The sequence below is a fragment of the Chelonia mydas genome, chromosome 20 (assembly GCF_015237465.2).
Source record: "Chelonia mydas isolate rCheMyd1 chromosome 20, rCheMyd1.pri.v2, whole genome shotgun sequence".
In the NCBI taxonomy this organism is placed as follows: Eukaryota; Metazoa; Chordata; order Testudines; family Cheloniidae; genus Chelonia; species Chelonia mydas.
In genome coordinates this window covers 18,764,134-18,906,060 of record NC_051260.2, presented here as the reverse complement: position 1 = coordinate 18,906,060, position 141,927 = coordinate 18,764,134, and the positions used below count along the sequence as shown (strand labels likewise).

Here is a 141,927-nt window from a genome sequence, read left to right as displayed (position 1 = left end):
TCCCCAACTAAATCATCCCAGCCAGGGCTTGTCAAGCCTGACCTTAAAAATATCTAAGGAAGGAGATTCCACCACCCCCCTAGGTAACGCATTCCAGTGTTTCACCACCCTCCTAGTGAAAAAGTTTTTCCTAATATCCAACCTAAACCTCCCGCACTGCAACTTGAGACCATTACTCCTCGTTCTGTCATCTGCTACCACTGAGAACAGTCTAGATCCATCCTCTTTGGAACTCCCTTTCAGGTAGTTGAAAGCAGCTATCACATCCCCCGTCATTCTTCTCTTCCGCAGACTAAACAATCCCAGTTCCCTCAGCCTTTCCTCAAAAGTCATGTGTTCCAGTCCCCTAATCATTTTTGTTGCCCTCCACTGGACGCTTTCCAATTTTTCCACATCCTTCTTGTAGTATGGGGCCCAAAACTGGACACAGTACTCCAGATGAGGCCTCACCGATGTCGAATAGAGGGGAACGATCACATCCCTCGATCTGCTAGCAATGCCCCTCTGTATACATCCCAAAATGCCATTGGCCTTCTTGGCAACAAGGGCACACTGTTGACTCATATCCAGCTTCTCATCCACTGTAACCCCTAGGTCCTTTTCTGCAGAACTGCTGCCGAACCATTCGGTCCCTAGTCTGTAGCAGTGCATGGGGTTCTTCCGTCCTAAGTGCAGGACTCGGCACTTGTCCTTGTTGAACCTCATCAGATTTCTTTTGGCCCAATCCTCTAATTTGTCTAGGCCCTCTGTATCCTATCCCTACCCTCCAGCGTATCTACCTCTCCTCCCAGTTTAATGTCAGCTGCAAACTTGCTGAAGGTGCAATCCACACCATCCTCCAGATCATTAATGAAGATATTGAACAAAACCGGCCTGAGGACCGACCCTTGGGGCACTCCACTTGATACTGGCTGCCAACTAGACATGGAGCCATTGATCACTACCCGTTGAGCCCAACAATCTAGCCAACTTTCTATCCACCTTATAGTCCATTCATCCAGCCCATACTTCTTTAACTTGCTGGCAAGTATACTGTGGGAGACCATGTCAAAAGCTTTGCTAAAGTCAAGGAACAACACATCCACTGCTTTCCCCTTATCCACCGAGCCAGTTATCTCATCATAGAAGGCAATTAGATTAGCCAGGCATGACTTGCCCTTGGTGAATCCTTGCTGACTGTTCCTGATTACTTTCCTCTCCTCTAAGCGCTTCAGAATTGATTCCTTGAGGACCTGCTCCATGATTTTTCCAGGGACTGAGGTGAGGCTGACTGGCCTGTAGTTCCCAGGATCCTCCTGCTTCCCTTTTTTAAAGATGGGCACTACATTAGCCTTTTTCCAGTCGTCCGGGACTTCCCTGGATCGCCATGAGTTTTCAAAGATAATGGCCAACGGCCCTGCAATCACATCCGTCAACTCCTTTAGCACTCTCGGATGCAGTGCATCCGGCCCCATGGACTTGTGCTCGTCCAGCTTTTCTAAATAACCTCACCCCTCTCCCCCTAAACCCTACCCCTCACTCTCACCCCTAAACCCTATCCCCTAAACCCTACCCATTACCCTAAACCCTTCACCCTCACCCCTAAACCCTAAACCCAAACCCCTAACCCTTGACTGCGACCCTAAACCAACCCTCCCCCCTCACCTCACCCCAAACCCTAAACCCTCACCCCAAACCCCAACCCCAAAACCCTAAACCCAAACCCCACCCCTCACTCCTTAACCCCAAATCCTTAACCCTACCCCCGACCCCTGACCCTAACCCCTACCCTCCTCGTAACCCCTAACCCTCCAGGTACCTCCCCCTCAGCTCCCATTGGCAGCCAGGGGCAGGGTCTCATGGAAGGGGTGGAGTGGGGGCGGGGCCAGGGCAGTGTGGGGGCATGGTCGATGGTGCGGCCTTTGGGCCAATGTACTAGTCCTCATGTGGCCCTCATGGTCATTTGAGTTTGAGACCCCTGGTTTAGCTGATCACCATATTTGGGGTCAGGAAGGAATTTTCCCCCATGGCGGATTGGCAGAGGCCCTGGGGGTTTTTCGCCTTCCTCTGCAGCGTGGGGCACGGGTCACTTGCTGGAGGATTCTCTGCACCTTGAAGTGTTTAAACCACAATTTGAGGACTTCAATAGCTCAGACATAAGTTAGGGGTTTGTTACAGGATTTGGTGGGTGAGATTCCTTGGCAGGCCGGGGTTCGGATTGGGGTGGGCTGGGGCAGGCCAGGGTTTGGGTTGGGGAAGGTTGGGGCAGGCTGGGGCTGGGGCGGGCTGGGGTTCGGGTTGGGGAGGGCTGGGGGAGGCGCAGGAGGGGGCGGGGTTCAGGTTGGGGAAGGTTGGGGCGGGATGGAGGTGGGGGGGGCGGGGTTCACGTTTGGGAAGGTTTGGGGGGCGGGATGGGGCCGGGGTTCGGGTTGGGGAAGGTTGGGGAGGGATGGGGCTGGGAGGGGCCGGGGTTCGGGTTGGGGCGGGATGAGGCGGGATGGGGCTGGGAGGGGCCGGGGTTCGGGTTGGGGCGGGCTGGGGCGGGCCGGGGTTTGGGTTGGGGAGGGCTGGGGCAGGCGCGGGGGGGGGGGGCGGGGTTCGGATTGGGGAAGGTTGGCGCAGGCTGGGGGCTGGGGGCAGGCCAGGGTTCGGATTGGGGAAGGTTGGGGCAGGCTGGGGGCTGGGGCGGGCCAGGGTTCGGGTTGGGGCGGGCTGGGGTTCGGATTGGGGAAGGTTGGGGCGGGATAGGGGCACGGGCTGAGACGTGCCAGGGCCAAACATATCTCAAAACTACAACTCCCAGGATGCATCGCTCATGGCGGAAGCGACTCATTCAGAACGAAGCCGAATCCATTTTGATTTGAATGGCATTTTGGGATGTATAAGTAGGGGCACAGCGAGCAGATCGAGGGACGTGATCGTTCCCCTCTATTCGACATTGGTGAGGCCTCATCTGGAGTACTGTGTCCAGTTTTGGGCCCCGCACTACAAGAAGGATGTGGATAAATTGGAGAGAGTCCAGCGAAGGGCAACTAAAATGATTAGGGGTCTGGAACACATGACTTATGAGGAGAGGCTGAGGGAACTGGGATTGTTTAGTCTGCAGAAGAGAAGAATGAGGGGGGATTTGATAGCTGCTTTCAACTACCTGAGAGGTGGTTCCAAAGAGGATGGTTCTAGACTATTCTCAGTGGTAGAAGAGGACAGGACAAGGAGTAATGGTCTCAAGTTGCAGTGGGGGAGGTTTAGGTTGGATATTAGGAAAAACTTTTTCACTAGGAGGGTGGTGAAACACTGGAATGCGTTACCTAGGGAGGTGGTAGAATCTCCTTCCTTAGAAGTTTTTAAGGTCAGGCTTGACAAAGCCCTGGCTGGGATGATTTAGTTGGGGATTGGTCCTGCTTTGAGCAGGGGGTTGGACTAGATGACCTCCTGAGGTCCCTTCCAACCCTGATATTCTATGATTCGATGATTCTATGAATCCCCTGGTGTACCGCGGTTTGCATCCTGACCACTGATGTGACTTCCTCTTCCAACAACTTCCGTTTCCGGCGCCATTCTGCAAACGGAAGCTGTAACGCTAAAAGCACCTCCCGCCCAAAGAGAAGGTGCCAGGCCCTGCCCTGGCCGCTGGGGTAAGCGGGCACCGGACGCTGCCTCTCCCATGGTGCCGCTGGCCCTGCAGTGGCTGATGGGAGATGTAGGCCGGGGCACACTACATCTCCCAGAAGCCACTGCGGCACAACTCCTTCCCTCCGCCCCCTTCCCACCCCCAGCGGGCCTTAGCTGGGTACACGGCAATGGTGGGGGCTGTGGATGGCCGCCGAGGGTCTGGGGCGTACGGTGCGGGGTTCTGAGGAGGATTGAGTCTGAGGGGTAATGGGGGGGTAGGTGGGAGGTAAGCAGAGGGATTGGGGCTCCTGGCAGTTTTGGGATGTGGGGTTGTGGCTAGGCCCATCTGGGTTGAAATGGGGGCAGGTTACTTTAGGACCTGCTCAAGGGGCAGGGGCAGGAGCAGGAGGGATGCAGGGGATAGGGGAGATTAGGAGATTTTGGATGAGGAGGATTGGGGTGCTGGTGCCCCGGGGGAGGAAATGAGAAGGATTAGGGGGCTTTATCTAGGTGAGTGGAGGAGGGGGGGTGTGCCAGGGGGTGTAGGAGCAGGAGATTAAGTGGTTTCAGAGGAGGAAACTGAGGCACATAAGCCAAGGAGGGAAAGCAAAGTTGATGTGGGGGGAATGGCTAAGGGTTCCCCACTGTAACCTACTGTCCCCAGTTATGGCAGGGGTCACCCGTCCCCCACACTGTGAGGGTAGCTGCTCCCACTGGCAGCACAGCTCAGGGATGCGCCCTCTGTGACTCGCTGTTGCCCATGTAGAGGGCACTTCTCATAGCAACTTGTGCTTCTCACCAACCCCTGGCAGCTAGAATTTTCTGGCTCCTCACTCCATGGTGGGTGAAAGCACAAGACACTCCATCTCCCATGCTGCCGCCATACCTTTTTCTCCTCGCTTCAGCCACCTGCTTAGTGCCTTGCCCCTGCTGTGACATCTCAATACAGAGATGGGGTAAAAGGGTACCTGCAGAAATCCTGGGATATCTCCCCTCCAGCACGGTACATGTGGTTCAGAGTGAAGAGAAAGGGGAGTAGCCTGCCTCCTCTTCCCACATGTTCAGTAGTTTGTGATGTAAAAAAACTGCTGTGATGATACAAATGGAGAAACAAATCTTTCTGTACATGATTACAGAGATTAAGTGGCACTGTTATACAAAGGTGCGTTGGAATTAGAGTTGCTAGAATGCATAGTCCACCACACATTTGTATTTTAAAAAAAATATTACCAACCTATCAGAATACATCCTTACTCCTTAGAGTAGGCTGCCAGCATGATACGCATGACGGAGATACTAAGGAACTCAGAGTTACATGTAGTTAAAATTTTCTGTATTGTTCTGTGGTGTGACTGTTCAGCCTCTACCGTGCTTGTTTCCCCATCTGTAGAAGGTTAAAGATTACATCCACCACCCTTTAAATCTCAGCCTGAAAAACCCTTCAGAACAACTAATGTGGCCTCATTCTACAAACATAATGATGCCCATTCGAGTAGTACATGTCACTGCTCACACTCTCAAGGCTACAGATATTGTATTCAAGTAAATTTCCAAGAGCTCCAATATATAAAGTCTGACTCTGGACCAAAACTGTCCTTTCTGTAACTGAATCGATAAAGAGGTTGGCCATGATCCTGAAAACACTTAATATGCATGTACTGTTACCCATAGTTGTGAATGTTTGCAGCCACAGGCCCACTCCCACTAGTTAACCAATACACAAAATTAAGTTTAAATCAATTATTTATTAGGGTAATTTTTCCTACTGGAGATCGATGTATCACAGCAGGGGGTGGGATAGTGGCCGAAACAGGGGAAGGGGAGGATTCTGGGGAATACAGTTTCAACGCCTAAGTGTATCTTTGAAAACTTGACAATATGATGTATTTAAATCACACCTCCAGCTGCACTAAGTAGCACATAGGGCACCACATTCTGCAAACAAAGGTACGAGACTACAATTCCCCTGCTGCATCAAGGCACACTGCACTAGACGCACACATGAGAAGCAGCAGCTGCAGCTTTAACTCCCCGTTCTCACCACACACACACACACAGTAGAGCTGCACAGAGAGCTATAGACATCTATGTCTCAATCACCACTGGACACATGCAGGTGAACATGTCTATGAATGGAGGCTGTAGACCAACAGGCAAGGAGAGAGAGCATGTTCGCCAACACCTTAGTGAGAGGTCATGAAAGAAGAACAAACTCAGCACCTGTCGTCACCTTCCTGGTTCTAGGCCTCTGCTCAGGAGGACATGCTCCCACCTGCCCTGGGAGATCAGCTACTCCCATGATGGGGACATTCTCCCCCTGTACTCAGACTGAGCAGGAAACCTTTTATTAGAAACCAAACCAGAGCTAGCGGGAGTCTGTACTCAGCCTTTACCACACATTTATCTTAGAGGCCAGTCAGGGTAATGGTCTGGTGGTGTTCCCTGGCGCAGCAGTGACACCCGGTGGGTGGGCAGTCAGGGTAAATCACAGACTGCATCTGCCCTGGAGCAGCAGTGGCACCCAGTGGCCAGTCAAGGTAATGCACAGAGTGTTTCTCAGAAAAAAACAGTAACACACCATGGCCAGCAGTGGGCAGAATCAGCCTCTTCTGGTGGTGGGGGTTAAGACAGAAAATTGTGGTAGCTGCAACCCCCACTTGCCATGAGGCCCTGCCCGTCCCTGTGGTTTCACCCCCTGCTCCTCCTCAGTGAAGTGCCAGGCCCGCCTCCTCTCCTCCAAGGCCCTGGCCCATGGCCATGTCAGAGGCCAGAAGCCAGAGTCGGTCAGGATGAAGCAACTGCTGCACTAGCTTATATCATGGTGCAGACGCCGCAGTGTTTCCCCATCTTGTCCTCCTGCTGCTTGGGGCCCCGGGGCTGGGGCTGCTTCTCAGCTCCCTACTGCCCTTTGACTGCTCACAGCCCATAAGAGCCTCCCAGGTGTTGGGGGAAGGGGGGAGAAATGGGGGCTGAGGGGCCCCATGGATGGAGGGGTGGACCCAAGGTGCAGGTTAGGGTGAGCTGGGGGATATTAGGGAGGGAGGAGAGGAATGAGGGGGTCCCCACGGGTGGAGACATGGATGTGGGAAAGGGCAGAGATGGGGGGGTGGGAGGAGAAAGATTGCCCCACAGGTGGAGGGATGGGATGGGGGGGTAAGTTGAGGAAGGTTCTGGTGGGCTGTGGGGATGCATAGGGCTGAGGGTGCAGCTTGGGATGGGATGGGGGTGTTGGGGAGGGAGCAGGGGGCCTGAGGGTACCCACAGATAGGGATGGGGGTGCAGGATGGGGAAAGTTGGGGGGGCTGGGGGTGTTGGGGAGGGAGAAGGGGGGGATGAGGGGACCCAGGTGGAGGTTTGGACTCTGGTGAGGATGGGGGTGTGGGTTGGGGTGGTCTGGGAGAGCTGAAGGAGGGGGGAGGTTGAGGGGCCCCAAGGGTATAGGGATGGACTGGGGAGAAGGGTAGGGATGGGGGTGCAGGTTGGGGCAAGCTGTGGGGGTGTTGAGGAGGGAGGCGACAGGGGGGCTGAAAGGTGCCATGGATGGGGGGATGGACTTGGGTGCAGGTTGGGGAGGGCTGTGATGTGTTGGGGGAGGGCGGAGGGGGGGATGAGGGGCCCCACAGGTAGAGGGATGGACTTGGTGGAAAGGTAGGGTTAGTGGGGTGCAGGTTGGCATAAGCTGTGGGGGTGTTGAGGAGGGAGGAGACAGGGGTCTGAAGGGCACCATGAATGGGGGGATGGACTGGGGTGCAGGTTGGGGGGCAGGAGGCAAAAGGTGGCCCCACAGGTGGAGGGATGGATGGATAGAATGGGGGGGGGCAATTTGAGGAAGCTTGTGGTGGGCTGTGGGGATGCATACAGCTGAGGGTGCAGCTTGGGATGGGATGGGGGTGTTGGGGAGGGAGGGGGGGCTGAGGGTCCCTGGGTGAAGGCCTGGACTCTGGGGGGATGCTGTTGGGGTGGGCTGAGAGTGCTGAAGGCTGACTGTTTGGGTTGTTTGGTTTTTGGGGTTGTTTTTTTTTTTTTTGGTTGAAATGAAGCTTTTAATTGACGTTTGCTGGATTTGAATGACTGATCTGCAATACTGGTTTTGTCATAGTTCTACATATTTTTATACAGATTTGGCAATTAAATTGCTTTAAGGCTTTGTAAGTGGTTTTAATAGTAGGGCTTATTTATTTCATGTTATTTTATTATCCTGCTGTAGCACACTTTTTTGCTAAAATGTTGAAATTATTAATTTATGGCACTTGTTAGTTTTTGTTTTTAAAAACAAAATAGTTTTTCTTAATGTTTGGGTTTTAAATTAAACATTTTTGCAATTTCAAATTTTGATTTAGGTTTTGGTTTCTAAGAGGATTTTGGATTTAATGCTAAAGTGTGGACATAGTTAGATTATTTAGATGGATTTGCAGTAAATCCTATTTACTATTTTACTTTACTAAAGGTTATATTGTGGTTAAACCCTGGCCGGAGGGGGAGGAGATGAGCCTAGCCTTTAACTGACAAGGAGCAGAGGCATGGCCCCCGTGAGGGATGGGGCCAGGTGATTGGGGGGGCACAACCCCCCCCCAAATATTTTTTGTCTAGCCCAGCTCAGACCCACCCCCACCAAATGGGAAGAGGCTGGTGACACCCCCTGCTGGCCACTGGGTGTCACTACTACTTCAAGGAAAACAATTTTTGTATTATCTAATCTGGCCACTACTGCTCCATGGGAAACACTGTGCATTACTCTGACTGGCCACCGGGTGCCACTGCTGCTCGAAGGGTGACACACTCTGTGCATTAACCCAACTGGCCGCTGGGTGTCACTGCTGCTCCAAGTGAAACACAATCCTTGTATTACCTAATCTGGCCACCAGATGTGAACACTGTGCGTTACCCCGACTGGCCACCGGGTGTCACTGTTGCTGCAAGGGAAATATACTCTGTATATATCCTGAACTGGCCACTGGGTGTCACTGCTGCTCCTTGGGAGACAGACTCTATGCCTTACTCTGAGTGGCCACTGGGTGTCACAGCTTCTCCATAGGAAACACTGTGCATTAGATTGGCAGAAGACACAACTAGGCTTTACCTAAAACAAACACACACACACACACCACCACACCCCCCCCCCCTTGCGGGAGGAATGGTGGTCACTGTTCCAATTGGTGGAGCAACACACAGCGTAGTCCCCCAGCTGGCCAGCAGGGGTCACTGCCTTTATATGGGTGAGTGAGGGTGTGACGATGTGACGCAGCAGGGAGGGGGGAGTGTTGACCTGGGAATGTGCCCTGGGGACGGGAGACCTGAGAGCCTGTCACCTGAGCCAGGAGGGGGAGGGGGAGGTAACACCTCTGCCCAGGAATGTGGACGGAGGCTGCAGCAGGGAACCTGCTGGGTGGGTTTAGTTTCAGTTTGGGGCTGGGTGGAGGAACACAGGGAACCCCAGGGCTGGGGTCTAAGCTCCCTGCTCCCCCAGAAGGACTTGACTGAGGGGTCCTGGGTGTACCCACAAGCTCTGTTTTGAACTGTGTTCCTGTTGTCCAATAAACCTTCTGTTTTACTGGCTGGCTGAGAGTCTCAGTGAATCCCAGGAAGAGGGGTGCAGGACCTGGACTCCCCCACACTCCGTGACAACTGGTGGGAGCGGTGGGATCTACTGCACCCGGTGAACGGCGCTTCCTGCAGTAAGTGACTGGGGAACAGTAAAACGAAGGGGGATTGACGGGGACCAGGTGTGCTGAAGATTCAGAGAGAGACGGTTCCAGGGGGCGGTTAACCCCTGGGAGTGTGTGACCAGAGAGAAGGACTTTTGCAGTAACAGGGTCCCCCAGGGGATTGCAGCGAGCGGTCCCGGGGCGGAGGAGTCTGCAACTCGACCCTGGCAAAGAGGTGGTGACCTCAAGAAGGACTGGCACACTAGGGGCTTTTCCTGGAACCCGTGGAAAGCTGCCCGGCCTGCGAGTGGCCAGCAGGGAGATGTACGCTAAACGCCTTAAGAGCGACCTGGTGGAGCTGTGCAGGCAGAGGGGGGTGCGCATCGGGAGGTCCACCAAGGAACAGCTGATTGCCCAGTTGGAGGAGAGGGATCGCTTGGATGACCCGATCCCTGTCCCGGAGGGAAGCCACCCGGGGGATGCAGCGTGGGCCCTGGGGCCTGATCAGGCTGGGAGGGGTCAGACTGCTGCCCAGGACATCCCGAGACCCTTCCTACCTATGCCTGGGGGAGGGGTTGGGGGAAGCCCAGCGAATACCGAGGGCACCCTGACCCCAGCAGCCAGCAGGGGATCCTCCCGGCGGAGCTCCCCATCCCTGGAGCGGATGCGGCTGGAATGGGAGAGGGAGTTGAAAATGAGGGAGCTGGAGGATCATGAAAAACAACATCAACATGAGCAGCAGGAGAAGGAGAAACAAAGACAGCATGAACTGGAGCTGGCCAGGCTGAGGAGCAGTGGGGCCCCGGCTGCGGTGAGTGCGGGGGGACCCCAGACTGCAAGGAGATTTGATAAGTGCTTCCTGGCCCAGCGGAAGGAGGGGGAGGACATAGATAGCTTCCTGACGGCCTTTGAGAATGCCTGCGAGATGCACAGGGTTGACCCTGCAGACAGGCTCCAGTTCCTCACCCCCTTACTGGACCCCAAAGCCGTGGAGGTGTACAGCCGAATGACAGGGGCGGAGGCAGGGGACTATGAACTGTTCAAACAGGCCCTGCTCCGTGAGTTTGGGCTGACCCCCGAGATGTACCGGAGAAGGTTCCGGAGTCAGTGTAAAACGCCTGAGGTCACCTACCTACAACTGGTCAACAGGATGCAGGGATATGCCGCAAGTGGACAGCGGGGGCCCAAACTAAAGAGGACCTGCTTGACCTAATCGTACTGGAGCAACTGTATGAACAGTGCCCTTCCGACCTGAGGCTGTGGCTGGTGGACAAAAAGCTAGAGAACCCCCAGCAAGCAGGGCAGCTGGCCGACGAGTTTGTGAACAGTCGGTCAGGGGGTAGCAGGGAGGAGTCCCGAAAGAACAGGCCCCCCCCGATGCAGAGAGAGAGTCACCATGGGGCCTCCCAGCGGGGAAATAGGGAGAACCCCCTCCAAAGGGGAACGCCTGGTGTCGGGCCCCTCCGACCCGCTCGAGGGGTCCAACGTGACCTGAGCTGCTATCACTGTGGCCAGAGAGGCCACGTACGGACCCAGTGCCCCGGGCTCAGGGACAGACTGAGCAGACCCAACTTACCCAGGGTTAACTGGGTAGGGACTCAGCTGGACGAGGGGCAGACGACCCAGGAAAGGGGGGCTACCAGTTTACCACCTGCGCGGGAGGGAAGAGTACCCCCGGCCAGCTCCGCCAGAGGACTGGGTGCTCTGGACTCAGGGTGCTCGGTTTACAGGGTGGGCGCGGGGCTGTCGCTCCGGAGAGAGTGCCTTGTTCCCCTGGAGGTGGATGGGAGGAAGGTCAGTGGATACTGGGATACGGGCGCGGAGGTGACGCTGGCCCGGCCCGAGGTGGTGGCCCCAGATCGGGTGGTGCCCAACACCTACCTGACCCTGACGGGGGTGGGCGGGACCCCATTTAAGGTGCCCGTGGCAAGGGTACACCGGAAATGGGGGGCCAAGGAGGGCCCCAGGGATGTGGGGGTACACCACCATTTGCCCACTGAAGTTTTGATGGGGGGAGACCTAGACGACTGGCCAAGCGACCCCCAGACCGCCCTGGTTGTGACCCGTAGCCAGAGCCGGCGAGGGGCACTGCGACCTGACCCTGGGGAGGGTACCACACCGGAGGCGCGAGACCCTACCCGGGTGGGGAGGGAGCGCCGAGGGGCACGGCTCAGAGAGGCTGAGGCCTCAGACCTGGCCACTGCGGGGGAACCGGGCCCCATCCTTTCCCCAGCCGCTGAGTTCCAGGCCGAGTTGAGGACAGATCCCTCCTTGCAGAAGCTCAGGGACCTGGCCGACCTCAGTGTGGGACGGACCATGAGGAGAGGCTGCCAGGAGAGGTTCCTGTGGGAGAAGGGGTTCCTGTACCGAGAATGGGCTCCCCCAGGGGAAGGGGAGTCCTGTGGGGTCAGGAGGCAGCTGGTGGTCCCCCAGAAGTATCGCCGCAAGCTCCTGTCCCTGGCCCATGACATCCCCCTCGCAGGGCACCAGGGAATCCGGCGCACCCGGCAGAGGTTGCTACAGAACTTTTACTGGCCCGGGGTCTTTACCACGGTCCGGCAGTATTGCCGATCCTGCGACCCCTGTCAGAGGGTGGGGAAGGCCCGGGACAAGGGGAAAGCGGCTTTGAGACCTTTGCCTATCATAGAGGAGCCTTTCCAGAAGGTGGCCATGGACATCGTGGGGCCTCTCAGCAAGACGACCCGGTCGGGGAAGAAATACATTCTGGTGGTGGTAGATTTCGCCACCCGCTACCCCGAGGCAGTGCCCTTAGCTTCCATTGAAGCCGACACCGTGGCAGATGCGCTCCTGACCATTTTCAGCCGAGTGGGGTTCCCCAAGGAAGTCTTGACAGACCAAGGCTCCAACTTCATGTCGGCCCTGCTCCGGTGCTTGTGGGAGAAATGTGGGGTCCGGCACGACTGGGCCTCAGCGTATCACCCCCAGTCCAATGGGCTGGTGGAGAGGTTTAACGGGACGCTAAAGATGATGCTGAAAACCTTTATGAACCAGCACCCGCAGGATTGGGACAAGTACTTACCTCACCTGCTGTATGCGTACAGGGAGGTGCCCCAGGAGTCGACCGGATTTTCGCCGTTCGAACTGTTATATGGAAGGAGGGTGAGGGGCCCCTGGACCTGATGAGAGACGAGTGGGAGGGGAAGGCCACTCCCGATGGAGAGTCAGTGGTGGAGTATGTCCTGACCTTCCGAGAGAGACTGGCTGAACTCATGGGCCTGGCCAGGGAGAATCTGGCCAGAGCCCAGAGGAAGCAGAAGGTCTGGTATGACCACACGGCGCGGGCCCGTGCCTACGCCACCGGGGATCAGGTGATGGTTCTCATCCCCGTGAGAAAGAACAAACTACAGGCCGCCTGGGAGGGCCCTTTCAAGGTCGTCAAGCAGCTCAATGAGGTAAACTATGTGGTGGAGCTGTCGAACCGGGCCCACCACCGCCGGGTGTACCATGTGAATATGATGAAGCCATATTATGCCAGGGGGAATGTGGTGTTGGCTGTGTGTGGACAGTGGGAGAAGCAGGGAAATGACCCTTTAGTAGATCTATTCCCTGGGACCAGAGCTGGTTCCCCCCTGGAAACAATTCCCCTCTCGGATCAGCTCACCCCTGCCCAGCAAGCTGAGGTCAGGGGGGTGCTGCATCCGTACCGACAGCTGTTTTCCAACCAGCCTGGACGCACTAATCTGACTGTCCACCGGGTGCAGACGGGGTCGCACCCGCCGATAGGATGCTCCCCTTTCCGAGTCACAGGGACAACTGCTCAGGACCTGGAAAGAGAAGTCCGGGACACGCTGGCTTTGGGGGTGATCCAGCCATCTGCCAGCCCTTGGGCCTCGCCGGTGGTGCTGGTCCCCAAAAAGAACGGGTCGGTCCGGTTCTGTGTGGACTATCGGAAGCTCAATGCCATCACTGTATCTGATGCCTACCCCATGCCCAGGCCGGACGAGCTCCTAGACAAGCTGGGAGGAGCTCGGTACCTTACCACCATGGACCTTACAAAGGGCTACTGGCAAGTGCCATTGGATGCAGATGCCTGGCTGAAATCGGCCTTTATCACCCCTCTGGGGCTCTATGAGTTCCTGACCCTGCCTTTCGGCCTCAAGGGAGCGCCGGCCACCTTCCAGCGCCTGGTGGACCAGCTCCTGAGGGGGATGGAGAGTTTTGCCGTGGCGTATATTGACGACATCTGTGTCTTTAGCCAGACCTGGGAGGACCACGTGTCCCAGGTTAGACAAGTGCTGGACCGACTCCAGGGGGCTGGGCTGACTGTAAAAGCGGAGAAGTGCAAGGTGGGGATGGCTGAAGTATCTTACCTGGGCCATCGGGTGGGGAGCGGCCGCCTAAAGCCGGAACTGGCCAAGGTGGAGGTGATCAGAGACTGGCCCGCTCCCCACACCAAAAAGCAGGTCCAAGCCTTTATTGGGATGGCAGGATACTACCGAAGATTTGTGCCCCACTTTAGCGCCATAGCCACCCCCATCACTGAGCTATGCAAGAAGGGGAAGCCAGACAAGGTAGTCTGGACCGAGCAGTGCCAGGAGGCTTTCCGGGCGCTGAAGGAGGCTCTGGTCAGTGGCCCAGTTCTGGCAAACCCAGACTTTGACAAGCCCTTTGTGGTGTTCACCGACGCCTCCGACACGGGACTGGGGGCGGTGTTAATGCAGGAGGATGAAAAGGGGGAGAGACACCCCATCGTGTACCTGAGCAAGAAGTTGCTACCCCGGGAGCAACACTATGCGGCCATTGAGAAGGAGTGCCTGGCCATGGTGTGGGCCCTCAAGAAACTAGAGCCCTATCTCTTCGGGCGACACTTCACCGTGTACACCGACCACTCTCCCCTGACCTGGCTGCACCAGATGAAAGGAGCCAACGCCAAGCTCCTGAGGTGGAGCCTGCTCCTGCAGGATTACGACATGGACGTGGTCCACGTGAAGGGAAGTGCCAACCTGATAGCGGATGCGCTGTCCCGGAGAGGGGGCCCCGAACTTCCCCAGGTCACTGGTCACAGTGACCCCGCTCAGTTCAGTCTCGAAGGGGGGAGAGATGTGACGATGTGACGCAGCAGGGAGGGGGGAGTGTTGACCTGGGAATGTGCCCTGGGGACGGGAGACCTGAGAGCCTGTTACCTGAGCCAGGAGGGGGAGGGGGAGGTAACACCTCTGCCCAGGAATGTGGACGGAGGCTGCAGCAGGGAACCTGCTGGGTGGGTTTAGTTTCAGTTTGGGGCTGGGTGGAGGAAGACAGGGAACCCCAGGGCTGGGGTCTAAGCTCCCTGCTCCCCCAGAAGGACTTGACTGAGGGGTCCTGGGTGTACCCACAAGCTCTGTTTTGGACTGTGTTCCTGTTGTCCAATAAACCTTCTGTTTTACTGGCTGGCTGAGAGTCTCAGTGAATCCCAGGAAGAGGGGTGCAGGGCCTGGACTCCCCCACACTCCGTGACTGGAGGGCACTGCCTCAGTTAGCCCACCCCATCCAGTCTGCATGTGTGTGTTTGAGCACATGTGCAGTGTCATCAGGTGGGGCAGTGCCATGTGTGTGTCCATCCATTCTCCCCCCACCCCCATTTGGGCAGTGACCTTGGTTGTTATTTCACACTTTCAGAAGAGATTCAAATGCCACTGTTTGTCACAGAGTAATTTTATTTAACATAGAGCATTCTTCATCAGAAATGTAGAATCCCCCACCTTGCCAAGCACCTGCAGTCACTGCTGACAACAAACACCCCAGAACATACAGACCCAAAGGGAAGCAGCTTTAATGTGAAGCAATGAGATGGTGCCTGAAGAACCTCATGAGAGGCTGTGGGGAAACAGATAAAGTGCAACAAACTCCCATGGGGAAAATCATAATCCACCAGGGAGAAAAACTGACTCCACTGGGAAATCCAAACAGCTCCAGCAAGCCTGGGATTTCCAGCAATTCAGGATTGGAGCAAGAATTCTCCCCCTCCCATTCATTGTCTAGCAATTCCCAGCGAAAGACAAGGTTAGAGAACCCTGCATGAACACCCCAGCCCACTGTGACCAAATGCACCCCTGTATTCACATCCTACATATTATAACAATCTTTGGAAAAATATGCCTTATGAGGTAGCATTTGAAACTCAGTGATCAATACAATCGTGGTGAAATAGCCATAGCAACAGTCTGTGTAAAGTTATGAAGCCCCCTCCCACCTGCAGATGGTGTTAAAGACACAAGTTCCAACTCATGTAGCCTGACTAGATGGAACTGGTCAAGCAGGCCTGTCCTAAAGAAAGGGCCTGTCCTATGTGTGTTTGCCTCAATTTGCATATCAGCTATAAACAGATTCCACAAGAGGGGGAAGAATGAAGCAATATACACAGGTGAAAAGAAACAGCACAAAACCTCCTTCCTCCACCAAACTTTATGTCTCCTTGCTTTCAGCAAGAATGAACTTTAACTAAGGTGAACTCTTGGGAAAATGCTTTTCAAAGGGTGACCAAGCTATAAAAGTGAAGGGCAAAAACACCCAAGTTCTCTCTCCCTACCCCTCTCCCTTTCACCTAAGACGATCAGAGAAACTGCTGTTGGACCCTGGAAGCAGATCCCAACCTGAGCATTTAGGTAGCAATATTACTGGAACCTGTAGGAAGGGACTTCACAAGCCTAGTTTGTTAAGAAAAAATAAAGATAAAATGCTTTCTAAACTTGTAACCATTTCTTACTTTAATGCCTCATTACTTTTATTCACTTAAAACCTTGCTTTGTAGTTAAATAAACTTGTTTTATTCTTGAACCAAAACTAATCCAGTGTTGTGAACAGTAAATGGAATTATCCGTGGCAGATGTGTGTGTATTGACCTCCTGGAGGTACAGCAGACCTAATCTATCTGGCCTGTCCCAGAGAGGGCTGGACAGCACACAGCATGTTTGGGGGTAAAGGTCAGGACAGGGAGTGTTGGAGTCACCCTGCATGTGGTAGCCCAGGTCTGATGGAAGCTGAAGTGTGACTGGTGAGTGCTGACAAGCTCCTGGGATCAGAGTCGTAGCCATACACAGACACTTGTGGGGAGAGCGGGGGAGCTGCATGCTGACAGGCTGTTTGTGAGCTACCCAAGTCAGAGGCTACAACAGCAAAGCATGGTGAGGCACCCCCCCATTGCAGGTCAGGTGACAGCCCCCCACTAGTCAGGATTATACCCTGGAACATCATACCTGGCTCATAGTAAGAGCCCCCCAGCTGTTGTAGTGTTATAAAATGCTCCCCAGCAGAATCTGTTACTTTGCTGTTGAGGGTGCTGGAGCAAGCTGACCATGTACAGTAACAGGGGCAAAAGGTGAGCTGGGGGGGTGGGAAGATCTAGACAAGGCTGCTCTTCCCTCTCTGAAATGGAATAAGCTTCCAACCCCCCCCACACAAATACACCCCACTCTTTAAATACTCACAGTCTTCATTCCACACCTTTGGCTCAATAACATTGGAGTTTGGGCCTTTTAGGTTCAACCTGTGTCTTCCCTTTGCAAAAGTAAGTTCTCTTTTTCCTCCTTGTCCTGAAGGATCAAACCCGGATTGCTTTTGCTTAACAGAATTCACTGGCTGATTGGGTGTGCTTTCTGTGCTAACAGCTATTAGCAAGTCTGTCTTCTCCCGGTCAGCGAGAGAATTTTCATCAACACAAACAGAAGCCTGTTTATCAGTTTTTAGATCCTTAACTGCTACCAATTCTAAGGCTGGACTGTCTTAAAGAGATACCATCCATTTTCACCAGCAAGCTAGACTCAAAGTTCTGGTGTCCTTCCCTTACCAACCTCCACTTCCACATGGAATCAGATGTTAAGTTCACTGAGCCCCCACTTCTGCCTCTTGTGAGCTGGAGGTCCGGAGTTGATAGGGTATGTGTTCAGGGATCGATTTATCGTGTCTAGAGGAGATGCGATAAATCTATCCCAATCCGGTGAGTAGTGAAGACCTGCCATGAGAGACTACAAGTGTCTAGAGATAAGAGTATACCTGCCATCTCCTACATTCTCAAGAAATTAACTGCACAGCTGTTCTGCTCTGCAAACTTAGCTACTCAGTCTTCCCTCTGAACCGGAGACACAAACTGCTCACTTACAGAATCAGCATGGAGACATTTCTCTCTCAACAACCTTGTCTCCCCAATAAGCTGGCCAAACACAGCCACTTGGTTATAGGGCTGTTCAACAATAGCTTTTACTCCATCTGAGACCTTTTCAAAGCTATTCACACTGGATCTTTCAAAAGGAAAGAAAGTGGATCCATTCACCACAGAAAATTTCTGGCTGTTAGGAACTGAAACTTTCTTGATTAAATCACTTTCACGCCCTTCAGCTGCAGTAAACTGCTTACAAAGACTACCATGAGGCTTCCTTTCCCAAGTAGCTTTTCTAATCAACAATTCACCCTGCACAGAAATTCTGCCCTTACCCTCTTCACCTAGGGTTTGCTTAAAGCAGTGGTTCTTAACCCGGGGTGCACGCACCCCCTGGGGGGCAAGATGCCCTTTCTGGGGGTGCGAGACATGCCAGATTTTTTTTAGAAGGTAAATCATCAAAAACACAAATTAAGTACATGCCCGTAAGTACAACTACTTTGTTTCATCAAACCTATGTATTTATTATTATACATTTAACGATTACTGTGATATACAAATTATTTTCAAGTTTTTAAGCTAATTGTAGTGAAAATATCTTGCTACAAAATACAGTGTATTGCCACGTTGTGGGGTATTTCTTGATGCATGCACAGATGATGATGTGGTAGGGCTGCAGCTTTGTCTGAATTCAGTTAGCCACTAACTGTTAGCGCGTCAGTTACAGTTTACTTCCACAGCAAAACTCTGCAACATCTCTGGGTAGTACGTGCGTATTTTTGTGTGCCTACTGTACTATTATTTGTGGTGAATAATAACACTATTTTACATATATTTAATATGCATTTAAAAGTGTATAGGCCCTCCTATCTCCAATTATATATTTTTTTCATTTCAGTAACCCTTGCCATGTTGAAGAAATGCAAATGGAAAGACTACTATATTCGTTACAGGTTCACTTGTACGACAGAGGATGGAAATCAATGACGGCAATGTGTACTGTGCAGCTCGTTATTTTCAAACACCAATCTCAAACCATCGAAGCTGTCTGAACATTTCAGCAAACAGCATGGGGGTGCAGCTGCTGGACATGACATTGACACCTTGAAGTCTACAAGGGCATGATTTGATCGTAGCAGAACCTTAAGGACGTTTGGGTTTGCGTCACTTAAGAAGCCCTTGTTACCAGCATTCTATCAAGTTGCATATTTGCGTGCCAAGGAAAAGAAGCCTCATACAATAGCTGAGGAATTAGTGAAACCTTGTGCATTGGAAATGGCAAAAATAGTATTGGGACCAGATGCACAAAAGCAGCTTCAGCAGGTTCCCTTGTCAAATGATGTGATCCGTTCTAGAATTCATGACATGAGCCAGGATATCTTTCAGCAAGTTATAAAAGATATCAAGGCCAGTCCTCTTAAAGTGTGTATTCAGCTTGACAAATCAACTGACATTGATGGCTGCAGTCAGCTGTTGGTGTTTGTGCAGTATGTAAAGGAGAAAAATCTTAGAAAAATTCTTGTTCTGTGAACCATTGCAATTAACTATGAAAGGAATCGATGTGTTCAATCTCGTCAAAGACTTCTTTTGAAGCATAACGCTTGATGTGTGTGGATCAATTTGCACCGATGTTGCCCCTGCCATGCTAGGAAAAAATTCAGGATTTGTTGCTTATGTAAAGAAAGAAGTACTTCATATCATGATTACACATTGTATGTTGCACCGTCGTGCACTTGCCGCAAAGACTTTGCCTACAAAATTGAAGGATACTTTGTCTACTGCGGTGAGCACAGTAAACTTCATCAGAGGACATGGTCTCAATCATCGCCTCTTCCATGCTTTTTGAGAAGAAATTGGTGCTGAGTACACTGTCCTTTCCCATACAGAAGTGAGGTGGCTTTCCCGTGGCTTACTGATATTTTTGAAATGTGTGAAGAAATGTCAGTTTCTTTGTAACCAAAGCAGTAATTTAGTTGATGACTTCGAAAATAGAATTTATCCTTTGCCTTGCGTACATGGCAGGTGTATTCACACACCTAAATTAACTCAACACATCTAAGCAAGGAACTGGGATGAACATGGTAACGGCCAGTGAGAAGTTATCTGCTTTTATTCGGAAACTTCCAGTTTGGATAAAGCGTGCTGAGAAAAGAAATTTCACTAACTTTCCTTTTCTTGAAGAAACAGTTGTTTCAGAAAATGAAGGAATGACCATCGCAACTGAAGTGACAAAAGCATTTGCAACAGTTGAGTGACTCTTTCCAAGGATATATTTCCACTGGAGAGCTTGATGTGGCAAAGAAATGGATACTGGATCCATTTCTTTTTAACCTGGATTCCATCAATGACGGTGATTTGATGAAAGATGAAGAGCAGAAGAGTCACTGAGCCGGTAAACCTAAAAAGAGTAATCTTTTATGTATTCTTAATTTTACTGCAAAATTAAAATATATAATTCTTTCATTCTATAGTTATGCTATATCTAGGTTTAAAGAACTGACCTACTTCAATGATTTTTTGATAAGGGGTGCGAGAACATATTTTGAGAACCAAAGGGGTGCAGGCTGCAGTGAAGGTTAAGAACCACTGCTTTAAAGGAACACTTTCCTGAGCAACAACAGACTTTCTGGGTCTCACTCACATCCAGGATCACCTCTGGCTCATCAGGCAGATTTCTACACAATCCCCTTTCAGGCAAACTGCTAGATTCCATAGTCAAAAGGTTAGAAGCATTTCTCTTTTCTTTGACACTCACAACTTTAGGAATCTTTTCCTTCTTGCTACAAATGTCCAAACTATCAGTAGGTAACAATTAAATTACCTTTATGCTCTTCTTGTGACCTGGCTAGGATATCACCCAGATTAGATCGAGTTGCTACATCCTTTTCCAACCACACATTAGTGACAGGCAAAATACAAGCATCAGAATTGTTTGGTCTCTGGGATTTTGCTAAGACGCTAACTGGACGCAATCTAGTTACAGTGCCATTCTCCCTAGCAGACACAAGCTTAGGACCATTCCCTTCCTGGACTTTAGTTGAATCCAGAACCAACTCAGACAACTGCACTATTCTCAACCATCACAGGCTGAAAGGCACCTTCTGTCTGCTTTACAGACAAAGAAGAGCTGGAGACACATTCTCCTTTACCAGCCACACAGTTTGGGATCTCACTTTCCTTGTCCTAGCACACAGGGCTGTTCACAGACAACTGCTTGGAGACCAGAGTAGCTCCCTCCATAGGCAAGTCAATATCCCCAACAGACACAGGCACATTTCCTTCACTGTCACAATTCTCCACACAGGGAACAGGTAAGGTATAGGGACACTCATTTTTCACTATCCTTGCCTTCCCAAACTGCTGACTAGATAAAGCCATCAGCTCACAAGGCAGCCTAGGCTCATCCAAACTTTCCTTACCAGGCACATTGCCACTCCCAACAGACAAACTGCTGCTTTTCTCACTACACTGAGCTACTTCCAGCAAATCAGTTACCCTTTTCAGGTTCACTTTTATCAGCTGTATTAGCCAATAATCCATCAGCCATCAAAAATCTACCCTTTCCTTCCCCAGCTAGGGCTTTAGCTTGACCATCCACTTTACTCGGCTCCTGAGAAACATTTTCCTGACCAACGAGCTCTCTGTGCTTGACCTAATTCCAGATTCACTTCTGAGACATTAAACAGACATCCAGAAACTTCATTCACAGACAAACTGCTTTTTTGCACAGAAAAACATTTGGAGGAACCCTCCCCAGGCAAATCATTGCCCATAATAGACACAGGTTTAAGATCATTCCTTTCCTGTGATTGGTTACCTGGACTGAGCAAAGCTTTAATATTTTCCCCAAGCAAAAGATCCTTAGGTAATAACTTCCTTACACCAGCTATAACTTCATGCTTAGTACCATTCCATTCAAGGTGGATTCTAGCTAAAGGCACACAAAGTAAACTCAGAGGACTACAACATTCACACCTTTATTTGGTAAGTTGTCTTCCTCTGACAAGGTCAGCTTTAACAAGAGTGATGTTAGAAGCTATAATTTGCCCTAAACAGCTTTTACCATTGACTTTTACACTCTATGAATTTTCCATCATCACTTTCATACATAGCATTGGCATAATTTATGGGGTCACCATCTACTGAACTCACAGTAACAGCATTTACATAAAAGGTGGCAGTGTTGGGATACATTTGGTTACACCCAGACAACTGCTCAGTTATACAACATACCAACATTGTTATAAACTGGATTTTCAAGATGATGTAATTTCAGCTGTTCTTCCCTTGCTTTTTTGACTTGGAGCCTGTCTGGCAACCCTTTCCTCAGCAGCCAGGAGCTCAACATGCTCCCAACAAGCCCTTTCCTCTCTTATACCAGCTTCTTTTTCCAATTCAGCCATTCTTTCTTTAACTTTCCCTCCATCTTTCACAGCAGCTTCCTTCTCCAGCTGGGCCAATGCTTGCTCTCTCTCATTCGAATTTCTGTCAGTTTTTGTCCATGTTCAAACTGCAGGCTGTCTCTCAGGGATGCAGTTTCATTGCTTCTGCTGATGCTTTCTGGCTCATGATCACTGATCTTTAACCAACAAAACTCCCAATACCAAAATTCAAATTTGGATAGTGTGGGGTTCTGACCCAAAGCTTAATTGACCTGGTTCTGTGGATCCTGCTGACTATGCCAATGTAATGATGCTGGCTTTGGTGGGACCTGAGAATATCAATTCAGGACAAATTGCTTAGAGCAGGGCAGTTACAGCCCAAAACTGGAGTTCCTTTACTATTAAGGCAAACCAAACCAGCCAAAACAGAGAGGACTTTGATTTTACCCCACTGGCTAACCACAAGTCACACAAGTAATTCCCTTAGACACTCCAGTTTCCCCAGTATCACCACCAGTGCCACTTGTTATGGGGATGGTTAAGAAAAAAAAAAAAAGGTTCTCCCGATCCCAAAGGACCAAGCCCCAGATCCAGGTCAATATACAAATCAGATCTTACCCACAAGTCACACTGTTGCCAATCCTTTAGAATCTAAAATCTAAAGGTTTATTCATAAAAAGAAAAAGATATAGATGAGAGCTAGAATTGGTTAAATTGAATCAATTACCTACAGTAATGGCAAAGTTCTTGGTTTCAGGCTTGCAGCAGTGATGGAATAAACGGCAGGTTCAAATCAAGTCTCTGGAGTACATCCACAGCTGGGATGGGTCATTCAGTCCTTTGTTTAGATCTTCAGTTTGTAGCAAAGTCCTTCCAGAAGTAAGAAGCTGGATTGAAGACAAGATGGAGGAGTCTTCCAGGCCTTTTATATCCTCTGCCCTGTGGAAGATCACAGCAGCAAGATGGAGCCTGGAATCACATGGGCAAGTCACATGTCCATGCATGACTCAGTTCTTTACAGGTGGCAGGCACTGCCCACCATGAACATCCCCAGGAAGACTTATGTGGATTGGAGCCTTCCAAGGTCTATTGTCAGTTAAGTGTTTCTTGACTGGGCACTTAACTTGCAAGTTCCTTTCTCAAGAAGCTGACCAAATGCTTTACTAATGCTACTTAGAACCAAAATACATTGATATACAAAGTACATAGCCAATATTCATAACTTCAGCTACAAAAATGATACACACACAGATAGCAAATCATAATTAGCAAATCATAACCTTTCCATAGACACCTTACACAACAAAATACATCGGAAGGACAGAACAAGTCATGCTGGTGGGGGAGTGGCACTATATGTGAAAGAAAGTATAGAATCAAATGAAGTTAAAATCTTAAATGAACAAAGCTGGACCATAGAATCTCTATGAATAGTAATTCCATGCTCTAATAAGAATATAGCAGTAGGGATATATTACCGACCAGGATGGTGATAGTGAAAATGCTCAGGAAGATTAGAGAGGCTATTAAAATAAAAAAGTCAATAATAATAATAATGGGGGATTTCAACTATCCCCATATTGACTGGGTACATGTCACTTCAGGACGGGATGCAGAGAAAGTTTCTTGACACCTTAAATTACTGCTTCTTGGAGCAGCTAGTCCTGGAACCTACAAGAGGAGAGGCAATTCTTGATTTAGTCCTAAGTGGAGCACAGGATCTGGTCCAAGAGGTGAATATAGCTAGACCGCTTGATAACAGTGATCATAATAATTAAATTTAACATCCCTGTGGCAGGAAAACCACCACAGCAGCCCAACACTGTAGCATTTAATTGCAGAAAGGGGAACTACACAAAAATGAGGAGGCTAGTTAAACAGAAATTAAAAAGGGCAGCGCCAGAAGTGAAATCCCTGCCAGCTGCACGGAAACTTTTTAAAGACACCATAATAGATGCTCAACTTAGATGTACACCCCAAATTAAAAATCATAGTAAGAGAACCAAAAAAATGCCATGATGGCTAAACAAAGTAAAAGAATCAGTGAAAGGCAAAAAGGCATCCTTTAAAAAGTGGAAGTTAAATCCTAGCGAGGAAAATAGAAAGGAGCATAAATTCTGGCAAATGAAGTGTAAAATATAATTAGGAAGGTCAAAAAAGAATTTGAAGAACAGCTAGCCAAAGACTCAAAAAGTAATAGGAAAAAAAAAATTAAGTATATCAGAAGCAGGAAGACTGCTAAACAACCAGTGGGTCCACTGGATGATCACAATGCTAAAGGTTCACTCAAGTCCCCCACCGAAGAAGAAAAATGGATACACATGAAAGCAGGCAGCCACTCTCTCCCTGTAAGAGGACAGCACAGCTCCTTTCCTAGAGGATTCCTCAAGCCAGCACAGTGGAAGAAGCACTGGAACATGGAGGCACTTCTTAGTGTTCTAGAAGTAGGTCTAATTATACTTCAGGATGGAACTGATTGGTTCAGTACTAGAAATGCCAAGCAAGGGCTCATAACCTCTCTTCTGGTCACAGATACAAATGCACCCCAACAATGACCATATATTTAGTAGTCTATGGGAAAAATCAGCGTTCTCACTCCAGCTCCTAGGACAGGGACCCACAATGCAACTGCCAGTACCATACCTCCCTCAGCAGAAACCATGGAGTGAAAGGGCCATGGGGAATCAGGCTCCACTCATTTCTAGGGCTCCTCCAGGTCAGGGAGGAGGTACATGGGTTAGGCAGTGCAAGCAAGTTTGTACCACTGCTGCCAAGTTGATATATAGAAGACTTTACTCTCCAGGGCTGTGAAGCCAGCACTAGATTAAAATACAAGTTGGTGCTTGAAGAAGTCAGCTCTTGGTGTGCTCCTTCCCCAGCACTCTGGGCTGTCTGTGAAGAAGCAAGAGACAGTTCAAGTCATAGCTAAAGATTTTATAAAAACAGGAAAAGTTTTGGTTTTACAGAAAGAGAAGACTTCAGCTTATATTAGGGCACATCATAAGCAGGAACTGCAGGATCTGGCAGCATTTCACCCCTCCTCCCCAGGTACCCCCAAGAGAACATTCAAGGGTCATGAGCAGGGATCCCAGAAATCCATTTGCCAGGGGAAAAAAATATATACTGTGTTTTTATAGAGAATCTTAGTTTACATTGAGGGAAAAAAAACAAACTAAATTTTACTGAAAGTCCCAGTAGCACTTTTTCAATGTGCACAACCTCCCGCTCTTGTGGTTGATTTTTGAACGCGCTTTAAATTCACATAGCTAAACATACTCCAATAAATTGCTTGCGGTGTATAGAGGTTACTCCATGCCAAATAGGGTGTTGCATTTTAATGCATCTCAAATTTCACTTCAGCCTCCACACATGAGTAATTTAAGTTATAAAAAGATGCTGAAAACTTTAAAAGTCATCCCAAAGACCATGTCACTGAGTTTGGTAAGGACAAATTTAATGTTGATGGTAACCTGCTATTCTGTACTGTATGCAGCAAGGCTGTAGGTGAAGTTTGAAGGCAGACAATCACGAAACACATGGAAAGAGCTAAACTGACTGAAAAGAAATGAAAGGCTGAAATAGCAGGGCCCTTGACAACAGTAAAGAAACAATGCACTGTGACTGGATCATTCCAGTGTTTTACAACTGTAAATATATCAATAAAATATTGTGTTCAACTGAGACCTATATATTTTGTGGCTAGGGAAAAGAACATTCAGTGTTTCATTTTAAAAATCCATGCCCCCCCCCCCCCCCCCCAATTATGGTTTTTTATTGGAGAATTTTTTTTTTTTTTTTTTAAATCAGAGAAACTAGGATCCCTGGTCATGACACACACATGGCAACAGGACATTGGTCTTCCTGCCTCTATCCAGTATCAATTTCCTAAACCAAAGAATAAAACTTCTCCACTACAATGAGCAACTGTGTAAAGATCTGTGCTGAACCAGAGCAGTGGCTGAATTGAGGGACAAGGCAAACCTGACGTTCTCCAGCATTCTCTCTTACACAGAGTCCTGCAATAGCAGAGGTCAGCAGGTCTTCAGCCACGACCCTCATTGGCTTTGTCATCTAAGTGACTTTACCATTATATTCTTGGACAGAACGAAGCCCCAGTAATCCCCATGGAAGGATGTTGCTATACCCCTTTCCCTGCTTTCTACCCCTGCTCCAACACACACCCTTCCTTATCACGGTCAGTCCCTTCATCCATTTCCTAGAAGGGGCCTGCTTTGGTCATAGCTCATCCCGGGCTGTACTGTCAAGAGGTGATTGGAGCACATCTGAGTTCTTGGCCTCCTTGCTGAGCTCCTGCTGTTCTTTCATTTTCTGGGATTTGGCACGGTCCCAGTCAGTTTTTACTCTCTCATTATTCCAAACCACAGAGGTCTCAGTGTCGCTGATGTAGCCATCATCACCAGTGTAATGTGTTGGGTAAACCAGCAGTGGTTCCACTGAAAAGGCCAGCAAATTCCGGTTTTCAAAATGTTCCATGTATTCAGAGCTGTTCAGAAAAGGAAAAAAAAAAGTGGTGGTGGTGGGGAAAGCTGTTACGTCTTCTGCATTTACCCTACAATCCATCTTCAGCCTCCCACACCAGTGCATTAATCCCTCCATCTACCCTGCTTCACTCCAGACACTCCTCATCCTCCCACTGCACACTGTGGCGTTCAACCCACACATCAACTTACTTAATCTTCTAACCCACAATCCTTCCAGCCCGCTCCCAAGAGAGGGACATTCATCTTCCAGAAATGTTTGTCTTTCCCTAAAAGAACAGCAGCTGTGGAAAAACATGGCAGCTCCAACAATTCCTAAGAAATGAGTGTTTTAGAGCCCTCTCCAACCCCCACCCAAGTAGCTCCAACCAGATCTCAGCCTCCTGGGGCATAACCAGGCTACAAAAGCCAGAAGCCATCTTGTTACTACTGCCATGTGGGAATGAGCCTAGGACAGTCAGGAAAAACACTGCTTGAACCAGACAGTGTTGAGCAAGATGGTCTGAAGGTGTGATGTCAGCTCTCACTGACAGGGCTGGGTGGCCCACTTGATCCTCAGTAAAGTGGCAGATTTTAGAAGCTGTATCACGGAGCAGACTGGACTGCAAGTCCCTTCACAGAAATTCCAGTACGGTGATCAAGTCAGTCAACAGTGAAGGGGCTACAGCAGGCTCGTGCCCTTGCTGCGCAGGAACTCCAGTGGCCTCCTTGGATTAGAATTAGAACCAGCCAAAGTTTTTGGCATTTAACAAATGGCTTTTTTGTCAAAACAGAAAATTCTGCAGGAAGTGTCTGATTTCACCCACGTTTCTCAGGTATTCATTAAAAAACCCCATGGGTGCTGAAGACAAACATTTCTGGTTGTTCAATAAAAAAATCAAAAAGCTTTAAGAAAAATTAAGAAAAATATAGGTATGTCAATCACCGTTAACTCACACGATTAACTTAAAAAAATTAATCACAATTAATTGCACTTATAATATAATACCAGTTGAAATTTATTAATTTTTTTAATCGCATGACAGCCCTAGAAAAATGTGTTCATTCAAATTTTTCATAGGAACTGTGATGTGTCATTCCATATTCTTATTAAATTATGCTTATGATACAAATATGACATAACTGAGATACACTTTATGTCAGATGGCTCATGTGAGATATCATTGGAGGTTATGATTTATTGAATGCAATTATCCAATCTGTATGCCTGTATCATTTCTGTATCTGAAGTTAGGAATATTGACTATGTATCTGTATTTCAACTATGCTACTTTGGGTGACACTCACTGCTAACAGTTCAGATACAACAATGGAAAAGCCAGACAGGGCAGATGGCCCATCAGCAAGGACAATAAGCTGTGAAAAACTTGGCCTTCCTGTGGATGTTCCATACTGCCATTGACTCATGGACGCTGTGATCCTACAGAGTCAGGGGGTCTTGCCCCGATACTAAACATTACCTGGGACTTCTTGTAATTTTCCACTGTAAGGGAAGGGGGTGCCAAGTTTGGGAAACAAAGGATTCCTGCCTTATGTAAATCCTATTTAAGGGTGGGGAGGAAGGCAAACAAGACTCCTCCCCCTTCATGGCCTGTCTGCCCAAGAAGAAAGACTGCAAAATGTAAGTCAAGGTGGGAGTCCAGACTGAGACAGGGGTCTAGTCTGAAAAGAACTATAACTGGAACTCTGAACCACAGAAGCTTTGCAAACTGCCCGCAACAATATCTAGGGTGAGAAATACTATTTGTAACCAATTTCTTTAGTGAAACTAGCTTAGTTTGCATGTTTGATTTCGTTTGCTTATTCTGCTTTGTTTTGTTTGTTACCCCTTTTACCACTTAAAATCTGCCTTTTATAGTTAATAAAATTTGTTTATTATTAAACCCAGTTTCTGTAATTTCTAACAGGGGGTGGGGACAGGGAGAAATGTGCACATCTCTCTCCACATTGAGGGAGGGGGCAAATTTCATAATATATCTTTGGGTCTGCACTCCAAGGGAGGTTGACATCTGAGTACTGGAGCAAGTCTCTTAAGCTGATCTTCCTAGAGCTGATCTGCAGCTGTGTGTGTGAGAGTGTATGAGTGACACTGACAGACACGCAGTATTAAGCTCCTGGCTCAGCAAGACAGGCTAAAGGGGGCCCATGCTGGCAGAACAGGTAGACTCAGTGGTTTCTAGGCACATCAGGTGGCTTCCCAAGGGGTCCAACCCATCACAGGAACAATAACCATTTCCTCAACCAGCTCTAGTTAGAATCTCTCATAACAAGTTCTCATGCTGCTTCCAGGGACAAGCAGGAAAACTCTGCAGTATCCTCACACCCACTCCATATGCTACTACTGGGATATGTGAGGCTTCACTGCCAAGTTCAGAACACAGGGGTTATTCCCTGTTCAGCTACAGCAGCTGACTACAGACTCCATCTCCGACTACTGCTGAAGCAGCAGCAAAGAGTGTTTTTTCAAAGCTCTGCCTGCAACAGGCTTCTCACTTCAGAATACAATGCTTCAGGATCCCTTCCCCCTCGCACCCACCCTTCCTATAGGCTGCTACACCCTTCTTTCCCCAGAGGATGCTGTCCAGACTCACACAGGGTGTTTGTCAAACATGACAGGAAGAAATTCATCCACCGGTAACATCTTGGAGAGTGGCTCAGCCCCCAGCAGCTTCTGGGCACCCTGCAGTGAAATCACATAGGCTAGAGTCCAGTAGGAATAATCTGCCTCCACCAGGTTCCGCACGTGAGGCACAGACTTCTCTGGATGCTCCACCTGCATTCGCTTCCTCCCAATGTAACTGGGGGAGACAGACAGCAGCACAAGATTATCTTTTAGAAAGAGACTCACACTCTAGCTCAGGGGTCTCAAACTTCATTGCACTGCGACCCCCTTCTGACAACAAAAATTACTACAGGACCCCAGGAGGGGGACAAAGTCTGAGCCCGTCAGCCCCACCACGGGAGGGGAGGGAAGGGGGCAAAGCCAAAGCCCCACTGCCCCAGGCTGGGGGGGCCAAAGTCCAAGGGCTTCAGCCCCAGGCAGGGGGCCTGTAACCTTAGCCCTGCCACCCAGGGCTAAAGCCCTCGGGCTTGGGCCCCAGCAAGTCTAAGACAGCCCTGGAGACCCGATTAAAATGGGGTCCCGACCCACAGTTTGAGAACTGCTGCAAGCAGCAGTTAGGGTGGAATTCTCTGGCCAGCTTTATGCAGGAGGTCAGATCAGATGATCTAATAGCAGGGGCCTTAAAAAAAAATTAAAAAAATCTATGAAATCCCCATGCCTGGAATCAGTCAACATAGGTGGAGAGCAGAGGTGCAGCATAGGGCAGCAACTTCTGGCATAAAACAAACCCACTTTCTGGTTAACATGGTACATGGTCCTCTCTGATGTTGTGTTTGTGCATGGTACAGAAATCTTGTGTAGTCATTAGTGGGTGAGCCTATGCTCTGAACAGAGTGCAGCTCAGCATTCTCACCAGCACCCAGGCTCTACCAGAATTGTTCCATTGGAGCTGTTGGTAACAGGGAAATCAATGACCCCTCTGTTCCCAGTTTGCCAAGTCATCAAAGTATCACTCTCTCCTTATTCAAATCCCTTTCAGAAAGCCACTTCTTCCTAATGCCTACAAAAAGCAAGTTTTTAATAATCAACGGGTAGGTTCTCTCTTTTTTAGACTGCAAGCTCTTTGGGGCAGGATTTATGTATTGTATAACACTGAGTGTACTGCCAGAGGTAAACAGATAATTAAAGACAAGTGCCCAGGGAAGCTGAGTAGAACATGAGTATAATGTTCTGATCTTCTGCACTTACATCAAGTCCCAGTCCAGACCCTCTTCTTCGAGGTCATACATCAGATTCATTAGCCGTCGTTTAAAGAATATTTCAAACCGCAGGTCATCCTCGAATACGACTGATTTCTCCAGCCCTCTCTCCACAATCTAGCAGAACAGAAGCCAAGTCAGAGAACCTGAAATGCCTGCCCCTCCTTCGCACCACCCCCCGTGGCATGTAATTTATCTCCCCTTCTTTCACAGCACTGGTATTTATTGACTTTTAGTGCTGAGGAATTAGCTCTCTTTTGCCTCCCAACCTCTTCCATGTGTATTCCCTTTTACCACCTCTAGGGCACATCAAGGCATCAAGAGGAAGGTTCAGATTGTCAGTTATTTTTAGTAAAAGTCACAGACAGGTTGTAGGCAACAAACAAAAATTCATGGAAGCCCGTGGCCTGTCTGACTTTTACTAAAAATAATGAGGCGAAGCCTGACAAGGGGATGACTGAAGCCTGAGCACTGGGGTGGGGGAAGAAGAGATGAGAGTCTGAACCCCGCTGCAGGGCCTCCCGCCACTCATTGTGGCTGAAGAGGAAAATGTCATGGAGGTCTCTTAAAGTCACGGAATCCGTGACCTCCATGACATAATCTTACCCTTTAATCATGAGATCTGCAAGACTGCTCCCAACCTGATATGTATAAATATACCCATTGTGGCTCACACAGTAACCCAAAAAACCAGAGGAGGGCACCACCCTGCTACCTGCACACTCCTCTCACCCAACTGAGCTAACAGCATCAGCATGTGAATTCCTGCTCAATGCAGGGACAATGCAAATCTCTGGATGGTCCTGAGCATAAATCCCCCCCACCTCCCACAAGACTGTACGTCCCTGCTTATCTTTTGTGCAACTGAAAACCCCCTGCCAAGAGCAGTGGGAATGCTGGAAATGGTAGAACCATGGCAGGAGCACAAACCGAAAAGGTTCTGGTTTGGCCATCACACCCACACAGAACAAGTGTTCCGAAGGGGTCAGAAGCACCAAGATTCCTGGAGCTCTCCTGAGAATGCAAACTCTCTCACCTCCTTCCAGATCTTGTAGTGACTGAGGAAGCAGCCCAGCTCCCCCTTGGTGAGTGGACGGCCGTGGTATGGATCCTTATATCCTGGCAGCATCTGAATCCCCATGGCTTCCACCTCACTGCTGTTCATGGCTCTGCAAACAAGCACAATGTGGTTAATGCCTCTGTCAGCACAGAGCAGCAGCTGGCTTTGGAGTCTCTGCTAATGCTCATAAATGCAGCTTCTCTCCCCAAGAAATCTCCAGGCCACTTTATTTTAAGACTCTCTTTGCAGAAGAGATGATGAGAAACAGAACAGAAAATGCTAGGATTACTCATTCTCACAGTCATTTTATAAAGAATGCAGGCAGTTTAGGTCAATACAACAGCTGTTCTGGCAACAGCTCAAGGCACTAGACAGCCATTGTCTTGTTTCCTCACCCTGAGGGAGCTTGTGTGCACGTGCAGGGAAGGCATTATTAGAGGAACTATACAGGCTATTCACTCAGCAGCCTCTTTGTCCATTGACAGGGTGGGATGAAGGGAGATAAAGCCTTACAATCCACCAGGGGCTTCCGACAGCAGAGAACTTGGGGTGTCAGTGCTTCCCAGTCACTTCATAGAGAGTCTAGCTCCTCCTTCTCCCCTCCACCAAGCAATGGAGTTGCCCTACTTCCCTGCATCTCCAAGAGACAGCATCAGCTCCTCCCAATAAGTCCACCCTCCAGGAACCCTCATTGGAATATTCCAGTTCCTTATTATCAGGTGCTGGACTGGGCACATGCGTGTTCTCTGGATGCACTCACTTTCCATCCACAGCCTCAATGATTTTGCAGTCGATCTGCTGCTCGTACAGCGTCTGCAGCATTCGCTCTCGTCGATCTGCCCTGCGCTTTAAGTTAATCATGAAAACCTGAGGAAATAAAATCCATGGCCATGATTGTGCAGGGAGGCAAGAACTCAAGTGCAACCTTGCTGCATCCTGCACTGAACACAAGGGAAGAGATACCCTGTGCTTTATTAAGACCTAGCAATGAAGCTCAGGCATTAGAGAGTCTGAAGTGACCACAGGAGGAAGCTCAGCTTGTGCAAACTACACCCTATTCTTCATCTCAGTAACGTGCCTATATGGAGCGAAGTCCTGACTCACCTCATCAAAGCTCATCTTGTCAGGGACCTTGGGCAGGACGGACAGGTACTGTGAAGGTTCCACCGGAGGGTTCTTCACTAAGGGAAAACCGAGAAATGGAACATAAATGGGTTTCTGTAAGACATTATCTTCCAGACATAAGGCCAAGGGAACCCTCTTAGCCCCCACAACTCCAAATGGGGCACAGCTACCGCCACACTAGGAACAGCCCTCCAAACAAATCACCACAGAGTAACCAGGTACAAACAATCCACTGGGGCTTGAGAAAGAAAAGGATCCTCTAATTTTCTATTCCATGACTGATCTCCTATATCCCTTCTCGCTGCTAGCCTTTGGCCAGTGCCTCACAAGTGCCTGACATGGATGTTTATGCTTATTAGTCCTGTTGACTTACATGTTGCGCTCTCATTTATTATTTACTTCAGGTTTTTGCTCTTGTTGGAAGGAGATTCTCCAGCCTCAAGGAGTGAGCGAAGAGTACTCAACAAATTTATTAGAGAACGTTTGCAGGCAGATTTGAACAGGAAACCACTGTCTAGAGCTGCATTTACAGAAATATTCTGTCTCTAAAGACAAGGAGAATGCAAGCTTGTGCAGCTGAAGCCATGCTCTGTGTGCAGCCAAGGAAAAAAAATCAAAGGAATAAACCTCTGGCATCAAATTCTCAGATATATAAAACTATTTTAAAACAGTTAATATTATCCTATGACCTGGGCTCTCCCTCTTGCATTACTCATATTTACAGAGACGTGTATTTAAATGGCTAGGAATCAGTCCCCATCCCTTTAAGTGTTGATAGGGAATGGTCAGTAAAAGAATCTCTGTGCAGCCAGGACCAATATAAAGAGATACTGTGAACCGTACCTAGGAGTATACCCAGGGGAGAAAACATGGAATCTAACACACTCCCTATACCATACACACCAGAATTCAGATTACCACACACACACACACACAGAGCAGCTGGGCACTGCTATACAGGCCTTGCAGACACCAGAGGCCAAGAGGGGGAAAAAACTGAAAGAGGCCTGTGTGGCAAGCTGCAGTCACAGGAGACGAGGGGCCCTAAAGGTTAGTGGAAAAAGCAACATAGTCAAATCAGGAAGAAACGCTCTCTGTTTTTAAATGGTATAAACAGCAACCACAGGAGCTGAACAATTTACCCAGATGTCAACAGGCAAGACACCGTGCTGTTCCCTCACTACTTGCAGCTCCAAGCATGGCCAAGGGAACTGTGGAATCATTTGAGGTAGAGCTTCCATAGAAACTACCATTCTAGCCATTCTGCTTTAACAATTCCTCAATACATTTTCCTCCTTCCATCCAACCACCAGCTTTGAGGAAGCTGCGGCTGAATCCCCAGGACAGAGACAGGTCCCAAATTCAGAATGCCAGAAGTAAGAGGGAAGAAGGAAAACTCTCTAAGCAATTCCCAGTCCAAGCCTATGAATGTTCTGTTGGCATCCAGCACTTACCCATAATCTCCAGCTGCACATGCATGAAGCTTTCCACCTCATCCCGCATGGTGCTGTGGGCTCTCAGTGGCACTGGCAGGAAGCCATAAACCTCTTTGTTGCATACAAACATCTGGACCTCTGAAGTTAATACACAGAGTGAGAAGATGCTAGTAGGACACTGCTCGAAACCCAGTCAGTGGCAAACCCAGCCCACATCATGGGACTGCATAAGGCACCCATGTCCCTGGCTTTCATAGATCAGCCCAATAAGACCTCACATGGTCTGCATGAGACAACTGCATTAGAGGGGCATATTGTGCAGTGGCCTGTACTCTAAGCTGTCCAAGATAACAAAAATGCCAACCCAGTCCATTATATACAATTGTTTACATAAGTACAAGACAGACTGACACTCACTGGATTGTTAAGCTGGAAGAGCTGTGCTAAAGTCACAGGGTGGCTTGAGTTAGGAAAGGAAATGTTTGTAGTTGAAATCACTTAAATGGGTTTTCTTGGTTACTGTATCATGGAATGATGTCTCCTTTCCTTTTTGAACATTGCTTCTTCACTATGTCACTAAAAAGGTCAGGGGGACAGGGAGGAGCAAGCTTCTCCATCATGGTTGCAGCTCCCCTACCATTTCCTGGAACCCTGGGATCCGCCATGACACCATTGGGCCTTTGTCATCTTGATCCTGAAAGATGTTGTGACCAGGCCAGGCCAGAGAAAGGGAACCAAATGACATCATCCCCTCCATCGGCTTTGCATAAACCTTGAATGTCTGAGATGTGAGCATTGGGTTCCAGCTATTGTTCCTCCCTCATGTCATTTTCCTTCCTTGCCTTATTTCTTCAGTTTCTAACTTCTCTTTTTGCCTTTTGCCTAATAAGAGTCTGGCTTTAGCTGGCCAAGACAACTCCACATTTGCACACTGGTATGACAGGAGAAGCAACTAAATGCAATTCTTTAAACAGACCAACACTGGTAAAAGTTTGCCATGTCTCAGAGTAGCTGATAAGATCTTTTACTGGCCCTATAGTTTCCCAGCAGCAAGGTTGCAAGCCAAAAACAAAACCCTCACAAAACCTAGCAGAGACAGATGCTGCATTTTCTATCTTTTCTATTCTTCTCTTTCCATTTGTGCGCATTTGTCTTGTTTGGTATTAAAGGAAACAGGACTTTCAACAGCAGCAGCTGCTCCAGACCATCTAAACTAACTTTCCTCTCTTCTCCCTCATCTCCCCACAAGAGGGCAGCTAATACCATCTAAAAAACTATAAAGCAAGTGTTCCCCCCCATAAAATACTCTACACAACTAAAAGGAATAAGGAAAGCTATTAAAATGAAAGCCTGCGTTAATGCAGTACATTTCAAATCCTTCAATTGTTTTTAATTCTTTTTCTGACTTTAAATGGTTAAAAAGATTTTATAATGGTGAGTGTAACAACAATAGGAGTCATAGCAATTACTTGATATGAGACGCCAAACCATGCCTAACTGAACTATTGAGCACTGCAACAGTAAACAAGGGTTTTGTTAATATCTTATCCCTTGTTGGGCCCAAGACATCCCCTTACCAACACAGCAGACAACCTAATCCCCCTTCGGAAAAGGATGGCTGCAGGCTCCTCATCTCTCAATCCAGAGCAGCGCTACACACCCAGCCTATGCTAGCAAGAAGTGCATAAGCAGCAATATCCATTAACTCACCTGCCTGCTTGCAGGCAAATGCAAACACAATGATGTCATCAAAAGACCAGGTGTAATCTGGGTGTGGTGGGTAGAAGGCAAGGTCCTGGGAGGCCTCTTTCCGCAGGTCAATCAGGAAAGTGGAGTGCACCATGGGGACAGCAAAGCAGCCACGGCGATCTCGTTTTCGAATGGGAATGTAGGCAGGAGTGCGTTTGTAATAACCCTAAAAAGGGAAAAAGGAGCCTCTTGCAGGAGACTTTATGAGGGGGGCAGCTGGGAGTTGCTCATGCACGCAATGGATCCTGTACGCAAAGTCCTACTGTACACAGGGACTGGAGGAGGAACGTATGTCATAACCCCAGGCCTCCTCCTACCTGCGAGGTCATTCCACACCAGAAGTTAGAATAGGCAGCACGAGAGTCCAACATGGGTGCCACTACGGTCTTGTTCTCTGCCATCAGCAGGCCCAGGGTGTCTGGGTTTGTCAGGAGATTATCTGCATCCACAAACTGCAAACAGCAAAGAGAGACAAGTACAGTCAATTCCAATGCAGCCAGTCCGGTCCCTGCGTCAGCCTGATGTGCTCCACCCTGAGCCATTCCTGTGTAAACCCTGTGAATGCTTTCTAACTGCTCCCAAAGACACTCTCAGAATGTCCACTGACCCTAGGAGCTCCACACTAACTAGATATTATTGCTTTCGTTTTGATAAACACAGGTATTTCTGTTCCTCATTCTCAGTGCTGACAGGCAGGATCCATCAGCCAAGCCTGGAAACACATGGACTGCTGAGCCACAAAATATCCCATGCCCGCACATCAGTACAGCACAGGCAGTACTTGAGTCCAAATGGATTTCTATTACCTAAAGCCCAGTCACAAAATTCTCTTAAAAGCAGCTGCTATTCCAAATAGAGAAAAAGAGACCCATCTTAAGAAGTGCACCCTCAAGGGAGAGGTTCCTTAAATTCAACTACAGTCCTTCCTGTTTGGACATGAGAAACACAAAGATAGGTGTGACAGACATTTATATGTACATTAACTACATTTATACCTAAGCCAGTTAGATCATAAAGCTACTAAAGAAGGCTACAGCCTCCAAGCCCTCCTGGTTTGGAGCAACATCTTCACAACAGCAATATTTTAAAGATGCTTCCACTTCTCCAGGCAGGAAAACACTCATTTTCATGCCACTGTCACCAGCATAGTTACTGCATGACACTGCATTGATAGCAATTCATTGGTCAAATAGAGGCACCAGCAGAGCCCAGCTTCATGCATCTGAGGGACACAGAGTGCTTGCAGGGATCCAGTCAAGGACATCATATGGATTATTCCCACCCCAGGTTATCACTATATATTGGTCGCTGCCAAAAGCGGAACACCAAAGTACATGGATAATGGGCCATGGACTGCCTGGATGCGGTCTGGCTATTCCTGTGCTGATGCAGCTCTGGTGTGCAGGGCCAGGCTAGTGTAATCAGCAGCATTAGCCCAGGTGAGAGGCAAACAGAAACCTGCACAACTGATCTTGGATTTGGTTTGAAAACGGAAAATGACTGGACATAAACATAGCATCTGCCACCACAGTACCAAAGGCAGGGAGATTTTCTTACCAAGATGTAGTCAGCCCACATGTCCCTGGCAGATTTCAAGGCTGCTTGTCTGAGCTTCATCACGTGCTCATAGCGAGAATTTGACCAGTGCTTCAGGCCTTCCTCATCCGGATAGGACCTGCCAGGGATTAGCCTCTGTTAAAGTCCCAGCTGGGTTTATCCCTCCTTACTGCTTTCCCTTCCCAAAAGTTACATGATGTGAATATGTAGCTGGAATGAACTCAGCACAAGTGTCAAATCTGCGAGGTGAAAGGCAAGCTAGTTGCAAAAGCCGCCCAGCCCTCCCCTTTAGCCACACCACAATCCAAGAGGTCAGTAATGTCACGGAGGCCCTGAGACTCTACAGAAAAGGGAAGGCATTTGATAGACAGACATGTCTTGTTGGTCTCTATGGACCCAATTAAACCCTTGGGCTAACAGAATACTCTCTATATGTTGTGGAGACCATTGATGCAGCAGAGTCAATTGCTCTGACACACCAGTTTATGAGCATCTCTGAACAATCTTGTCTAGAACTGCAGCCAATCCAATCCTGCCACAAACAGTGACTTCTATCAGAACCCTGACCTGCTCTCCAGCACACTGCTCCCAAGTGACAAGCATGCTGAATTGTCTAAAACAAGCAAGATCAGATAAGGCAGAATTTAATGCTGTCTCCTTGGTGTCTGCAGATTTTGAAAAGGAAACTTTTTTTTTCTTATACATTCAAAAAATGAGAATATTGAAGAATTTACATAGGATTCTCGATAGCACTTGGAGACCAGCTCTGTTCAGTAATTTGCAGGCAGGTCTGCAAGGTTGTATGACCTGGGTGGGCTTCTGACAGTTGCAAGGCGGGGCAGCTTGACTTTCCTATCTGGAGCAAACACTGCATCAACCATCCTCCCATCCCTGGCACCCCCTCCCACCATCTGAGTGCATGTCCGTGAGGTCAAGGAAGTTCATTGATGGGAAGGAAGCCAGTGGTTAGAAGGGAGCCAGTGCACTTGCTAGGGGGAAAAGGCGTTCAGTCATTCACCCATCCTCACTTTGAGAGTTCAGCGGGGCTAAGATGAAACTTAACAAAATCACATGCCCCAGAGAAACAAGGATCATCAACAAACCCTATCTGCTCTCTGGCCCTAGGACAGTCTTTCACAATGGATGCCTAACCCTCCCACTGAGGTTAACTCCACCTTTAACCAAGTATTCAACCTTTTAATTTACCCTTTTACTGAGGAAATCAATAAACCTGAGCAGCTGTCTCTCTTCCCACTGAATGCAGATTCATTGGCAGGCAAGTTTAGCCAGGTGCTGGTAACAGTCTCTGAGGCAGGGTCTCACCTGGGCTCCTCCATCGGCCTCCACTCCACATAGTGATACAAGGTCTGCACATTTATCAGCCATTCTCGTAGCACAGCCGTTGTGTTGTCAGTGTTGTGGTCTGTTGCCACCCTGAAAAACACCCAACAGTGACACACTGCTCAGTAGGGACATGAACCCTCCTGGCGCTTTCCCCCATGCCCTGAAGGGGAAGCTGGAGCAATGTTCTTGGTCAAGGCTACGATTTAATCGTGAGTATCTTTAGTAAAAGTAATGGACAGGTCACGGGGGAGGGGAGAAAATCACAGTCCCATGACCTGCGGGCACTATGGGGGCAAAGCAGGGAACCCGCCACTGCCAGTGAGGGGGTAAGGAGCCCCATGCGGGGAGAGGCAGGGAGGCCACTGGCAGAGGGGGGGAAGCCCTGCAGGGCATCGCTCCGGCTGCCACCCAGGGGGTGAGGGCACGGAGTCCCGGGAGGCCCACTGCTGCTCCGGTCACCGCCAGGGATGAGGGAGCCCTGGGGCCAGACACATTGGCAGCTGCTCAGGCGGTCCCTGGGGCCAGCTGCCAAGGGCCACCAGAGCAGCGGCTAGTGCTGCTGGCTGCAAGACTGCCCAAGTGCCTGACTGCAGAACCGCTATAGCAGTGGCCAGTGTGGCTGACCCAGGGCTGCCTGAACATCTGGCTCCGGGGCCAGCTGCATGGGTGGCCCTGGGGTCAGCAACACTGGCCACTGCAGAAGTCATGGAATCTGTGACTTCCGTGACTTCCATGACAGACATGGAGCCCTACTCTTGGTCCATGCTGCCTCCCTTCACACCCTGCAGGAGAGTCTGAGGTAAATCCCACCATCTCATATAGTTTTGCATCTGCAAAGCTGCCCATTTCCCCTCTAGGTTCCACTCAGCCCACAGGAGACATCCATGTTCCCAGAATTCTGTGCTCTCCATTCTAACCCTGCTCCTCCTCATACCCTATTGAATCAGGAGCCTCTTGTCCTCTCTCATCCTCTCTAGTGCAAGGTTTTGCTCTAATGTAAGAAAACCAGGCAACCAGCATCCCAGACACCCTATTCTAACCCAGTCTTGTTGAGAATGGATCCCTAACACAAGATGCACAGCTGTCTTTAACCATAGTAGCGAACAGGGGTGGGAGGTGGGCATACCTTCACTCTCCACTTTCCAAGCATACAATTCACCCACCAGGGAAAAGGGGCTCACTGAGCCCTGGGACCGCTCCTTCAGCCACTATGAGGTGGCAGGAAAAGTTCTCTTCCTCAGTCTATACTTAACTCAAAGTGGTAGAGAGTCTGCAGTAATGCTTTTCGTTCCTGCTGCTGTAACACAAGCTCCAGTGGGAATTTCAAAGCAGGTACTAAATCCCTTGGGTAAGATACCTTCCCTGTTGACAACACTACCCACCCAGCTCATCCATGTAACAGCCACGTTATTTCTCTAGTCGCATAGAGCGCTGGCTACATGCACATGAAGCTGTTAAAGCCCAGACACTTGGGGCAGGTTGGCAAGCGTTTCATTGGGGCCAAGGTGGCTTTAAAGTGCTAATCAGCAACCTAGAAAAGGTAACAGGACTCTCCCATCCAACAATACCCAGATTGGCCCAGGGTCTCACTAGAATCCTGTCTGTTCTCAAGAAAGGCCCCAGGCCCACAGCGTGGGGCTGCGGGGAGCAGGCAAAGGGAATTGTCTGAATCTCACCAACCCCCAGAGCCACTGAATGGCCCGCAGTGCGGCAGTGGGAGAAAATCCCAGGAGGGTCCCGAGCCCCATCAGCTCCTTCCGGGGCCAGGGAAGGGAACAAATGTGTGGAGAGAAGCCAAGATCCTAGGTACCTGGGTGAGGAGGGAGAAAGTCCTGCGGTGGCAGGGTGGGTCCTGGTAGTGTGTGTGAGAGATTCCCAGAGACGGGCGTCCTGCGGGGGCTGGGCGGGGATGCCGGGGGCAGATACCAGGGAGGATGCCCAGGGTTGAGGGGGATGGGCAGATACCAGAGAGGATGCCGTGGGGACAAGATGCCCTGGGACAGATGCCGGGGGGCGGGGGAGAGAGGAGAATGCCCTAGGCAGGTACCGGGGGCAGATGCTGTGGGGGGAATGCCCAGGGGTTGATACTGGGGAGGATGCCTGGGGTAGGGGGGGCTGGGCAGGTCTCGGGGGCAGATGCTGGGGCACGGGGGAGATGCACGGGCACGGATACTGGGTAGGATGCCCGGGGGTAGGGAGGGCTGGCCGGGTCCTGGGGGCGGATGCCACGGAAGGGGAGCTAGGCAGGTCCTGGGGGCGATGCCTGGGGGTGGGGGGCTAGCGGGGATGCCAAGGGACAGATACCAGGAGGGATGCCTGGGGGTGAGGGGCTGGGCGGGTCCCGGGGGCGGATACCAGGAGGGATGTCCGGGGGCGGGGGGGCTAGGCGGGTCCTGGGGACGATGCCTGGGGGCGTGGGGACAGATACCAGGGGGGCAGGTCCCAAGGGCAATGCCCGGGGATAGGGGGGCTGGGTGGATCCTGGGGGCGATGCCCGAGGGCGGGAGGACCATGCAGGGATGACAAGCGGCAGATATGGGTGGGTGATGGCGGGGGGTATGGGGGCGATGCCCAGGGGCGGAAGAACTAGGCAGGGATGCCAAGGGGCAAATACGGGGGATCAATGCCCGGGGGCAGGGGGAACTAGGCAGGGTTGCCAAGGGGCAGATATGGGGGGTGGCGATGCCTGGGCACAGGGGGAACTAGGCAGGGATGCCAAGGGGCAGATACGGGGGGGCGATGCCTGGGGATGGGGGGGACTAGGCAGGGATGCCAAGGGAGATACCAGGGGGCGGGGGTCCCGTGGGTAGCGGGGCTGGGCGGGTCCTGGGGACAGGAAGACTAGGCAGGGATGCCAAGGGGCAGATACGGGGGGGCGATGCCCGGGGGTAGCAGCGCTGGGCGGGTCCTGGGGGCAGGAGAACTAGGCAGGGATGCCAAGGGAGATACGGGGGGGCGCTAGGCAGAGATGCCAAGGGGCAGATACGGGGGGGGCAATGCCCAGGGGTCGCAGGGCTGGGCGGGTCCCAGGGGTGGGGGGCTAGGCAGAGATGCCAAGGGGCAGATACGGGGGGGCAATGCCCAGGGGTCACGGGGCTGGGCGGGTCCCAGGGGTGGGGGGACTAGGCAGGGATGCCAAGGAGTAAATACGGGGGGGGGGGGTCCCGTGGGTAGCGGGGCTTGGCGGGTCCTGGGGACAGGAAGACTAGGCAGGGATGCCAAGGGGCAGATACGGGGGGGTGATACCCGGGGGCAGCAGCGCTGGGCGGGTCGTGGGGGCAGGAGAACTAGGCAGGGATGCCAAGGGAGATACGGGGGGGCGATGCCCGGGGGCGGGAGGGGGGGCGCTAGGCAGGGATGCCAAGGGGCAGATACGGGGGGGCGATACCCGGGGGTAGCAGCGCTGGGCGGGTCCTGGGGGCAGGAGAACTAGGCAGGGATGCCAAGGGAGATACGGGGGGGCGATGCCCGGGGGCGATGCCCGGGGGCGGGAGGGGGGGCGCTAGGCAGGGATGCCAAGGGGCAGATACGGGGGGGCGATACCCGGGGGTAGCAGCGCTGGGCGGGTCCTGGGGGCAGGAGGACTAGGCAGGGATGCCAAGGGAGATATGGGGGGGCGATTCCCGGGGGCGGGGATTAGGCAGAGATGCCAAGGGGCAGATACGGGGGGGCAATGCCCGGGGGTCGCGGGGCTGGGCGGGTCCCGGGGGCGGCTCTCACCACAGCGCCGTTCGCTCCTTCGGGTGCCGCAGCCGCTCCAGGGCCCCCAGCACCGCCGGCAGCGCGTGCGCCGCGTTCCGGGCGAGCAGCGCGATCAGCACCCGGGGCGCCTGGAGCGGCGACTCCGGGCTCCACCGCTCCTCGGGGAAGTAGGCGCCGCCCGGGGCCAGCAGCAGCAGCAGCAGCAGCCAGAGCCCGGCGGCCGGGGCCATGGTGGGTCTGGACGACCTACACAGCTGCCCTCCGACAGGAAATGGAAATTAAAGGCAAAGGGAAGATGAGCCCGGTACTCGCCACAGTCTCCCCCTAGGGGCACCTCCCCTTTAACAGGCATTCTTACACGCCGACAGGAAAGGGTCCGGAGACACACACGCCCCAGCCTCCCCTCGCCTTTCTCGGGGGCTAGCGAGAGCCCACACGTAACGCCTTAAAGGGATGGGGCCAGGCTCCGCCCCACGTGAGCCACGTTCCGCTTCCGTGCAGCGCGCGCGGGCTGGCGGGTGGGGCACGAGCCCCCGCCCCGGCCGCTGCTCGGGGCTGCTCCCAGCCTGGCGCGGTGCCGCGCCCCGGACGGCGCGCACGTGGCTGCCGCTGGGCGAGCCGCTCTCGGAGAGAGCCGCGCTCCCGCCCTGGCCCCGTTTTCTCTCGCCGCGGGTCTCCATCGTGGGTCACGGATCCCGCGTGAGACTGGACGGTTCGGTTCCCTCCCTCCGCAGCTTCTGGCATCAGCTGCCAGGAGACTGGGCTAGAGGGAGGTTCGGTCTGACCCAGTCTCGCTCTTATGCCTAATAAGGAATCTATAGGCCAAAAAACATTTCCTGGATCCTTTTTTGTTCTCTGTGTTGTTACAGACCTACTGGTGGACAGGTATTTTGAAATTACCTAAATAATTGAAACTGGCATGATTATAGTATTTGGCAAAAAATGTGGAATTTTAAAATAGCGTGCAGAATTTAATTTTGGCACAACTTGATGATCACTTTAGATAAGCTATTACCAGCAGGAGAGTGGGGTGGGAGGAGGCATTGTTTCATGGTGTCTGTGTATATAATGTCTTCTGCAATTTCCACAGTATGCATCCGACGAAGTGAGCTGTAGCTCACGAAAGCTCATGCTCAAATAAATTGGTTAGTCTCAAAGGTGCCACAAGTACTCCTTTTCTTTTTGCGAATACAGACTAACACGGCTGTTACTCTGAAACCTGTAATTTTGGCACAGAATTCCCCCAGGGGTATACAGTGAGAATAAAGCTTATCTGTGCAGGAGACAGATTTCTGGAGGTCCCAGCCAAGAGTGTAGAACAGGGGCTCTCAAACTGGGGGTCGGGACCCCTGAGGGCATCACGAGGTTATTACATGGGGGGGTTACAAGCTGTCAACCTCCACCCCAAATCCCACTTTGCCTCTAGCATTTATATTGGTGTTACAAATTAAAAACACCTTTTTATATATTTAAGGGGGGAGGGTCGCACTCAGATGCTTGCTCGGTGAAAGGGGTCACCAGTAAAAAAGTTTAAGAACCACTGGTGTAGAATTAACTCCCCCACAAACAAGGACCATCACAAACGGAGTACCTTCTCCAATGGCAAGGACCGTTTCTTTGTCCCTGCCTTCTCTGAGAGAATACAACCACCCATCTAAATTAAACAAAACACCACCTGGAATAAATGCACCAGAGATGTTAACATAACCCAGACAGTGTACAACATTAAACATGCTTGGAAATACAGTCATCACCCTACTTAATACTATGGCAAAAACACCATTAAAAATCATGTTAACCTTTTATTAAAGCTAGAGAAAAGAAGAAAAAACAGTTAAAAGTATTTGAAATGTAAAATGTGTTAAGGGAGGCTTTAGTTTTAACAATATTCCTTTTTTCTTTAGCTGTATCTAGCGTTCAGAAGGAAAAAGTCCATGTTGCTTGACAATATCTTGGATTTTACCAAAGATAGTACTGTAATAACTGTCCTTTTGAGGAAAAGAGCAGAAGTAGCTGAGATTGGCTGGAGATGTCTTCGCTGCTGCTGCTGTTAAAGTCCAATCTTAGAAGGAAAAGCCCCCTTGTTTGACAGTCTCTTAGCTGGTACCAAAGATGAACTGTTATCCAATGTGGTGTTTGGGATTTATGTGGAGCTTCTTGGGGTGATGATCTGGGTCCCCCCCTCTCAGGATCAGGGTGACTTCCTAAAAAGAAAAGGAGTACTTGTGGCACCTTAGAGACTAACCAATTTATTTGAGCATAAGCTTTCGTGAGCTACAGCTCACTTCATCGGATGCATACTGTGGAAAGTGTAGAAGATCTTTTATACACACAAAGCATGAAAAAATACCTCCCCCCACCCCACTCTCCTGCTAGTAATAGCTTATCTAAAGTGACCACTCTCCTTACAATGTGTATGATAATCAAGGTGGGCCATTTCCAGCACAAATCCAGGGTTTAACAAGAACGTCGGGGGGGGGGGGGTAGGAAAAAACAAGGGGAAATAGGCTTGAATAGAGACTGGGAGTGGCTAAGTCATTATGCAAGGTAACCTAAGTTAACTGTATCCAATTTGCAAATGATTCCAATTCAACAGTTTCTCGCTGGAGTCTGAATTTGAAGTTTTTTTGTTGTAATATCGCAACTTTCATGTCTGTAATCACGTGACCAGAGAGATTGAAGTGTTCTCCGACTGGTTTATGAATGTTATAATTCTTGACATCTGATTTGTATATTTATCCATTTATTCTTTTACGTAGAGACTGTCCAGTTTGACCAATGTACATGGCAGAGGAGCATTGCTGGCACATGATGGCATATATCACATTGGTGGATGTGCAGGTGAACGAGCCTCTGATAGTGTGGCTGATGTTATTAGGCCCTGTGATGGTGTCCCCTGAACAGATATGTGGGCACAGTTGGCAACGGGCTTTGTTGCAAGGATAGGTTCCTGAGTTAGTGGTTCTGTTGTGTGGTATATGGTTGCTGGTGAGTATTTGCTTCAGGTTGGGGGGCTGTCTGTAGGCAAGGACTGGCCTGTCTCCCAAGATTTGTGAGTGTGTTGGGTCATCCTTCAGGATAGGTTGTAGATCATTAATAATGCGTTGGAAGGGTTTTAGTTGGGGGCTGAAGGTGACGGCTAGTGGCGTTCTGTTATTTTCTTTGTTAGGCCTGTCCTGTAGTAGGTGACTTCTGGGAACTCTTCTGGGTCTATCAATCTGTTTCTTCACTTCCGCAGGTGGGTATTGTAGTTGTAAGAATGCTTGATAGAGATCTTGTAGGTGTTTGTCTCTGTCTGAGGGGTTAGAGCAAATGCGGTTGTATCGCAGAGCTTGGCTGTAGACGATGGATCGTGTGGTGTGGTCAGGGTGAAAGCTGGAGGCATGTAGATAGGAATAGCGGTCAGTAGGTTTCCGGTATAGGGTGGTGTTTATGTGACCATCGTTTATTAGCACTGTAGTGTCCAGGAAGTGGATCTCTTGTGTAGACTGGACCAGGCTGAGGTTGATGGTGGGATGGAAATTGTTGAAATCATGGTGGAATTCCTCAAGGGCTTCTTTTCCATGGGTCCAGATGATGAAGATGTCATCAATATAGCGCAAGTAGAGTAGGAGCGTAGGGGACAAGAGCTGAGGAAGCGTTGTTCTAAGTCAGCCATAAAAATGTTGGCATACTGTGGGGCCATGCGGGTACCCATAGCAGTGCCGCTGATCTGAAGGTATACATTGTCCCCAAATGTAAAATAGTTATGGGTAAGGACAAAGTCACAAAGTTCAGCCACCAGGTTAGCCGTGACATTATCGGGGATAGTGTTCTTGACGGCTTGTAGTCCATCTTTGTGTGGAATGTTGGTGTAGAGGGCTTCTACATCCATAGTGGCCAGGATGGTGTTATCAGGAAGATCACCGATGGACTGTAGTTTCCTCAGGAAGTCAGTGGTGTCTCGAAGGTAGCTGGGAGTGCTGGTAGCGTAGGGCCTGAGGAGGGAGTCTACATAGCCAGACAATCCTGCTGTCAGGGTGCCAATGCCTGAGATGATGGGGCATCCAGGATTTCCGGGTTTATGGATCTTGGGTAGTAGATAGAATATCCCAGGTTGGGGTTCCAGGGGTGTGTCTGTGCGGATTTGATCTTGTGCTTTTTCAGGGAGTTTCTTGATCAATTGCTGTAGTTTCTTTTGGTAACTCTCAGTGGGATCAGAGGGTAATGGCTTGTAGAAAGTGGTGTTGGAGAGCTGCTGAGCAGCCTCTTGTTCATATTCCGACCTATTCATGATGACAGCAGCACCTCCTTTGTCAGCCTTTTTGATTATGATGTCAGAGTTGTTTCTGAGGCTGTGGATGGCATTGTGTTCCGCACGGCTGAGGTTATGGGGCAAGTGATGCTGCTTTTCCACAATTTCAGCCCATGCACGTCGGCGGAAGCACTCTATGTAGAAATCCAGTCTGCTGTTTCGACCTTCAGGAGGAGTCCACCTAGAATCCTTCTTTTTGTAGTGTTGGTAGGGAGGTCTCTGTGGATTAGTATGTTGTTCAGAGGTATGTTGGAAATATTCCTTGAGTCGGAGACGTCGAAAATAGGATTCTAGGTCACCACAGAACTGTATCATGTTCGTGGGGGTGGAGGGGCAGAAGGAGAGGCCCCGAGATAGGACAGCTGCTTCTGCTGGGCTGACAGTATAGTTGGATAGGTTAACAATATTGCTGGGTGGGTTGAGGGAACCATTGCTGTGGCCTCTTGTGGCATGTAGTAGTTTAGAAAGTTTAGTATCCTTTTTCTTTTGTAGAGAAGCAAAGTGTGTGTTGTAAATGGCTTGTCTAGTTTTAGTAAAGTCCAGACACGAGGAAGTTTGTGTGGAAGGTTGGTTTTTTATGATAGTATCCATTTTTGAGAGCTGATTATTAATCTATCACTAGCACTATCAGAGGCTCGTTCACCTGCACATCCACCAATGTGATATATGCCATCATGTGCCAGCAATGCCCCTCTGCCATGTACATTGGTCAAACTGGACAGTCTCTACGTAAAAGAATAAATGGACACAAATCAGATGTCAAGAATTATAACATTCATAAACCAATCGGAGAACACTTCAATCTCTCTGGTCACGTGATTACAGACATGAAAGTTGTGATATTATAACAAAAAAACTTCAAATCCAGACTCCAGCGAGAAACTGTTACATTGGAATTCATTTGCAAATTGGATACAATTACCTTAGGCTTGAATAGAGACTGGGAGTGGCTAAGTCATTATGCAAGGTAAACTATTTCCCCTTGTTTTTTCCTACCCCCTCCCCCCCAGACGTTCTTGTTAAACCCTGGATTTGTGCTGGAAATGGCCCACCTTGATTATCATACACATTGTAAGGAGAGTGGTCACTTTAGATAAGCTATTACCAGCAGGAGAGTGGGTTTGTGTGGGGGGAGGGCGGGGGGTGAGAAAACCTGGATTTGTGCTGGAAATGGCCCAACTTGATTATCATACACATTGTAAGGAGAGTGATCACTTTAGATAAGCTATTACCAGCAGGAGAGTGGGGTGTGAGGAGGTATTTTTTCATGCTTTGTGTGTATAAAAGATCTTCTACACTTTCCACAGTATGCATCCGATGAAGTGATCTGTAGCTCACGAAAGCTTATGCTCAAATAAATTGGTTAGTTTCTAAGGTGCCACAAGTACTCCTTTTCTTTTTGCGAATACAGACTAACACGTCTATTACTCTGAAAAGGGTGACCTGTTTGTTTTAAACCTGCTGCCTAGTAATTTCATTTTGTGACCTTGTGGTTCTTGTGTTATGAGAAGAAGTAACACTTCCCTATTTACCTTCTCCACACCAGTCATGAGTTTATAGACCTATCATATCCCCCCTTAACTTTCCAAGCTGAAAAGTCCTTATTAATCATTCCTCCTATGGAAGCTGTTCCATACCCCTAATCATTTTTGTTGCCCTTTTCTGAACCTTTCCCAATTCCAAAATATCCTTTTTTGATGGGGTGACCACATCTGCATGCGGTATTCAAAATGTTGGTGTACTATGGATCTAAACAGGCAATATATTTTCTGTCTTATCATCTATCCCTTTTCTAATGATTCCTAACATTGTTAGCTTTTTTGACTGCATATTTATACATAACTGAGTAATAATTAATTTAAACTACAATACAGACACTATTTCCCACATCCCTCAGAAGCTGTGCAAAGGCTTGAGGGAGTCAGGGTTAACGGAGGAGCTGAGGGAAAGGGAAGTAATTGCTGGGAAGGAGCCTGGGAGTGAACTTGGACAGTTGTTGTGTGTGGGAGGGAGATGTATGGAACAGATTTTTTTTTTTGGGAGGGGAGGGGGATTGTTAGGGAGCTTCCCCCCCCCCCCCCCGCAGATCCTGGCTGACCCCTAGCATTTCCCATTCAGTCAGGCATATAAGCCCCTGTCCCTACAACCCTACTCAGCCACCCCTTCTCCCAGCATCCCAATGTCCCTATACCCCACTCAGCTACCCCCTATCTCCATGTAGCCTTGCACCCTCACTCCCACTCAGTCCCTGGCTGAATGTTGTCACCCTACTAGCTCCTATGCCCCAGTCTGTGTCCCCACCATTAGCCCTTCTGACCCTTAGTCTGTGACCCTCCCCAGCAGCCCTGTGGTCCCCACTCTGTCCATCCCTTCTCACCCCATTCCTCCTCACATGGTCCCAGAGACAGGGCACTGTGGGGAACTAGCCTCTCCCCAGCAGGCTGCTCCACCTGCCCTGTTCTGGCACCACAGCAGCCTCTGGTGGGCAAAAGATGTAATTACAGCACCTCCCCAGGATAATGTATTTTCGGGGTGGGGGGGGAGATCTGCAGGGGACAGGGGATTCTGCAGGTGCGCAGTGACTCACAAGGCCCCCACCAGAAATAAGACTTCAGTGGTTCTCAAACTTCACTGCATTGCAACCCTCTTCAGGGGGCCAGGGAGTGGAGCCCAAGCCTCGCCCCAGCTGAAGCCCTTGGGCTTCTGCTTCAGCCCCAGGCCCCAGCAAGTCACCCTGATCCTCGGGGTGGGGGGACAGCAGCCACAATGGTGAAGCTCATTCCAGAACCCTCTGTCTGTTCTTTCATACTTTCGCCACACAATCTTTCTTTTAAGGACCCAGAAAGGGAGTGATGGGTATAGCCCATCCCTTCATTATTTTGTCCACCAATAGGCCTAATATCCAACATACCAATTGGCTCATTAACTTCCAGCCCTACATTTCCTGTTTTTATCAAGTGTTCGGTTCAACACAGTCCTTGAATCATATCGAGTTAGCCTAGTATGTTTGCTTTCTGTACCTTTTCCCATCACTTTTTATAGGTTATTATAACATGTAATGAACTTTTACATACTTTTTACAGTTGAGTTCACACTTTGGCTAAATTTGTAGGCTCATTTATTTCAACAGTGCAGATATATTATAAAAAAATTCCAAAACAAAATTCCACTGCACACACTTTTCAACGGGGGGTGGAAAAGGAAGAGAGAACAAACATGTGACAGATGTTAATCACATCACTTAATCCACTACCAAATATGCTCATAGTATGAAGCTTAGTCAATATCATGAATAACTCTATACCATCTTGCCTCCTATTTAATGCCAGACAGGAAATGGGACAGACATAGGCCTGCTGGTTAAAGAGTGGTCTTTATTTCCTGGCTCCCATCTTGTGGCAGGAGAGAGGGTTGCAAAAAATTAAACTCATGTGGTCAACGTCAGTATCAGCTGACACCAGTTACATTTTCTCTTTAAAAATACATAGCTAAAATGCAATATCATCCAAAACCAAACCACCACCACTCACTAGTGCAAACAATTCTAACTGGAAATCAGGTGTTTTGAACAAGTAGTAAGGCGTAAATTTCAGTTCCCTACAAATGGACCATGTGGAATTGTACAAAACCTGTACTGAAGAGAATGAATAACTAGGTTAGCACTGGGGTCTTAAAAGACCATGGTTTCAATAAGACCAAATTTCAAAGTGCAAGATGTGAACTGAATGCGGGTGGTAAAGTAATTCCATCCTAAAAGCCTGTGATAGGCTTGATTCTTATCAATCAGTGCAGTTTCAGTGCATGGAAAATCTTTAGTATCATTTGATTAGCAGTTAAGAGTCATCTCAACGGGGTGGATGCACAAGAGATTGTGTTTATGAAATACAGAAACATGAATGAATTTGTTCCCTTTTTGAAAACCACAAAATTATAAAGTGTCAGTTTTGTAAACACCACGCTTTGAGTGTTAATAGGTTTATTCAAATAAATACACCAGATTACTTTTTTTTACATCACTATCTAATGATGTTAGTACTTAAATGTAAACACCTGTTGGTATAAGATACATAGGCTTTTATGGATTAAATAATAAGCCATATATTGGAATAAAAGTTTAAAAACTTAAAAAGCTTAACAGCATTGTGGGGATTAGGAAAAGACAACACTAGATAGAGTTCCCTTCTCTTAGCAAATTACAGGTCAGCATGAAGCATGAACATTATTAAAAATTCACTAAAAAGGTTTTTACATATCTGAAATTTTAAATTAGTAGCTTCTATTTTGGGGTGAAGTTGTACATATGAAACAGATATTACCTCTGTTACGGCAACCATTCCAATGAACTTCAGGTTCTGTGATTCAGTCCAGCTGAGCAAACACGTAATAAATGAATTAAATAGGTATCCTTGTGGCCACTGTAAGAATCTCATTGAGCCTTATTACACAATAGGCCCAGTCCTGCTCACTGAACTCCATGAGCTGTTAAGTTTCAACAGCAGCAGGGTTGGGCCCAAAATATCAGTGATTACACCACTTCACTGTCTTCCCCTACTATAACTGCCTTGGAAGAAACAAATACAAAGAAGATAGATACAGTGGAGCAGATTTTTTGTTTTGAGTTTGTGCTTGGCAATGCAGAGCGTGGGGCCCCAATTCTCCACCTGAGCATGACTGTAGCGAAGCACACTCCAGCTACTCCTCTTCCATTCCTGATAACCTCCATCCTCCCTACTGCACTGGGGACTCCAAGGAGGGTGACAGGATCTGACTGTCAGCTCTGTACTCGCAGGAAGCCCCAAGTTAGGGGAATGAGGCTAGGCTTCACACACTTTGCACTGCCTGAGTCACAAAGGGAGTGGAACAGGACAGAAACTGTATCAGTGTATGCTGTTTGAAGAAACTGGGAAGGGTTTATTAGTGAAGTCTTTGTAGCTGCAGAATGTTTGTTGTCTCTCTCTGAAACACTTTTCCAGGACATCAGTACCATGAGAAAACCACAGAATACTGTATTGTGTACACACCCTGACTTGAAGGCCCCTTATAAACACCTTCAGTATTATCACTTACAAATAGAATGAAAAGCCACACCAGGACAAAGGGCAGAAAGGTGAGAATTAAGAGCCTAAGGGTATTAAGATACACTATATGATACGCATAAATATTACGTCTTACATAAATGTTCACAAAGGAGCAGTTCATTCCTTTCCAATCCCTCAGCTTTTGCTCAGTTTTCTGCTCTGAGAAGCAAGACCAATTCCAGTTCTTTCAGTTCACATTCGTAAAGCTTTGAGACTGAAAATCTCTGCATCTCCCACTAAGTCTTGGTCAGTGCTGCTGAAGCGTCTGCCATGCAACTGGCAGCCCCTTCGCAGCCTCAGTTGCCTTGGCACTCTCCATTATTTGCTAATATAGGGATATAGATTCATAGATTCATAGATATTTAGGTCAGAAGGGACCATTATGATCATCTAGTCTGACCTCCTGCACAACGCAGGCCACAGAATTTCACCCACCACTCCCACAAAAAAACCTCACACCTATATCTGTGCTATTGAAGTCCTCAAATTGTAGTTTAAAGACCTCAAGGAGCAGAGAATCCTCCAGCAAGTGATCCGTGCCCCATGCTACAGAGGAAGGCGAAAAACCTCCAGGGCCTTCCAATCTGCCCAGGAGGAAAATTCCTTCCCGACCCCAAATATGGCGATCAGCTAAACCCTGAGCATATGGGCAAGATTCATCAGCCAGATACTACAGAAAATTCTTTCCCGGGTAACTTGGATCTTACCCCATCTAAAACCCATTACAGGCCATTGGGCCTATTTACCATGAATATTTAATTACCAAAGCCATGTTATCCCATCATACCATCTCCTCCATAAACTTATCGAGTTTAATCTTAAAGCAAGATAGATCTTTTGCCCCCACTACTTCCCTCGGAAGGCTATTCCAAAACTTCATTCCAAAACTTCATCTATCATTGTATCAGGAAAGTTGAATGTGTGTACGAAGCTTTGCCATCCCTCTGCTCCACGATGGTCAACGTCAGCTAGATCTTGCTCCTCGTACTTCTATTTCAGAGGTTCGGTTTGACGACAACCACTTCCCTGGTCTCTGTTGTCTTCGAGATCCATTTCCAGCAGATCTGTTTGGAAGATTTCCATTTCGATAGCTATGGACAGACACTCTAGAAAAACAGTCTTATCTGTCTCATTGAAGTCTGCCTCTGTCATCTCCTCCTTGTTCATTTCCGGGACAGGACCCTCATGCACATCTTCGTGTCTCAGGCTTCCAGTGAGTAAAAAGGGAACAGACTTACCTTCAGCCAGTCCACCTGCATGCCTACGCCCCTTGAATTCCTGCTGAGCATCGTACCCTAGCTCCAGCTGACAGACCTTTCTTTCCAGACCCTCCGCAGGAACCAACTTTTGGACATGTAATGCTGCAATCATTTCATCACCATGTTCCTGAAGTCGGTGTGTCCAAGTGGCATCCCCTGTTTCTTTCACAGAAAATGGACAGTGTGAGATCATTTGCCCATTGCAAGCTTCCCCCACCCTGCATTTGCCTTCACCCACTGATACTGTATGCATTTCCCAACTGCTCCGATTTTCTCCTAACTTGTCTCCATCCCACTCAATTGATGCCACATGATTTGTTGCAGATCTTTGTAATTTTCCCTCTGTTAAACCTCCATCGTCCCTATATGTATCTCTGTCCAAACCCATAACCTGCAATGAATTGGTATTAGGCCAACAGTTAGCCTGAGAGTTGTCAGAATTTGTACTATCTGGGGTTGGACTCTGGTTCTTGGACATGCTTGTATTTGCAAAAAAAAGTATAGTTACAAGATTCCTTGCAGGGACTTTCTTGATCCTGCAATAACTCTCTGTATTCTTGGTTATTCTTACCACTCTGTCCTGCTCCTTTAATCCAAGCTAGATTTAACTCCAATTCTCCATCCTGCCCTTGACCGCCTTGCTCAAACATCGCCCTCCCCCATTCCTCTTGTATTTTCTCTACAGCAACTTTATCTACTGAATGTTCATTTATGATGTTCTGTGGCTCTTGTAGATCTTTGCTCCTTGCAAAAGGGCTCCATGACTTGTCATTACATTTGTTTTTATTTCGGTCTCCTGTGCACATATTGTTTTCAGCCTCAGACACAACTTCAGTCTTCTCTGCAACATGTCCTGCAGGTTCAGTAATACAGCTGCTTCGCATGTCTGGTTCCAAGGCCTTCTTGTGTCTCCAATTCCTACCATCAGGCAACACCCTCAAATATTTTTCTGCTTCTTTATGGCAATGGGAAGTTACTGGGCAGATTCGCCCTTTATCTTTGGGAGGATTTGCAGCCCCAGCTGAGCCTCCTTCATATTTCCATGCTTTCTTGTCTGAAGTCGTCTCACTGACTTGACAGGAGATGAGGTTCATGGTGTCTGATGTGGCATTGCAACCTAAGGCTCCTGTCCTTATTTCAGAGTGTTCCTGGGCTCTGTCCTGCTGCAGCAAGTTGTCCACACTATCCAGAACACAGGAGAAGCTGTCACTGTAAAGATTATGTCTGTTTTGACTTGAAGCCTCTTTCAAGGCTGAAACAAAGAACAACAGAAAGTAAGACAAAGAAATACCAAATCTTGCTTTGCTCTCTATCCCTGTTCCCTCCCTACTGCATGTGTCTATATAGTCACAGTCCTTGTGCAGCACACACCCCTACATTAATATTCCATCTGTCCTGTGTCCTAGTTCTTATGAGCCCTTCTTGACATTTTTCTTTCCACAGGGGAAGCCAGGTTATCCCCAGTTCTAGTGTGGTAGCCAGGAGCAAGTCCCTGTGACTGCTCTGGAGGCTTTGAAAGCTCTGTCACATAGTCCCTCTGACTTATCCCCAACAAAAAAACATATTTGAAGAGTTAAAAATGGCCTTTGGGGCTGGTTTGATCAGAGGAGCCAATGCAAGCAGATGGGCAGGATGCCTGGCTTTAAAATGACCACATTAACGATTTGTCCTGAACATGAAAGCTCTTTTGTTTTTAACACTTGAAAAGCAACAACTAACATGCAGCCCTGAGATGACATCACGGCTGTAAAATGGGATTTTATTTCCACCACACTAGCCAGTGGGAAATGTTTGGGCTACAATCAGAGCAGGAAGAGAAAGAGAATGCAGAGACTGGCAGAAGTAAGATATTTCAACATAGGAATACTGGAATTTACCACAAACAACATATGGAAAGTTGTTTGAACAGGAAAGCATAAAGATGCCTATAGATGTGAGAGACCATAAGAGCATTCCCATGCCAGAAGGCAACTGGCTCCCTGGTATCGAGCAGTGAGTTTCAGCTGGCCTCACCAGCTCAAGTTTACTCTAACTCTTTATTGTAATAATTTGTATCTAAAAGGTGTCACGTTATAGGTCATTGGAAAACCAATAACACTCTCATCACTAATATTCTTGCATGATGTTTGTAAAGTAAACCCAGAAAGGATTATTCAGCTGTGCTGAAATTATGACTAAAATGTGTTTAAATCAAGCATGTCAAGGGGAGATGAAAAACAGTTTTTTCCCCAGACAAAGGAATGCGGTGCCACTTGTTTAAATGTATCTCCCATGTAAATTGAGCAACGTGTGACCAATGAAAAGTACATTTGCATGCCAGGCAAACAAAATCATCAGAAGAGCAAGTATGGGGGAAATGATCACTTAATTTCAACAAAAAGAAAAGGAGTACTTGTGGCACCTTAGAGACTAACCAATTTATTTGAGCATAAGCTTTCGTGAGCTACAGCTCACTTCATCAGATGCATAAAGTGGGAAGTACAGTGAGGAGATTTTATATACACACAGACCATGAAAAAACACACATTGTAAGGAGAGTGATCACTTAAGATGAGCTATTACCAGCAGGAGGTGGGGGAGGAGGGATAAACAAGGGGCTGAAGACAACATCCCAGGAAGACTTTCTGCCTCATGAAGCAGGGTCAATGAACTTTGAGAGAGACTTTTCAAAGGTTTACTGGACTATACAGAGAGGTGAAAAGAGCCCCTAAGTTATTCTTCACCTGAAGAGACAAGGAAAACCAGCACCTTGGACTCTGTGGGGATCGTGACTAAAAGCTAGTCAGCTGTTGCAGGAAAAGGAAGGCTGGTGAGGAAACTGGTATCAGGGCTGTGAGCCACAGCAACCCAGCATTTAAAGCACCCAAAGTTCCAAGGCAGGCAGTAACAACCCCTTATTGATATGGACTGAACCCCAAAACATCACAAAATGCTTTAAAAAAAAAAGCCAACAGCAGTCAACAGAGGGGAAGTTACAGGCCTGGCGACTGTAAACATTTTTGGTGAAGATAATCTGTCCTCTCTTTAGCAGAGGATAAGGACCTAACAGTGCTGACTTTGGTCTGTTTTAGGATGGAACCCAGTTTCTACTCACCTGTGGTGACTGCCTGCTGCAGAACAGCCAGAACCATTTCTTCATAAATATTTTCAACATTGATGATGCCACTGAAGTCAGCAAACACGTAATTTTCATACTTGGGCAGCTCCTACCAAAGGAGGTAGAAGAGAGGGAAATCAGCCAGCATCAGTTACCTCACACACACACACACAGATAGGCAGGGCCAACCTTGGATTACACAGCACCTGAAGAGAGCCAAAATATGGTGTTCTGCCCCCACCTCGGAATAAATAGTCACCTGAAATTCCAATGGCATCCTGTAGTTTCTGGCACCTGAACTGCCTGTCCAACCTTTAATGCTGGTCCTGCACAATGTTTTATGTGTATTTACAGGTTCAGAAGGAAAGTGGAGCCTCATGGTTAAACAGCCAGAATGGAAAGTGTTCAATGGAATTAGTTCAAACTCCCCAGAAGTCTGGGGGAAAGTTAACCAAGTTTAGGATCAAGCTTCCCAGAATCCTGATCACTAGAGACAAAGTTTAAATCTCTTCAGGACACAGTGCCCTGTACCACCAATAGCCCACTGACATGCACCAGGACTATCTTCAAGCGGAGTCAAACTTAACCATTGTCCTAGTACAAGGTACTGAGTTAGGCTGGTAGCAGTGCAGAAAAATGATAAAACGAAATGGAAAATTTTGGGGAAAGATTTACATGGTAGTAAGAGTCATGATGTGAAATAGAAGTAGATTCATGGCCCTCTGGAGGGAGTTTATTGGTTGCCTGGTGAGAGTGGCCTGCATTTCGGTGGCACTGAAGAACCTGTAATATTGCTTAAAGCCTCTCCTCTCTTTGGAGTCACAGTCCAGCCCTGCCACTCTGGAACGCTATAATGAAAGGTCAGACTAAATGATCTAATGATCCCTTCTGGTCTTAAATTCTATGAAAGTCACTGAGGGGAAGGGGATCTCCTATCAGCCCACTGAAGTTCACTGAGCTAGCAAAGCTTTTCTGAAGAATAAAATGGAATAGTTTGATAAGATAAAATCAGCTTGTATGAGCTTCATCAGTTCACATATGGGGTTTGGGTCCCTTCACCTTCATTCAGAATCAGGCCTCACCAGTTTACATCTGGGCTCCAGATTCTTCAGCAGAAAGGGAAGAAAGATCTGAACCAGCCACTCTTGTGCAAACTGCTTCCTGGTGGAACTGCTGTCATAGTCAAATTTCTGAAAACCAACCACAACCAAATTGAAAAAGGAATCAGCGCAACAGTCAGGAAACTTCCCCACAACAACTTCTGCATCTGTCCACCTAGAACAGCTCAGGACTGGAGCATGTGAGGAACACAGTGTCCAAGGCAGCACACAGAGCAGAAAAGCCAACAAGTGCAGGGAGAATATGATCCAAAGAAATAGGACTTTACACAAAGAGAAGGTAAGAATATCGCACACCTTACCTTCAGCACACGAGTTTTGATCTTTTCCAGAGTCTGGGTGATTTGGCTGTGGTTGGTTGCCAAGCTCAGATGTTGCTCTGAAAGCTGGTGGAATGTATGGACCGAATTCTGCATTAGCTACAAAAGAAAAAAATTGTCAGATGAGTACGGGAGCCAGCACATTCAGAGACCACAGTCAGGACTCAGTTCCACATCTTCAGCAACCACCCTCTGGATAATGCAGCCTGCTTTCTCTCTAAGATTGGTTAAATAATCTCTTCATACCCTGCTGATGCCCAAGGGAAAAAGCAGACCCCACACAAATTAAAGGTAAAAATAGATCAGCTCAGAGCTGAACCCTCAGGGAATGAATGCACTGCCCCTTCCCTTCATCTCCACTAAGAGGTTGCCTCACCCCAGTCTGTTCTCTCAAAGTATCACCACTTACCTGCTGCATGAGGTTTTGGGCTCTGAGGACTAAACTTGCCACACCATGAAAGCCAAATCTTTCCTTCAGTCCCTGCAGACTGTCTTTGTAGAGGTTAGCCTTCTCGTAACATGGCTCCATGAATTCAGGTTTCCAGGGCATTTCCCCAAGTGTGAGAATCTGCATCAGACAAGTAGTCAGCTAGTTAAGGTCTGTACAGTGCCTAGAGGCAGTGAAAGCTTACCTACATGCTAAGAATTAATATTGTATGGGAAAGGATCTGAGTTAAAGCCATTATCCATGTCCAAGCAATGTAAAACTGAAAAGAAGGCATCTCTTTGCAGAAGGACATTGACTACTTGTCTCTGGAGCCATGTTTGTCCCACAAAACCTGTTTATGGGTGATCCATGAACAGGCAGTGGAATACCGAGCAGACTCGGACAAGTTCAGAAGCCATATTCTTGTCTAACAAAGTTGCCTACCTTTATCAAGCTGCCTCTGTGGTGTGGTCACATTCAAAACAGCATGTGGCACTGACCTGAATGAACTGCACTGTGCAGTTACAACAGCAGCTAGGTGAAAGTTACAAGAGCTCACGATCTGCACAGTTCAGGGCATAATCTCCTCTCTAGCTGGGGGTCAGGGAGAATTTTCCTCCCATTGTACAGACCTGCACAATTCAGAGACATCATTGTGATGAGGAGATTACAAGTTATTATACATTGGTTACTGTTGGAGGCAGGATACTGGAGTAGGTGGATCACTGGTGTTCCGGAGTCTATGGGACAGATGGAATTAAGTTGCCATCCACAATACTGAACGCGGACATGTAATGTGGTCTCCAGGGGAATAAGACAAAACGGTCCCTCTGTCATATCGTCTATATCTTACCTCTTCCTGGAAGACAGTGGTAGGCAAACTCTGCACATGTCTGATCATCTCATCAATTCTGTCTGTGAAGAGCGAACGCACCACGTCAAATCCTAAGCTGATGGGGCATATGAGCTCCTCCATCACACAGTCCAGGTCAGGCTCTACTCCTTGGTGACAGCAGGATTCCACTGAGCTCTGGACCACCGCTGCCAAGGTAGAAACCCCTCAATTAGCCTGACAAAGTCACAGCGGAAGTCAGGTTGCCCTGGATTAATTAGGCTCAAGGAGACAACTGCAGGGTCTTGGAATGTGAAATACTCATCCATCCACCTATCCTTTATTTCGGATGTGCCCATCCCCGCAGTTTCTGTGAATCTAGGGTACCCATCAAATAGCATCTAATCATAAATACTGTAATCAAGATTCACATAGCATTGTCTAAAACAGTAAGACATAATGAACTCATTCCCCAATCCAACCTCTCCAGTGGCAGATAATGCTGCACACGCTGCTTAGAATTTCAAATACAATTGAGAGAGTTAGAATTCTAAAGCAAAGTAAATCCCGTGGGTTAACAGAAGAGAACCAAACACCCCATCCCTCCACCCCCTTTCCTCTAACCTTGGAGTTTTATAGATATCTGATCCTTTAAAATCAGCATCTGATCCAGATCAGGGCGAATCTTCTTTTCCAATTGAATGTGGAGTTTCTCATTCTCCCTCTGAAAATCCAGGAATTCGCTGGAGACCTGGCTGAGGACCAATGTATAAACCTCCTCTAGGAACTGACCACCCCAAGCAGGGACCAGATCAGCAAAAGGGAAGGAGAAAACAGGAAAAGTAAGAGGCATCATACAGGCCATGTGCAGAGATCAGGAGAAGTTTCTGGTTGTGCTGCTGGGTGCACAGTCCTTGTCAGGTCATTCTGCTTGCAGCTGATTAGTGCACTGTCTTCTACCTATATTACATCTGTAAGCATGGGGCTCCAAGCTGACCCAACTCAAAGGCCAGTCCAATCACTCCTGGGGCATCATTTACTTGGTAGCTACATGTAGACAGCAGGATGCTCTTCATTCCCCACAAATACCCTGTTTAAATTTTGCACAACACACTACATCAAAGGCAGCAGTTTCACAGGAGACATGAAAGGCAGAGGCTGTGGGTTGGATTTTGAGAGCAGTAGCTAGTGGAGCTGTTCTTTGTGTTTATTTGTCTGTCGCAGAGCAAAGTACAAACTCCTAATGTGCTTTCCGAAACCATAGTCTAAAAAGTTAGCTGAGTGTCACTCATTAGTTCCTGAAACATCACTGTTTGGGTTTAGATGTAAGCATTGCTCTGTGGACTTACCTGGCACCAGGTCTGTTTCTTCCTACTTTCTGACCCTTTGAGATTTGGGGGGACCTGAGACTGCAGCACTGGAAGCAAATCCTCCATCAGCACATTACTGAGAATCTAAACCCAAAGAAAAAGACCATCTTCATCAAGTTACCAGCATAGAGCATGTATTAAATACTCCAGCTTTGGACTGCTCAGCACTTTACAAACCTCAGGCTCTGTTCCCAGGAGGAGATCCCCTGCTCCGTAACTACCTTTCTCTTGCCTATAAAATCGCACAGCTTCCAGGAAAGCCTCTACTTCAAAGGAGTCCTGTCTCTGTAAAACTGAACCCGAAATACCAGTTAGTCCCAGCAACATAGCTGAGGTTAATCAGAAAAGTCCAATCCACTCTTAGCACACCCAAATCTGGCTATATGTAACTAAGCTTGCTGGTTACAAGCAGTGCTGAAATGCTATGGCAATAAGTGCTATATAAAACCTATGATAGAGACTAACATTACACTAATAACAAAGAAGGGGGAAGAACCTCTGGAAATCTCTGTGGATCTGAGTGCACAAGCCTCTCCCTTTAAAGAAATGAAAGCCTAACTGCCTGAACTTGCTCAAATTTAAAAACCATAAATTCAATCCAAGGAAGAATAGAAAATGTAGGAAATTTTTACACTCTTTGGACTTCCATCAGTATCACATTCGTATCTGATTCACTGGGCCCTCAATTCACAGGTGATGCCTCACTGAATGGACTCCACACAATTTTAGGAAAGGATCCTCATGTCAGTAGCGAACTCCTGTGGTCAGCCCCATTTGCAGATGTTGCCTCAGGTCTAGTAATGCAGGCGCTTCCAGGTGTTACCTGTGCTGCAATATCGGATCCCATCTCGAAGGATGGATTTCCAGGTGTGCTGGGATTTTGCAGAGTTTGTACAGAAACAGAAGGACTTTCGGAACGGATGGTAAAGGAACAGCAGAAACTCTTCTGGAGGCCCATTTAAGGGGTCTTGGTCTTGGTGGGTGTAGTCAGCTTGAAAAGAAAAGCACAGAACATGCTTCCAACGAGTTAGAATTATTTCTAGAAATACTGTGTAATGTCTCCACAGCTCTTAATGATCCTAGTGTCTCTCACTGACAGCTGCCATTTTACTGCCAGAAGGAAATCCTGTCTGCTGACAGACACCTGAGCACCAGCAACTTCTAAGATGTCAGAGGGAACTACATGTGATCAGTACCTGCTAAGATTCGGCCCATAATTTGAGACATCTGAATGCACTGAGTCAGGCTAGAGACTTGCACAGTCACTTTAAGGCATGTTCATTTTTGTAGTTAGTATTTACTAGAAAATATTGTGCCAAAATTGTACACTAAGGATTTTTTCTATTCTGCCATTAACAAAATCTGTTCTGTTCTGAAAGTGATTATTGAAGTCTCACTTCCTTTCTTCAGCAGACAGGAAAAATTCCTGCTTCATTAGAAATTTTTAATTTGTATTGTATGAAATAAAAAGATTTTACATATCGTTACAAATAGATGGAATTTTAGGGCACATTGCCACTTTCTTTTCAGAGCTGGCAAGTAGCACTGAGAAATGGAACAGAGCAGCTGTCTCAAATGAGTTCAGGGATTGGCAACATCTCTCTGCATCTGCTTCTAATTTCATGTCACTTCACTGTGAAACCTGGGTTCTTCATCTGGCTGAATAAAGCCCTGTAACCCACCAACAGTACTAAATGTACTCCTTCTAAAGAGAGAAAAAGGAGGGACAGAACAGCATGGCAAAAAGGAAACAGGTTTAAACAGCATGAGGTCCTGAAAACCTTATGTTTTAGAGACATCAGCATGTTCAATTTATTTTGTGGTCTCTAACTTTGAACAGTACAACAGCCCCATGAGCAATGGAGTCTCTGTGTATGTATAATCAATATTCTTCTTTCTATATGTTGGACTTTGCCATCCTTACAACGAAAAAGAGAAAGTTCAGAATTCAGACATGGAGCCCTTTCTATTTAGAGGTGGTGTTGCTGAAGAGTTCTTGAAGTCGCTGTTCTGTATAATGCTGTGAGGGGCCAGTAAGACACTGTTCCCTTCTGGTTTGCGGCACATTTCTCAAATGGGGCACATCACAAACTTACCTACTAATCCCTGGCAGAGACTGTCAATCAGCCTGGTATATTCGCTCAGTGAGGTCACCAGCAAGTATCCGGACAGAGTCGTGGATCCTCTGGGCTTATATCCTCTCCCCTGGGCCTGGAAAAGAAATCCAGACAGAACTATCTTAATGAGGGCTCAAGGGCAGAATTCCTCACACACACCTTGCTGCTAGGATTTAGGGTCAGCAAGTCTCTTTCTCTAAACTGCACTCACTGACAGTATACAGCCACCTCTGGAGGTGGAATTCAGTAGCTGTGTAACAAACACCACACATTCATTTTGGAGAGGAAATGAAGGAGGAGAATGTAACCCTATAAGCCAGAAGGAGGAATTTGGGCAGGGAGGGGGCGCAGAACATAAACTTTCCGAAACAGTGGGACACACTGTCAGATGTCTGGGTGTACATGTGCCTGCAGGAAACACACCTCAATGGGGTAAGAGTATGTAAGATCCATATACATTTTACAACCCATAAAGTGGGGACAAAAGCAGCTGAAGTAGCACATTTACCTCTTTACTATCAAACCACTCCAGGGTATAGTTTCCCAGCAAAATTAAATAACTCTTCTTCCACTTGCAGGTGTCCCCAGTATACTGCATCAGGAATCCCTCATGCAGAAGAGCATCAGGTGGCTTCTGGAGCTGAGAATGGATAAGAGAGGACAGGAAACAAGTCCCAGTGAAAGTGCAGATGCAACTGTAAACTCTTTGGGACAGATACCATGTCATCTGTCTCTCTGCAGTGCTTAGCACAAGGGGACCCTGACTGGGGCCTTTGGCTGCTACCACAATATAAATAATGGGACAACTGAACGATGACATCTAGCAGACACTGAAAGCAAATAAAACACCTACATTAACACACACACACACACACACACGCGCGCCCTGTAATTACAGTCATAGTAGCTCTGAAGGGGACTTACAAGGTCTTTCAGTCTAACCAGAGGAGAGGTCACAGTTTATCGGCTCCATCTGTGTATATAAAATTATAAAACTGTATGTAGTGTGGAATTGCAGTGTTATAGCCACGTTCATCCCAGGATTATTAGAGAGACATGCAGAGGTGTTAACAGCCCACTTCACCATGAATGGTCTCTTGCAGCATGTGTTAACTCCTTATGCTTAACAATCTGTTCCACCTTGTATTTATCTGTAATGCTCCGAGTACCTTTCCCAGACCTGAAGAAGAGCTCTGTGTAAGCTTGGAAACTTCTCTCTTTCACCAGCAGAAGTAGGTCCAGTAAAATATATTACCTCACCCACCTTGTTTCTTTAGTATGGAATGAAAGATAGCAAGTAACACAGAGTGGCAATTTTTAAACCTTCCTAGTGGCAGCAGGGCAGCAGTGAGGATTAGAATTTGGGAGTTGCCACCTCCTATTCCAATGCTCGGGCCACCAGGGCGTGTATCCTCATGCTTGATTCATTCAGCAACACACACAATTATGTGTCAGAGATTAATAGCCCTAAAGAATCTCAAGATGCTAGAGCGAATGAGGGAGGAAGACAAAGTTGTCTTCAGATCAGGGAGAAGACAACAGCTCAGGGGTGTGTGGGAAAAAGAAATCTCCCAGAACACTAGTAACAGCCATTCATTGTCCTCTCTCCAAGCTCACAGCTCCTACAGGAGTCAGTGGGGATCAGTGAGGGAGGGAAAAAGAGGGGGTGGTGTGCAGGAAGAGAAGGCCTTTTGAATTATCTGAAACTTTAGTCAGTCCCTCAAAAGTGAACTAAGCCATCCCACCACCGGCCTCCGACATGCAGAAATTGCCCCTACACACACGCAGATCAACCATTGTAATCTGCATTTTAAAATATGTCCCAAAAGACCTATTTCCAGGGCATGAGAAGCCAAAGAAGCCCCTATTGTTAGGTCAGTGATCCAATAAGCTATTACCAACAGGAGAGTGGGGTTTTGGGAAGGAGGGGGGTCAGAAAACCTGGATTTGTGCTGGAAATGGCCCACCTTGATTATTATATACATTGTAAGGAGAGGGATCACTTTAGATAAGCTGTTACCAGCAGGAGAGTGGGGTGGGGGGAGAGAAAACCTTTTGTAGTGATAAACACCCATTTTTTCATGGTCTGTGTGTATAAAGACATCTTCTGTATTTTCCACGGTATGCATCCGATGAAGTGAGCTGTAGCTCACGAAAGCTTATGCTCAAATAAATTGGTTAGTCTCTAAGGTGCCACAAGTACTCCTTTTCTTTTTACACCCTAGCAAATAATTACATGAGACTGCCAGAGTCTAGGAAGAAGCAGCTGTAGTTTCCATATTACAGCAACTACTAAGAGAATGTTTGTTTCTGGGGGAATGGAGCCATGAAAAGGTGCCCTTGGGATCAGGTGTTTGTAGTAGGGGCAGTGTGTCATGTACAGGAGGTGTGATACTTACTTTGCTCTGCAGCAGCTGTAGAGCAGGTTTGCCTTGCGGGTCCAGCTCCTTTGAGACCCGTCTCAGAAAGGTGGTTGCAAGTTGCCTCTGATAATAGGGCAGGAAATTCTTCACTGTGGCATCTGTGCGACCTGGGAAGCGAGAACAGAGATGACCATGGTGTTTCAGTGCTCTCCCAAGGGAGGTAATGCAAGCTTCTTTGTCTGATTAGCATTGTTCCTTCACCCAATAGCTTGTGAACTACCAGTGTGGGCCCCCAAGGATGAGGCCAACAAGTTCAAATCCAGATCCAAACTTATCCAAAGTTCATGAGCACCCCAATGTGGGAGTTCTAATCTGGGCTCTCTCTACACAAATTCTAGACTCATAGGATCACTGTAAGGCTACAACCAGATTCTAACAGCTACTAATGCTCATCAGAGGAGGAATCAGAACAAACAACATGCAGACAGCCAATGCTGGGGAACCCTTTGACTCTAAAAGTGCCTGGGAGATGCATGCTACAGTCCTTTATGTCCCTCTATTCACTGATGAGTACAGTGTGCCTACCAAACATAAGGAGGAGCATGTTCAGCTGGCATGGGGGAAGGAAACTTGTGTCACCCTGCAATAACTTCTGCAGCTGAGCAAGGAGCAGCAGCACTGATAGGTTCTGACAAGAGATTCCATCTAACCTTCTTTGACCAAGGAACATTGACATGATGCACGGTGTGCAGATGCGGGGCAGGAATCTTCTACTTCCATTGAGGAATGGGGGGAGCACCACAACAGAGGAGCCAGACTTGAGATATAAGATTTACTATAGCATCTCTGATGTTATTACATTTATATTATGGTAGCATCCAAGGACCCCAGTCAAGACTGGGACCCCATGGTGGTAGCTGTTGTACAAATGTAGAAAGGAGATGCTCCCCACCCTGGAAAGCTTACAGGCCCTGGTCTGACAGTAAGTTTATTTTGGAAGAGTCTTGCCACTGCCCCACCAGTATCTAGTATGGGAAGAACCAGAAGGTTTCTTCCAACCTACAGTCACAGATCATAATATGATTGCCAGACATTTTAGCTTCACACTGTCCTAAGAGGTAGCTTAGTGTGATTTTGCAGTAGGGAAACTGAAGCAGAGAAATATGAAGAAACCTTCCCATGGTCAACCACAGCCTGGAGAACCCAGGTACCCCCACTGCCAGTTCCCTATTGTAACCACTAGATCACACTCCTGAACTGCTGTACTTCTACACTGCGGGAAGCAAAAGCCAACCAAAGTAGCCTGTGAAAATGGCAAACAGTGAAGCACCCACAAAAGCTTATGCTCTAATAAAAATTTGTTAGTCTCTAAGGTGCCATTTGTTAGTCTCTAAGGTGCCACAAGTACTCCTGTTCTTTTTGTGGATACAGTCTAACACGGCTGCTCCTCTAAAACCAGTGAAGTATTAGAAAGATGGCTCTGAATGTTAGAGGGTCTGATGCAATTAAAAGATAAAAGATTCCTATGTGCCATTGCTTCTCCAAGCAGATTCTCTCCATAGTCTAGAAGAGGAGATTAAAACGAGAGAGCAAATTCACTAATAACTGAGAAGCTGTTGAAAGGTCATGCCTGCATTCTATTGTGACCTCAGGCAAAGCGGACAATGCTGCCACAGTATGAATTTCTGAAGATTTCCTATGATACATTCCCCAGCCCACCCCCCTTTAGCCTGGAGACTCATGAAGAGGCAAAGAGAAAAATGTGGCTCAAACAGTGAGTGGGGGAAAGAATGACGAAAGTATAAAAACAAGACATTTCCCATCTCTCTCTCTCTCTCTCTCTCTCTCTCTCTCTCTCTCTCTCACACACACACACACACACACACACACTTATATAGGAGGGGGACAAGAGAAAGGCACTCAGAGGCCATTCCCACTGTCAGACTAATTGTGTGTGTGTTGCCTGCATATTCTAATGCCTTTGAACTGTTGGCTGATTTACTATGGAAAAGAAAAGTAATCAAACCCTAAATTAGATTTTGTGTTTCACAGCCCAAATGTGAGCTCAGTGAGCACTCAGCCAGCATTAGTAGCTTTCCAAAAATTCAGAACAAGTTGTGGGATGTGCTCATACTGACCGCTGGAAAAGTCTGCCAGCTTGTGGGAGGAAAGACAATATATGCTACTGCACTACCCTCTTTATGGACTCCTGGATTGAATTTGATGGTACCACTAAAGCTGCTTAAACGGACTTGATGGTGGAATTTCCAGTAAAGCCAATGATTGCAGTGGAGATTTCAAGTTCCTTTTGCCACAGCTACTCCGCCAAAGTAACACAAACAGCTTTAGCTGGAGTAACCACATCTGTGACCCAGCATAGCTGATGACCAATGAACCTCCTTTTCCATCACCATGCACCATATGTGTTGTCATCTGCAGCTCTCGAAAATGAATGCAAACTACTACCAAATCAGAATAGCAGCATTTTACAACTACTTTGCACAGGTGTAAAGGACAACACAAGGTACCAGGCAGGGGACTTTCAGGGTCAACAGATGCAGGTCAGTTAAACAGACCTCCCGTGCCCCGCCCTCTACCTCAAATGCAAAAATATGAAAAGCGTGCATCTGAAATAAGCGTAGAGCTTGACACCTCTGTACTAAGGCCAGCAAAATGTGCCTCAGGAAGGTGCTCTTAATAGTGCAAATAGGGCAACCACTTCCAAGGACCTAGGAGACTGATAAGTCAAAACCTTGGGGGACTGTCTTATTTTTTATCATACCAAATCATTACAGCAAGTTGCACAGAAGAATAGAAGCTGAGATTGAGTCCTCACTCACTCCAACACTTTATGGGAGGGCTCCTCATTTTTTAAAAATTTCCTGTGGGCTCATTCATCCTGCCCAGGGAGATGATGATGCAACAGCAGAAATTTCACCAGAGGTTAGAAGGACTTATCTGTGAGAGTTTACTAACAAAGTGACTCATTGATAAATTGGAGAGGGTTCAGAGAAGAGCCATGATAATGATTAAAGGATTAGAAAAAAATGCATTACAGTGACAGACTAAAAGAACACAATCTACTTAGCTTAATGAAGAGATTAAGGGATGACTTGATTACAGTCCTTAAGTATCAATATGGGGAACAAATATTTAATAATAAGCTCTTCAGTCTACCAGAGAAAAGTCTAACATGATCCAATGGCTGGAAGTTGAAGCTAGACAAATTCCAGCTGACAATAAAGCATAAAACTTGAACAGTGAGAGTAATTAACCATTGGAACAATTTACCAAGGGTCGTGGTAGATTCTCCACACTAACAATTTCTAAATCAAGATCAGATGTTTTTCTAAAAGACCTGCTCTAAAAATTATTTTTGGGAAGTTCTATTGCCTGTTTTATAGGGGGTCAGACAATTATCACAATGGCCTTAGAATCTGTACATCTACGAACGTGCTGGTGTTTAGTGAAACCATAATAAATACCTCAGGATAGTCATGTCTCTCTTATAAGCATCTCTCACCTGACCTAGATACCCTGTACATGCATTGGCAGCAGTGCCTAATGATCTAGATAGAGATTACGAACTAGTCTTGTCTCCCTGGCCCAGAATTCAGTAATGACTGCTGATGTGCAAACGCACCCTATGTAACAAATACACAAGTTAATTAAAGTTGGGACCCAGGAGAATACTCAACCTGTTGTGGAGCAAAAGGCATCTCCTCTTCTTATTTCCTGCCCGCACTGGGTGTTTTTCCCATTTTACTTGTTTAACCTTGTAAGGTCCCTTAAAAATGGCTGTGACCCATGCAGTAAACTACATTTTGTTTTCCCTGTGGTTCCACACATTTATTACCAGGATGATGGTGGTTATGGATAATATTTTGAAGTAAACCATCACTGGCTAATTTCAGAAGAAACTAGATAAAGGCTCCTGGGGGATGCTTGGCACTGAACCTGCACTGAAGTTATTGGGAGTGGCAGGTGCTCAGCACCTCCCAGCAAAGTGCCCAGCAAAACAAAAGCCACTGAGTACATCCAAGTGATTTTAAACAGAGACTGTAGCTCCTGCAGCGCCACTGGAAGTCAGTCAGTGAGAGGGCAAGCAAGGTACCCGGCCTTCAGTCTATGCTAGCCAGGGTTGGTGGCCCAACAGAAAAAGAACAGGGCTCCATGACAGGTGAACTTAATGGGAAAGGTGGGAAAGGGATCCACTGAGGAAGACAGTGATCTCCATAAGTGAGGTGATCGAGGAATGATGTTTGGATGACAGAATCCTTTTAGAAAGAGGAGGCTACACCCATGTCAGAGAAGAAACACCACCCCACAAGACAAACAACTTGGCCATAGCTGTCCCTGGTGTATCTAAGGAGGAGTTAATCAAATTGCATTAGGGGTATATTTTGCCCCTTGATGTTTGACATCTGTGTTTTTACATTAGGTAAATACCACCCTAGTCACTTCAGCTGACTTCTTTCTCTCTCTCTTGCTGTATCCTTCACTCACCCTCTACAAGCCAACAGAGGTTTTTAAAGGTAATCTGAGAACTAACAGTTGTTCGGATTAGACATACAAAACCAAAGTTCTGTCCAGCCATGGTCACTAAAGGTCCTGTGTGCTGTTTGCATGAGCCCAGGCATTAACAATAGTGTCCTGGCCAAACTGCAGCTCAGACCATTATACCCTGCCTGCTCAAACTTGCTCAGGTAGGATCACAGAAATATAAAATGAGAAGAACAGATGCTCCAATACCTGCACCCCTACAGTCACAGGCAGTTACATGGGATACTCCCACCTGGTCCTAAGATGCTACTTTTCAATGCTCCAGAGGGAACCAAATAACCCAAAGGTCCCTGCCAGGTCTTCCCTTTCTGTCCTAAACTATTGTGTCTAGTTGTGCTGTGAAACTCTGATTCTCAGTTTCCCCATCTGTAAAATAATAAAAGTAATTTTAGTACTAATACCACCAACCGTTCAAGGGAGTTATGGGGCTTATCCTACCTTACAAGGAGCTGTAAGGCTTAATGAATACTTAAAAAGCACTAAAAGAAAAGGAGTACTTGTGGCACCTTAGAGACTAACAAATTTATTTGAGCATAAGCTTTCGTGAGCTACAGCTCGCTTCAAATAAATTTGTTAGTCTCTACAGTGCCACAAGTACTCCTTTTCTTTTTGCGAATACAGACTAACACGGCTGCTACTCTGAAACCTGTCATTAAAAAGCACTGTACTTTTAAAGCCAAGTATCATTACACTCGCTTTGTTTCACCCATAGGTGCTTGTCCTGGCCCAGTGGTGAATGGATTCTTCTATATATAGTTTGTAAAACACTTTGGAGCTTGGAACACACCTGAAAGAGTCTCCGACACTACAGTAGAGAAAAGGCCATCGGCAGAATAGGGCTGCAGCACAATTATTGCACAATTAAAAATGTGGTTCCAGTTCCTGTCTACAAGATGAAAGCTTGTCTTAGTTGCATTGTAATCAGATTCTCTGACATGGTAGTTTTGTAGTGTAGACAGGCCCTAAAAACAAAGATGAGTTGTTGGCTCAGATTACGACTCAGCTATTTTCAGACAAATTCTCCTGCTGCCCTTGTGAGCAGAGGCAAACTGGACTGATACCAGGATGGGAACCTTAGTGATTCAGTATCAGATAGATACTCACATATGGTGCCAGGTTGTGATGTACAGCTGGAGCAATGTAGACAGATGTGATAACTTTACTGGTGCCTCTGTGCTCATAAAAGACTCATCAGCTCTGCTGGCAAGCATGAATTCTCAGCACCATATATTATAGCTTGGCATAAATGTGAGTGCTGATATCTAACTGATGGCCAGGCTCCAACTTTTGAATTCCCATATGACACTAAGACTCACAAGTTACGTTACAGAGGTTCACCTGACTGTCATGTCATGTCAAGTTAGATTTGACCACTGTGTAGAACATTGTTGATCCATATTTCTTTCCAGCCTTAATGTTGTGATCAAATAAGCAACAGTTCAAACACGGGGGCAGGATCTTTTAACTGTCCCTCCCAACATGTTTGTAGGACTTGTGCATTTTCATTCCTGGTCTTTTTTTTTTTTAAATGTGGTTGCACTTCTGAAAACAGGTGGGGAAAGTCTTCTTTCCTTATTGTAGCAAATCTCTTTGCCATAAGCTTCCCTGCACAGAAGTCAGAGTAAGTAGTAACCACTATATCTGAAAGATCTGTAACATAACTTGTTTGGGACATTTATGTTTCAACTTGCTGTTGTCCACTAGATGAATCTTGAACCCCCTTCTCCAGTCCTCTTTATACAGCATCCCTGCCCCAGGGTTGGATTTATGGTAATCTACCATATCCCATGTCAGGCAACAACCTGCAGATACATCCATCTCAGATTACATGTTTATACGTTGAACTAATTGTACGGTTTTATTTTTAAAAGGAACCATCACTCTGGAAATGGTAATCATCAAAGCTTTTCCTTACCTCTCAGGTACCTGCGCTGTCTTCCATCCAGTGGACTTGAATACCTTCCTCCCATCTTCCACTTTAATATCTTGCCTGTTTCCAATGCTTCCAGTCAGAGTCATGGGCAGAGAGGAGCTGCCTGGTAAAGTGATTTTTAGGCTCCAAGAGCAGCAGGGATTGTCTTTTTCTGTCACACTCGCCTTCAGATCATCAGCTCATAAATATTCAAATAATGTTTCTGTCTCACAGCAGTCCCTGCACCCACACCCCTACACACAAACAGGCCTTAAAGGGGCAGCAGCACTTAGTGCACAAACTCACACCCTGACACAGAAAGAGGCCTCAAAATATCCCTAAGCCCTTAATGTTAAAAAGGCTGTTTGGAGGTTCTGTTTTTGTTAACCGTGTGGTGTCTTTTGTGTCTGTGCTTGATATAACCCAAGCTCATACAGACTCCCTCCCTCTTGTAACAGAGTGGAACAAGCTCACAGAACACGGACATGATGGAACCTTGATTACACTGAAGAATGAAAATCCCAGATTGATTCAATAAACTGCAAAGTGCAAATTGCAATTTCTGTCCTAGCAAATCCTCTGCTTACAGACCTGAATAAGAGCTCTGCGTAAGCTTGAAAGCTTGTCTCTTTCACCATCAGAAATTGGTCCAATAAAAAAAATAACCTTACCCATCTTGTCTCCACTTATTATAAAGTAATGCTATGCAAAGGAAACAAAAAAGGATTTCTCTATCAAAGTCCTATTGCACCAGAATTTGGATTTCAGATGCTGAAGAGTCAAGAGCTAGAAACTAACAGGCTGTAATGAACTAATTTATCCACGAATGTCCTACGCTCACTTAGGGCATCCTCCCACTCTATAGCCTTCTATACACCATCCATACAGAGCATTTCACATGGGCTTCCTCCAACTGCACCAAAAGCCAGAGATAGTTCATCTGCAAACAAGGCACAAGTGACTGAATCTAGCAGTGCCACTGTGGGACTTTTCTGAAGTATTTCTGAACCCGAAAGCAACATTTATTTAAACACTGATTTCGCATAGAAATGCCACAGGTCAGTGCTCAGCACCTGCTCTCAACTCTCAGTTCCCTTCTGTACTTTGTTTCTCCTGATTAAGATTAATTCAGTAACCTTCCACTTTTAACATTATGTGACAGCCAGTTTCAGTGATACCCTCCAGGATATGTAGAAATAGGAAATCTTCCATCCTCTCTTTAAGCTGAAGCATTCAGCACTTACATTAGCTCCTGTGCTAGATAAAAAGCAAGATAACCCTTTATGCATGACAGAGCAGTAGGGATGATTAAATGAACAAATATAAAAGGGGCCTGAGAATCACCCAAAAGGTGATCCAGGACCACACAGCAAATGTGAAGAAAAGACATGCTTACAACGTTCTATAAAAAATATCACACACAACATCGGAGGGTAAGATGAAACAAACTTGCTTCTTCAGTATATTAGAGGAATTGTTTCCAGACACTTTCTTAGAACTCGGGTAGATCAAAAACTGCTTATTAAAACATCCAGCTTGTAAGAGTCCTGAGCAAGGACATGCGCGTTTCATATGTCTGAAGAGATGTGTGTTAGCAGTAACCAGGATTCTGGATGTTCAAAGTCCCATTCTGCACACATGCTCTATGTTAGTTTCCAAGTTTAATATGAATAAAATATGACTTCAGTTCTTTTTTATTCAGACCCAATTCCAAAAAGATCCCCACTTTCTCATGCTGCTTAGCGAAATAGGTAGTTGCATCTTTTCTGTGAAGGATGCGCAATGAGAACCCTATTAATGGGGGTGGGATTGTTATTTAAAATAATATTAAGGGAGTCTGAAAAATGACTTAACACAGCTGCATAAAGGTACCAGGTGCTTTACAAGCACAGCAAGTCTCATCCTCTGCGCCTAAGAGCGTCTATCCTCCGTGCCTAATCCTGGAAGGCGCTGTGTGCCTTCCAGTCCAACAAAAGGCGATAGGAATTCAGCACCTCACAGACATAACATTTGGTAAGACATTTGGTAGATACAGAGGGGGACTGCTCAAGGCACAGGGGGAAGCATGAGGTGAACCCACACCCTGAGTGAGAGAAAGATGAAAGCAGCAGTAAAGCAAGAGGATTGACCTTAAAGGCTGGGGGAAAAAACAAAACAAAAAAGCTTCCAAGTCCCCCAACCCAGCTTTCACTCAGAGTCAGATGAGGCAGCAAAGTACAGGTGCATTTCCTCCTCACAGTACTGTTAGTAAATCTGTTTCCTGTTCTAGTGTGTGCACTGCAGCTGCCTTCAGACAAGAGAGTCTGAGCCAAGGAGTGGTAAGAACCCCAGATATGAATATTTTTTATTCAGTGTGTTAGAATCTATCTGGATCTCTGTAAACTAACTTTAACAACTTAAGTGAAGGGTAAAGAGTACGGCTCACTAACAAGGCCCACAATCTGCCCAGCCTACTGGAATTCATGCCCAAAAAGAGAAGATTGTGGAACACAAATTGGGGAGAAGCCCCAGAACCATGCAGGAGATGCATGGAGGCTTTTTTTTTTTTTTTTTTTTTTTTTTGGGGGGGGGGGGGGAGGTGGCATGTTTATACAGTACTGGTTGATGAGAAGGGACATTGAACTGTGGGTTTGATCCATTAATGGAGGTATAAAGACTTGTCATCCTAATCCCCTGGCAGTGCTCTCTCTCTCAGCTCTACCTGGATGAAAGGAAAGGAATACATCCATGGAAGGAGAAGACGTAGATGTTCTGGATCATAGTACTGGTTTCAATCTCTCTTTGCTTGCAGACAAATGTCCATCAAAGTTCTGTCCAGCTTCTGCAAATCACATTTACATAATATGTATGATCTAAGGTTTAGAAATCCTAACTCCTACGTTCTATTCCCAGCTCTGCCAGTTTTCTGTGGATCTAAGGCAAGTCACTTACCTTCATTGCCTCAGTTTCTCCAACTGTAAAATGGGACTAAATAATATTTATTCCCCTTTGTAAATCACTTGGAGACTCTTGGATGCTATATATGTGTGAAGCAGTAGTAGTATTACCACCAGCGTCTAGCCTTGATTCCAGAGAACAAAAAGCATGAGCGGCAGCTCTAAGGCCAATGTAACATTCATCAGCTCTTTGGCAGATTATTCTTCCTCCTGGACTGACTGCAGTCCTAGGAGTATGTTCCTGAGAATTTAATGCTGACATCTGCGGAAATAGTCACAGATGAACAGAAGGACACAAGGCCATGACTGTCTGAAATGCAAGATGACAAGAAGCTAAAAAGTATGGTTCTCTCATATCTCACTAACACAAAGTGCATCTATGAGAATCTTCAACATATACGATCCTGTAGCACCCAGATTTATGCACAACATAATGGAACCAATCAAACAGGGTAACTCTGGCCAGTAGCCAGCGCAAACCTGAGGAGAGAACCTCTCCACAGAGAATCCATTCACAAACAGTGTAATCAGGGGCCAAAAACATGCAAGTAGTACTGACGTCCATGTTCTATGATGGACCAGGTCCACTGGACAGTGAAAAGATAACAGTGGAGAGAGAACAAGATCCTGAGAAGGGTCCACAAAACTGTCAAGTGAAACAAAAAGTAATCCTGACTCCAAAGTTGTTTGGAGTATTTCCAAGGAAACACTTGTTAGACCTCTGATTTCATCTCCTTACCTGCATCACTTCCCCTAAAGGAGTATAAATAGAGTCAAGGGTTTCCAAAATCACAAGGCTGTTCCTGCAGCTTCTCCTCACAAGAATAAGGACTGAAAGATCATGCCTTTAGTTGATATTTAAGCAAGAAGTACTACCTGAAGATAAAACAAGCAAGAGCCAAAAAACTGAAATGTACATCTTTAATATTGTGCATTCACTTTACATCACATTAACCATTCACAAGACAGACTGCATCATACTGTCCACCTCTGCAATCTCCAACATTTCCATTTGCAGCTAGAGACCAGCTTTGAGAGTCTTATAGCTCCCCTCCCCGACCACTGATTATTACAGTGCTCCACAAAGTACCACTTGCTTAAAAAAAGAGAAACAAAAGACAGTGTTAGTTTAGTGCCACATTCAAGTACTACGACCAGAGTCCTCAATCTGGAATGTTGTAGAGCTGGCTCTATGCAGGAACTGCAGCCAGTGCTCCTGAATCACCACCCTGAAATCCAGCCAAGTGTTTGGTTCTACAAGATAGAGTGCTTCTCAAAGGGAACAGTCAACTCCTTGGCTGCAGACTCATCCAGAAACCAGTGCAGCTTCCCAGTATGAGGCTGGACAAGAGCAGCAGGGAGAGGGTTCTCCTCATCACCTTCCAAAATCCGCTGTGCAAAGAAACAGGGCATTAGCACTGCCAGTCCCACTAATCCAGGGACATCATAGTGCAATGAGACAGTCATGGAAGCGTTCACCATGCCAAACAAACTCTCTAGAACTGGCCAAAAAATTTTCCATCAAAATGTTTTTTCAGTGGGAAATGGCTTTAACTAAATGGATGGATTGTTTTTGTTAAATTTTGGGTTTTCATCAATTTTCTTCATTTTTAAACCTTACCTTTAAGATGGCAGCTTTACTTTCCCCTGTAGCAACGAACACAACAGTCCGTGCTGCATTCAGAACAGGCAATGTTAGAGTTATCCGCTCAGGTGGTGGCTTCGGAGAATCACTAATAGAGGCAACTATCTTCTCTTTTTCCTGCCATGAAAAATAAAGCCAAAGTGTGAAAATTGATCAGAATAGTGCAGAGATAGGAGTCAAAGCAAAGGACAGCCTCACCAAATTCAAGCTTGTGCTATTTGACTATGACTAAGCAGCCAGTAAAAGGAGACCAAAGATCATTATCAGGCCTCAGATCCTGGTCAGCATTAATCAACATTAAAGTTTTCTAGGCAGACTCATGCATCCATGTACAGCTCCACTGAAGTCAACAGGGCTCCATATGGGCACAGGGTTACACCCACATGAATCAGATTGCAGGATCAGGACTAAGTGAAGAGGAAAGAGTCAAAGTCCATCTGCTTTTCCTCTTGTTCCCACTTTCCTTTTTTAAAAATCAAATTCCAAATACTGGCAACTGCCAAGTTCTAATGCCATAACTCAGAGCTGTTCATCAAACTCTTAAAACAACCACATATGCATGCACTCAGACTTACCACCTAGAGACAAACTAGAACGGAAAAAAAGCCCTGTCACAGTTGTCAACAAAATACACATTCTTATCCCAGTATACAGTATCCGCTCCCTGGGTCTGTAAAATCACCTGCAGAAGGGGATGGTCTGGAAATAGGGAGCAGGTGTGACCATCTGGCCCTATTCCCAAAATCAGCAGATCAAAGACAGGCATGTTCTCACCTTGAAAAGCCTGCAAGAAGGAACAAAAACCCAGACAGAGGAAAGCACAAATTAGGACACTGAACAGAAAAAGGAGGTATCACTGCAAAAGTATAAATCACATCAGGAATAAGGGTGTACAGCTGCTGAACACAGAGCGCTCACACACTGCAATGAATTTCTGTTCACATATACAGCTTTCTGGCATCTCACAACTGAACACACTGTCACAGAATGCAGCTGGGTTACAATGGCAGAAGTTCAGCAGTAGGTTGAACACCTTTGATTTAGCAACCAAACACATTATACATCATTAGTTTAAAAACAGCATACACATTCCACTAGAAAGTCTCCCCATTAACACACACCATCTTCACCAGCTAAAGAGTCCCCTCCCTGAGTACAAGCACCACAAATACACCACAGTAAACACATCTCATCCACAGAGATATTTTTTAAAAAATCATATAGAACATAAAAATGAACAACTTAAAATTCTTTAATCTTATCAGCATTCCAGTCTATGCAAGTGGACACCAATTCCTGGGTTCCCAAGATGGCCTCCCCAGTTTCTTTTGGGAATTCAACATCTTGGTCAACTCAGGAGTGATCTTGTTAAATTAAAAAAATGAGGAGTCCTTGTGGCACCTTAGAGACTAACAAATTTATTTGGGCATAAGCTTTCGTTGGCTAGAACCCACTTCATCAGATGCATGGAGTGGAAAATACAGGATCAGGTATAAATACATGAAAAGATGTGATTTGCCTTACCAAGTGTGAGGCCAGTCTAACAAGATTATTTAATTGATAGCAGGATACCAAGGGTGGAAAAATAACTTTTGAAGTGATAATGACCGTGGCCCATTTCAGACAGTTGACAAGAAGGTGTGAGTATGGGGAAATTAGGTTTAGGTTTTGTCATGACCTACCACTCCCAGTCTTTATTCAGAAGGCCACTAGCCATCACCTACAGCCACCAACTAAAACCTCTCCAGTGCATCATCAGGGATCTACAGCCTATCCTGAAGGACGATCCTTCACTCTCACAGACCTTGGGGGACAAGCCAGTCCTCACTTACAAACAGCCCCCCCAACCTGAAGCAAATACTCTCCAGCAACCACACACCACAAAACAAAAACACCAACCCAGGAACCAAACCCTGCAATAAACCACGATGCCAACTCTGTCCACATATCTATTCAAGGGACACCATCATAGGACCTAACCACATCAGCCACACTATCAGAGGCTCGTTCACCTGCACATCTACCAATGTGATATATGCCATCACGTGCCAGCAATGCCCCTCTGCCATGTACATTGGCCAAACCGGACAGTCTCTGTGCAAAAGAATAAATGGACACAAATCTGACATCAGGAATCATAACATTCAAAAACCAATAGGAAAACACTTCAATCTCCCTGATCATTCAATAACAGACCTGAAAGCGGCAATTCTTCAACAAAAAACCTTCAGAAACAGACTCCAACATGAAACTGCAGAACTGGAATTAATTTGCAAACTGGACACCATCAGATTAGGCCTGAATAAAGACTGGGAGTGGTTGGGTCATTACAAAACCTAAACCTAATTTCCCCCTACTGTTACTCACACCTTCTTGTCAACTGTCTGAAATGGGCCACGGTCATTATCACTTCAAAAAGTTATTTTTCCTCCCTGGATATCCTGCTGTCAATTGAATCATCTCTTAGACTGACCTCACACTTGGTGTTTGTTAGTCTTTAAGGTGCCACAAGGACTCCTTTTGTTTTTGCTGATACAGACTAACACAGCTACCACTCTGAAACTTGTTAAATTAGTTTGTTCCAAAAGTACTACGTGGGGACTTTTGGGAAGATTATGAGCAGTCCATCACTTTGGAGCACAAGTATTATTACAGAGAGATAATTTTGGACAATAGGACTGAATTTAGGTTTTGTACTCGCAAAAAATAAAGGTTTTACAGAATCTATGATTAACAAACATTTTACTGACTTTTCTGCATTTTAAGTAGCACATTCCTGGGTGTGTGGGGAACATTAACGTTCCCCTCCAGCGTTGCCAATTCAGAAACAAAAACTTCATGTTAATACGTGAAAACTAGTCTGAATTAATTCCCCTAGCTAACTGAAGTGCAAGAAGAAAGCAAGTAACATTAGCAATAAAAAGTAAATTGTTTAAAATTCTCTGTTTGAATACCAGCAAGAGTTATTGGTAACACAGCTGCGGAACTTATTTAGTAAATTAGTGACTTTCACTCCTACTTGAAGAAGTTGGATATACAGAACAAAAACTTTCCACTGAACCTCTTTTAACTTCTCAGCATAGTCTGAAGCAGCCTCTTCTACAGGTAGTGAGGGGTTAATTATAACCACTTGATTTTCTGGGATGGAGATCTTGGAGAGGAGGTGAGTCTGAAATAAATAATTAAGATTCTCAAAATTCTAACCAAGAAGTTGAGCTATATTGTTTTACACAATGGGATTTTTCCCTACTCTCAATTAACAAAATCAGAGTACATTTACTTTCATAACTTTTGGAAACAACAGCATCTGCTGGTGAATGGGAACGTCAACAGGAACCAAAGATCCTAAGGCCTGATCTACACTTAAAAGTTAAGCTGACATAGCCAGGTTGGTCAGGGTGTGGGAAAAAAGCACACACCTGAGCACTATAGCTATACCGACTTAAAACCCAGTGTAGACACAGCTTTGTCCATGGAAAAATGTGTTCCCTTGGTCTTAGCAGGAAAATCTAGAATTGTTGCAACAAACGTCTTCTCCACATTCCTGCCCCGATAACTCCCCCGCGCCCTTACCAGGGGGCTTTCCCGCGTGCGGGGCGGGGCGGGTCCCCGCAGCCCCCTCACCTTGTAGGCACCGTACGTGCTCTCCGGGTCCTCCACGGGCACCACCCGCTCGTCGCAGAAGGCCAGGACCCAGCGGGCGGGGGCAGCGGGGCCGGAGAGGGCGGCGGCCGCGGGCAGCTCCTGGGACAGGATCCGCACCAGGCTCCCGCCCGACAGCCCCAGCGAGAAGCGGCCGCCGGACTCGGCCGCCCGCTGGGCCACGAGCTGCGCCAGGGAGGAGCCCAGCTCCTGCGGGGAGGGGAACACCGAGATGTGGCGGGGCACGAAGCCAGGCATGGCAGGGCCGGAGGCGGTGGGAGCAGGGGACGGGGCGAGGCACCAGTCGGTCCGGAGGGTGCTGGGCGGAGCGGAAGTTTGGGCAGTTACCGAGAGACAGCCGGAAGCTGGGAAAAGGAACCAGGAACACTGTGCGGAGAGGGACGAACATCCACGGGACACACCAGGAAGCGGGGAAGGAAGGGGAGTACTTAGAGCGCGCACAACACCGGAAGTGATGTGTGAAAACGCTGCCAAGTTGCCTGGCAACCCCGGCCCCGAGGATGCAAGACTCGGTCGTAGGCGAGGGGCGCCTCAGGCGGTAATAGGGGTCCTCCCCCATGCGAGTCTCCAGGGCCCGGGGGCAGCTTCGCCCGTAGCGGGGGCGAGGTTTCTCCGTCCCCCACCAGGGCAGGCGCGGCAGCCCTAGTTGTTCCAAGCAACGGGGGGCGTCTGAGTGCCCAGCTTGGACTCGTTCGACGCTTGCAAACTTTTCTCCACCCTCACACAGGCTAGAAACTTATTTCAAACGGCAAAACTCTCATGTCGACTCAGCCTGCCAGGAGCTGGGGCTTTACCTAAAACTCAAAATATCACCAGACTCCCTGTCCCAAGGTATTGCTTAGTCCTCAGAACGGGCCAGTGCCACCCACAGGGTCCATCTGAGGCAGTGAATAGTTCCTCAAGAAAGACCCCACCTCCCACATCCAGACACACATCAAGTCCCCTACCCCACATGCACCTGTTCTCACCCCTTCTCATCCCCCTCAATCCATCGAAAATACTGTTGTGAAAAATCATCTTTCTGGGCTATCGCTTTGAACCCCTCTCACCTCTATGCTGCCCTCTTCAATTATAAACCGTAAAAGTCAGCAGTCAATTTAATGGATTAGATGTTCTGGTTCAGAAGAGCCCATCACACCAAATGGAAATGAATGAAAGTTACACTGATTCTAAGTTTGTTTTAATGTGTTTGTTTTTATTTCTGAGTTTGGTAAAACAAATAATAGACAATATAGTGATCAGACTGAAAAACAATTTTGTTTTAAGAGTTTAATTAGTCAATACATGGTCCTTTAAACTACAAGAAACTTTAGTAAATTTAAAGTTATAGCCTGCGGCTGATCAGCTCAGTTCCCAAGCTGCAGACTCCCTCATTTTGTTTTTGAGCATGTTATAGTTCCAGATAACTAGGTTCATTCTTACCATGAATGACTTTCTTTAGTGTCTGTCCTGATAAAAGGCACATTCCAGATTTTAAAAAATCAGTATTTAAACCAGTTTCAGAGTAGCAGCCGTGTTAGTCTGTATTCACAAAAAGAAAAGGAGGACTTGTGGCATCTTAGAGACTAACAAATTTATTTGAGCATAAGCTTTTGTGAGCTACAGCTCACTTCATCGGATGCATTCAGTATTTAAACCATTAGTGATGGTCCAGTTTCTTGAGTGCATTAAACATTAAAACAATGTGTTTCAAAAGCATCCGCAAGACTTTATAAAAATATTTTAGATGAAGCATTAACTCCACCAGAGAAAAGAAAAAATTTCATTCTGCCCTATGTTCCATGTAGTGTCATTGAAGTACTGTAATTGGAACTGCCCAGGGTGAAACAGAACAGAATATGGTCCTTCCAGTATAAATTGCATAAAAGGTACTAGTCCACTGAAAGTTCCTTAAAGGCATCACATCGCTGGATACACCAGCAGCAGCTGCCACTACCGGATATGGTAAGTTCAAATGCCTCCAAAACAACGGAATAATCAGCTGCTCGGGACTACACGATTAGTCCCAAAGCCCTGAGGTAAGTGGGGAAGTGGGATACCGGAAGGAAGCACGAGCAGGAGCGTGCGAGAGGGGAGGGCTCCTGCCTCATACTGAGAAAGAGGGATGATCAGCGAGTTATCTCAAGTGCCTATACTCAAATGCAAGAAGCCTGGGAAACAAGCAGGGAGAACTGGAAGTCCTGGCACAGTCAAGGAATTATGATGTGATTGGAATAACAGAGACTTGGTGGGATAACTCACATGACTGGAGTACTGTCATGGATGGATATAAACTGTTCAGGAAGGACAAGCAGGGCAGAAAAGGTGGGGGAGTTGCATTGTATGTAAGGGAGCAGTATGACTGCTCAGAGCTCCAGTATGAAACTGCAGAAAAACCTGAGAGTCTCTGGATTAAGTTTAGAAGCGTGAGCAACAAGGGTGATGTCGTGGTGGGAGTCTGCTATAGACCACCGGACCAGGGGATGAGGTGGACGAGCCTTTCTTCTGGCAACTCACGGAAGTTACTAGATCGCGGTCCCTGACTTCAAATCACCCTGATATGTGCTGGGAGAGCAATACACCAGTGCACAGACAATCCAGGAAGTTTTTGGAAAATGTAAGGGACAATTTCCTGGTGCAAGTACTGGAGGAACCAACTAGGGGCAGAGCTCTTCTTGACCTGCTGCTCACAAACCAGGAAGAATTTGTAGGGGAAGCAAAAGTGGATGGGAACCTGGGAGGCAGTGACCATGAGATGGTCGAGTTCAGGATCCTGACACAGGGAAGAAAGGAGAGCAGCAGAATACGGACCCTGGATTTCAGAAAAGCAGACTTTGACTCCCTCAGGGAACTGATGGGCAGGATCCCCTGGGAGAATAACATGAGGGGGAAAGGAGTCCAGGAGAGCTGGCTGTATTTTAAAGAATCCTTATTGAGGTTACAGGGACAAACCATCCCGATGTGTCAAAAGAACAGTAAATATGGCAGGCGACCAGCTTGGCTTAACAATGAAATCCTTGCTGATCTGAACACAAAAAAGAAGCTTACAAGAAGTGGAAGACTGGACAAATGACCAGGGAAGAGTATAAAAATATTGCTCGGGCATGCAGGAGTGAAATCAGGAAGGCCAAATCACACCTGGAGTTGCAGCTAGCAAGAGATGTTAAGAGTAACAAGAAGGGTTTCTTCAGGTATGTTAGCAACAAGAAGAAAGTCAAGGAAAGTATGGGCCCCTTACTGAATGAGGGAGGCAACCTAGTGACAGAGGATGTGGAAAAAGCTAATGTACTCAATGCTTTTTTTGCCTCTGTCTTCACGAACAAGGTCAGCTCCCAGACTATTGCACTGGGCAGCACAGCATGGGGAGGAGGTGACCAGCCCTCTGTGGAGAAAGAAGTGGTTTGGGACTATTTAGAAAAGCTGGACGAGCACAAGTCCATAGGGCCGGATGCGTTGCATCCGAGAGTGCTAAAGGAGTTGGCGGATGTGAGTGCAGAGCCATTGGCCATTATCTTTGAAAACTCATGGTTATCGGGGGAGGTCCCGGACAACTGGAAAAAGGCTAATGTAGTGCCTATCATTAAAAAAGGGAAGAAGGAGGATCCTGGGAACTACAGGCCAGTCAGCCTCACCTCAGTCCCTGGAAAAATCATGGAGCAGGTCCTCAAGGAATCAATTCTGAAGCGCTTAGAGGAGAGGAAAGTGATCAGGAACAATCAGCATGGATTCACCAAGGACAAGTCATGCCTGACTAATCTAACTGCCTTCTATGACGAGATAACTGGCTCTGTGGATGAGGGGAAAGCAATGGACGTGTTGTTCCTTGACTTTGGCAAAGCTTTTGACATGGTCTCCCACAGTATTCTTGCCAGCAAGTTAAAGAAGTATGGGCTGGATGAATGGACTATAAGGTGGACAGAAAGCTGGCTAGATTGTTGGGCTCAACGGATAGTGATCAATGGCTCCATGTCTAATTGTCAGCTGTTATCAAGTTGAGTTCCCCAAGGGTCGGTCCTCAGGCCGGTTTTGTTCAATCTCTTCATTAATGATCTGGAGGATGGTGTGGATTGCACCTTCAGCAAGTTTGCAGATGACACTAAACTGGGAGGAGAGGTAGATACGCTGGAGGGTAGGGATAGGATACAGAAGGCTCTAGACAAATTAGAGGATTGGGCCAAGAAATCTGATGAGGTTCAACAAGGACAAGTGCAGAGTCCTGCACTTAGGACGGAAGAATCCCATGCACCGCTACAGACTAGGGACCGAATGGCTAGGCAGCAGTTCTGCAGAAAAGGACCTAGGGGTTACAGTGGACGAGAAGCTGGATATGAGTCAACAATGTGCCATTGTTGCCAAGGCGGCCAATGGCATTTTGGGATGTATAAGTAGGGGCATTGCCAGCAGATCGAGGGACGTGATCGTTCCCCTCTATGCGACATTGGTGAAGCCTCGTCTGGAGTAGTGTGTCCAGTTTTGGGCCCCACACTACAAGAAGGATGTGGAAAAATTGGAGAGCGTCCAGCGGAGGGCAACAAAAATGATTAGGGGTCTGGAACACATGACTTATGAGGAGAGGCTGAGGGAACTGGGGATGTTTAGTCTGCAGAAGAGAAGAATGAGGGGGGATTTGATAGCTGCTTTCAACTACCTGAAAGGGGGTTCCAAAGAGGATGGATCTAGACTGTTCTCAGTGGTAGCAGATGACAGAACAAGGAGTAATGGTCTCAAGTTGCAGTGGGGGAGGTTTAGGTTGCATATTAGGAAAAACTTTTTCACTAGGAGGGTGGTGAAACACTGGAATGCGTTACCTAGAGAGGTGGTTGAATCTCCTTCCTTAGAAGTTTTTAAGGTCAGGCTTGACAAAGCCCTGGCTGGGATGATTTAGTTGGGGATTGGTCCTGCTTTGAGCAGGGAGTTGGACTAGATGACCTTCTGAGGTCCCTTCCAACCCTGATATTCTATGATTCTATGATTAAAATGAGAAAATAATCCACTGTTAGGACAGGTGGAGCACAGCACACATGCACTTGTGAAGGTCAATCCCTTTAATTCTCCAATTTTAAGAGTTACATTTAGTTCTAATTGTGCAAAAGCACAAGGAAAACAAGTACATCAGAAATGTCTGTTAATGGACTTGACCACATTAAACAGAAAATAAAATTGTAATTGAGGTTGGAGTAGACATTAAAATTATTATGTTCCTATTTGTCTTGTCATATGTGGCCTTCATTGGTGTTCAACAATTGCCACTCATTTCCAGCAGAGGGCAGCACAATTTAAAGATGAAAACTACCAGTAAATATAAAAATAAAATTGAAGAAAATACACAGCAACATTACAATTAACTTTTCCTAAGACCTCACATTAGCATTAAAAGGTGTAACATTACCATGTGACTCCTCTGTCAAGACCTGCCATTTACCTCATTGTTACCTAGCCCAGTAACAAGTTTAAATACATTGTTTGTTCACTGGCATAATGTCCCTAGGCAGTGGCCCTGTGTCCCTAATTATGCTTTTTAGCCATTTACACCCAATCTACTTTCTTCCGTGAATTAACAACCTATTTATTCTGCAGACCACAGTTTGTGAAGATTCACAGACTGCACTCCAGGGGTCAACAACCTGATTAATTCCCAGTCCTATTTTTATTTATTATTGTAATGCCTAGAGCCCCAGTCATGGACCAGGATCCCATTGTGCTAGGCCCCATTATACGAACAGAATACCTTAGGTAAATGAATGATAGACACTTCAGAGCGAGACTTCCCACTACAGCGAATCTTAGATGTGTAGTTAAAAAAGAGAAATGTGAGGTGGGACAATCAAAGGCTCTACCTGAAGAAAATAATGCTACTAACTAAAGGTCTACAGATAGCAACATAAAGTTGAGAGATAAAGCAGAAGGAAACCTGCTCAGGGCATATCATTTCTGTTCAGTTACATCCTCAGGATGTTACAATAAATAATTCAGACCATAAACACCTCCCATGTTGCACAGAGTCCCTCAGTTTGTAGTGGTTACAAAGAGAAAAAAATATCTCTAGATACAGAACTGTAGAGAAATGTCATGTCTATGCCCAGGATAGGAATAGCTCACAAATTAATGTGCTTAAGACATGTGAGGACATCATCCTACACCCCAATGAATTTGTCACGGTTGCCAATGCATTGCACGAGGACCTTGTACTACTTATCTAGCAGGAATCCCTCGCTTTCACAGGCAGGATCCCTTCTTAAACTAGTCAGTAGCATTTCCTGCAAGACACACATCCCAGACCAGATCACAGAGTGACCTTTCTGGCACGGATCCTCTCAAAGAGGGACTCATTCAATGGAACATATTTTCCCATCTTTAGATCAAGAAAATATAACCGGTCTGATGTTTGATGAGGGTCAAATCCTTCTCTCTGTAAACGGGTTTTCTGGATTTTGAACGTGCCTTGGAAAAGAGAAAGAAAACGCTAAAGTAAAAATTTTCAGAGCTGGAAACCCATGGAAATGGAGTTAGGAAGATAAATGTGAACCAACATAGTACTTGTTATTAGCGTTAAACCTAGAAGCCAGATACTTCTCACCACCATACACCAGAAGTAACTCCACTAGCTGGTATAAGACACGATGAATCAGGCCCTAGATCCCTTGGGATCAGTACAAAAGACAAATCACAATCCATTCACGGTATACGTGCTACAAACCCCATAGCTTTTGTTTCTTCTTTCTCCACCAACCTCTGACAGTACAGGATCTGTGCAATTTCAATTGTGCATTGTGTTCTTGACCTAAGCTAGTGGTCACCAAACTGTGGGGCATGCACTCCTGAGGGGGGCATGGAGGAATGTTCAGGGATTGGGGGGGGTAGCATGATAGAGCCTGGGCCAGCCCCCATGGTGGATGGGAAGGGAGTGCCACCCAGCTCTGCTCTGCCCCAGCCCCAGCCGCACGTCCAGTCCCAGCCCCCAGCAGAGGCTCCAGCCGGGGGTGGCAGGTTTGTTGAAATTTTGGTGGTGCCCAGAACCTGCCCCTCCCAAACTCCACCCCCCACCTGCCTAAGGCTCTGGGAGGGAGTTTGGGTGGGGGGAGGGGGAGGTTTGGGGTGCAGGCCCTGGGCTGGGGCAGGGGAGTGGGGTGCAGGAGGGGTGTAGGCTCTGGGAGGGAGTTTGGGTGCAAAAGGGGTGAGAGGTTGGGCTCTGGGAGGGAGTTTGGGTGGGGGAGGGGATCTAGGGTTCATGATGCAGGACGGGGCTCAGGGCTGGGGCAGAGGGTTAGGGTGTGGGGGGGGGATGAGGGGTTTGGGGTGTTGGAGAGGCTCAGGGCTGGGGCAGAGGGTTGGGGTGGGGTGGGGGGGGTGAGGGCTCTGGCTGGGGCTGTGGGCTCTGGGGTGGGGCAGGGCTGGGGATGAGCTTGGGGTGCAGGCAGGCTGCCCTGGGGCTGGGGCCAGAGAGGAGGACTCCCCCAGCCCTCTCCCCACCGGCAGCAGTGAGCTCTGGGAGAGGGGCCTCCCTCTCCCCCCTGGCAGCACACTCACCTTGTACCACTGTCATTGCACGTGCTCCATGGGCCCCTCTCAGGTCCAGGAAGCCCCCTCGCCTTCCCATGTGCCCCTCCTCCCCTGCTGCTGCCCCTCATTGTAGCCTCAATGGGGGTGAGGGATGGGTCTGCCCCTTGCCCAGGGTGGGGCAGGAGCGGTGACTGAAGGCAGGGGGGCCCCCTGTGCTGGTGGAGGGTCCCGCTGGAAAAGGGAAGGGTCCTAGGCAGAAGGGCAGGGTCAGGGCAGCCTGCCCTGCCACTAGTGCATGGGGGGCACTAGGACCCTGAATCAGCAGTTGATGCCGGAAGCCAGCAGGGCGGAGTCAGCCTGGGGCTGCAGGAGAGAGGCCGGGAGGCTCTGGGGGCCAGGGGAGGTGCGCGGGGGCAGGAAGTGGGGGCCAGGGGACACTTGGGGGAGGTGCGGGGGTAGGGGGGATTGCAGTCGGGGCCGGGGGAGAGACCTGGCCCCTAACATGGGCGGAGCCGGGCCCCAAATATTGCTAGAGCCCGGACACCATAGGCCCATACAACTTGTCGCCCCTGGCCCCAGCTCCAGCGCTGGCCCTGCTCCTGGCCAAGGCCCAGCCCCCGGCTCCCAACCGTGGCGGGGGAGGAACTAGGTAAGGGGAGGGGCATGCAAACAAAAAAGTTTGGGGACCGCTGCTATAGCCCAAACCTTCATTACAGGGACATTGTGAGACATTGTTCATGTTTGTAAAAAGACCTCAAGATGCAATGTGCAGTATATTGCAGGTGTTGTAAAAATGTAATATTTGGACTCCTCTAAGTGCTGTCCGTAGCACTGAATCCAAGTGGCAATGCTTTGAGGCATTCAGTGGCTCAGGTAAACCTATTTGCTGCTTTAGAGATTATGGTATGTGGAAAGAGTGGAGGTGGGAACCCTGATGCTTTAATTACCAGGTCAGTCTTTAGCTGTCACATTGAAAATCTAACCAACATCTCCCTGGCTGCAATGACTGACAGCACATCCCTTAGAATAAGGCTGAGATACACCAGGAAGATCAGCCTTTTGATGCAGCTGGTAGTTACTGCACAGTGGTGAAATTTCTGCCATTTAATTTTCAGTTTGAAAGTCCATGTAGCTTCCGTCTAATAATTAATAAAGGCTCTTATTCAGGTTTGTAACTATTTCACAATCTCAATCTTGTGTCATACTGGTCTGTTGTTTCTGCCATCTAGAGTTGGTTGATATTTACTATGTGTGAGCTATGTAATTTCTTGCTTCCACTTCTGCAAAAGACTAAAAAAGAATTCTCCTGGAAAAGGGACAACAGCCACCTCTAAAGCTGTTTAATCAGCTGACCAGGCAGTTAGTCAGAGTATGAGAAAGCGTGAATGTTTGCAAAATCTCCAGCATGAATGAGGGCAAATGATCAGGCAGTAAATAGTCTGTGCAAGATGGAGTAACTAGGGCAATTATACTTCACACCTCAGTGGTTCAGGAGCCAAATTAGCAATCAACATTACCCAAAAGAGCCAGAGTCATGTGAAATCACTGTTTCATTTACTATGGTACTAGTCATATTCAAAAAGTATGACAGTGGAAATATTTAGTTTATATATGGAGGTAGTCAAACTGTTGCTTGGGAGCCTCATGCAGTTCTTTTGCAGTTAAAGTGCAGCTCACAGAGCTCCCCATGCCCTCACTCCATTCTCCACTTACCAGACTAGGGCCGGGGGGAGTCTCGGGGCTTCTGCCCTTTGGGGAGAGGAGTTTCGGGGCTTCTACCCCACAGAAGGCGACTGCCGGGGCTCGGGGGTTTCAGCAGGCGCAAGGCTGAAGCCCCTAGCCTTGGCAGGTGCGCCCTATGGGGCTGAAGCCCGGCTCTCAAACTTCTGAAGATTATCGCACATGGCTCAGAGTGTCACTAAGTTTGGCCATCCCAGGTATGTATGTATATGTTATTCTCACAGCAAATAAGTTAATAACTTAAGCTGATAATTTAATTGGTTAATAACATAGTAAAAGCATTCTGATTGGCTAATAATTAAATCACACTGTGTTTTAATATCAGGTGCTGCAAAGAGCTGCAGGAGACACATTAAAGAGCCACTTGCAGCTTACGAGCCGCAGTCTGAGTATCACTAAGCAAGAGGGTTGCGAGAGCCCCAGTATGTGTTTAAATTCCTTCAGCAGATTACAAGGACCCTTTCAATTGTTTAATAGGTAGTTATATTTATATTCCCAAGCACTCTACTGTTGGCAAAAGGCTCCCACTGACCCATATATAGAGAGCTGGCCTATACCACAGCACTGAACTCAGAACAAGTATTAGAAAGCGCAAAAATCCTTTCCTCTGCAAAGGTCTCTTCAGTTAATGGCCTTGGTCCAGGTATTCTCTTGTATAAAACTCAACTACAGACATTATATCACTCATAGGGTTTATGTGCAAAATCCAGCAGAATCACAAGAAATCCATGAAAGAAAGGAAGACAGACACATGGCAGCAGCCAATTAACTCCAAATAAAACCAGCTGACTAAGTGCAGGTTTCTTATTGCTATAGAGCACAATTAAAAGAGAGGCAACTTTGACACTTTCCAAGTTTGAGTTGAGCTCTGGGGTCTGAAAGTTACTGACACATGCATTGCTAACAAGAAAAGAACTTGCAAGCGACCCATCAGTACCTGTGGTATCAACTTGGGGCAGGAGACGAAGAAAGATGGGTCGTGCATAGGGAGGCAGCTCCTTCTGTAGTTCCTGATACAAAGCATTAGGACTCAGTTTAGCTTTTGGATCTGCTATTGCTGCCATTCCAGCTTTCCCTTCCACCCCTGAAATAAAACAATAGAACTCAATGTATAGGACAGAGAGAATGGTGCTGGATTGGGCTTTAGACACTGAGTACAGGTGTAAATACAGATACCCACCCAAACCTTACCCTTTGCTCCCTCAGTTGCAAGTGAGGGCAGCATGGCAGAGGCACCAAGCTTTAACCACTGTGGTAGGGAACTCCTTGCAATTCTGATGGACTTGGAAGGAAACCACTTCCAGCCCTCCTCAGTCAAAAGTAAGGTCACAATGTCCTTATCTCAGAAAGCTAATCCAACTCAATCTTATTAAGATTCCTCCTCCACCCAGACTCAGTATGCAATAAAACCAAGGAGACTGAACCGCCATTTAATGGGAACTTTTCCAAACGGACACTTGCTTGAAACAGGTTTCAGAGTAGCAGCCATGTTAGTCTGTATTCGCAAAAAGAAAAGGAGTACTTGTGGCACCTTAGAGACTAACAAATTTATTTGAGCATAAGCTAGCTGTAGCTCACGAAAGCTTATGCTCAGATAAATTTGTTAGTCTCCAAGGTGCCACAAGTACTCCTTTTCTTTTTGCTTGAAACAGTTTCCCTTTTCATAAAGGGCCTTTTCCTCTTGCTCATTGTAGCTTTCTCCAGACCTTTTATTTGTGCCCAGAGAATTTAAGAGCCATTTACGTTTTATAAATGCTCATTCTGTTCTGTATCAGTTCCCCACACCAGAGACCCAGCCTTCATGATTGAGAGCTATGGGGAGGGAAAGCAGACAAGTCTCTCAGCATTTGAGTGGCAGCTCCCAAAGTGAGCCCAGTGACAAGCATCCCTCCAACCCCATCCCCCCCCCAGGGATTATACTAAGATGCATGTTCCTGTGTGGAATCAAACAGGAGCCTCAATGGAATCCTGAAGATTACTTTCACCAAGAGTTTCTGCTGAGCACAAACTATAAACAGGCTAAGACATCAAACACATGAGTCTCCTTCTTCCTATTTCTCCTCCTTAAAAAAAGCTCTTTCTTTTTAAGAACAAGTCATTATAAACCAAGGTGGAGAGCTTGCACTGAACACTCCAACACTGAGCTGCATTATCTGGAGATCAGAGCTCCCTGGGCACCCAGACAGATTACTTCTTAGTTGGATTCAACCACTAATGATCACACCTTTCCCCATGTGTATGGATCTCACCACAGCAGCATAAGTTACAAGTACTCATTAGTGAATTATCCCTGGGGCCTTCATTTCACTGCTCAGGATGAGTGCTGGCCAAATCAGACCACTCTGTTGCCCGCCTATCTTCCCCCGTTTTGGGGCACCCTACTCCAGCAGAGATGGTCAATTTCAAATTGTCCTGGGGAAGGAGATACAAATGTATATATCTGCCTGACTTGCCCCCCCACCCGAAAAGCTTGGAAGTTCTGGGTCTCCAGTTACCTGGTACCTCCACGCCATACACGGCAACATCTGTTTGACTGAGGATGTGACTCAGGATTCCCTCTACTTCTGTGGTGGAGACATTTTCCCCTCGCCACCGAAATGTGTCCCCACTGCGGTCTTTGAAGTACATGTAACCAAGTTCATCCATCACTAACACGTCTCCTGTGGGGGAGAGAAGCCACAATCAATCTCAGTACTTGATTAAGGAGCACTAGGCCCTGCCTTTCAGCCCTTGAATATGCCATCTAGGTACAGCACATGCAGTTAAAGAGAAGACTATTCCTACCTACCTCCCAAGGGTGTGGAGCTAAATCAGTGGCCATTTCCCCAGTGCCTACAGGATCTGCAGCTGGACCAGGATGAGGGAAAGAAACGAGAGAGAAAAGCTAAAGCAATAAGGGGTGGGGTAGAGAGAAACCATCCCTATGGGTTTTCTGTTTGTAGTTCATACATTCTATATTGAATCTAGAATACGACACAGATGGCAGCAGAACAAAACCCTAAGGTAAGATTTCTTGTCAGCCTCTACAAAGAGCTGATTAAACCCTGGGAGCTCTAAGAGCCATTTCCCCTGCCCAGTGACTGAAACATATTTGTGTCTAACACTGGTGAAGCCAGCACTTGTTCTGACAGTACCTGAAAGGTATGCCCGGTCCCCTTTTTGGAACACATTGCATGCTATCTTCTTATTGGTGGCACTCTCATTGACATAGCCATCAAACCTGCGCAAGGGGTCCTGCTGGTTTATTCTACCCACAAGGAGGCCTGGCTCCCCTAGAAAAAACAGGACAAGACCCCATGAGATCACAACTGCTAACAAGATTGGCCATTGTGCTGGCAGTTTTTGCAACACAGACTTACTTAATGCAGGTTACTATACTGCTGTATGATGTATTTAGTTGAGCGGGGCTACTTTTGAAACAGAGACCTGGAGGCGAAAGGCTTCATATCCCACCTTTCGTTCCTTGAACCAGCTAGTGCCCATTTGTTATTCTTGTATAACAGTTAAAGCTTTGAGCATTTGGTGTACACAGTAACACTCACCTGGGCAGCAGGGGATGCAGAGCCCACTGGAGTCACGGATCAGCTCCATGGTGTCTTCATTTACCTTCACCAAGCGAATGGGATAAACATTGGGCAAAATCCGGCTGTTGAAACCACAGGCTCCAACCTTTCAAGAGATGGACTAAGACACATGAGGAAGTGAAGGGCTAAAATGAATCATTTAGCCTCGGAGCTGCATGTTCCTTGTTATATCTGGCTGTCTACCTTCTCCTAAAAAAAAGGTGTGGGTGGGAATTTTCTAATCATTCCCTATTAAAAAAGGAAATCATCCCCCACCACCAAGATGAGAATTTGTCCTGTAAAAGTGGTGCACGCAAAAACAATCACAGATTTAGCTCCCTGCAGCCCAGTGATAGGTCCCAAAAGACACTATGCAGAACAGCCAAAAAAACAGGCAGAAGGTACATCTCTCTCTGTACTAAGAAAAGGAGTACTTGTGGCACCTTAGAGACTAACCAATTTATTTGAGCATAAGCTTTCGTGAGCTACAGCTCACTTCGTAGTCTCTAAGGTGCCACAAGTACTCCTTTTCTTTTTACGAATACAGACTAACACGGCTGTTACTCTGAAATCTCTCTGTACTGTATCCCTCTTAGTATATATTTCTCTCCTTGCACTGTAGTCACCCACTGCGTACCTTTCCATCCAAGTTAGCAATGCTGCAATTACACTCTGTGGCTCCATAGAACTCCCCAATCTGTTTAATTCTGAAGCGCCTTGTAAAGTCTTCCCATATGGTAGGTCTCAATCCATTTCCCAGTGCTAGTCGTACGTGATGTTGTGCTTCTGCCTCCCGTACTGGTTGGTTCAGAAGATACCTGCAGATCTCCCCAATATACTGAATAATCTGAGGAAGCAAACACAAATATAGATCAGTCTCCAGGAGATCTTTATGATGCCCTGGGAACAACTGAAACATGGATATAGAAAGGTAATCCCATAAATAATATAGCTATCTCAGCACCTCCATTATTAAATTTATGTGGTAATGCCCAGAAGCCTTAATCAAAATTCGGTATCCTTGTGCTGGGTACTGCACAAATATAAAATAAAAGTCCGTGCCCCAAAGTGCTTACACTCTAAACAGACAGAAGACAACGACAAGGAGTGAGGAGACAGGTACTGCATGCAAGCAAAGTGACTAGGGTGATTGGGGCATAGTTCTGGAGCCATTTCCTGAATATTTATTATGGTTCCTGGCGTGGAGCAAGGGAAGGAGTTAATATGACCAAAGCCATACAGAAATGGAAGGAAGGGGGATAATGTGTGGTAGGGAGGGAAGGATGGAGAAGAGCACAGAGGGTGAAGAAGTGGCAAGGCTGGCAGTAGAGGGACTGCCAAGAAGGGTGGGGAATGGAGGTTGGGCCAACAACCAATCAGCAGAGGGGAAATAATATCCAGCATTCAAATAAAGTCCAGTGTGCTGACAATACTGGTGTCCAAAGACCCTGCACGTACCTCCCATTCTTGCAGCTGATGCTGAGCAGCCCTGGCTGGCCTCACCCCAGAAAGTCCTGTTCTGCTTCCCCTAGCCATAGTTTGCATCAGAGGATCTCAGATAAGCTCCTCACCCCTGGAGGAACCTGCTCTGCTCCTCCCCTACATTTGTTATCCTGAACTCCAGCGAAGCTCATGCCTGTCCAAAAAAAGGGCTGCTCCTAATCATAAGGTCCCTTTAAGAGCAGGAGCTCATGGGAATGCTGCTTTTTGGAGTCAGAATGCAGTTAAAAGTAGTTCAGAACAAGCATCTGGAGCCATAGCAATATGCACAGAACTTTTAATACCAGCCTCTGAGACACGTAACAGTAATGCCAGTGTGGGAGAAGAAAGACTTGTGATCAGTCCAGTCCTCCCCGTATTGTGCCTGTCATGCTACGTATCAAGCAAAGATCCTCCTGTAACAGATCTGCCTGCTATTAGAAGAGAGACAGTCATGTGTTTAAAGCCAGGATTTATCTTCTCTCTTAAGCTTCCACACAGCATCCAAAATAGACATCTGGAACAAGCTTTCTGTCCTTTCTCCTCCTCTTCATGTGCCAGCAACCCATTCTCTGATTGTCTAGCTCCAAAGAATATTTGAAGTCACTTCATGTGTGTACTATTAATTGCATTATTGCAAAAGTCAGAGGTGGTAGGGCTGGTGCTCTCATGTTTTATATCTATATGGAGGTTATGAATCTTATAATTCATTTTTCTATGTTGCATTTTAACAGGACTGTAGATAAAACTCCAGTGGCAAATTAAGCTCACTGGAATTGTAAAGTGCAGGGGCATAATTTACCATGTCATCTCTATGCACCATATTTCCTGATATTCCTCTTTTGCTCATTTAGGAATGGACTGGCTAAAGATGTTAGACTGGTTGATGTTAGTCCAGCGGGTTAGTAAGCATGCTCTATATCATCAGGTGGGAAACTCAGATTCCACTTCTTGTCTTTGTCTCCTGTAGTCATCAGGACCTGGAAGCAACATAGATTTGGCAATGAAGGGCTTACAGTCTAATGTCTCATGAGTGGTGGTGAAGGTGAGGTGTGATGCTAACTGGAGAAGTAAGAGGGGCTACAGTTGAATGCTTGAGGTGGATGGCAGGGAAAAGTCAGAGCTGAGACCTGGAGATTCCCTGCTGAAGCTAGAAATAATCCCACTGCCCAAATCAATTTGCTTCCATAAACTCCAGGCTGCAGAGACATGACAGAATTCAAGACACCGCTTACTGTGCATTTGTATTTTGTACAATCATCCCAAAAGCGACTGGCTGAGAATTTCTTCCTGATCACCACAGTGACACCATGGATTAGACACTGGCCGACTCCCATGATGTTACCTGGAAGACAAAGAGGGGCAGAATATCAGTGCTGGCTCTGGCTTCAAACACTTTGGATAAATTCATTTACAACAGTACTTGAAGGTCCTCAACAGCACCAGAAGCAACCTGGGCCCTGGGATAGGCAGCAATATTGTGAACTTTTGCATCCTAAGGAGGAAGCATACCTGCTGAGTGATAGAGTGGCAGGCAGTTGTAGAGGATATCTTCAGGGCGCATTCTGTAGGCACAGTACCCAAAGGCAGCTATGCGGTAGTACCTGCAAGAACACAAGGGATGTTAAGGAATAGAAATGAACACAGCACTGAGTATCACTGAATGAAGAGCAGCTTCTCTTCAGCTCCTCACCTGCTGTGCACCACAATGGCAGCCTTTGGCATTCCTGTCGTGCCAGATGTGTAGATATAGAAGAGCCGATCTAGAGAACAGAAACACGAGCCAGGCATATGACAGATTCTCTTCAGCTGTTTAATCCTTTTTTCTGTGCAAGGCTAGGTTTTAGCTTTGCTCCTATCAGTGATCTGCTGATCACGAGTGACTGCTTTGATTTAGTGCTGGCACAGGAGAGTGTAAACTGATATGGTTGGCATAGAAGCCATATTACAGCCCTAGCGAAGAGAACCCTTGATGCCAGTAAACTTCACCCATAAAAACAGAGGGTGAAAGGCAGCCTCAATTCTAACCTTTAAATCAAGAATGCAGGGCCCTAAGGGCATGCACTTTTCTTCTCCCTTCTCCAGATTGCCTTGGAATTAGGCCAGCTGCCTGACTCAGATGCTACTGGGGAGATGAATCTAGAGGAAAGGTCACTTCAAATGGGGGCAGGATTGTCTAAGGCAAGCTACACTGTGAGGAGAAAGAGAATAGCACAGAGCAAGATTTTGGGGATTTTGTAAAGAATCCAGCAAGCTTGCATTACAAAGCATCACGTTTCTCCATGCAGCAGGAGTTATTGATCCTACCGTAACAGTTACTGAAATGAGAGGAACACACTCACCAACAGTGTTACACATCTCACAGGTGTTATATAGCCTATTTCTGATTCTATTAAACATGAAACACTACTATCTAGCCAGTTCCCTTCCTCTCTTTCCTCCTCTTCTCCACAAGTAAAATAAAAAAATATAGAGGGCTGAGGTCATTAGTAATGAAACCAAACCGCACAGCCTACATATTAGGGGAAAATTGAGGGAATCTCTATAAACAGGAAAACCCTTCTTCACCTTTCCTAAATACGAGCAGGCTGCTCATCTGGTTTCTCTTGGGTTTTTAGACACACACAGTTATAGCAAGTCCTTTCTCTTTCATCTGGATCTGGTACCAGCAATACTGATTGGAGTTAAGCATCATGGGTAGCAGCACCCTCTTTCCCTCAGTTAGTAAGATATATCCATTCTCTAAACCTAGGAAACCCTAAGAAGCCAATGAACTCCAGTGACAGATATTCACCCAGAATATATTAGTTAGGATGCTGCCTTTTGCTAACTTTTAGCCTAACTTTTCTCTTTTATACCTGGTGGTTCAAGTGGTGTTAGGATTACTCTCTCCTTCACTGCTTGCTTAGTTGCCCATTCAGTCATTACCATGTCCCAAAAGGAGGACTCCTTGAGTTCCAGGTCTCACACTTATACATGCATCACAGGAAAATAAGCTCACTGGGAAACTTACCATCTAAACCTTTGGCTTCAATCTGATCTGGAGGAGATTTCGATGCAGTACTCAGAAGAGGATCAAGGTATTTAGTCTCCACAGGGACAGAATCTGGGTTAAAATCTCCAGAGCAGAACTTCACCATGTTCTTGCCCAGCATCCCATTCACTTCAGATATTGCTGCAACACACAACTACCTCGGTTACAACAAGCACAATACTCTGGGCCACAATAACAACATTGCCAGTACTGATTCTTATTTTTTCTTTGCATCTAATAAGACATCTGCAATGCTAAGACCAGAAAAGCCAGAGACTTAATTGAAATACTGAGATACCTATCCAAGTAATGATCAAATTACCATGACCTTGGTGTCCTAGATCCAACATGAGACCTTACTGCAAATTTAGGCAAAATTATCTTTTTATCCATTTTTGTCGCATGAGCTGCAGTTCAGCAGTCTAGAAGGATTTCAAGGCCAATGGTTCAAAGACACATTCAGAATCCCCAAATTAGATGTTAATAAACTGTGGAAGAAAGTTTAGTTCAACAGCAATATAATGCACCGTGTCCAATATAAAGAACAGCGTCCACAAACTTAAACTCATTGTATAGAGCAGCGGTTCTGAAATGAATTTTTGCAGTGGCTGCATGTGCAGCCACTGCAAATTCACAATGGCTGCAGTTTTTGACAGTTAAAATTATACTAGTGACACTCTAATCATGTTATTTGGAAGTGTCATGTAAATAAAATAATAAATCTTTTCAATGTAAAGAGTACGTACTATTAATACCACAAAAGTTACACAGTTATTACAAAGTATGTCAAAGTATTTTTTTAAAAAGTTTGTTGCTGCATGCCCCCAAAAGTTGTGGAGGCCACATACGAAGTCCTTGGTGCTGCACTTGAGAATCACTGGCGTAGAGGACACACAATGTGAAGTTAACCAGAGATTATAAAACACAACAGGACAAGAAATGAATAAACCTAACATTACAGCAGTATATATGCCCAATGGCCTCTGATGGGATGTTAGATGGGGTGGGATCTGAGTTACTACAGAGAATTCTTTCCTGGATGTCTGGCTGGTGAGTCTTGCTCACATGCTCAGGGTTTAGCTGATCGCCTTTATTTGAAGTCAGGAAGGAATTTTCCTCCAGGGCAGATTCGCAAAGGCCCTGAGGGTTTTTCGCCTTCCTCTCCAGCGTGGGGCACAGGTCACTTGCTTGAGGATTCTCTGCACTCAAGTCATTAAACCACGATTTGAGGACTTCAATACTTCAGACATAGGTTAGGGGTTTGTTACAGGAGTGGGTGGGTGAAATTCTGTGGCCTGCACTGTGCAGGAGGTCAGACTAGACGATCATAATGGTCCCTTCTGACCTTAAAGTCTATGATTTTATGATACAGATAACCTTCCTTTTCTGTGTGCACAGATGCAGAGCTCCTGGAGTGGGGAGTTTCTAATCCTCTTTACAGCTCCAAGGAGACCACACCTGACTAATGAACTCAGACGTGGGCAACTCAATACTAGGAAGACACTGACATAAGAGCAGAAGTAATAGTTGTAGCTTCCCACAATACTTCTCCTATCCATCATATTACAGACTTCTCTCCCTTTAATAACTGATCAGCAGTGACTCAGTTTTCCCATTCTGTTCCCAGTGAAACCCAAATGAGGGAGGAAAGAAACCTCTCTAGGAAACATGCCCTAAGTCAGGGGTGTCCAACCTGTGCCTGAGGAGCCAGAATTTATCAATGTACATTGCCAAAGAGCCACAGTAATACGTCAGCATCCCCCCATCAACTCCCCCCAACCCCCTGCTCCCAATGCCTCCTGCCCACCGGCAGCCCTGCCGATCAGCGCCTCCCCATCCCTCCCCGCACCTCCTGATAAGCTGTTTCGTGGCATGCAGGAGGTTTGGGGGGGATGGAGAAGGAGCGAGGGCACGGCAGGCTCAGGGGAGGGTGCAGGAAGGGATGGAGTTGGGGCAGGGCCTGTGGCAGAGCCAGGGGTTGGGCAGTGAGTACCCCACAGCACATTGGAAAGTTTGCGCCTGTAGCTCCAGCCCCGGAGTCGGTGCCTATACAAGGAGCCGCATATTAACTTCTGAAGAGCCGCATGTGGCTCCGGAGCCACAGGTTGGCCACCCCTGCCCTAAGTCCTTACTCAGAACTACTCCTAATTTCGGTGAGAACTTGCCTCAATCAGGACTAAGTAAGAACTTCAGGAGTTAGTCCTTAATGTGTGCCAACTCTCAGGTGTCTCACCTGCAGCCAGCTCTCCTCCAAAGATCACAGCCTTTGCCCCTGAGGTTGTCACACAGTAAACCAGAGAATCCAGACGCAAATTGAAGTTAATGAGAGCTGCCTCAATACCAACTTTTGCCATTCCAAGCCAGAGGCCCACGAACTCGGGACGGCTCTCCATGAAGATGGCAATGACATCACCCAGACGGAACCCCTGCTGGTAGAAGAAGTTAGCCACGGCATTGGAATACTCATCCAGCTGCTGGAATGTCCATTTCTCATCATTGGACTCATAGATCAGAGCCACTTTGTCAGGGTGCCTGCGGACGACATCGTGGAAGATCTTTGGAATAGTGTTTTTGGCTCGCTGATGCTTTCGCAACTCATACTTGACACGTATCAGCACTGAGAGACCACTGCAGCAAGGAGAGGAAAGTCATAATTCCAGCAGAAAGTACAACACCCCTCAAATAGTTTAACATACAATCTGATAAAAAGAAAAGGAGTACTTGTGGCACCTTAGAAACTAACCAATTTATTTGAGCATAAGCTTTCGTGAGCTACAGCTCACTTCATCGGATGCATATTGTGGAAAGTGTAGAAGATCTTTTATACACACAAAGCATGAAAAAATACCTCCCCCCACCCCACTCTCCTGCTGGCAATAGCTTATCTAAAGTGATCACTCTCCTTACAATGTGTATGATAACCTGGATTTGTGCTGGAAATGGCCCAACTTGATTATCATACACATTGTAAGGAGAGTGGTCACTTTAGATAAGCTATTACCAGCAGGAGAGTGGGTTTGGGGGCGGGGGGAGTTTGAGAAAACCTGGATTTGTGCTGGAAATGGCCCAACTTGATTTTCTCAAACTCCCCCCCCCAAACCCACTCTCCTGCTGGTAATAGCTTATCTAAAGTGACCACTCTCCTTACAATGTGTATGATAATCAAGGCGGGCCATTTCCAGCACAAATCCAGGGTTTAACAAGAACGTGGGGGGGCGGGGGGGAAAGGTTAGGAAAAAACAAGGGGAAATAGGTTACCTTGCATAATGACTTAGCCACTCCCAATTAACTTAGGCTTGAATAGAGACTGGGAGTGGCTAAGTCATTATGCAAGGTAACCTATTTCCCCTTGTTTTTTCCTAACCTTTCCCCCCCGCCCCCCCACGTTCTTGTTAAACCCTGGATTTGTGCTGGAAATGGCCCGCCTTGATTATCATACACATTGTAAGGAGAGTGGTCACTTTAGATAAGCTATTACCAGCAGGAGAGTGGGTTTGGGGGGGGGAGTTTGAGAAAATCAAGTTGGGCCATTTCCAGCACAAATCCAGGTTTTCTCAAACTCCCCCCGCCCCCAAACCCACTCTCCTGCTGGTAATAGCTTATCTAAAGTGACCACTCTCCTTACAATGTGTATGATAATCAAGTTGGGCCATTTCCAGCACAAATCCAGGTTATCATACACATTGTAAGGAGAGTGATCACTTTAGATAAGCTATTGCCAGCAGGAGAGTGGGGTGGGGGGAGGTATTTTTTCATGCTTTGTATGTATAAAAGATCTTCTACACTTTCCACAGTATGCATCCGATGAAGTGAGCTGTAGCTCACGAAAGCTTATGCTCAAATAAATTGGCTAGTCTCTAAGGTGCCACAAGTACTCCTTTTCTTTTTGCGAATACAGATTAACACGGCTGTTACTCTGAAACCATACAATCTGATATATTTTAACTCATGCTTCTACACTGCCGTATGCAACTTGACAATTTCACTCACTTACCAGGGAAAAAAAATTTTTTCCCTGAAGAGTCGGGAGCCCCAATCTATTAATTTCTGCAGAATCTAAGGCTTGATGTTAAATACAGCAAGTTTCTTTCTAGCCCTTATAGTTCAGCACTTCCAAATGTGACCCAGTGCAGTGCCATGTTCCTACGGTTCCTGGGCCTCTGCTGCCCCCAGGGCTTCTCCTGCAACTTCAGAGTGAAGCGAATAGACTCTAATCAGAGAGACAAGGTGGGAGAGGTAATATCTTTTATTGGACCAACTTCTGTTGGTGAGAGAGACAACCTTTCAAGCTTACACGGCTCTTCCTCAGGTCTGGGAAACATACAGAGTTTCATAGCTAAACACAAGGTGGAACAGTTTGTTTAGCGTAAGTAGTTAACACACTTCAAGGGACCTTTCAAGATGAAGTGGCCAGTTAACACCTTTCCAGTCATGGAAGGGAAGTATGGGGGGGGGGGGTGTCAGTTGATTATATATTGTTGTAATAAATCATAAATCTTGTGTGTCTATTGAGTCCAGGATTTCTGGTGTCTAGCGGAGTAAAGAATTTAAGTTCCCAGGCTCCTCTTTTGTAGGTGTTGTGCAGGTTTCCTTTGAGGATGAGGACTGAGAGTTCAGTGCATTAAAATGCCCCAACAATTACTATGTGGGTGAAATGAGACAAATCACTACACTCTGGAATGAACTCACAGAAAAATTATAAAAGACAAACACCATATCATCTATAGGTGAACACTTTTCACAAAGCTATCACTCTATATCTGACCTCTCAGTCCTCATCTAGTGATGGCAAAAATCTAGTGAGCCATGAAATATCCTTACAAAATTAGGAGGATGCATAACAGCACAAAATAAGAATCTCTATTGGTTACTTAGCTGATGGGAACAGATTATATATTTATACACCAGTTTTATTTGACCTCAAGACTTCTTGGGTCTGACTTGTCTATTTCTCTTTGTTATTCTGGATGCCAATGAAGTGGGAGATTTTTATCAGGATAAACACTGAGGCTACCTCTACACTACAGACTTACAGCTGTGCCGCTATAAGGTCTCCCCTGTAGCCACTTTTTGACCGCAGGAGAGAGCTCTCCTGCCAGTATAATTAAACCAACCCCAACGAGCAGCCTTCTGCCTTCATAGCACTGTTCACACCAGCACTTTTGTCAGTGAAACTTACGTCAGTCAGGGGTGTGTTTTTTCACACCCGTGACCAACAAAAGTTTTGCTGACAAAAATGCTAGTGTAGGCAAAGCATGAGTTCATAGTGGAACTCTATAGTTTCTCTCAGAGATGCCTCCGGATCCTAAAGCCAATCTTCCAAAAAGAAAGAAAAACACACATTCCACGGAGGAGTCTGACTCATAGGCTATTGGCCTGAGCCAGCTAAAGCACTGTTCTCTAATTGAAAGTCTGGACCACTGCTGTCCCACACAGAACGATTGCTGGCTATATTTCTATTATGTTGGAGAGACAGAGAGCACTACAGCCAGCCTCTTTAGACACTTAGATACACACAGACCCCCCACACACAATCCACAGCAAAGTTAATTTGAATACCTTAACCAAATAAAAAAAAGACATATTGACAGAAGACATGGATGAGACGACATTACAGATCCTTATTTTAAGGATTTCATTTAGGGGGACTAGAAAACAGGAAGCTTGCTTGCTTTCTCAACAAGGAAATAATTGCAAATACATTTTGTTTTAGAACAACTCTTTCTTCCCATAACATGCTTTGTAATGTCCTAGTGTTATGGTATCTGTAATTTGCAGATCCTGTGGGAACACATAAAAGTATTTCCATAATTCCATAAAGAAAGTTTAAAAACAAAACCACAGCTTGGACATGTAGCATTAACTCATAATCTGAGCTTTAATAGAACAGAGGCAGACTTCCCATGTAGAAAAGCCATACAATTGTGATTGGGGATGTTGTTTCTTGTCAGAGAAAAGCCTCCAGTGTATTGCTCTTCGTATGCAATCTTCTTACCATTCAGACCCCTAAACTGTTCCAGGAATGGTGGTGAAAGATGAATCATAGAATCATAGAATATCAGGGTTGGAAGGGACCTCAGGAGGTCAACTAGTCCAACCCCCTGCTCAAAGCAGGACCAATCCCCAATTAAATCATCCCAGCCAGGGCTTTGTCAAGCCTGACCTTAAAAACTTCTAAGGAAGGAGATTCTACCACCTCCCTAGGTAACACATTCCAGTGTTTCACCACCCTCTTGGTGAAAAAGTTTTTCCTAATATCCAACCTAAACCTCCCCCACTGCAACTTGAGACCATTACTCCTTGTCCTGTCCTCTTCTACCACTGAGAATAGTCTAGAACCATCCTCTCTGGAACCACCTCTCAGGTAGTTGAAAGTAGCTATCAAATCCCCCCTCATTCTTCTCTTCTGCAGACTAAACAATCCCAGTTCCCTCAGCCTCTCCTCATAAGTCATATGTTCCAGACCCCTAATCATTTTTGCTGCCCTTCGCTGGACTCTCTCCAATTTATCCACATCCTTCTTGTAGTGTGGGGCCCAAAACTGGACACAGTACTCCAGATGAGGCCTCACCAATGTCGAATAGAGGGGAACAATCACGTCCCTCGATCTGCTCGCTATGCCCCTACTTATACATCCCAAAATGCCATTGGCCTTCTTGGCAACAAGGGCACACTGCTGACTCATATCCAGCTTCTTGTCCACTGTCACCCCTAGGTCCTTTTCCGCAGAACTGCTGCCTAGCCATTCGGTCCCTAGTCTGTAGCGGTGCATTGGGTTCTTCCGTCCTAAGTGCAGGACCCTGCACTTATCCTTATTGAACCTCATCAGATTTCTTTTGGCCCAAACCTCCAATTTGTCTAGGTCCCTCTGTATCCTATCCCTGCCCTCCAGCGTATCTACCACTCCTCCTAGTTTAGTATCATCCGCAAATTTGCTGAGGGTGCAATCCACACCATCCTCCAGATCATTTATGAAGATATTGAACAAAACCGGCCCCAGGACCGACCCCTGGGGCACTCCACTTGACACAGGCTGCCAACTAGACATGGAGCCATTGATCACTACCCGTTGAGCCCGACAATCTAGCCAACTTTCTACCCACCTTATAGTGCATTCATCCAGCCCATACTACTTTAACTTGCTGACAAGAATACTGTAAGAGACCGTGTCAAAAGCTTTGCTAAAGTCAAGAAACAATACATCCACTGCTTTCCCTTCATCCACAGAACCAGTAATCTCATCATAGAAGGCGATTAGATTAGTCAGGCATGACCTTCCCTTGGTGAATCCATGCTGACTGTTCCTGATCACTTTCCTCTCATGTAAGTGCTTCAGGATTGATTCTTTGAGGACCTGCTCCATGATTTTTCCGGGGGCTGAGGTGAGGCTGACTGGCCTGTAGTTCCCAGGATCCTCCTCCTTCCCTTTTTTAAAGATTGGCACTACATTAGCCTTTTTCCAGTCATCCGGGACTTCCCCCGTTCGCCACGAGTTTTCAAAGATAATGGCCAATGACTCTGCAATCACAGCCGCCAATTCCTTTAGCACTCTCGGATGCAACTCGTCCGGCCCCATGGACTTGTGCACGTCCAGCTTTTCTAAATAGTCCCTAACCACCTCTTTCTCCACTGAGGGCTGGCCATCTACTCCCCATGCTGTGATGCCCAGCACAGCAGTCTGGGAGCTGACCTTGTTCGTGAAGACAGAGGCAAAAAAAGCATTGAGTACATTAGCTTTTTCTACATCCTCTGTCAAGATGGTCTCTTGATGCTGCCAAATGAAGACTGTGAGGGAGGGAGAGAATAAAACAATAGTCTACAAATAACTGGAGGAAGCAAACACTAAAGCTGGGGAGGGAAGAGATTGTTTAATGATTTATGAGGGAGCTTATCTAGAAGTTAATGGATAAAATGAACAGAGGAAAAATTTAGGCAGAGTAACTGAAAATCCACAGACTGTGAAATCTAGACCTTGGAATAGTCTCTCAAGGATGTGTCTCTCAAGGAAAGGAGTGGTCTTTTCTGATTTCTCTAGTCTTTTTCTGATTTCTCTATTCCTCTCAAGGAATAGTCTCTCAAGGAAAGGAGTGGTCTTTTCTGATTTCTCTAGTTTCTATTACGTTGGCGGGCACGAAAGCTTATGCTCTAATAAATTTGTTCGTCTCTAAGGTGCCGTAAGTACTCCTGTTCTTTTTGCAGATACAGACTAACATGGCTGCTACTCTGAAACATTTCCTAAAATGTAACTCTGGATTCTTCACACTTATATTGTTTTGTTTCTGTTGAAGACACTCATGGTTTGTCTCAATTTCTATACTTATTGTAATTTCTCAATAGGCAGAGAATTAAATATGCTAACATACTACCATAGCATCAACACCCAAATGAGAATACCCACCTGGACCCTGCTTTCCTAAAGGGGAGGAAGGTGGTGGCTGTATTTTCTCTACCATCAAATAGGAAATAGTTGTGCAACAGGAGTTTGCAAGAAGCCCCAAAAAGTTGAAAGGTAATTTATTACCAGCACTGTAAAAGCCTTACATCCCCATGACTGTCAACAGCAGGAACCCTGGTCAGCAAAGCCGTAGGATGGAGGAAGGGGTTGTTTTAGAAACAAGCTGCAGGCATTTTGTGAGACTGAGCTGGCCTTTCATGGTGACCCTATACTGAGCTGTGCCAGAGACAGAACAGAAGAGCCTTTTCACTTGTTAGCTACTCTTTTCACATTCTGAAGGGGCTTTATTCTCTCTATTTATTTTCTGCCATTATTCCTCACTTGCCATGCAATCAGGAGGAAACAGTCCTTCAAAAGTCCAGTGACAGCCACAGTAAAGCTAGGCAGTCTCTGGTGATCACAAAAGCCCTAAATCCTTTAGCACAAAGGAGTTCCCTCACAGAAGCCCAAGAGGCACAGAACTAAGTGAGACACTAATTAGAGTGTCTCTGGCTGCCCCAGGAGGTAGGGGAGAGACTAGAGATTGATGTATGAATCACAAATTATTATTTTTACAATCTATTAACTTAATATTGACTGACTGTCCCTTTAACTTTAGCAAGAACAAGATATTTTGCTTCTGTAACACTTTCCAAACACTTTAACAAATGTTTTACAAACCTTGTTACATTTCACAATCAGAACATTTCCTTAGTGCAAGTCCTCATTTTGAGCCATTCAACTTATCTGTGTTTCTAGATAAACTAAGGTTTCAGAGTAGCAACCGTGTTAGTCTGTATTCGCAAAAAGAAAAGGAGTACTTGTGGCACCTCAGAGACTAACAAATTTATTTGAGCATAAGCTTTCGTGAGCTACAGCTCACTTCATTGGATGCATTCAATGGAAAATACAGTGGGGAGATTTATATACATAGAGAACATGAAACAATGGGTGCTACCATACACACTGTAACCAGAAAGAAAAGGAGTACTTGTGGCACCTTAGAGACTAACAAATTTATTTGAGCAAAAGCTTATGCTCAAATAAATTTGTTAGTCTCTAAGGTGCCACAAGTACTCCTTTTCTTTTTGCGAATACAGACTAACAGGCCTGCTACTCTGAAAACTGTAACCAGAGTGATCACTTAAGGTGAGCTATTACCAGCAGGACAGCGGGGGACGGGGGGGCGGGGGTAACCTTTTGTAGTGATAATCAAGGTGGGCCATTTCCAGCAGTTGACAAGAACGTCTGAGGAACAGTGCGGGGGAAGGGGGGGAATGATAAATATGGGGAAATAGTTTTACTTTGTGTAATGACCAATCCACTCCCAGTCTCTATTCAAGCCTAAGTTAATTGTATCCAGTTTGCAAATTAATTCTAATTCAGCAGGCTCTCGTTGGAGTCTGTTTCTGAAGTTTTTTTATTGAAGAATTGCAACTTTTAGGTCTGTAATCGAGTGACCAGAGAGATTGAAGTGTTCTCCAACTGGTTTTTGAATGTTCTAATTCTTGACATCTGATTTGTGTCCATTTATTCTTTTACGTAGAGTCTGTCCAGTCTGACCAATGTACATGGCAGAGGGGCATTGCTGGCACATGATGGCATACATCACATTGGTAGATGTGCAGGTGAACGAGCCTCTGATGGTGTGGCTGATGTGATTAGGCCCTATGATGGTGTCCCCTGAATAGATACGTGGACACAGTTGGCAATGGGCTTTGTTGCAAGGATAGGTTCCTGGGTTAGTGGTTCTGTTGTGTGGTTGCTGGTGAGTATTGCTTCAGGTTGGGGGGCTGTCTGTAAGCAAGGACTGGCCTGTCTCCCAAGATCTGTGAGAGTGATGGGTCGTCCTTCAGGATAGGTTGTAGATCCCTGATGATGCGCTGGAAAGGTTCTAGTTGGGGGCTGAAGGTGATGGCTCGTGGCGTTCTGTTATTTTCTTTGTTGGGCCTGTCCTGTAGTAGGTGACTTCTGGGTACGCTTCTGGCTCTGTCAATCTGTTTCTTCACTTCAGCAGAGTCCAACGAGAGCCTGCTGAATTGGAATCAATTTGCAAACTGGATACAATTAACTTAGGCTTGAATAGAGACTGGGAGTGGATGGGTCATTACACAAAGTAAAACTATTTCCCCATGTTTATCCCCCCCCCACACACACACACACATACTGTTCCTCAGAGTTCTTGTCAACTGCTGGAAATGGCCCACCTTGATTATCACTACAAAAGGTTCCCCACCCCCGCTGGTAATAGCTCACCTTAAGTGATCACTCTGGTTACAGTGTGTATGGTAACACCCATTGTTTCATGTTCTCTATGTATATAAATCTCCCCACTGTATTTTCCACTGAATGCAAATTAAACCTTGAAACATTCAAACTTAATGACACAAAACCAATTTATTATAAGTTCTTACTCCAAGCACCTTTCCTAACATTTCAGGAATTATAACGTGGAAAGGTTTCAGCTAGGGTCCAGGAACATTATAGTCTCCGTAGGTATGTTTCCAACACTCTAGGTCATAATTCCCCTGCTATGCTGCTAATGCAAGTTGTTAGAGTTGAAATAGATACAGAGTTATTAGTAGTAGTGAAAAGTTATTTTATGGAAACACAAAACCAACACATTACAGAATAAGATTAAGGCCCACAAAGCAATACTTACAAGAGATCCCTCAGAGCTGTCTTAAAGATGATACGGAGAAACCTCCATCCTCCGCTGCCAATGTAAACACCCAATGTGGCTGCCAGACTCCATGACCAGGGCACACCAAAAAAACGCATAAGCCCAAGCGAGCCCAGGGAAGCAGTGCAAACCCCAATCATGTGCATTCTAGAAAGAGAGAGAGGTTTAAATATGATCACTGCCAGACTCGATCCAGACCCCCTAACTGACCACAAACAAAAGTGCAGGGATACATCCCAGAAAGCAGATGCACAGAGCACTGTTCCCTCTAAGCTGTGCACATGTGCGCGCACACTCAGATCCTAAACCCTGCGCACACAGCGAAACACCAAGCACACAAAAAATGAAATACTACATTGGAGCCAGGCCAAAATATCATTTACGGGCGACTTGACAGTGTTCAAAAGTATTTTGTTCTAGCTACTACTAGATTCTAATAGCTGGCAAGGGGGGGAAAGGAAAGGAGGTTAAATTTCCTTTTTTCTAAGTATTTAAAAATTACATTTATAAAATAACATGGTGTAAAACTATTATCACAAATTGCAAATAAAAACTTTTTAAATGCATAAGCATTTTACTCGCTTGGGCACATCTGCCTCATGGTGCACAAATTTGAACTCTGCTTCAAAAATTTGCACAAATTTTTTCCGCACACAGCCCTGGTTACCTGCTGCGGTGCGGGTGGACCTCCTCGCGCCCCCCGCCCAGCTCCCCTCCGCTCCGCCTCCATGGGCCTGAGCGTGAAGCCACCACTTGCTTCTCAGCCCCACCCCTGGCTTCCCGCACGAACAGCTGATTTGCAGGAAGCCAGGAGTGGGGGGGCGGAGAAGCAGAGCGGGGCGGTGCGTTCAGGGGAGGAGGCGGAAGCGGAGCGGAGGTGAGCTGGGGCCGGGTGCGGGGCTGCCGGTAGGCGCTCTGCACCCACCAAATTCTCCCCGTGGGGGCTCGAGCCCCAGAGCACCCACGGAGTTAGTGCCTAAGGGGCCACTTTTGATGTGATCAGTGGGGGAAGCGGCCGCTCCCCCTGCTCCTCCCTAGCTTCTAGGAGCCAGAGGGACCTGCCGGATGCTTCCTGGGAGCCGCCCCAGGTAAGCACCACCGGGACTCCCCACCTCGCCCCCTGGCAGGTCCCTCTGGCTCTTAGGGGCAGGGTGGGGTGGGCATCCACTACGGTGGCCCACGAGACCCTCCTGCCCAGTTCTGGGGGCAGTCAGGGGATGGGACAGGGGTCCCAAGTGGGGGGCGTCAAGGAACGTGGGGGGTTGGATGGGGCAGGAGTCCCGGGGGGGCGGGGGCGGGCCACCACCCCTTTGTGCGGTGAGGAGGGAACCAGTTGTTAAGATTTTGGCAGCTCATCACTGGTCACAGGCCAAAATTATTACAACTCAGAACAGCTTTGAAATAGCAGTTTTCCAAACTAAATGAGGACATTTTGATACAGAATCTGGATTTAATTATATTTATTTCAATTACCAAAAAGACAAAAAATCATCCATCAAACAAAATATTTTCTATGTGTCTAAAACTTGGTAAAAGTGGATGGCTTAAATGTATACCCCAAATTAAAAAACACAGTAAAAGAACTAAAAGAGAGCCAGCGTGGCTTATCAACCATGTAAAAGAAAGCAGTGAGAGAGAAAAAGGCTTCTTTTAAAAAGTGGAAGTCAAATCCTAGTGAGGTAAATAGAAAGGCGCATAAACACTGCCAAATTAAATGTAAAAATGTAATAAGAAAAGCCAAAAAGGAGTTTGAAAAAACAGCTAGCCAAAAACTCAAAAGGTAAAAACAAAATGTTTAAGTACATCAGAAGCAGGAAGCCTGCTAAACAACCAGTGCGGCCCCTGGACGATCGAGATACAAAAGGAGCACTTAAAGACGATATAGTCATCGCAGAGAAACTAAACGAATTCTTTGCTTCAGTCTTCACAGCTGAGGATGTTAGGGAGAGTCCCAAACCTGAGCTGTCTTTTATAGGTGACAAATCTGAGGAATTGTCACAGACTGAAGTGTCACTAGAGGAGGTTTTGGAATTAATTGACAAACTTAACAGTAACAAGTCACTGGGACCAGATGGCATTCACCCAAGAGTTCTGAAAGAACTCAATTGTGAAATTCTGGAACTATTAACTATGATTTGTAACCTGTCCTTTAAATTAGCTACTGTACCCAATGACTGAAAGATAGCAAATGTAACGCCAATATTTAAGAAGGGCTCTAGAGGTGATCCTGGCAATTACAGACCAGTAAGTCTAACGTCAGTACTGGGCAAATTAGTTGAAACAATAGTAAAGCATAAAATTAACAGACACATAGAAGAACATAAACTGTTGTGCAAAAGTCAACATGATTTCTGTAAAGGGAAGTCATGTCTTACTAATCTATTAGAGTTCTTTGAGGGGGTCAACAAACATGTTGGATCCAAGGGGGATCCCAGTGGACATAGTGTATTTAGATTTCCAGAAAGCCAAGGTCCCTCACCAAAGGCTGTTCCATAAATTAAGTTGTCATGGGATAAGAGGGAAGATCCTTTCATGGATTGAGAACTGGTTAAAAGAGAGGGAAAAAAAGGTTTAGGAATAAACGGTAAATTTTCAGAATGGAGAGGGGTAACTAGTGGTTCCCCAAGGGTCAGTCCTAAGACCAATCCTATTCAACCCATTCATAAATGATCTGGAGAAAGGGGTAAACAGTGAGGTGGCAAAGTTTGCAGATGATACTAAACTGCTCAAGACAGTTAAGACTAGGGGTCTCAAACATGAGGCCCACTGGGCTATTTCGTGCGGCCCGCCAAGCAGCCCGCACCCCCGGGCCTACTTCCAGGCCAGGGGTGGGCAAACTACAGCCTGCAGGCCAAATCCGGCCTGCGTGATTGCCCCCCGTGGCCCCGCCAGCCCCGCGCTGCTCCCTGAAGCGGCCGGCACAATGTCCCTGTAGCGGGGTGGGAGGGGAGGGGCTCCTTGCATTGCCATGGCTTCCAGGCACCGCCCCCCACATCTCCCATTGGCCGGGAACAGGGAACCATGGCCAATGGGAACTTCGGGGGAGGTACCTGGAGGAGCAGCAAGGCAGAGCATGGAGCCTTGTGCCCTCGCAGGGACATGGTTCCGGCTGCTTCCAGGAGCAGACCAGCGCAGGGGCCGGGGTCCAGGGCAGGCAGGCAGGCAGGGAGCCTGCCCTGGTCCCAGTGCATGCCGCTGCCACCCGGGAGCCCGCACCCCGAACTCCTCCTGCACCCCACACCCCAACTCCCTGCCCTGAGTCCCCTGCACCCCAACCCCCGCCGCACTCCGCACTCCTCCTGCACCCCAACCCCATGCTCTGAGCCCCCCGCCACACCCTTCACCCTGACCCCCTGCTGCACCCCAAACCCCTGCCCTGAGCCCCCTGCCACACCCCACACCTCTCCTGCACCCCCTGGGGGCGGGGAGGGGGCAGAGTTAGGGTGGGGACTTCAGGGAAGGGGTTGGAATGGGGGCAGGGAAGGGGTGGGAAGAGGCGGGGCCTCATGGAAGGGGTGGGGGTCAGTGATGTGGCCCTCGGGCCAATGCACTACTCCTCATGTGGCCCTCATGCTCATTTGAGTTTGAGACCCCTGGTTAAGACCAAAGCAGACTGTGAAGAACTTCAAAAAGATCTCACAAAACTAAGTGACTGGGCAACAAAATGGCAAATGAAATTTCATGTGGATAAATGTAAAGTAATGCACATTGGAAAAAATAACCCCAACTATACATACAATATGATGGGGGCTAATTTAACTACAACTAATCAGGAGAAAGATCTTGGAGTCATTGTGGATAGTCCTCTGAAGACGTCCACGCAGTGTGCAGCAGTGATCAAAAAAGGAAACGGGATGTTAGGACTCATTTAAAAAGGGATAGAGAATAAGACTGAGTATATCTTATTGCCATTATATAAATCCATGGAACACCCACATCTTGAATACTGCGTACAGATGTGGTCCCCTCATCTCAAAAAAGATAGACTGGCATTAGAAAAGGTTCAGAAAAGGGCAACTAAAATGATTACGGGGTTGGAACGGGTCCCATATGAGGAGAGATTAAAGAGGCCAGGACTTTTCAGCTTGGAAAAGAGGAGACTAAGGGGGGGTATAATAGAGGTCTATAAAATCATGAGTGGTGTGGAGAAAGTGAATAAGGAAAATTTATTTACTTGTTCCCATAATATAAGAACTAGGGGCCACTAAATGAAATTAATGGGTAGCAGGTTTAAAACAAATAAAAGGACATTCTTCTTCACTCAGCACACAGTCAACCTGCGGAACTCCTTGCCTGAGGAGGTTGTGAAGACTAGAACTATAACAGGGTTTAAAAGAGAACTGGATACATTCATGGAGATTACGTCCATTAATGGCTATTAGCCAGGATGGGTAAGGAATGGTGTCCCTAGCCCCTGTTTGTCAGAGGGTGGAGATGGATGGCAGGAGAGAGATCACTTGATCATTACCTGTTAGGTTCACTCCCCCTGGGGCACCTGGCATTGGCCACTGTCGGTAGACAGGATACTGGGCTGGATGGACTTTTGGTCTGACCCAGTATGGCCATTCTTATGTTCTTATGCTATTAGTCAATGAATTTGGGATGGGATTGGTGTGCCTATCATCTTGTGATGAAGGAGTCTCAGAAACATGTCTATCTTAGAGTTTTATATTGCCACCCACTACCATAGTAACTGAGCACCTTTCATGTGAAGTCAATAGCAACAGCAAAATCCCTATTAGACTTCATGGAATCTCTCGCACTTCTCCCTTCTCAAGGTAAAAACTCTGCTTGAGGTAGGATTTTTGTGAGTTTTTTTTTTAGATTTTATGAATTTCCACTATATATTGATGGCAAGGGTTTATGTAAGAATGACCATACTGGGTCAGACCAATGGCCCATCTAGCCCAGTATCCTATCTTCCGACAGTAGCCAATGCCAGGTGCTTCAGAGTGGATGAACAGAACAGGCAATCATCAAGTGATCCAGCTATTGGATAGAAAGCAGTGTCAGAGTTGCAAGTGTCCTCCTTATAGTGAAAAAGCACTAGGAACTTTTGTAGTACCATGAATAGGGGTATAAAAATCCTATTGTAGCACCCATCCCATCCCCCAGTGCAGATGAGGAGCAGGGATGTGCATTATTTCCACCACGGGGTGGGCGGGGGGCAGGCGGGTGCAGGGAAAGTTTCCAGCATCTGCATGAGGCAGAGTAAGAGGGACATGTGAGAAAAATCCTCTCCAGTGCCAATGGGAAACATCATCCAGACATTCACGTGGCTGCTTACACTATTCCAGGACGCTTCTTGCCCATCATAGGTATTGGTCTAATCTCTAGTATGGTCCACTCCTCACAAGTACCCCAGTCACTGCCCTAGACCGTTCAGGCATCTTACCACCCTCTCCGAGACACCACCTGGGATCTCTCAGACTTCACACCCAGAAACTATGCCTCCCAACCCTCCCCACATCCAACACTGCGTCAGCCCCTTCAGGTTATATCCCCCCTCCCCAAGGGGTATGTCAGCACCCCTCAAATCTCACATACCTCTAGACATCATGCCAGCCCTACTCCTTCACAATCTCAAACCCCATCCATGCACCCTGCCACTATATTAGGGCCCTCCCACACCTTCCCTCCTAAGATCATGTCAGTTGGATTACTGAGCCTACCCCCATACTCCATTCCCTAGGGACCATGCCAAACCCCAACCCTCAAACTCAAACCCCTCCAGACCCACAGAGCCACCCACCCACCCAGGGACACCATGTCCAGACCCACAGAGCCAGCCCTAAAGAAACTGCCACTTCTCCCTGATCTCGACCCCCACCCACTACTGTATCAACTACAGTGCCCAGGCCCCTGACATTTACCCACTGTCCCTAGGTCAGCCCAACAACCTCTACCCCCAAACCTGTACCCGCCGCCCCCAGGGCAGCCCCACCACCTTATTCCCGGCCTTGTGCCAGCCCACCCCCGACATCCACCCGCCGCCCCCGCCACCTCTATCCCCGGCCCTGCGCCAGCCCCCCCGACATCCACCCGCCACCCCCAGGGCAGCCCCGCCACCTTATCCCGGGCCCTGTGCCAGCCCACCCCCGACATCCACCCGCCGCCCCCAGGGCAGCCCCGCCACCTTATCCCCGGCCCTGTGCCAGCCCACTCCCGACATCCACCCGCCGCCCCCAGGGCAGCCCCGCCACCTTATCCCCGGCCCTGTGCCAGCCCCCCCCGACATCCACCCGCCACCCCTGGGGCAGCCCTGCCACCTTATCCCCGGCCCTGTGCCAGCCCACCCCCGACATCCACCCGCCACCCCCGGGGCAGCCCCGCCACCTTATCCCCGGCCCTGTGCCAGCCCACCCCCGACATCCACCCGCCGCCCCTGGGGTGGCCCCGCCACCTCTATCCCCAGCCCTGTGCCAGCACCCCCGACATCCACCCGCCGGCCCCGGGGCAGCCCCGCCACCTCTATCCCCGGCCCTGTGCCAGCCCACCCCTGACATCCAACCGCCGCCCCCAGGGCAGCCCCGCCACCTTATCCCCGGCCCTGTGCCAGCCCACCCCCGACATCCACCCGCCGCCCCCAGGGCAGCCCCGCCACCTTATCCCCGGCCCTGTGCCAGCCCACCCCTGACATCCACCCGCCGCCCCCAGGACAGCCCTGCCACCTTATCCCCGGCCCTGTGCCAGCACCCCCCGACATCCACCCGCCGCCCCCGGGGCAGCCCCGCCACCTTATCCCCGGCCCTGTGCCAGCCCCCCCCGACATCCACCCGCCGCCCCCGCCACCTCTATCCCCGGCCCTGTGCCAGCCCACCCGACATCCACCCGCCGCCCCCGGGGCAGCCCCGCCACTTTATCCCCGGCCCTGTGCCAGCCCCCCCCCCCCCGACATCCACCCGCCACCCCCGGGGCAGCCCTGCCACCTCTATCCCCGGCCCTGTGCCAGCTCCCCCGACATCCACCCGCCACCCCCGGGGCAGCCCCGCCACCTCTATCCCCGGCCCTGTGCCAGCCCACCCCCGACATCCACCCGCCACCCCTGGGGCAGCCCCGCCACCTTATCCCCGGCCCTGTGCCAGCCCACCCCGACATCCACCCGCCGCCCCCAGGGCAGCCCCGCCACCTTATCCCCGGCCCTGTGCCAGCCCCCCCCGACATCCACCCGCCACCCCTGGGGCAGCCTCGCCACCTTATCCCCGGCCCTGTGCCAGCCCACCCCTGACATCCACCCGCCGCCCCCAAGGGTAGCCCCGCCACCTTATCCCCGGCCCTGTGCCAGCCCACCCGACATCCACCCGCCACCCCCGGGGCAGCCCCGCCACCTCTATCCCCGGCCCTGTGCCAGCCCACCCCCGACATCCACCCGCCGCCCCCGCCACCTCTATCCCCGGCCCTGTGCCAGCCCACCCCCGACATCCACCCGCCACCCCTGGGGCAGCCCCGCCACCTTATCCCCGGCCCTGTGCCAGCCCACCCCGACATCCACCCGCCGCCCCCAGGGCAGCCCCGCCACCTTATCCCCGGCCCTGTGCCAGCCCACCCCTGACATCCACCCGCCGCCCCCAGGGCAGCCCCGCCACCTTATCCCCGGCCCTGTGCCAGCCCACCCCTGACATCCACCCGCCGCCCCCAAGGGCAGCCCCGCCACCTCTATCCCCGGCCCTGTGCCAGCCCACCCCGACATCCACCCGCCGCCCCCGCCACCTCTATCCCCGGCCCTGTGCCAGCCCACCCCTGACATCCACCCGCCACCCCTGGGGCAGCCCTGCCACCTTATCCCCGGCCCTGTGCCAGCCCACCCCCGACATCCACCCGCCGCCCCCGGGGCAGCCCCGCCACCTCTATCCCCGGCCCTGTGCCAGCTCCCCCGACATCCACCCGCCACCCCCGGGGCAGCCCCGCCACCTCTATCCCCGGCCCTGTGCCAGCCCACCCCCGACATCCACCCGCCACCCCTGGGGCAGCCCCGCCACCTTATCCCCGGCCCTGTGCCAGCCCACCCCTGACATCCACCCGCCGCCCCCGGGGCAGCCCCGCCACCTTATCCCCGGCCCTGTGCCAGCCCACCCCCGACATCCACCCGCCGCCCCCAGGGCAGCCCCACCACCTCTATCCCCGGCCCTGTACCAGCCCACCCCTGACATCCACCCGCCGCCCCCGGGGCAGCCCCGCCACCTTATCCCCGGCCCTGTGCCAGCCCACCCCGACATCCACCCGCCGCCCCCAGGGCAGCCCCGCCACCTTATCCCCGGCCCTGTGCCAGCCCACCCCTGACATCCACCCGCCGCCCCCAGGGCAGCCCCGCCACCTTATCCCCGGCCCTGTGCCAGCCCACCCCTGACATCCACCCGCCGCCCCCAAGGGCAGCCCCGCCACCTCTATCCCCGGCCCTGTGCCAGCCCACCCCGACATCCACCCGCCGCCCCCCGCCACCTCTATCCCCGGCCCTGTGCCAGCCCACCCCTGACATCCACCCGCCACCCCTGGGGCAGCCCTGCCACCTTATCCCCGGCCCTGTGCCAGCCCACCCCCGACATCCACCCGCCGCCCCCGGGGCAGCCCCGCCACCTCTATCCCCGGCCCTGTGCCAGCTCCCCCGACATCCACCCGCCACCCCCGGGGCAGCCCCGCCACCTCTATCCCCGGCCCTGTACCAGCCCACCCCCCGACATCCACCCGCCACCCCTGGGGCAGCCCCGCCACCTTATCCCCGGCCCTGTGCCAGCCCACCCCTGACATCCACCCGCCGCCCCCGGGCAGCCCCGCCACCTTATCCCCGGCCCTGTGCCAGCCCCCCCCCCGACATCCACCCGCCGCCCCCAGGGCAGCCCCACCACCTCTATCCCCGGCCCTGTACCAGCCCACCCCTGACATCCACCCGCCGCCCCCGGGGCAGCCCCGCCACCTTATCCCCGGCCCTGTGCCAGCCCACCCCCGACATCCACCCGCCGCCCCCAGGGCAGCCCCGCCATCTTATCCCCGGCCCTGTGCCAGCCCACCCCTAACATCCACCCGCCGCCCCCAGGGCAGCCCCGCCACCTTATCCCCGGCCCTGTGCCAGCCCCCCCCCCGACATCCACCCGCCACCCCCGGGCAGCCCCGCCACCTTATCCCCGGCCCTGTGCCGGCACCCCCGACATCCACCCGCTGGCCCCGGGGCAGCCCCGCCACCTCTATCCCCGGCCCTGTGCCAGCCCCCCCCCGACATCCACCCGCCGCCCCCAGGGCAGCCCCGCCACCTCTATCCCCGGCCCTGTGCCAGCCACCCCTCCCCCCCGACATCCACCCGCCGCCCCCAACCCGGGGGACACCGCGCTCACCCGAACCTTTGCCGAGCTCCGACTCCCCCTCCCCGCTGCCTGGTCACACTCCGGCGCCTTCTGCCCCCGCGCCAGCCGCAGCCCCGCCCCGGAAACAGCCTGAGCTCCGCCCGCGAAGGGCGGCCCCGGGAGGAGCACAGCCAGATCATAGAGAGGGCGGCTAGAGTGGCTGGTGAGGGGACATAGAGAGCCGCAGGAAAAAGCCGCCGGCCGAGCGAGCTCAGGGAGGAGAATGGGGATAGAGGGGCCGGAAGGAGGAGCATGGAGAGCCGAGGGAAGGGGACAGAGGAGCTGGAGGGGAAAACAAAGAGCCAGAGGAGGGGGGAACATAGTGAGCCTGGGGTGGGGGTTAGTGGGGCTGCAAGGAGGGGATAGAGAGGTTGGAGGGAGGAGCATGGGGAGGGATAGGAGGGAACATAGAGACCTGGCGGGGGAGGGATAGAGCGGTTGGAGGGAGGAGCATAGAGAGCTGGCATTGTGGGGGATAGAGAGGTTGCAGGGAGGAGCATAGAGAGCTGGCGTGGTGGGGGATAGAAGGGCTTGAGGGAGGAGCATGGAGAGCTAGGGGCGAGGATAGAGGTTGGAGGGAGGAGCATGGGGAGGGGATAGAAGGGCTGGAGGGAGGAACATAGAGAACTGGCATGGTAGGGGATAGAGAGGTTGCAGGGAGGAGCTTCGGGAGGGGCTAGAGTAGTGATCTCCAACTTTTTACTCCCAAAATCACTTTTTGAATTTAAGGGCAACCCTCAATCTATTCCACCCCTTCCCTGAAGCCCCTCCACACTCGCTCCAACCCCCTCTCTCCATCACTTGCTCTCCCCTACCCTCACTCACTTTCACCAGGCTGGCGGAGGAGGGGGTGCAGGCTCTGAGCTGGAACCAAGGGGTTTGCAGTGTGGGAGGGGGCTCTGGACTGAGCCTGGGGCAGGGGTTTGGAGAGCAGGAGGGGGCTCTGGGCTGGGGCAGAGTGTTCGGGTGCAGGAGTAGGTGGTGGTGCTCGCTCTGGGAGGGAGGTCAGCGCTTGGGGTGCAGGAGGGAGTTTGGGGTGCTGGCTCCTGGAGGGGGCTCAGGGCTGGTTTGGGGTGCTGGGTCTGGGAGGCTGACACTAAGGCTGACTTCCTGCCTACCCCATCCACACGCCGCTCCTGGAAGGGGCCAATACACCCCTTGGGGGGAGGGAGGAACGGCACGTGGCTCTGCACACTACCCCTCTCTGCAAGCACTGCCTCCGCAGGTCCCACTGGCCACAGCTCCCCGTTCCCGGCCAATGGGAGCTGCGGGGGCAGTGCTTGCAGGCAGGAGCAGTGTGTGGATGGAGACCCCTGTCACCCCGGCTGCGGGGCTGCACTGGCTGCTTCAGGGAGCGGTGTGGGGCCGGGGCAGGCAGGGAGCCTCTCTTAGCAGCAGCCCCGCTGCACTGCGGGAGATCACAGTCGACTGGGAGATCCTCTAGGATCGACCCATCAGTGACCACTGGGATAGAGGGACTGGAAGGAGGAGCATAGAGGGGCTGGAGGGAGAAGGGGTTGAAAGGAGGAGCACAGAGAACCTGGTGGGCAGGGCTGGAGGGAGGACCATACAGGGGCTAGCTGGGATAGCGTTTTTGGTTTTCCTGGGTCAGGCCTTTCTGCTGGAAATGGCACTTGCTCCAGACATACTGCAGCAGCCCTTCCCCTTGGCCTAGCTCTACAGGCCTGTGTACAGGCATTTGGCAGGGCCCAAAGCTAATGCAGAGCAGAGGTGCATCATGCGCTTCTGGTGGGCACCCCAAACTGGTGATGCACATAGCAAACAATGGGACCGTTTCCAAAGGTGACTGAAATAATCCAGAACAGAGTTACAGCCAGGAAAACAAAAAAGCTTAAAACATTTTGTGGGCTGTGAGTTTAGGTGTTCCCCTTATCAGATTCCCCCAGAGCTACACTGATTCCCTTTGATTCTCAAACACAAAATATATGAATATGCAGAGCTCATAGGACCAGATTCTGATATCAAAATGGAATAAATGAAGAGTAATTCCATCTAAATTAGTGACTTTACTTCTGAGTTACACAGATATAATTGCATTCAGAATCTGGTCTGTGGGGGATTTCCTTTTTTTGTTTAAAAATGGTTGTAACGATGCTGCCTCTGGTGGGACACAACTGAGAGTATCAATTCAGGACAAATTGCTTAGAGCAGGGCAGTTACAGCCCAAGGCTGGGTTTCCTTTACCATTAAGGCACACCGAACCAGCCAAACAGAGAGGACTTCGGTCTCACCCCACTGGCTAACCATAAGTACAAGCAGTTCCCTTAGACACTCCAGTTTCCCAGTATCACCACCAGTGCCACCTGTTATGGGGATAAATGGTAATGAAAACCAATACCCCAGTAAAAGAAAAAAAAGCGTTCTCCGGATCCCAAAGGACCAAGCCCCAGACCCAGGTCAATATACAAGTCAGATCTTACTGACAAATCATGCTGTTGCCAATCCTTTAGAATCTAAAATCTAAAGGTTTATGCATAAAAGAAATATAGATGAGAGCTAAAATTGATTGTGCTTTCTTTGTTCCAACCACAAACTGTTGTAGCCAGCATTGCAAGGTATTTACATGCCAGATATGCTAACCCTTCGTATGCCCGTTCATGCTTTGGCCACCATTCCAGAGGGTATGCTTCCATGCTGATGACGCTTGTTAAAAAAAATTATGTGTTAATTAAATTTGTGACTGAACTCCTTGGGGGAGAATTGTATGTCTCCTGTTCTGTGTTTTATCCGCATTCTGCCATATATTCCATGTTATAGCAGTCTCTGATGATGACCCAGCATGTTGTTCATTTTAAGAACATTTTCACTGCAGATCTGACAACATGCAAAGAAGATACCAATGTGAGATTTCTAGAGATAGCTATAGCATTCGACCCAACATTTAAGAATCTGAAATGCCTTCCAAAATGTGAGAGGGACCAGGTGTGGAGCATGCTTTTTAAAAGAACAACACTCCGATGCAGAAACTAAAGAACCCAAACCACCAAAAAAGAAAATCAACATTCTGCTGCTGGCATCTGACTCGGATGGTGAAAATGAACATCCAGCTTTGGATTGTTATTGAGCAGAACCCATCATCAGCATGGATACATGTCCTCTGGAATGGTGGTTGAAGCATGAAGGGACATATGAATCTTTAGCGCATCTGGCATGTAAATATCTTGCAATGCCGGCTACAACAATGCCCTGTGAACGCTTGTTCTCACTTTCAGGTGACGTAAACAAGAAGCGGGCAGCATTGTCTCCTGAACATGTAAACACACTTGCTTGTCTGAGCGATTGGCTGAACAAGAAGTAGGACTGAGTGGACTTGTAGGCTCTAAAGTTTATCATTGTTTTATTTTGAATGCAGTTATTTTTTGTGCATAATTCTACATTTGTAAGTTCAACTTTCATGATAAAGAGATTGCACTACAGTACTTGTATTAAGTGAATTGAAAAATACTATTTCCTATTTTTACAGTGGAAATATTTATAGTAAAAAAATAAAGTGAGCACTGTACACTTTGTATTCTGTGTTGAAATTGAAATATATTTGAAAATGTGGAAAACATCCAACAATATTTAAATAAATGATATTCTATTGTTTAACAGTGCGATTAATCACAATTGGTTTCTTTAATCGCTTGACAGCCCTAACTGTATGTATTAAACAGTATTTGAAAATCAGTTATTTTTACCTGCCAAATCTTGAGTCTAGGGTTCTTTGTTTTCCTCCCAGAACAACTGATATCATAATCACCTAAAACAAACATTTCTCTGCAGTTCCACCTCTACTTTAGGTGTTTGTGATCTCAGTAGCAAGAGCAACAACTCTGAGGTCAAGATTTTGCAAGTGGATATAAAACAGATTCTCTAATATTTTATTTTACGAGGTATTGAACTCCATATATCTTTGGCATAAGCTTATCATATAGCACTGAACACAGCTAGAGCTTACCTATTATATACAATATTGTATAAACTTATTAGGCTAGCATGTTATTGATTTGAGATCTTAAAACAGTTTTTCATGTTAATACTAATTCCTCTTTAAAGATCATGAGCATAGTGGACCCAAACTCTTTTTTCTCTTTTTAAATAGAGAATATTTCTGTCCTCTTGAAGAGAGGTTATATGCAAGTACGGTTGACGGAAATCAGATTCGCAAAAGCAATGCACAGGGTTGTCATTGAATATCTTCATTTAAGAATATCCTAAGTGGCATACCAGAGATTGTAAAGATGCTCCCCTTCTCTCCTGCTTCCTTTAGCAACAACCATCCCCCCATCCTGCTTTCCTACCAGGGAATTGTTACAGCTTGTACCAATGACAGATCCTGGTGCATTTCTGTGATCGTTTCGCAGCTGCTCTGAATGGCCCCACAGGAGCAGGTCAACAGTTTAAGAAGATTAAAGAAGCCTTTGCAGAGTTTGATGTGTCAGATACTATTAATAGGCTGGGAGATGAAGCACAACAGGAAGACTATTGGATTTACTGTAAACCCAGGCAGAGCCTAAGCAGCAGCAGGACTGGGGCATTTTCAGACAGCATTGTGAAGGGAACAGCATGTAGAAGGAATGATCTTACTGACAAACTCCTGGAGGCAAACAAATTTCATGAGGGGACGTTACAGGGTGGAGGTTCCCTGAAGAGGCTGTGCAATCTTTCCTCACACTGAATTCCCAGACATAGGGATGGAATCCTGCCTTCATTGCAAAAGAGTCTCAAATTGATCAGTTGTAATTACTTATTAACTAACCTTTTATCAGCCTGATCTCCTAGGCTTAGCTAGCCATGGTTTCCCTTTTCATCGGGAAGATCCTGATTACAAACAACAAGGACTGTGATGAAGTGGACACTGAGAGTGAACTTAGCCAGAGACTGGATAACAAAGTGATGCTGCTGTATTTTGGATCTGGTGAATGCACTCGATGCCAGGAGTTTTCACCTGTCCTCAAAGATTTCTTTGTGAGACTCACTGACGAATTTTATGTGGAAAGGGCTTCCCAGCTGGTCCTGGTATACGTGTCTCAGGATGAGACAGAGGAGAAGCAAGAAAAGTTCCTGAAGACTATGCCCAAAAGATGGCTGTTCTTACCCTTCCAGGATGAGTTCAAAAGGTAAGATCTTAATAAACCAACAAGACAGATAATTTAATCTAATCAGACACAGATAACAGTTCACAACAGACACACAGATGATAACATAGTACTTTGCACTTATCTAGCACTCTTTATCTGCAGAAGGAGTTGGGTCCCCATTATTATAGATGGAGAAACAAGCTCAGCAAGGGGAAGTGAGTTGTCTAAGGCCACATAGTGAGTCAAAGGGGCATAGCCAGAATTAGAAATCAGGAGTTCTGACTCCCAGTCCCAAGATCACACTGCTAGATCCAGCTGTCCCTAGGTTGAGGTTTCAGATTCACGGTAGCACATGTATTTTAAAAGTCTGTTTGGTGGATTATTATTGGCAATCTTTGTGAAAGGAGTGAGTTTTAAGGGTGGTTTGAACAAAGAGTGGGGAGAGATTCCAGTCGTACGAGAGGGAAAAGAATACAAAGTGGGTGTAATGAGAAGGGAGGCTTTGGAGAAATATAGACAGCAGGAATAAATAAAGCTGGATCAGCATCAGTGCAGTTTGTCTACAACAAACTCTTCTCTGTGAGAACCAGTATTGTCCAAAGGACTTAACATCAGAGTACCTTGATTCTATTCTTATCTCTGCCGCTGACTCGCTGTGTGGTCTTCGCCAAGTTTTTCAACCCTCCTGCCTATTTGTTGCTTTGCAAAATGGAGATAATACTGTACTTTATCATTTTGCAAAGCTCATTGTTACCTGGGTGAAGTGAGCTAGGTATGTACAGGGAGCTAGATAAGTAGATAAGTACAAAGTGTTTTGTTATAGTTGTTTTTAAGCAGTTTTTTGATATATTCCTAAGGAGTCAGAGCCATAAAGGCTCATCTAGTGCTGTGATTTCCAGATCGTCAAAGCTTTGTTACAATTGGTGTTTTCTGGCAATCTGGATACTGAGTGTTTTGTGTTCTTTTACAGTGCCTGTTTATTTCTTGCTCTTAAAAGGATCCAACAGAGTGATTGTCCCACCGGGCTGCTTGTGAGACACTAGAAAACATGTAAAGCAAAATATTGTACCCACATTAGTGGCAGAATAAGCAGCAATGTAAATGGTAGTTGATTTCGAATGCTCCCTGCCCACTTGACAATAAACCTGAGCATGTTACAGCTTAAATGCTTCCTATGAATTTTAACTATTTAGTTCTTACTTCCCTCTGTGTGGCGGGTCATTGAAATTAGCCCCATTTGCTAGCACAGAGAGGGGAAGTGACCTGCTCAAGTCTGTACACAGAGTCATTATGAGAAGTAGGACAAGAAAGCAGGATTTCTAGCTCACGTCCAGTTCATAGACCCACTCCCATGTTGCCCATAAGGGTCAGGAGTGTTTTCCTTCCCAGAGAAGATACTGTACGCATCATGCAATTAATCACCTAAAAAGGAGGTTTGGAAACTCGCCCCACAATGCGGTAGCAGGAGGGGCAGCAGCAGCATGGATATCCCCAGCAGCATGGATTTCCCCAGCACTCTTCCCAGCAGAAGGGATATAATGTCTTCAGTGGCTTGCCATGGAGCTCTGGGCTTTGTGATTTAAGGTTTCTTCCCTTGTTGATTTCCAGGGAGCTGGAGTTGAGGTTTGCTGTGTCCAACACACCTGTAGTGGTGGTGCTGAAGCCAAGCGGGGAGGTGATTGCTGGGAATGCTGTGGAGGAGATCAGGTGCTTGGGCACTGCCTGTTTCAAGAGCTGGCAAGAGGCCGCTGAGCTAGTTGACAGGAGCTTTCTCTTGGCAGAGGACTTTGATGACTTGGCCAAGAGGAGCATCACCGATCCCATCCGCCGCCTCAAGTACAAGCTGGACAAGAAGACAAGGAAAAAGAAGGAGAAAGAGGAAGTGCTCTGTCCTGATATGGAATTATGAAGTTACAGCAGTACATACATTTGCTAGGCTTTTGGTTATCCTGAAACAGGAGCCTAGAGACTCACTGTCAAAACTCTCCAGACTCAAGGGGGTAGCTTTACTGGAGCACAAGTTAGTATAGACATTTGTATCTTCACAAAGTCTCAGGATCTCAGTGGCAACTGGAGGATTCTGAACAGGGAACAACATGTGGCTGGGGAGATGAGATAGCCATGTCAGGATTAAAGATGCAGCCTGAGGAGAGGTTTCAGAGTGGTAGCCATGTTAGTCTGTATCAGCAAAAAGAACGAGGAGTACTTGTGGCACCTTAGAGACTAACAAATTTATTTGAGCATAAGCTTTTGTGAGCTAAAGCCCACTTCATCAGATGCATGCAGGAGAGAATAGGCATTTCCTTTTCCTCACTGACATCTATTCATATAATAATAGGTCTGTTTATATTATAACGGGGACATTATTGGACAGAAGTGCCCCAGAGAACATTTCCTCCTGTTCTCACACTCTCTTTTTTCCCTTTATTGCCTAGAGAGTTTCTGTTAGCAGCAAGCACATTAATGACAGTCTGGCTGTATCAGCTCTAACATTTTGATTTCTTGACCTCAAGAATCTAAACCTGCCTTAGTGAAAGTCTCCCATTGAGATCTCAGCCATTCATTTACCTAGAAATTAGCCAGAAAATGAACTACTACAGAACAGCAGACTGGCTTTCAGAAATACTGCTCTGCACAATAAAGCAATTGGTAATTCACCAAAAAAAGTGAGGAAGACATATTAATTTTTAAAAACAATAGTGTATATATGGATTGCTATTAATGTGTTATGCACAGACCACTAAAAGGACTATGAACCAAATCTTCCTGTGAAACAGGTGAACTGACCAACACATTTTACTTGTTATGGACCCAGGTGATACTGGTGTGAGTGACAGTTTCTGATTCACCTTGCATATCACTGGTAACATTATGCAGTTTAAAGTTCTAGAACATGTTAATTTCAGTGCTGCTGAATGGATTTTTTCCCCACCATCACTGTTTGATTTTTATGTTCAGTGATGCTGATGCACCCCTATGGGGCTATGTGAAATAATAAATAAACCATAGTTTTAGTCTCTAATCTGTGTTGCCATCTACTGGTAGTAAGTAGCAATTGCTGAATACCTGTCTGTCACAAATGAGGGCATGATTGACAATTTACAATCATTTTAGCATCTTTTAGGCAACTCCTTTTACTCTTTTGTGCTAACTAGAACCTCATTCAAAATTGAGGCATTTCATTACTATGGGTCTAATAAGGGATTAGAAACTACTTTTCTTTTTTTGCCACAGGAGCAACTAGGACTGAATCCTGTTTTAGTTAGCCCATGATTTAACAAGGCACAGTCTCAAGGAAGCCTGCAGTGAGGGATCTTTGACTGCCCCTTTCCAAATTACTACCTGTGGCCTCACTCATTAACTACCCAGGTTGAATTAAAATAGTTTTGTATGTAGGCAATTGCTTTAGACAGCTAGGCTAATAAATAACCTAGTCCCTATTATCTCAGTTTTAATACATAGGATAACTCAAGACTTCAGCAGCTGAGTCAGCAGAGAGAATGGACACAACTCCAGTCCTGCTATCTGGTTGCACCCATAACTCCAACTGCTCGGAAATCAAGCCACTTAGATAGCTGTGTAAATAAAAACTTAGGTGCCTAAATTTAGGCATCAGTGTTTGAAAATTTTGGCCTAAGTGACCTGACCACAATAAACTCATGGAAGAGCAGGGAATAGAACCCAGTAATCTTGCATTTCAGTCCCCTGATTTTATATTCTTAAATTGCCCAGCAGGCCAGTTTAAATAGCCTGAATGAATAAATGAAAGAACTGAAAGAAGGTGTGTTTCTAGTGAAGACAGAGAGAGGCATAAGGCAGGACCAGCCTGTTCAACTTGTTTTCTCTTTTAATCCTCCCTCTATTTACCTAGCAAGGCTGGCAGGTAGAAGGGAAAAGGGGGAGGAAAAATGTAAACTGAATGGCTGCAAGGGGTGCCACCCTCAGCTCGAACACTATGCAAGTCCTGCCTGGTCTGTAAAAGGAGTGTATCTGTAGACTTGCTATATTTCTGATACTCTAGGATACAAAGAGGAAAATAATGAAACAGAATATCATGTGGGTTTTGATATTCTGTGTAAATGACCTGTTGCATCTTATTATTTCTCAACTGTCTGGTCATCAGCAGGGTCAGAGTATCTCACAAAATGTATCTGAAAAGCAAACCATTTCAAAGTGTGATTAAAGGTTACTTGAGAGAACAATATGTTCAGCTTCCAGTTCACTGTCTTTGGGACATTTTCTGTGTTCTGTACAGCACTTTGGTGCTTAATAAATAGATAAAAATAAAAACATTTGGGATGAAGTAGCTTTGGGATGAGAGATACTGGACTTCCTGATCCACTCCAAGTCTCAGATAAAGCAATGTACCAAGTTACTTAGGTCACTGTACAACAATACAACAGGTGATTATACCAATATAATTTTAAACCCCTCTAAATTAAAAATCAAGAAACAAAAATATTACTGTACGGGAGGAGGAAAAGGATAATGGTTTTATACACAGCCCACACCTACCTATCTAAAGACTGCCAGTATTAGTGTTATGGCTACTAATTAGCATCCATAGTGCTTCCCATTCTCCAAGCATTGTGATGCTATTGAAAGGACACTCTCCACTTGAATTCATGTCAGCTTAAAAAAATAGTAAAAAACATTTTCAAGTGCTGTACCGACTCATGACTCCCTCTGCTAATTTTTGCAGTTTTACAATCATATTTTCCAATGTTTCTTTCCTTTGTTACTGTTTGAAAAATGCACAAGTACAACTATACAATGGAAATGGAACAACTATACAAAAGAAAAGTGAACCTGACAAAAGGCAAAGTGCTGGCATGCTGACAAAGAGAATCATTTGTTTGCTCTAACCTTTTTCTCTTACAGGCTCTGAGGAGTTACTTGTGACAATAGCAGGGGCACAGTTTTCTGAGAGAAGTGTGATTTAAGTGAACAGTGCCACTTTAACTAATGACTCCTTCTGGCACAGCCTGGAGGACTGTCAACACTGTATTTCAAAAATAAGGGACTGTTTCTTAGCACTTCACCCCTCCTCCTGATATTATCATTATTATTATTAAGAAGAAGAACTCATCTACATTTGCTAGGAATATTTCTTGCTGCTTTTTGCAGCATTCGGCAACTCCCGATTTTGTCGTACATAGACGAAAAATAAGGGACATCCCTTGTAATAAGGGACTGTTGGCAACCCTAGGCACAGGGCCAACTTTAAATCAACCTGCCACTGTCTAGACAGCAGCCAAGCTACAGAATTGACTGTGGATGCTCCACCTACTTAGCAAACTTGCTATTGCACCCTGTACCCACTCCGAAACAGCAGAGAAGCCTGGCTGCAAATCCTGCTAAAATGAGATTACAGTAGTTGAGCCTTGTGGGCATAAGCATGTGTGTTGTTGTGTGAGGTCATCTCAGGATAATTAGGGTTCAGCTCACACAAGTTACTGGGAAAGACACTTTCATGCTAAGTTTGGCTAATGGGGGCTTTCCAGGGAAAGAGTGTGACTGCAAGTGACGCCAAGATCCAACAACTGTACTTGACACCTCGGTTAAGCTATCCAGGATCCAGAAAGACAACAAGGGTACAAAAACTCTGTGAAGGAAGTCATCAGCTGTATACAGATGTCAGATCCAGTGCTGCCTAGATCCGTGTTTCCAAAGTGGGCCAAAAAGAAGCTTAAGTCCCAACAGCACCAATTACTGAGGGTGCAACAGGGATCTGGGCACATACTCAAAGTTAACATGCACCCATCTGACAAGCTTTTTATATTATTGGTAATATAAATGATGAAGAATGCTGTATGAAATAGTTGTACAACTAAGATGGAGTGTTATTTGGGTAAGTCCTTCAACACTGGACTAGCACTGTGTACAAATAAGCCTGGATATCTACATTTTTTAAAAGACAGTACAGTGATCTAGAAGTTTGATGAGAAAAGCAGTAAGTAGAGAGGTAGAAAGCTAAAGAGGTATAAACATGAGTATGCTTTGTACCCCTATAAAATGCTCATTGAATACTTTAAATATATTATTACAGAAGTTTAGTATTATCTGCACACATGGCATATAAGTACTCTATTAAAGGCAGTGCTCATTAGTGGCTAGAGCACAGGATTAGAAGCAGGGAGTTCCTGCATTCTAATGCTGGCTCTAATATTCTCTCCATCTGTGGCCATGGGCAAGTCACTTAACTTCTCCGCATCTCCACTTCTCCATCAATGAAATGAGAACAATACTGTTTGACTGACCCAGATCACGGGTGTTGCAAGGACTGATTTCCTAATGTCTGTAAACTGTTTTAAGTTTAAAAGCACTATATAAAATACTGAGTATTATATGAGTGAATGTGTATATAAACTAAACTTTTTATTATATGTGTATAGTGCACATAGGGCATCCCAATCGCTTATTGGGGCATCTAGGTGCTACCATAATACAATAATAATACATTTCTGAGCAATTCATTTTCCAAACTCTCCACCTGCTGGCTTGTCTGCATAACTCATTTTTCTTTTTGAACTATACATTAATCTTCTTATAAAAGATCTTGTTATGCTTGTGTAATTCAATTTGCTAATAATTTTTACTATGAAGGCTGTTTGCAGATCTTCAGGTAGTAAAGGGGTTAATGAAAGAGTGGTAGCAGGATCAGTTTGCTCCTATAGATGGTATAGATACTCTGGGAAATGAGTGATTTCATAACTTGCAGCAGGAATGTGGAAAATCCACATAGCCTGACACTTGTCTGGAGTTTGAGAGACTCATCCCACACAGACAACACGTAGTGAGACTTCCAGGACTGGTTCCCTCTGAAAGGATTCAGACTGAGGGGCGTATCAGGAGAGTTCAAAAACTGGCTGCAAACATCAAGAGCTGTTGCTGCACAAAGGACTGAGTCAGGACAACTACTTGATTTTCCATTTTTATCAGCCAAGAGTGAGGTGCCTTTAAACGCGGGACAGTCGGCAAATTGGTTTTTCAAACAGGTTGTCATTTTTGTTTTCCCCCTACCCCCAACTTAAATAGGGAAGGAGAATGAAGGTGATTCATAACATTCTAGCATCAGAGGGGTAGCCGTGTTAGTCTGTATCCACAAAAACAACGAGGAGTCCGGTGGCACCTTAAAGACGAACAATTAAATCTGTTAGTCTTTAAAGTGCCACTGGACTCCTCGTTAACATTCTAGCAGTGCACCTAGAACACAAATACTTTTACTTTTAAAAAATCTGACTTTAATTAAAAGACCTCACATGAAAACACAGTGCTGCTGCATGTGGATATTTGAGTTTCACTTTGATATCAGTCTCTCTAAGGAAAACTTGAACTTGGGTCTCCATTTGCTGAAATATGCAGGAGGAGGAGTTTTTATAATGGTATTTACTACACATTTGAAGTGATTAAAGTCTTGTTTGCTAGACCGTCAAAAGGCAGCAGCAACAGAATTAGAAAATTATATTTAAATAAATGCTTACAGCAATGATTCTTGAGAATTAATCTCAAACCCTCAGTTATTCCAGGCATTTTGTATTGAATTTTGAGGCCTTGTACAGAATGTTTTTTCTACTTATTTTAGGAACAGCAAGCTGTGCAGAAGTCTGTAGGACTGCAGAAATGTGTAACAGAAAACATGGTTTGTGAGAAAGAGGTTCTCCTTTGTGCTTACTAATACCTCTGACATTACCATGAGTCGCACAGGAGTACAGGACAATGCCAGTTACATTCAGATCGGAGGCAAATCACCAGACAATGGGCACTTCACTCCTGAGCATGACTCTGGGTTCCTGACTGCTGTTTGGGCTTCGATCCAGAAACCTACCTCTGGTAACTGCATTGGCCAAATGGACCTGTGTACCAACAAGCTGCAGCATGTCACTGGACATCTGAGAAACATCGATGGCAAATTCCAGAGCCTCCGGGAGCTTTTCCAAAGAGAAGGTAAATATCTAATATTTAAGTTTGTTCATTTACAAGAAAGGCTAGCATAAAAGTTATCATACCAAATCTAGGCTGGACTTGAAAAGGTCTGGACAGGACCCAGGATCTTTGTTCTGTAAAGCACCCAGCATTCTCTGGTACACCACATATAAAAAACAATGAAGTCAGATGACCCTCAGACCTTTCAGACCAGACTTTCAATGCCTACTTCCCTTTTTTAGCAGGCACTTAATAATGTGTACTCTTATTTGTATTAATTGCACCCATATTTATTGCACCTGTAAATAACTGCAGGCACTTTTTATAGCACTTCCGCATATAAGAACCCAGTTGCTTCATCAAATGAAAAGCGAAGGCTCCTAAGTGCTATAGATGGCACCTGCAATTACTGGTGGATGAAAAATCTGGTTTACAGCAGTTCTAAACAGTAGTGTTAGTGACTGCAATGAATAACACCCACTGAAAGGAAGCAGATGTTGACAATCTAGCCTGCATTGCTAACAGCAGCATTGTCTAACTATATCCTGCATCTTAAAGACTAACAGATTTATCTGGGCATAAGTTTTTGTGGGTAAAAAACCCACTTCTTCAGATGCATGGAGTGAAAATTACAGATGCAGGCATTATTCATAGAATCATAGAATATCAGGGTTGGAAGGGACCTCAGGAGGTCAATTATTATACTGACACATGAAGAGAAGGGAGTTACCTTACAACTCTTTTTGTGGATACAGACTAACATGGCTATCCCCGATACTTATATCCCGCATAGTGACGGATGGTATCCAGGGAGGGTCCTATCTACATTTATGCTACATGGCAAAGTGGGTCTTTGTTTAATGGCCTATCACATCAGCATGGGGGAAAGCTGACAGGTGTGCAGGAGCAAACAGTGTGGTACAAGACATCCCTTAGAGGAGGATTTACTATAGGGGATACTCTATATCCTAGTAAAGAAGAGAGGATGGAAGTTAATAAAGTAGAGGTAGGAACTGAAGAGAAACAGTCAAATGAAAAGGAGTCTCCTTTGATTACATCACATGAAGGCAGACAACTAAATATTGACAAATTTTATAAATGCATATATACAAATGCAAGAAGTCTAAATACTAAGATGTTGAACTTGAGTCCCTCGTATCAGACAAGGATATTTATATAATAGGCATCATAGAAACTTGGTGGAACGATGATAATCAATGGGACACAGTAATATGAGGTACAAAATATACAGGACAGAGTAGGTCACTTTGGTGCACGACTGGCATGATATGGGAAAGAAAGCATAGAGTCAAATATAGTAAAAAAAATCTTAAATGAATCAAACTTTAACTCTGCGGATGGAAATTCCATGCTTGAATAATAAGAGTATAGCATTAGGATTTTACTACCAACCACCTGCCCAGGATGGTGACAGTGATTGTGAAATGCTCAGGAAGACTAGAGAGGCTACAAAAAAAGAGAAAACCCAATAATAATCGGGGATTTCAACTGTCCCCATATTGACTGGGTACATATCACCTCAGGATAAGATGCAGAAATAAAATTTCTAGATACCATTAATGACTGCTTCTTGGAGCAACTACTGGAGCTCACAAGGGGAGAGGGAACTCTTGATTTAGTCCTCAGTGAACTACAGGATCTGGTCCGAGAGGGGAATATAGCTGAAGCACTTGGTTATAGCAACCATAATGCAATTAAATTTAACATCCTCGTATTGGGGAAAATATCAAAGAAACCCAGTATAGTCGCATTTAATTTTAAAAAGGGAAACTACACAAAAACAAAGAAGCTCGTTAAATGGAAATTAAAAGGAACAATCACAAGAGAGAAATGCCTTGTAAACTATTTCAAAACACCATATAAAGTCTCAGACTAAACATATACTCCAAATTAAAAAAAACAAACAGTAAGAGGACCAAAAAAAGTGCCACTATGACTAAACAGAGCAAAGAGTTGGTTGGAGACAAAGACATCCTTTAAAAATTGGAAGTCAAACCCCACGGAGAAAAATAGAAAGGAGTATAAACATTAGCAAATCAAGTATAATTAGGAAAGCCAAAAAATAATTGGAAGCGCAACTAGCAAAAGACACAAAAACTAACAGCAAAACAAAATTTAAGTATATCAGAAGCAGGAAGTCTGCCAAACAATCAGTGGGGCCACTGGATGATTGAAGTACTAAAGGAGCCCTCAAGGAAGAAAAGGCCATTGTGGAGAAACTTAAATTAATTCTTTGCATCAGTCTTCACGCCAGAGGATGTGAGGGAAATTCCCACACCTGAGCCGTTCTTTTTAGGTAACAGATCTGAGGAAATGTCCCAGATTTAGGTATCATTAGAGGAGGATTTGGAGCATATTGATAAATTAAACAGTAATAAGTCACCATGACCAGGATTGTATCACCCAAAAATGATGAAGAAATTCAGATATGAAATTGCAAAACTACTAACTGTGGTATGTTAAATCAGCCCCTGTTCCAGATGACTGAAGGACAGTTACTCTGACTTTTAAAAAGGCTCTAGAGGTGAGCCTGGCAGTTACAGGCCGGTAAGCCTAACTTCAGTACTAGGCAAATTGGTTAAAACAATAGTGAGGAACAGAATTATCAGACCCATAAAGGAACACGTTATGTTGGGAAAGAGTCAAAATGGCTTTTGCAAGAATCATGCCCCACCAATCTAGTAGAATTCTTTGAGGGTGTCAACAAGCTTGTGGACAAGTGTGATCCAGCTGATATTGCATACTTGAATTTTCAGAGAGCCTTTGAAAAAGTTCTATACCAAAGATTCTTAAGAGGGAAGGTCCTCTTATGAATCAGTAACTGGTTAAGAAAGAAACAAAGTGTAGGAATAAACGGTCAGTTTTCACAATGGAAAGAGGTAAATCGGTTCCCCAAGAATCTGTGCTAGGACCTGTGCTGTTCAATGTAAGAACATAATATAAAAATGGCCACACTGGGTCAGACCAATGGTTCACCTAGCCCAGTATCCTGTCTTCAGACAGTGGCCGGTGCCAGATGCTTCAGAGGCAATGAATGGGGCAACTATTGAGTGATTCATCCCCTGTCATCCAGTCCCACCTTCTACCAGTTAGAGGTTTAGGGACACCCAGAGCATGGGGCTGCATCCCTGACCATCTTGGCTAACAGCCATTGATGGACCAACCCTCCATGAACTTGTCTAGTTCTTTTTTTAATCCAGTTATACTTTTGACCTTCACAGCATCCCAGGGCAACAAGTTCCATACAGTGAACCTGTGTTTTGTGAAGTATTTGTTTTAAACCTGCTGCCTATTAATTTCATTGGGTGACCTCTGATCCATGTGCTATGTGAAGGGGTAAATAACACTTTAATACATTTTCTCCACATTATCCATGATTTTACAGACCTCTATCATATTCCGCCTTAGTCATCTCTTGTCTAAGCTGAACAGTCCCAGTCTTTTTAATCTCGCCTCGTACAGAAGCTGTTCCATCCCCCTTATTATTTTTGTTGACTTTCTCTGTACTTTTTCCAGTTCTAATATATCTTTTTGAGATGGGGTGACCAGAACTGCACCCACTATTCGAGGTGTGGGCACACCTTGGATTTGGATCAGGTTCCAAGGGTCTACTTCCTGGCTCCATTCCACCTAGTACATTGTGGTTTTCACGTATGGGGGAAATGCTTCTCTCTTGTATGTTAATTCTTTTCTCTTTTGCATGCTTCTCTTGTTTGTGGGAGCAATAAGGTGTCAGTGCCCCTAAAGAGGGGATTTAGCTCTGTCTGGGGGGCAGAGAGATACTTACTGTGGAGGAGGAGGGGGGGAAATTATGTAGTGAAACACTAGTCATCTATTTTTTCCCCTTTCACTTTTTCAATTATCCCTCAGTATTAAATCATGTGGATGTTTTCTTTTTTAAAATAAATAGCCTCTATTACTTAGAATTGTTTATTACTATTCTTATTTCAGGAGCTGTTGTTTCAGGAGCTGTTAAAGCTAAATTGGCAGAATTGCTGCAGGCAATCTCTTCCCTCCTGAGCAAGTATCCTGCTTTGAACTGTGCAGTTATCCAGCTTGCTACGTCAGCCCTCATCACCAGCGTGAATGGTAAATCACCAACCCGAAAGAGTCAGAAGTGTGTGTTAGTTATTGTTTGTACTGGGGTAGTGCTCAAAAGCTCTGGTCAGGATCAGGGTCTCATTGTACTGGTGCTGCACATATGGAGGCAGGTATCTGGTCATGCGTAGAATGTATGTTATGACAGATGTCATGAAGCAGAAAGTAAGGAATTGTCCATATTTATTCCCATTAAAAGTTCCATTTTGGGGAAGAAGCTGCTGCTAAAACTTATAAAGACAGGAAAGTTCAGAGTTGAGGCATCTTCTTTCTTTTTCCTCCCACATCTGCAAGTGCCTAAGGCATCCACCAGTTTCCGCTGTTTATTTTCGTACTGTGCTAGTAGATGATGTCTTATTTGTTTCTCTGAAGTACAGTTTGTTCAAGGCATCTGCACCTTATTTAACTTGGCTGTTACGCTAACATGTTGCTAACATGACTGTATTTTCACTATTAAAGAGGTGCCAGGGTGTAATGGTTAACCCAGGGAACAGTAATCAGGATGCCTAGGTTCTACTTCTAGCTCACATCTAGTTGCTAGAGGGACTGGCTGGAAGTCAGGACTCCTGGGTTCTGTTCCCAGCACTAACTTGCTGTGCAACTTTAGGCAAGTCATTTTACATCTGTCTCTGTTCCCCCATCAGCGCTTAATTAAATAATCTTTATAAAGTGCATGGAAAATTAGAAGAGGTAGATGGCATCATTACTCTTAGGCACTGATGTAGCCCTGCAATAACCTAGCACTGGGGTAAATGGAGGAGGAAGTGTCCACCTTCGTTATGGATTTGCTGGCATTGGGAGATTGGAAACAAATCCTTAATATTTTTTTATCCTCCTGTTGTGTGTAGTAGTTACCTTCCAGGGGTCTCAGGATTCAATTTCTCCTTTGGGTCACTTAAAGCAAGCAGAGAGTACTCAATTTGAGAAATACAATCTCCCTCTCGCTTAGAAGCGAATAGCAAAGCCACAGTAGACCCCAGGCACCAGAGTATAAGTTTTCTCCCGACAAACCCTTCCTGTGGTAGGGGCAAGGAACACTTGCCCAGTCATTATGGCCATTCTTCTTTTAAAAACTGCATTTTCTTCTGCTTCTTCCTTGTGAAAAGAAAACGTGTGAGATGCAGCTGCCTGCAAATCCCTCACTGTCAGTGTCAATTCCATAAAAACAGTTGTTCTTAGAGCTTCCTAAACAGCTAATCCTCACAACCCCTCTGTGAGGAGGTAGCTAACTATCCCCACGTTATAAGTAGGGAAGCAGAGAGCCTGAGAGGTGAAGTAACCCGCTCAAGGTTACAGAGGGAACATAGTAATTGTCAGAACCAGGATTATCACACGCTAGTTTTAGTACTTAGTCCCATGCCCAAGCCACTAAACTACAGCTCTTTCACTCTGAGGCCAGTTCAGCAAGAGTACTGAGGAGAGACTGGGAATTCTTAGAGCAGGAATTTAGAACACTTTATTTGCGGAGGGCTGGGGAGCCTCTCAGGGAAGGTCCTACCACAAGCTGTGACTAGCAGACCTCATTAGGGACTCTTCTCAGGCTGGCCCATACCTGCTCCGACGATTCTGCATCCTGGCGGCCTGCCTGATTCAGTTCAGTTTGGATGATGGTAGCTTTGGCTATTATTACCACCTGCTCATTTCTACCCCACACAGGAACAGAACCCAAACCACAGCCTTCCATACCACAGGGGAATAGTGAGACCCTACTTAAGAACAGCATTGTATTTCAGGCAAATTTTTTTTATCCTTGCACTCTGCTAGCAAAAGTAAATTTGTTTGAAAATGAAGAACCCAGTGTTTTCCTAGTTTAAAACCGTAAATGCAATTCAGGAACATGTACAAGAGAACATGCTATGCTGTCTCCCCACGAACCTAAGGATATGCACCCCCATCTGGAAGGAAAGAAGATGCAGCAGCTTTAGCACAGCAGCGGTGCCTCTCTGCCACATTTAAAAGGCCTGCTTCCCACTCCCCCACCCCCTGAAAGGCATGCTGGGAAAAAAGTTCTTATAAAAAGGCTGGTGCTTTTCCCAAAGGGAAAGGTCAATAGGAAACATAGAAGGGGCTGCTCTGCAATGTAGCACTTAACTTTTTCTAATGCAGTCACTGAATGTACAGCTGTTAATTAAAAAAGCAATAAGGAGATGCAGCAACTGTCTTATAGGAGATCTCAGTGTTGGGTGTAAATGAAAAGGCTTTCTGGTCTAGGGATAAAATATAATCTTGCTTCAACCACAAGTGGGGGCTGTGGGGAGAGACAGGGACAATTTATGAGATTAAATGTCTAGGGGGTATGAGTCTCTATTACTCCCTGTATGTTGATGTGAACGTAGAAGCTGATCCATTTCTGAAGAATTCCTGTACTTACTTTTTGTGGGCATCTCCCCAAAGAAAGCTCAGGATTCTGCTTTCTGTGCTTTAACAAAACAAACACAGTAAGAAAAGCTGACTGGTTAAACTCATGAGGCTGGGAGTCAGGACTCCTGGGTTCTACACTACACTTCCCTATTTTTGGTGTATTTGAACCACTATCTGAAAAATTCCTCCCATGGGGATTAGATTCCTCTTGGGAATATTCCTTGTATTCTTTCTACATAGTTAAGAGTTGCAGATTTGCTAAGAATAAAATCCAAGCAGCCAAACAATCCTTCCTCAATGCTGTCCTACCTCCGTCTCTCCCCTGGAACACTACTCTTCCCCCTCTAGAAGAGTAACTGAAAACAATTGGATTGTAAAGGAAATAATGTTCTCATTATCTCATCACCTGTCTCTCACTACTTCTGTTTGGTAAAGGTCATGCAGAAGTTAGTAATTAAAGGAAATTAGCTGAAGCTGCCAGTTCAGAATTGATGCTCCTAGTTCAGCTCCTTTTGGAGTCCTGCAGAAATTTGGAATAGGCCTGAATTGCAAATTTAATTTTCAAACTTCCCCAAAGTTCATTGTGCTTGGGTCCAGGGTTCTGGTTTGGCTCCATGTCCAACAGCCATGTGTGTTGTGTTTTTCTAATGCTACAGTAGCGGGCTCAGATATGGCCACTGGCTCTAGACATGTGAATTCAGAAATACACGAAATGTAAATATTTACTACTTTACCCAAACTTTCAATAGCTTACATCTCCCACAGCTCCTTGCAATGATCTTGGTTCCAATAAATCTGTGGTATTAGTTTTTCCTTTCTGAAAAGGTTCAGTTTCCTCAGGCTTTGCACCCACTGGCTTGTACATCTCAGAGTGATTTATTTAGAAAAGACTTGGTAGTGATCCTGAGTTTCGTGTTGAAACTGGGAGGTGAGCAGAAACTGCTAGGTGTGGAAGGCAGAAATGAGTTGGCAGCAGAGTGAGTCAAAGCACTGGCCTCTCCCCTCTGACTGGCTGAGATGGGAGAGGAGATCAGGGATTTCAGGATCTCTGGTGTGATGTTTCCACTAAGACCTTATTGGGCACTGACTGAATTGGGTACAATGGGTTCTGATTAAGGAAAGTTTTACTAATAATCCAAATAATTTGAGGTCGGAGGCATTGATATCCAGATAATTGCGTGAATAGCTCAGAGACCTGAGTGTGGGAAATCACATTTAAAATGTCAGAAGGATATGACACTTAATCCAGATAAGAAATTTGATATAAACTTCTATTAGGCACTATTTTATACTGTATGATGGAGACACCGTGACTGAATTTAATTGGTTTTAAAAGCAGCCTTGTTATATTAAGAACTTTTATAGTGCAGGAAGTGAAACCAGATATTATAGGGATAACAGAAACATGGTGAAATAGTAGTCATGACTGGAGTACAGGTATTGAAGGGTATGTCCTGTTTAGGAAAGACAGAAATAAAGGCAAAGGTAGTGGAGTAGCATTGTCTATCAATGATGAGGTAGACTGTAAAGAAATAAGAAGCGATGGAATGGATAAGACAGAGTCTGTCTGGGCAAAAATCACACTGGGGAAAAAAGCTACTAGAGCCTCCCCTGAGATAGTGCTCGGGGTGTGCTATAGACCGCCGGGATCCGATGTGGATATGGATAGATACCTCTTTAATGTTTTAATGAAGTAAATACTAATGGGAATTGTGTGATCATGGGAGACTTTAACTTCCTAGATATAGACTGGAGGACAAGTGCTAGTAATAATAACATGGCTCAGATTTTCCTGGATGCAATAGCTGATGGATTCCTTCACCAAGTAGTTGCTGAACCAACAAGAGGGGATGCCATTTTAGATTTGGTTTTGGTGAGTAGTGAGGACCTCATAGAAGAAATGGTTGTAGGGGACAACCTTGGTTTGAGCGATCATGAACTAATTTAGTTCAAACCAAATGGAAGGATAAACAAAAATAGATCTGTGAGTAGGGTTTTTGATTTCAAAAGAGCTAACTTTAAAAAATTAAGGAAATTAGTTAGGGAAGTGGATTGGACTAAAGAACTTGTGGATCTAAAGGCGGAGGAGGCCTGGAATTATTTCAAGTCAAAGTTGCAGAAACTATCAGAAGTCTGCATCCCAAGAAAGGGGAAAAAATTCATAGGCAGGAGTTGTAGACCAAGCTGGATGAGTAAGCATCTCAGAGAGGTGATTAAGAAAAAGCAGAAAGCCTACAAGGAGTGGAAGATGGGAGGGATTAGCAAGGAAAGTTACCTTATTGAGGTCAGAACATGTAGGGATAAAGTGAGAAAGGCCAAAAGCCATGTAGAGTTGGACCTTGCAAAGGGAATTGAAACCAATAGTAAAAGGTTCTATAGCCATATAAATAAGAAGAAAACAAAGAAAGAAGTGGGACGGCTAAACACTGAGGATGGAGTGGAGGTTAAGGATAATCTAGGCATGGCCCAATATCTAAACAAATACTTTGCTTCAGTCTTTAATGAGGCTAATGAGGAGCTTAGGGATAATGGCAGGACAACAAATGGGAAGGAGGCTATGGAGGTAGATATTACCACATCCAAGGTAGAAGCCAAACTTGAACAGCTTAATGGGACTAAAACGGGGGGCCCAGATAATCTTCATCCAAGAATATTAAAGGAATTGACACATGAAATTGCAAGCCCATTAGCAAAAATTTTTAATGAATCTGTAAACTCAGGGATTGTACCGTATTACTGGAGAATTGCTAACATAGTTCCTATTTTTAAGAAAGGGAAAAAAAAGTGATCCGGGTAACTACAGGCCTGTTCATTTGACATCTGTAGTATGCAAGGTCTTGGAAAAATTTTTGAAGGAGAAAGTAGTTAAGGACATTGAGGTCAATGGCAATTGGGACAAAATACAACATAGTTTTACAAAAGGTATATCATGTCAAACCAACCTGATCTCCTTCTTTGAGAAGGTAACAGATTTTTTCGACAAAGGAAACACAGTGGATCTAATTTACCTCAATTTCAGTAAGACATTTGATACGGTTCCACATAGGGAATTATTAGCTAAATTGGAAAAGATGGGGATCAATATGAAAATTGAAAGGTGGATAAGGAACTGGTTAAAGGTGAGACTACAACGGGGCACACTGAAAGGTGAACTGGCAGGCTGGAAGGAGGTTACTAGCGGAGTTCCTCAGGGATCAGTTTTGAGACCAACCTTATTTAATCTTTTTATTACTGACCTTGGCACAAAAAGTGGGAATGAGCTAATAAAGTTTGCGGATGACACAAAGCTGGGAGGTATTGCCAATACAGAGAAGGACCGGGATATCATACAGGAAGATCTGGATGACCTTGTAACCTGGAGTAATTGTAATAGGGTGACAGGTTTCAGAGTAACAGCCATGTTAGTCTGTATTCGCAAAAAGAAAAGGAGTACTTGTGGCACCTTAGAGACTAACCAATTTATTTGAGCATAAGCTTTCGTGAGCTACAGCTCACTTCATCGGACGCATACTGTGGAAAGTATAGAAGATCTTTTTATACACACAAAGCATGGGGTGGGGAGAGAGAAAACCTTTTGTAATAGGATGAAATTTAATAGTGCAAAGTGCAAGGTCATGCATTTAGGGATTAATAACAAGAATTTTTATTATAAACTGGAGACGCATCAGTTGGAAGTAACAGAGGAGGAGAAGGACCTCGGAGTATTGGTTGATCACAGGATGACTATGAGCCGCCAATGTGATATGGCCGGGAAAAAAGCTAATGCGGTCTTGGGATGCATCAGGCGAGGTATTTCCAGTAGAGATAAGGAGGTGTTAGTACCATTAGACAAGGCACTGGTGAGACCTCATCTGGAATATTGTGTGCAGTTCTGGTCTCCCATGTTTAAGAAAGATTAATTCAAACTGGAACAGGTACAGAGAAGGGCTACTAGGATGATCCAAGGAATGGAAAACCTGTCTTATGAAAGGAGACTCAAAGAGCTTGGCTTGTTAGCCTAACCAAAAGAAGGCTGAGGGGAGATATGTTGCGCTCTATAAATATGTCAGAGGGATAAATACCACAGAGGGAGAAGAATTATTTAAGCTCAGTACCAATGTGGACACAAGAACAAATGGATATAAACTGGCCATCAGGAAGTTTAGACTTGAAATTAGAGGAAGATTTCTAACCATCAGAGTAGTGAAGTTCTGGAACAGCCTTCCAAGGGAAGCAGTGGGGGCAAAAGACATTAACTGGCTTCAAGACTAAGCTTGATAAATTTATGGAAGGGATGATATGATGGGGTAGCCTAATTTTGGCAATTAATTGATCTTCATCTATTAGCGGTAGATATGCCCAATGACCTGTGATGGGATGTCAGATGGAGTGGCTGGTGAGTCTTGCCCATATGCTCAGGGTTTAGCTCATCACCATATTTGGGGTTGGGAAGGAATTTTCCTCCAGGGCAGATTGGCAGAGGCCCTGGGGGGTTTTTCGCCTTCCTCTGCAGCGTGGGGCACGGGTCACTTGCTGGAGGATTCTCTGCACCTTGAAGTCTTTAAACCACAATTTGAGGATTTCAATAGCTCAGACATAGGTTAGAGGTTTGTTACAGGAATGGGTGGGTGAGATTCTGTGGCCTGCGTTGTGCAGGAGGTTAGACTAGATGATCATAACGGTCCCTTCTGACCTTAAAGTCTATGATTCTATAGTGCCTAGGAAGTTCTTAAGAATTAAAGCCTCTGCAGTGCCTAAGATTTATTAACATTTATCTGTTGTATTACATTGCAGCCCTGTTTGCTATAAATGTCTTTGCGCAACATAAAACACTTCAATAGCACTTTTTATCTATAAATATCAAAATGCTTTACAAAGCTGGGTAGATATAATTATCCCCAGTTAACAGAGGGAAACTGAGGCATACAGCGGTTAAGTAGTCACACAGTGAGTCAGTGGTACATTTATTGGAAATATAATTCAGTCCTGTGTTCTAGCCACTGATGTATGTGGCCTGAATCTGAAGTCAAGAGACTTCCACCAAACAGCAAACCAGACCTTAGAAAAGAAACAGAACATGTGGATACTGGTTTATTTTCTCTTTTCCTTGGCTGTGTTTATCAGAAAAGTTGGACAATGGGTCTAAAACTCGCTAGTTCTGGAATTTGTTCTGAATAAGCACAGAACCTGTTGCCACCACAGACAGGCAGAGGCGTTGCACTGCAGCTGCTATCCTGAAGCTGAGCTGCTGGTTTTAGGCAGAAGAAGGAGAAAATGTTCAGGAAACAAAGGTAATTCCACATTAGGGAGAAAAGGGAAAATAAGAACAAACCCCCCACAGCCTGCTTGGAGAAGATGTGACTGAGAGCTGAGTATTGGTGAGGGCACCAGAAGGAGGAGGGAGAACTGCTAGCCACCAGCATAGGAATCCAAGGGTCTAAGGCCTTCTTTGTTCCCACTGAGGAACTAGAGCAGTGGTTCTCAATGTTTCCAGACCCCTGTATCCCTCTCGGGAGTCTGATTTGTCTTGCATACTCCAAGTTTCACCTAACTTAAACACTACTTGCTTACAAAATCAGACCTAAAAATACAAAAGTATTACAGCACACTATTACTGAAAAATTGCTTACTTTCTCATCTTTGCCATATAATTTCACAATAAAATAAATGTAAAAATAAATCTATTAGAATATATATATTGTACTTATAT

General features: G+C 46.8%; 5 protein-coding genes and 1 long non-coding RNA gene across 12 annotated transcripts; 2 read left to right on the top strand and 4 right to left on the bottom strand.

The window, feature by feature from the left end:
* Positions 1-21,292: 21,292 nt before the first annotated feature.
* Positions 21,293-42,726, bottom strand: COLGALT1 (collagen beta(1-O)galactosyltransferase 1). Of its 4 annotated transcripts, none has more exons than XM_037888070.2 (12): positions 42,026-42,726; positions 38,285-38,395; positions 36,962-37,079; positions 35,722-35,856; positions 35,366-35,570; positions 33,674-33,793; positions 32,199-32,275; positions 31,855-31,961; positions 31,071-31,203; positions 30,024-30,151; positions 28,804-29,010; positions 21,293-26,217 (listed from the first exon to the last, which is right to left on the bottom strand). In XM_037888070.2, the coding sequence occupies exons 1-12, from the start codon at positions 42,235-42,237 to the stop codon at positions 25,950-25,952; spliced, it is 1,821 nt and encodes a 606-aa protein (XP_037743998.1). In that variant the 5' UTR covers positions 42,238-42,726; the 3' UTR covers positions 21,293-25,949. The 4 variants fall into 4 exon arrangements, with proteins under 4 accessions (XP_037743998.1, XP_043389200.1, XP_037743999.1 ...); XM_043533265.1 differs by having other exon boundaries at positions 42,320-42,397; XM_037888071.2 differs by having other exon boundaries at positions 28,804-28,892; positions 42,026-42,300.
* On the top strand, positions 42,451-63,926 carry LOC119564814. Its single transcript, XR_005223660.2, has 3 exons — positions 42,451-42,892; positions 55,710-57,464; positions 62,498-63,926. It is a non-coding gene; the product is annotated as an uncharacterized LOC119564814 (long non-coding RNA).
* On the bottom strand, positions 49,656-73,477 carry NIBAN3 (niban apoptosis regulator 3). Of its 4 annotated transcripts, none has more exons than XM_037888061.2 (17): positions 73,459-73,477; positions 70,761-70,881; positions 64,319-64,449; positions 62,428-62,559; positions 61,899-62,013; positions 60,626-60,793; positions 59,980-60,095; positions 59,782-59,886; positions 59,057-59,219; positions 58,454-58,641; positions 57,583-57,741; positions 57,156-57,272; positions 56,818-56,925; positions 55,733-55,844; positions 53,210-53,890; positions 52,264-52,800; positions 49,656-51,720 (listed from the first exon to the last, which is right to left on the bottom strand). In XM_037888061.2, the coding sequence occupies exons 2-16, from the start codon at positions 70,813-70,815 to the stop codon at positions 52,370-52,372; spliced, it is 2,781 nt and encodes a 926-aa protein (XP_037743989.1). In that variant the 5' UTR covers positions 70,816-70,881; positions 73,459-73,477; the 3' UTR covers positions 49,656-51,720; positions 52,264-52,369. The 4 variants fall into 4 exon arrangements, with proteins under 4 accessions (XP_037743989.1, XP_037743991.1, XP_037743988.1 ...); XM_037888063.2 differs by lacking the exons at positions 70,761-70,881; positions 73,459-73,477 and adding exons at positions 62,844-62,892; positions 69,633-69,793; XM_037888060.2 differs by lacking the exon at positions 73,459-73,477 and having other exon boundaries at positions 70,761-72,065.
* Positions 73,478-74,600: 1,123 nt separating this feature from the next.
* Positions 74,601-79,403, bottom strand: PGLS (6-phosphogluconolactonase). Its single transcript, XM_037888073.2, has 5 exons — positions 78,963-79,403; positions 78,400-78,507; positions 76,021-76,122; positions 75,315-75,455; positions 74,601-75,085 (listed from the first exon to the last, which is right to left on the bottom strand). The coding sequence occupies exons 1-5, from the start codon at positions 79,236-79,238 to the stop codon at positions 74,948-74,950; spliced, it is 765 nt and encodes a 254-aa protein (XP_037744001.1). The 5' UTR covers positions 79,239-79,403; the 3' UTR covers positions 74,601-74,947.
* Positions 79,404-83,844: 4,441 nt separating this feature from the next.
* SLC27A1 (solute carrier family 27 member 1) lies at positions 83,845-117,123 on the bottom strand. Its single transcript, XM_037888066.2, has 13 exons — positions 116,740-117,123; positions 107,393-107,560; positions 98,530-98,924; positions 96,276-96,437; positions 94,956-95,025; positions 94,775-94,866; positions 94,498-94,607; positions 92,421-92,630; positions 91,763-91,889; positions 91,355-91,492; positions 90,716-90,880; positions 89,158-89,304; positions 83,845-85,421 (listed from the first exon to the last, which is right to left on the bottom strand). The coding sequence occupies exons 1-13, from the start codon at positions 117,000-117,002 to the stop codon at positions 85,264-85,266; spliced, it is 2,205 nt and encodes a 734-aa protein (XP_037743994.2). The 5' UTR covers positions 117,003-117,123; the 3' UTR covers positions 83,845-85,263.
* Positions 117,124-121,067: 3,944 nt separating this feature from the next.
* Positions 121,068-126,029, top strand: NXNL1 (nucleoredoxin like 1). The gene is made up of 2 exons (XM_007065066.4): positions 121,068-121,871; positions 123,441-126,029. Exons 1-2 carry the CDS (start codon positions 121,546-121,548, stop codon positions 123,739-123,741), a joined length of 627 nt encoding a protein of 208 aa, XP_007065128.2. The 5' UTR covers positions 121,068-121,545; the 3' UTR covers positions 123,742-126,029.
* The last annotated feature ends 15,898 nt before the right edge of the window (positions 126,030-141,927 follow it).

What these genes read in the sequence shown, in the direction of transcription:
- SLC27A1 (XM_037888066.2), bottom strand. Translation starts at nt 117,002, where the DNA reads ATGCTCCTCCTTCCGGCCCCTCTATCCCCATTCTCCTCCCTGAGCTCG. An exon ending in TTGCTAACTTGGATGGAAAG is followed by an intron (nt 91,890 to 92,420) that starts GTACGCAGTGGG and finishes ATCTCTTGAAAG; the next exon opens with GTTGGAGCCTGTGGTTTCAA. An exon ending in GCCCCAAGTTGATACCACAG is followed by an intron (nt 85,422 to 89,157) that starts GTACTGATGGGT and finishes CTCTTTTCCAAG; the next exon opens with GCACGTTCAAAATCCAGAAA.
- COLGALT1 (XM_037888070.2), bottom strand. Translation starts at nt 42,237, where the DNA reads ATGGCCCCGGCCGCCGGGCTCTGGCTGCTGCTGCTGCTGCTGCTGGCC. An exon ending in TGTGCAGCTGGAGATTATGG is followed by an intron (nt 32,276 to 33,673) that starts GTAAGTGCTGGA and finishes GTTTTCCCTTAG; the next exon opens with TGAAGAACCCTCCGGTGGAA. An exon ending in ATTGAGGCTGTGGATGGAAA is followed by an intron (nt 31,204 to 31,854) that starts GTGAGTGCATCC and finishes GCTTGTTTGCAG; the next exon opens with AGCCATGAACAGCAGTGAGG.
- NXNL1 (XM_007065066.4), top strand. Translation starts at nt 121,546, where the DNA reads ATGGTTTCCCTTTTCATCGGGAAGATCCTGATTACAAACAACAAGGAC. An exon ending in TTCCAGGATGAGTTCAAAAG is followed by an intron (nt 121,872 to 123,440) that starts GTAAGATCTTAA and finishes GTTGATTTCCAG; the next exon opens with GGAGCTGGAGTTGAGGTTTG.
- PGLS (XM_037888073.2), bottom strand. Translation starts at nt 79,238, where the DNA reads ATGCCTGGCTTCGTGCCCCGCCACATCTCGGTGTTCCCCTCCCCGCAG. An exon ending in ATGCTGAGAAGTTAAAAGAG is followed by an intron (nt 76,123 to 78,399) that starts GTTCAGTGGAAA and finishes TCCTTCTTGCAG; the next exon opens with GCTTTTCAAGGTGAGAACAT. An exon ending in GTAAAGCTGCCATCTTAAAG is followed by an intron (nt 75,086 to 75,314) that starts GTAAGGTTTAAA and finishes TTCTTTGCACAG; the next exon opens with CGGATTTTGGAAGGTGATGA.
- NIBAN3 (XM_037888061.2), bottom strand. Translation starts at nt 70,815, where the DNA reads ATGGGAGGAAGGTATTCAAGTCCACTGGATGGAAGACAGCGCAGGTAC. An exon ending in ACAGCGCAGGTACCTGAGAG is followed by an intron (nt 64,450 to 70,760) that starts GTAAGGAAAAGC and finishes CTCGCTTCCCAG; the next exon opens with GTCGCACAGATGCCACAGTG. An exon ending in TCCTGGGAACAGAGCCTGAG is followed by an intron (nt 59,887 to 59,979) that starts GTTTGTAAAGTG and finishes CTTTGGGTTTAG; the next exon opens with ATTCTCAGTAATGTGCTGAT.